The sequence below is a fragment of the Haemorhous mexicanus genome, chromosome 1 (genome assembly GCF_027477595.1).
Source record: "Haemorhous mexicanus isolate bHaeMex1 chromosome 1, bHaeMex1.pri, whole genome shotgun sequence".
In the NCBI taxonomy this organism is placed as follows: domain Eukaryota; kingdom Metazoa; phylum Chordata; class Aves; order Passeriformes; family Fringillidae; genus Haemorhous; species Haemorhous mexicanus.
In genome coordinates, this window is record NC_082341.1 from 114,544,763 (window position 1) to 114,646,174 (window position 101,412).

General features: G+C 40.0%; 2 protein-coding genes and 1 long non-coding RNA gene across 7 annotated transcripts; 2 read left to right on the forward strand and 1 right to left on the reverse strand.

Moving 5' to 3' along the window:
- The first annotated feature begins 29,256 nt into the window (after window positions 1-29,256).
- LOC132334051 (desmoglein-1-like) lies at window positions 29,257-53,815 on the forward strand. 2 transcript variants are annotated; one of them, XM_059859761.1, is made up of 16 exons: window positions 29,257-29,440; window positions 36,049-36,084; window positions 36,470-36,598; window positions 37,260-37,415; window positions 37,549-37,696; window positions 38,650-38,813; window positions 39,059-39,193; window positions 39,763-39,948; window positions 40,119-40,378; window positions 41,313-41,455; window positions 41,603-41,821; window positions 42,925-43,443; window positions 45,537-45,685; window positions 46,219-46,279; window positions 47,698-47,906; window positions 49,393-53,815. In XM_059859761.1, the coding sequence occupies exons 1-16, from the start codon at window positions 29,393-29,395 to the stop codon at window positions 50,365-50,367; spliced, it is 3,537 nt and encodes a 1,178-aa protein (XP_059715744.1). In that variant the 5' UTR covers window positions 29,257-29,392; the 3' UTR covers window positions 50,368-53,815. The 2 variants fall into 2 exon arrangements, with proteins under 2 accessions (XP_059715744.1, XP_059715750.1); XM_059859767.1 differs by having other exon boundaries at window positions 42,925-43,308.
- On the reverse strand, window positions 36,595-62,250 carry LOC132334075 (uncharacterized). 4 transcript variants are annotated; one of them, XR_009488338.1, is made up of 5 exons: window positions 61,834-62,250; window positions 58,678-58,766; window positions 40,112-40,292; window positions 37,513-37,672; window positions 36,595-36,893 (listed from the first exon to the last, which is right to left on the reverse strand). It is a non-coding gene; the product is annotated as an uncharacterized LOC132334075 (long non-coding RNA). The 4 variants fall into 4 exon arrangements; XR_009488336.1 differs by lacking the exon at window positions 58,678-58,766 and having other exon boundaries at window positions 61,834-62,244; XR_009488335.1 differs by lacking the exons at window positions 58,678-58,766; window positions 61,834-62,250 and adding an exon at window positions 42,966-43,104.
- Window positions 62,251-62,320: 70 nt separating this feature from the next.
- On the forward strand, window positions 62,321-85,282 carry DSG2 (desmoglein 2). The gene is made up of 15 exons (XM_059859777.1): window positions 62,321-62,515; window positions 68,347-68,382; window positions 69,249-69,383; window positions 70,341-70,499; window positions 70,772-70,916; window positions 71,999-72,159; window positions 72,974-73,108; window positions 73,253-73,438; window positions 74,350-74,609; window positions 75,287-75,429; window positions 75,963-76,190; window positions 77,670-77,900; window positions 78,923-79,069; window positions 80,196-80,533; window positions 82,527-85,282. Exons 1-15 carry the CDS (start codon window positions 62,471-62,473, stop codon window positions 83,547-83,549), a joined length of 3,372 nt encoding a protein of 1,123 aa, XP_059715760.1. The 5' UTR covers window positions 62,321-62,470; the 3' UTR covers window positions 83,550-85,282.
- The last annotated feature ends 16,130 nt before the right edge of the window (window positions 85,283-101,412 follow it).

The window sequence follows — 101,412 nt, forward strand, 5'->3', positions numbered from 1 at the left end:
TCTTTTAGTTCCAGTCATGTTGCTAAACAGAAGATTTTTTTTTTTCTCCAAGTGTGACAGCACATTCACTACAAACTGAAGACAAAAATGGTAGGTGGCACAAACATAAGCAAAGAAGAAGCCTCTCAAGGGGAGAGAAGAGAAGAGAAGAGAAGAGAAGAGAAGAGAAGAGAAGAGAAGAGAAGAGAAGAGAAGAGAAGAGAAGAGAAGAGAAGAGAAGAGAAGAGAAGAGAAGAGAAGAGAAGAGAAGAGAAGAGAAGAGAAGAGAAGAGAAGAGAAGAGAAGAGAAGAAGAGAAGAGAAGAGAAGAGAAGAGAAGAGAAGAGAAGAGAAGAGAAGAGAAGAGAAGAGAAGAGAAGAGAAGAGAAGAGAAGAGAAGAGAAGAGAAGAGAAGAGAAGAGAAGAGAAGAGAAGAGAAGAGAAGAGAAGAGAAGAGAAGAGAAGAGAAGAGAAGAGAAGAGAAGAGAAGAGAAGAGAAGAGACAGTTTAGTTGGAAGGGACCTACAATGATCATCTGGTCCAGTTGCCTGACCACTTCAAGGCTGACCAAAAGATAAAGTGTGCTGTTAGTGTCATTGTCCAAAAGTCTCTAAAACACTGTCAAGTTTGGGATGTCAACCACCTTCCCAGAAAGCCTATTCCAATGTTTGACCACCCTCTCAGTAAAGAAAGGCTTCCTGACATCCAGTCCAAACCTTCCCTCGTGCAGCTTTGAGCATTGTATTACAAGATCATAAACTCTTAAAGTGTTCTATTATATGTTTAATGTTTCATTTAATTATGGTCAACAAAGATAGTTTATCTAAGAAATTACTCTTAGGAAATAGTTAATTACATGTAAGATTTCAGTAACATATTTTATATGAACAATACTGGCTATTTTTGACCTCATTTTTAGTATAATTACTCAGGATAATGCATAATGAACAATTCTGAGCCAACCAGCAGCACAGTTCTGCACACCTACTTTATAATCATGATCATGTTGCATGTCATTGGTCATAGTAGTCTTTCAGGCAAGAGAAATTCTCTAAAGAATAAAAACAAAGTTGTCTCCAGCAAAATTTAACTCTCTTTGAAGCACTCAGAAATATTTGGATTGACACAAAAGACCTGTAGAATAAAGAACTGTAGATTAGGTAGTCATTTTATCCTGTGGAAAGTGTGCAGAAAATAATTGCAGTCACAGACATTTGTAATATGAAATATATAATTGCTACTTTTCACTTTGTAAATGATTACAAGGAAAGACAGAAGAGACAGTAAAGGAGTAGAGAATAACAATTTAATGGCACCTTCAGTGAACAACTGCAAGCACAGTGGGCCTTGTTTCCTAATTGTTTGCTCCTTTTTTCATCTGCATAATACTGTTGATCTTTTTGAAACAGGTCTTGGTAACACTGATAGTAATGATGTGAACTGAGAAACAAGCCTACTCACCATCCTTCAAAAATAATAATATGCATGATGGAAAACACTGGATTGCATGCCAGTTAAGGAGAAAGTAACTTGCCAAGACTATTTTTTGTGTCTTTTCTTGGGCTGTATTATTCAGTCAAACCTAAGCAACAGGCAGTATCTTGTTGTATATTTAAAGTCTGCATACCATGAACTTCTGCAAAATCTCTGAAGTTCTCCAAAGCCTGCTAATACATTACTTTGCTATTTACCATATTTACACCATATCAAAGCACAGGAAACCTGAAGAAGACAACTTGTGCTTTTCACTGCTTATGTTTCCCTTGTGTGTATAACACTTTCACACAACCATTCCCCCAAAGATCATACAAAATCCAACTTAGATCTGAAACACTTGATTGTCCTTTGTGCAGTTAAATGAAGTCCAGGAGGAATGATTTAGTGATCCAAATCTACTTCCAGGCACTTTGCTGACCCTTATTTTTGTTTTATCTTCAAAAATCCAAATGAAAACAATACTACGTTTAAACAGTAAATGTATTCCACCTTCAGAAAACTGTAAGGACTGAAAACATTTTTTTCTCTTCCTTTTCCTTCTATTTTTTTTTTAATGATGTTCAGATGCATTGCCCTTCTAAACAAGGTTAATAGGTACTGAAAAGAGCAAGGAATGCTCTGATCCCTATGTAGTGGAATGGTATGAAACCCAGGCTGCAACATGCATGCTGTTGTACAAATGCTAGCAGCAATTTATTAACATGATTTCCACATAATCAGGTACTCCCACATTCAACTCACATCAACAGATGCAAACACAAAATACTACTAGAAAACGTCTAACTATGGAAACAATTTTTTTTCTGTTTTTCTGGTTTTGCATAAAAAAATACTTAGTTTTACAAATTATAGACAATGGGTATCTAAGCAACAAAAATGCAGAATAGGTTCTAATGTTTTGAGGACCAAAAGCTAAATTGCATCCAAGATTTTCAACTACTGAAGAAAAACAGCCTGTAGGAACAACAAAATTATCATTATCCTGGTATCTCTGAGATATATATACAGAAGCACTGTTTGTAAGACATAGAACCCAGCTTTCTGACTTCCTAATCTCAGATAAGACTGTGGGATGTTTGTAAGATGCCGACACATGAGATACAAGATTGATCAAAGGCCTGGGAAACTTGGCCTGTGATGACAGCTTGACAGAACTTGTGTTGCTTAGTGCAAAGAAGAGGAGACCTGGAGGAAGAATCATAACTTGTTCAAAACTTCTGCAGGAAGAGGAGAGTAGAAAAGGAGGAAAGTAATTTCAGGACAAGTGAAACTGTGAGTGGATCCATGAAAGTGTCCCTATCCAAAGGCAAAGTGGTCTGAGACAAAACAGAGAAAGATCTTTTTTTATGATATTTGTATCTCCCAGGTCCTCAACATGGGTTATGCACCTGCCCAGCTTTCTTTCCCTACCTTCACCTCCCCGGACCATCCCTCCCATCCCTCCCTAACTGCCTGAGAGGTGGAGCTCTCCAAGGTCACCACTGGCCACACTTGACATGGGAACAGCTTCCTGCTTCTAGTCACTTTTCCTGGCCTTGTGCTTTGCTCAGCCAGGCAACAAAATTATCTCTTGGTTTTGGAGAAGAAAAAATTTGCACAAAATATTTCTTCCTATTAGAAGATACTAGAAATGAAATGGTGATTATTCCACAGGTTTTACAGCTTGTTGGATTCCTCTGCCATTTCCATCTTCACTCACACTGTTTTTCCTCAATTCAATCACTAAAAAGAATAAAAACAAACCTGAGGTGCAGGTGCAGTGAAATATTGCCTTTTCCTTCATTTGGCTGCAACAGAAGTTGCAGTCAAAGGAAGGAAAAGGCAATATTTGAAAACTTACACTCTAGCACATTTGTTTCAGATTCAGAAGGGGAAATATTTGAAGTTGAGGCTGCATTGGTGTCTTTACACCATTAAGCCTCTTCATTTCAGTTGATAACTGTCCTGTATCTGACTCAGGTTTTTCTCAAGATGAAGCAGTTGATGCCTGATAGCATCCTAACTTTCTTTTCTGGATCCAGGAAAATTCCTACTGAATTCCTACAAGAAAAAAAAAAAATCCCTCTGACTTAAACATGAAGTTAAATTGGGCTTTCTTGGGTTTGTGGGGTACTCTTGGGCAGGACATAAACCCTCTGTCCCATAATTAATTTAACTGCATGCTGCCTTTCAATACTCGAACAAGCCAAGTCATTAGCGCATTTGGAGTGTGCAGTTCTTTTATGCTGCGTTTCAAGCAAGTCAAAGCAAAGTCCTATTTTAGGTAACTATATATAATTATAAAGCTGTGACCATCAGATATTAGAAGCAGATAAGATCTGTAGGGTATACAATGATACTCCAGAGTTGTTGAGGTTTTTTACTATATTATCTGGAAAATGGAGGCTATATGATAGGGACTGACTGAAAAACAATAATAATAATTTTTATTGTGTTTATATTTTTTCCTTTATAATAACTTTAAACTTTATCATACATGGATGCCATAATACTGCTTTACATTAAATTTTTAAAAACTGAAAGTAAGGAAGAATTAATTCCACTTTTGATAAAAGAAAAAATACCTTAAGCTAAAAGCCTTTTTTTTTCGGACATTCACTTAGTTTAAGACAGGGAAGTTCCAGTTTCTAAGATTTATAGAAAAAAATAAGTAATTATATATTTATATATGTATATATATGCACAATTTTTATTTCAGCTAAAAGACAAACTAAGGTACAGGGAAAGAATTGGGACAATACTTGCTTACAAATCCAAGTTGAAGCTACATCCTTTAAAGATCTTATTAATCAAAAAGAATCAAGCTTGATGACCAAAAAGTATCTAATTGTTTTTACAGTGTGGTCCAGGTCTGTTTGATTAGGAGGATGAGAGAAAATTTGTTAAGGAAATACCTAATTCTTGTTCCCAGGCACCCAAGGTAAGTATCATAACCAATCCCTCAAATTTAAGTAACGTGGGGAATTGTCTGAGACTCATCTGACTAAATTAATGTTTACTACAGCAACACAAACATATGAGCTTGGGCTCTTTTATAGCCAGCAGAGATCTGACCAACAATTGATGGATATGTCTCATCCTAAACTCACTCCCTACATTTGGTCAGATTAATATTTCACAATGTGCCACTGATTGTATTTATTCTACTTTGACTGACTACAGATGGTGTCTAGGTGACCCTGGGTTACCTGTGTGACTAGTTCAGATCTACACCCCAGACATCAAAAGTTACACAAATGAATATAGGTCTTTTGATACTGTGAGCAGGGTTTTTGTAAGGTTCACTCTTATATCAAGCAGAACTAATACCAGAGCAAGGCACAGTTTAAAATAGCCAACTGATTAGCTTGAAATAGCTTGTTTCTTGAAATAGGAAAGACTTTGGGACAAATCTTTATTCTTAATAATTCAAAACAAAGAATTAAATTGGCATATTTTACATTCTATCAAAGTCTACTAACCATGGGGCTACCATAGGTACCATTTTTATGTGAATGACCTTTAAAAAAAATTCTGTTGGATCTCCTTTTCATTCCAGTGTAGTACAGGACTCATTTGAAAAGCTCTAATAGAACAAAGGGATGGAAAAATGTGTTTTGTGCATTTCAGTTCTACACCATTTTTTCACTCCAGTGTGTGCCTCCAAGGCATAATTGAACATCTAACCCTTTTGATCCATCTGGTAGAATATATACACAGAGTGGGACTAATTTAAAAGGGGTTTTGATTGACTGTAATTTTCACATTCATGTAGCTTTTTGCTGTCTCCTTAACATGGCACACCCTTACCCAGTCCCTTGGCACCCTTATTAAACCAGCCTTAGATTGCCCTAGAATTTCTTACCCTTAGACAACAAAGAATAAATTCAGAGAGATATACTGTCATATGAACATGGGTTATAAGGTGGTTTACATGCCTGGCAAATTATCTAAACTGAGATTGCCACCAAAATTATTTCATTTTACAGCTGCAGTTATCTTAAATTTACACAAAATTTAATTCCTGAAGGTGGCAGCATCCTGGCTAAACATATATACAGTCTTCAAGGCATGCAAAACCCTAGACCATGACCATGAAATTATAAGTGTTAGTTTAGCAGTAGTGCCACATATGACCTTTTAACACATAAAACTGGGAGTATGCTCTGTGATAGCAGTTGGTTCAAGTATTTCCCATGTTTTACTCTTGAGCTGTAAAACTTAAAAAGAACTTTTTTTCCCCTTGTATGCCTTTCAGCATTTCATGCTACTGTCTTCATTAACTACTGTAAGCATTGCATACAAGAAATTATGGATTTGGAATATTTTTGCATGATTCTTTGTTTTGCAAAGGTTATTTTACATAACACAGGCACTGTAAAAGGAGTTACAACACTGAAGTTTTATCTTCTCTGCACACTTTAAAACTTTCTTCATAATGTGAAATGAACACTGTAGGAAGTCTCTATTTGTCTGCAAGGGGCTTTCTTTATTTTTTGCTGGGTTTTTTTTCCTCCAGTTTATTCCTTGTAGTTACTACCTATGCCTGTGTAGACTGACTGGTTACAGAAAAAAAAGGGACAAGTGTTTCATCCACCCATATCTCTATGCATACAGAGGCATGAATCAACCATTACTACATAGGCATTTTTTTTAATTTTTTAAAACTTTTTAAAATTTTTATGAACTGCCTTTAGGAACAAACACTTGAGATGATACTGAAATCAGGGGGGAAAGGTTCCATTGAGCTTAAAGATTGTGGGAAACCTTTTCTTTGGCTAGACTCATATTAGAAAAAGCAAAGAATTACAGGTTGCTGTTGCAAAGTCCCTGGGACAGCCAGAGGGAATTTCGCTCTATCCCCAGAGGAAGACAAGCTCTTCTTCATCCCCATCTACTCAGTAAAAAACAAGCTTTTCAGAGAGGGTGAGTCCAGCCTTTCAGACTGGGGTAAGCAGGGCAAACCACCCCATGCAGGATGGCATTGCTATGGCAAAGTAAAGCAATATGTGGGCACATTCCCTTGTGCTTCCTCCTGGAAGAATTTATATCATTCCTTAGTAACAGCAACAGCTAAATGTTGCAAACTACCCCCTAGTTCTTCCTGGCCATTTTCTGGTATGCAAAGCATATTTTCCAGCCTGACAGGACCTTCTCCCTGCTGTAGCACAGGCTTTTGGTTGTCAGGTTCCTGGAGCAGAAACCTTCAGACCAGTGTTCTGTATTTGGGTTTCTGCTCCAGGAACCTGACAGCTAAAGAGAGTGTCCTGGATTCCCTGTACCTCTCCCAGTGTGCTGCTCTCTCAGAGGCACCCAGCAGCTGTCCAGCTCCATAATGCACATACTATTTCACTAGAAATAAAAAGTACTTAGGAGAAAACGTCTTAAAAATGTCCAAATAGTATGAATAACACTTAGCTTACCTGCTTGTCACGTTTTTTTCCACACCAAAATCCTTTTGAGGGTTTGTCTCTGTCTTGCTCAGTCTTACATCTCTCAGTGATGAGATGGGTAAAATGCCTTTTCTGTCATGTCAGAATGGGGATTCACCACATTTTCAGCTTCTCCATCTTCTTACACTTCCCAAACCTGACCAAACTAGTCTAAGCTAGTCCTACAGGGCAATACTTCAAAAGGCATTTTTACTGCTTAATTTTGGTATTGCAATTTACACTCATTATTTTTAGTTCCTACCACAAACATTCTTTGTGTTAACAGATAAGTCAGGAAGACTTCAACCATGAGCTCTGTAAAAATGTGTATATAACCTCAGTAAAGTCAGGAAAGTTGGTATTGAATGTGCTCTGCTCCTATAACATCTGCAATACCAGCACAGATGAAATGACACTGATGCTTGTGGCCTGAAGATTTGTGCTGGGAAATTTTTGATGCAGGATTTCACTCAAAAAAAATTTTTATCAGTTTTCTCTGACAAAAATGCAACTGTCAGAGATCCACTGCATTACCCCTGGCTCCAGCCAAGGTAGAATTCTGCCAAGGCTGAATTAGCTCATCCCTCATGTGGTCGCACGACTGTCAGTATTGTACCTGTGGTTTAGTTTTCACCTCGGCCACTTTGCCCTCCAGACATGCTTGGAGACTGAGATATGAAGACAACATGTCGGAATGTGTAGCAAAGAAAACTGGAATAGCTGAGAGGCATTACCTCAGCTGATGGCAAGTGTTACTGACCTGCCATTATAAGTAATCATCCGGATAAAAATAATTATTTCAAGGAGAAAATATTATATATAACAAAGAGCAAAATTAAGCTGAGTGGAAATGAGGCCTGTGACTTCCTTCTGTTTCTGAAATAAGCTTAGACTTGTAGAAGAGCTCTGAGTGTAGCAAAGAGTATAAACTGGGCTGTGCCCAGACACAGCAGTGTCAATCTCTAGAACAAAATCCTTCCTCTGCACCCTTCTGCAGGGGCAGCTTGTTTGTGTCCTGCCTCTGTGTCCACTCATGTCTGGTGACTGTCACACAAAAAAGGGGGGAAGCCCAGCTCTTTACTCCTCCTTCCACTCCTCACTAAACAGCAATACTTTCAGAAATCATTTTTCTCTCTACCTTGAGCTTTCACCGAGACTATGAGTAGATAAACCATAAATACTTTACAGACCATTCAGATCTAGCAGAGTGATATGAAAGTTTGTCAAGTTAGTTGTGTAAAAGCCTTTCCAAAAATTGATTTAAATCCTTGTATTTTTGAATTAATTTAAAGTTTTGCCCATTTCATATGCCAGATGAAACTGACACTGTACATTATATGGCTGGGGTGGTTAGATTTCTTCATGGTGGCTGGTGTGGGTCAGTGTTTTGGATTTGTGCTCATCATATTTTGATGAGCAGAAGTTAATCTGATTTATTGGGAAAAAAATCAAGACAATTGAGCAGTGAAGCTTTTCCAGCATTCATAGGTTAAAATATATCCAAGACTGTTTTAAAAAAATGGTAAACAGAAATGTACATGCTCTCTTAATTACAAATAGAAAGCTTTACCTTTATACTGGATTGCTGCATCTACAAAAAAATATTCATAATATTTATATGACAATGTGAAAGCAGCTGGAATTTATCGCAGAGATTTTTTTCCCTGTAAAAATTATAAGGACACCTTATGAGAAAAGAGACTACAAATGCAATGCAACCATCACATAAAAAAAATAATGCAGGTGCTTGTGCTTGATGATCTAATACAGATAAACAGAAATTATTCTTTTGTAAATATTTCCTTTAATTATTTGGAAGCAACAAAGTGTACTGCATATATATTTCTGTGTTTAAAAAGATGTCTGTTCTTCTACTGTTATGGACTTAGTGAAAACCTCCATAGGAAGTGCTTCAGTTGTATCTGAATCTCCAGTATTAAATAGATATTAGGCTTTCATGGGAACTGAGAGCTTTAGAAAAAGACTTTTAAATCTGGATGACTTGGCTTGGGAGTTTACACTGGCTGCCATCCAAGCAGAAATATCCAAAAGAGCAAATTACACCTCCACACCCAGTTAGAAAGTCTTCAGGTATTAAGTTGTTTGTTAAGTAGAGTCATTGCGTTAGTAATTTTAGCTGTGTTTGTTCTTTGTGGAAGGCAACAGGCTCTTCCAGATAGTTTCAAAACACAGCAGGGCAAAACTTGATCTTATTAAAACTAAGTTTCTACATGAACTGTTGTTTCTCGCTTCACAGGCTTCCTCTGCTCATCTCAGCCAAACTTACTGCCAGTATATCTTCCTCTAAAAAATATTTTTTTCACAAACATTTGTTTCAGAAACTGCCTTAAAAGTCTTTGCTTTAGAGAAAACAAGCAAAATCACAATTTTCACAGCAGACCCATTTGTTTGTATTTTTAGCCTTGTTATTTTACATTTCCCACAAACGGAAGAAAAACTGTACCTCTCTCTTGCAGAAAAGTCCTGTTACTTTTTTTTTCAATTTAAAATTAAAAGGTCAATAAACCTGATAAATACTTTCTAAGCTAGTTTATACTTCTAAATAGAATGTACTGCTTAAAGCCGTAGCCCAGTTCTTATCAATGAATACCTTATTATAGAAGTATGCTAAGAATTATTTTCTGAATATGTTTGTCTTCAGAAAGCAAGGGTGACTTAATGGTTACACTAATAAAAATTTGTTTCACTTGGCCTTTTGCTGTTGTACTGGGAAATTTCTCTTGGAACTGTTATTTTTCCTCTGCTTCAGCAGTGAAACTTCCCAGCTAGTTTCAGTGAAGGGCAAGACTTATTCTAACTCACAGAGGAGCAACTGGAGGTAGAGTTCAGTTCAAAGGCTGATATATATGCAACTTACAAGCCCAACTTGTTCCTCTGGCTGCATGGGACTCCTCGCAGGAGGAGAAAAGGCAGGATTGTGTTTTGCAGAGGGAAAGAGTGCTTTAACTCTTACTGTATGAAACCACAACGCAACCCAAAGGAAGTCTGCTGTGCAGTGCCTGGTGAAGATAACCTTCCCAACAGAGGACTCCAGTGCAGTGCCATGCCCTCAGTCACCTGTGTATCTGCAGGGTGTCTGCAGACTACTGACATAACCTTGTCAGAGATGGATCTGTGGCAACCAGACATGCAGGAATTGCAGGCACAATTCTCAAACTTCCTCTGCCTTGCATACTGCTGCAGAATTGCCGTGCAGGCTCCTTTCCCCTCACCAAGGAGCTCAGCTGCCCCTCAGGCTCAGTGACTACTGCTGACACCAGCCAGGGCGGTTTGATTTATGCCAGCTCTCAGGGGTGACTCATCCTTCTCTTGTCCATGTCTCAAAGCATGCTCAAAATCAGCATATTTCAGCTCACATACAGTTTCTAAGCCAGAAAACTTTCAGCTACCATTGCTCTGGCTCGTATGGTTTATTTCCAAGTTTAAGAGGCATGAATGCCTCCTTGTTGGCTGAATTTGTAATCTGCAAATGACAGGATAGGTTTTCTTTTGCCTTCTCAGACCTCTGTGGAATTTCTTGTAAATTCAGCTGCAGCATAGACACCAGAGCTTGTTTTGCAAGATATGCAGAAGAGGGCTGGTAGCATAACTAAACACAACATAAGCCTTGAGGCTTCTTTCCAGCCAGCTGTCAGCTTTGAAACTATCGTGTGTTTAAGGCACTGAAAGGACCATGGAGCATGAGCCTGATGGAATGCTTGGTATTCACTTATCTCTGGAAGTTTACATGTCCTGCTTGATGAATTAGAGCTATAAAGTGATGAAGTGAAAGATGAAAGAAGCTGCAAAGGAGTAAGAGCTTCTGCAGTTATAAAAACTGCTTGAAAACTTGCATTCACCAAGCAAAACTTTTGATTGAAATTACTTTAAGGGATGAACAATTGATATTATACCTTACCAGATTGCACCCTGATGATGCTTGACTCCAGTATGATTTCTAACAATTGGTCTAGAAAAGGACAATATTTTCTATTTAATGGATAGTGTCAGCTCTGAAGCTGAATCATGAGTAGATGTCTGACTCTGTGTCATAGGGGAAGGTAACAGGAGAGGGAATGAGCCAGAAGTACTCCCTAACCACAGAATCTTCTGCTTTTTTAGGCATCAGCTGTAGCACAGTGCTAAGTGTCCACAAAGTTTTGCAGATGACGAAGCAACCAATTTGCAGCTAATACTGTATGTAAACAGCCTGTACTGCAAACTTCTTAAGAGCTGTTTATTCATTTGTGTGTTTGACAATTTAATTTAGCCAAAATAGCAGTCTGATGATGCAAGGTGACTGCAAAAGCTGCTGAAGAATTCATTTAAGCACCCAGAAAACAAGGTTTAGCAGTAGGTCTGCCATGCAGCCCACTTAAGTCATACAACACTGTTTCTATAGTCACACCGTGTGGAAAACTTCTATAAGAAGAGAAATGTGTGGTGTATTTCTAGAGAGGGATGGAAAGCCAGCTCACTGTAGGTCTCCAGCTGATGCTCTGTCTTGCTGAATGTCATCACCCTGTGCTCCCTCTGTAGTCACTGGGAGGAGATAAGCATCTCCAGTAAGTAATTGAGAATTTGGACGCTCTGATTCATCATCTACAGGAGACTTCCTCTCCAGTGGCTGCCCAGGGAGGCAGTGCTCCTATTTGCTTTACCCAAGTAAAGTGCCTAAAGTTAAATATACTAAAGAGTTCTCCAGACTAGCCAGGGAAATCCCAATGCTTTCTTCCATCTTAATTTCCTTTTCTGTCCAGGAAAGCAAGTTACACAGAATTTGTGTTTTAAATATGTGCATTCCCTTCTACAAATGAGAAAGGCATATCTAGACTTCCCAATATCTTTTTCTCACAGAAATAATCAGGTTTATTTTACTTTTTTTTATCCCCAACTGCACTAAGACTTTATCCAAATGATTTTGGGAATGGTTTGAGCCTACTCAGCTCCTTTCCTCTTTAGAGGAAATTAAATTTTATGCTTCTACAGCTGGATGGTTATCTCTTTCCAGGAGAAGTAGCTTCTCTGAGGGATCACCTTTCTAGTGAGGGGTTGATTGCATGCGGAAAGGAGAAGGGTGAGCAAAGCACACTGATGCCTTGTGTTCAAGGGATTTATAGTGGGTAGAAAGGGAATAGCATAGGAGTGTTTGGATACCAAGTCTAACATCCCCTCATCAATCACTCTTTGTCACTTACATCGATAACCAGCTAGAAAGAGTTTTTGAATGACTGTTGACCACCTCTTTTGCTTCTCTCTTCTCAAAATCTGTTGTTGGTAGCATGTAATCAGTCATTTGTGTATTTAAATCTAATTGTATACTTTAGATGCAAAGAAGAGGAAAACTGGGAGCTCTTGATTAAAAGTTGGAGATGGCTTTTGCAAACAGAGACTGAGGAAAATGACTTGCAGCTCATGACTTCCAGGAGGAACAGCAAGTTGCGCCTGTTGCTGGTGCTACAACTCGTGACTGGGGGCAGAAAGGTCCATAGATATTTTCATGGGCCATAATTATATACATGAGTAGAAAATCTGGTCATTAGAGGACTCTCTAACTTCAGTAAACTAAGCAAGAATCCAAAGCTGAAATCTGTATACTAGAAAAACACAGCTGTAAATGCAGTACCAATTTTCAGATGGAAGTAAAATAAACATTAAACAGATAACCATGGGGAGCAATGGAATATCCAGCATGCAAAAGCCTTGCGTCAGGACCAGATAGATTCTGAATTATCTACTTTGTTTCTAATGCATGACAAGTAAAATTATTGTAATGGTCCCCTCTAGCCTTAAAACTATGAACTGCTTCCTCTGATGCAGCAACCTAACTCAGCAGGCCGACAGGAGAAGGAGTTTATTGCACCAGCCACTGCTCCTAAAACCACACCCCAAAGGAAAGGTGCTTGCAAGGAAATTGGAGCGGTAGGTTAATGAAAGGCAACAGTGACCAGCACAGAGAGAGGATTCATTCATCCTGCTCTCTGAACAGCCACACTTTGCACCAGCTGGGGCAGGACAACCAAGAGAAGCACCTGGAAAATCACAGCTGAGAGTGAAAACTGGGATTCAAGAATGTTCTTTCACTGGTGTTGGTGGTCCAGCTCTCTAGTTTTGCATTCTGTGTCTGTGCCATCTTTCGTGAAGGTGGTGCCTTTCTTCCCCAGGAAAAAGTTTCAAGTGCAAACACAGCTTCCAGCACCCACCACAAAGATTCCTCAAATTTTCCTTCCTCCTACTCAAAAACTGGTTGAGCATGAACTGTGTACTTTTCTGAAGTAAAAAAAACAAAATTAGATGTGATTTTAAAAAATATGAAGGTTTTGATTACCTTTCTTAAAACCATTTAAACTTTACAGTAAAATGTTATTTTTTTCCATAAAAGGAGAAATTCCAAGATTGTGCCAAGAGTTATAAATGAATCACATAAGATTTTCCAGCCATTTCTGGTGATCAGCAGCAAAGAACAGCCAACATAGTGGAAGTTTGGTAGAGTTTCTTTTTGAAGTACTGGCTTTTTATTCATGATAAATCATGTTTGAATTTTAAGAGGATTCTTAGAAGCATTGTTCCCCCCTCTAATCTATGGATTTGGTATAAGTGGAAAGAGCTGTGTCTATAAAAGAGAATGACAGTCTGCTTTTTGCTTGCTTAGCAATTTCCATACCAAACTACCAACTGCGTCATTGCCTTTCTCAGCCGCTTCCTAAATCCAGTTGGACCAGTACAGTGAGGCTGACTTATTACCCTTCTTTTAGCTTTTTTTGACAGCTATTAAGAAGACTATTAACTTATTTTAGATGACCATGTGTTTCACACAGAAGGAACCAATAACATTCATTTTATACAAAGTTCTCCTATAAGCCTATTATAGGCACCTGGTCCAACAATCCAATATATTCCTTTATTCTGACAGGGTTTTTTAATAGATTCTTTACATTTCTTGTTTTGTTTGCTGTTCCTTTCAAGTCTCAGTGATTTTAAATCCTTTCAAATATCTGAGCAATTGCTTGGAGGGGAAAAAACCCCAAAAAATTTCTTTTAAAGAAAGATTCTATTGCACACAATACAAAAATTTTCATGTTTCCAGGGCCAGAAGTTAGACTCAATGATTCTTGTGGAACCTTAAATGGGATTTTATGATTTCCCACTGTTATTACCATTATTAGCAATATTGCTACTATTATAAAACAATTATACAATGCTGTGATTTTTATGAACGTGACTAAACCCAAATTCTCTTCCAGAAAGAATTAAAAATAGGAATTAGAGATGTGCATATGCCTTCAGGCTATGATCTTATTGGCATCATGGAGACCAGAGGTGTGGTAGGATGGCTCCTATGACTGGAGTGCTGGAGGGGAAGGGAAACCTGCAGGTTCTTTAGAGAGGACAAGTAGGGAAGACAAGGAGGTGGTGTGGCACTCTAAGTCAGTGACCAGTTGGAGTGCGTGGAGCTCTGCTTGGGGATGGATGAAGAACCAATCAAAAGCTTGATGGCCAGGATTAAAAGGAGGGCAGGGACAGGTGGTTTTGTAGTGGTGGTCTGATACAGACCATGGGACCAGGAAGATTGGAAGATGAGACTCTCTATGGACAGATAGGAGCACCCTTACATTCACAAGCCCTGGTGCTCCTGGGGGGACTTCAGCTGCCAGGATATCTGTTGGAGGGACAACACAGCAATTCAGGAGATTCCTGGAATGGTGCCAATAGACAATTCCTTCTCCAGGTGGCAGAGGAGCCAACAAAAAGAGGTGCTGTGCTGTACCTTGTTCTACAAACAGGGAGAGGCTTGCAGGGAATGTGAAGCTTTGGGGCAGCCATGAATTGGTGACATTTGAGATCCACATAGCAATAAGGAGGGTGCACAGCAAGTTCCCTACCTTGGCCTTCAGGCAGATTTTGGCCTCTTCAGTCATCTGCTTCATAGAACGCCAGAGAATCAAGTGCTGGAGGGAAGAGAGGCTCCAAAAAAAATGGTTAATATTCAAGGATAACCTCCTCCAAGCTCAGGAATGATGCATCCCAGTGAAAAGGAAGTCAGACAAGAGCACCAGAAGGCCTGTGTGGAGGAACAAGGAGCTCCTGGACCACTCAAGCATAAAAAGGAATGAGGGGGGATGCAAGGAAGGGTAGTCTGGGAGGAAAACAGAGAAATTGTCCCAGCAGCCAGAGATGAGGTCGGGAAAGCTAAATCCCTGAGAAAATTCAATCTGGCCAGGGACATAAAGGGCAACAATAAAACTTTCTGAAGTTTGGTTGGTGACGTAAGAAAGAGGAGGAAAAATGTGGGTCCTCCCTAGAAGGAAATGAGAGATCTGGTTACCTGAGGTATGAAGACTTTTGGTTTAAATCTTCATCAGCAAGTGCTCCATTCACATCACCCAAGTCACTGAAAGTAAAGGCAGGATCTGAGAAAATTAAGAACTGCCAGCTGTAGAAGATCAGGTTCAAGAACTAAGGAACCTGAAGGTGCAGAAATCCATAGGACTTGATGAGATACATCCTCAAATCCTGAGGCAATTGGACAAGGAAGTGGCTAAGTCACTACCCATCATATTTAAGAGGTTCTGGCAGTCCTGTGAAGTTGTCACTTATGGGAAAAGGGGAAACATAACCAAAATTTTAGAAGAGGTAAACAAGAAAGACCTGAGGAACTACAGTCAGTCAATCTTACTTCAGCGCCCAGCAAGACCATGGACCAGATGGTCCTGGAAATTGTGATGAGGGAAGTGAAAAATAAGATGATTGATAACAGTCAACATGGCTTCACTAAGAGTAAATCATGCCTGACAAATTTAGTGGCCTTCTACATCAAGGTTACAAAGCTGGTGGATAAGGGAAGAGCAACTGATGTCATCCACCTGGGCCTGTGCAAAGCATTTGACACTGTCTGGCACAACATCCTTATCTTTAAACTGGAGAGACATGAATTTGATGGATGGTCAGTTGGTCAATAATGAATTGGCTGAATGGTCACAAATGAAAAATTGTGATCCGTTGTTGCTTGATTTCTGCGTGGAGACCACGAGGAGTGGCATTACTCAGAGTCGATACTGGGAATGGCACTGTTTGAAATCTTTGTCAGTGTCATGGGCAGTGGAATCAAGTGCATCCTCAGCAAGTTTGCTGCTGACACCAAGCTGGGTGGTGCAGCCAACAAAGGGAAGGAACGCCATCCAGAGAGACACAGACAGGCTTCAGAGGCCGATCCATGTGCAACAATGCAATGTGCAAAGTACTGCAAAGTGCAAGGACCTGGATCAGGGCAATTCCAAGCACAAAAGCAGGCTTGGCAGAGAATGGGTTAAGAGCCTGGAGGAGAAGGACCAGAGTCTGTTAGTTGATAAGTTCAACATGAACCAGAAACGTGCATTTGCAGACCAGAAAGCCAACCACAACCTGAGCTGGACCAAAAGCAGCAAGGACAGCCGGTCAAAGGAGATTATTCTGCCCCTCTGCCTGCTCTTGTGAGACACCACCTGGAGTGCTGCACCTAGCTTTGGGGCCCTCAGCATAAGAAGGGTGTGGATCCATTGGAGAAAGTCCAGAGGAGGGTGTTGACTATGATCAGAGGGCTGGAACACCTCTCCCATGAAGACAGGTGGAGAGAGTGGGAGTTGTTCAGTCTGGAGAGGAGAAGGCTCCAGGAGAAGACTTATAGCAGCCTTTCAGTGCCTGAAGGGGCCTGCAAGAGAGTTAGAGAGGGACTTTCTACAGGGGCATGTAGCAATAGGGCTAAAGAGAATGGCTTTGAACTGAAAGAGGTTAAGTTTAGACTGGATATATAAGAAATTCTTTTCTGTGAGGGTGGTGAGACACTGGAATGTGACTCTGGTTGCCCAGAGAAGTTGTGGATTCCCCATCCCTGGATGTGCTCAGGGCCAGACTGGATAAGGCTTTGGGCAGCCTGGTCTTATGGAAAGTTTCCTATCCATAGCAGCGAGGGTAGATCTAGATGATCTTTAAGGTCCCTCTCAAGTAGAACCATTCTGTGACAAGACACTTGTCATTAATTAACAAAAAAAGATAGAATACAGTTACAGTCAGGTCATAGTCCAAAGGTGGGAGGGCAAGAAAGGTATAAATGGTTAGCAGAGTTTCCTATCCTTGCAGAACAGACAGAACCCTCTTTATTGCTTCCTGGAGTTGCATTGTCCCAGTCAACTTGAAGTCCATGCTTGGTTGAAATAGACTTACATCAAGGTTTCACATACCTTTCTAAAGCTACTTTGGCAGACCTGCACTTCTCAGGTACACAGCTGAAACAGTGGATGAGGGGTTCTGCCTTGCTGGAGTTCAGCTTACCACCTTGGATGTGGGGTACAGAAACTGTTTATCACTCAGTTTCCTGAGTGACTGGTTGTTTTCTTAGGTGTGTGCCAGTACTCAGTGCACTATAAAGCCACACCTCTCCATTTTCACCACTCTCATTCCTTGTCTAATTACGTGTGCACTGTCATATGTTGTGAAAGCAACTGGATAACTTGCTAATATCATGACAATGCTTCCTTCTATTATTTTTGTTGTTGTTGTTGTTGAGGCATCGGTTTTATATTTAAGAGTGATTGAGACATTTTTTAGTGTTTAATCTTTGCTTCTTCTGACAGCATCATCTATGCATCAGAGTCATAAAGATATAAACTGCTGGTAATGATTTACTTTTTACAGAACTAAACACTAGTGTGAAATACAGTATTTGAATACTTAATACCTGCTTTTCTTTCATTGGCTTCACCTACTCATCCTTTGCCTTTGTGTAAAAGAAACCCAAATAGTCTCAAAGTGCCCCAGAAAGCTTAAAGATGACATGTGGGAGGGTTGTGTGTTTTTTCTACATTTGCTACAAGAGGCAGCTTTCTCTCAAGGTCAAAGTCGGGAACATCCCTAGCTGAGAAACAGATGGAGAGGAAAGGCAAGGAGGGAATGACTATAAATTCAGTGAAATGTCAGACAACTTAATTTTGCATCAGCATCTTTTGGCAGATGCCAGGTGTTTATATGTTCCCACCATAATGATTAATTTCTGAATGGGTGTTCATGCACAATGTCATATTTCATGCATGGATTAGATATACCAAATAGAGATCAGAGAATGCACCTGTGTATCTTCCATAGCAGCAAGAGAGCTCTCCTCAGCAATGACACCAGAAGAGTGAGCTGGGGGCAGGGAAGAGTGGAGGGCATGGTAGAGGCCTAGAGAATGAAAACCCCCACTGCAGGTACCAGGGGAGGACCTACCACAGTGACAAGGTCTTCCCCGAGGGACACCTCTGAGACAACCCCTAAGATACCCCAGGGCTCAGAACCAGTCCCTGCAAGCACTGAAAATTTGTACTGCCACTGAGGTGTGCATCAGGTATGAGCAGAAAAATAGACACTTTTAGATTTATGTGGCTCAGGTCTGAAACATTTTAGCCAAAATGCCATGCAAACAAAATTAGGAAAATCCATATCTGCTGGTTTTAAAGGGCTTTCTAGAGGCAATATTCCCACATAAACCACCAGAAGGGGGGAAATAGCAAAAAAACCCTACCAACCAATCAACCAAACAACCAACCAACCAACCAACCAACCAACCAACCAACCAACCAACCAACCAAAAACTAGATTAGTAGACATGGAGAATACTTATTTCCCTAGACTTTCTCATATACCTAGAATGCTTGTTCAAATTATTTAAACTAAGCATGACTTAAAATTTTCACGTGTCCTTTAGATATCATATATAGGGTGAGTGAGAACTTGGCATCATCTGCTCCCCCTGTGCTCAGAGGCAGCACTGTCATCATCATGGGTGTTGGGAGCTGTGGTGTCTGTAAAAACTGTGAGTAAACAACAGAAAGCAGGGAGTTTTCACAGGTGTAGTAAAAGGATCTGAAACTTTTCAGAGGGACAATGTCTTTCCTCCATGTGATGGTGATCAAACCAGAAAATTAGTCTCTAAAAATTCAAAAAGAAGCAGATATGGATAAAAATGAAGAACCTTATAAGAACTCTAAATCTCTGCATTGTATTCACAAATAAGGCAAATTAATAGACAAATATTTTTGTAAGATGTATTTTTTAAATTGAAGCTTCAATAAATACCAAAGCGGATATTTGCTTGCACAGAATCTTGGTCGTACATGTAATCCCAGTAATTGCTTCCTTTTAATTAGGCTTGTAATAGGTACCCAACCCAGTCTAGATGTTCTCCAACAACTTGTCTGAGATGTCCATGGGCCAGATTGCAACAGAAGCTGACAATGGAATAACACACCATGAGCCTGCCCATCATCAAGTGACCAGCACAAGGGTTGGTCATATCTTCAGCTCACACAGAGTTTGGAACTCAGGCATAGATAAATCCCACCTGGCTAACTAAGTGCCTGCCCAACAAAGGCACCACAGAGTGTGATGCTAAAAGCACAGTCATTTTAACTTTCTCAAGAGTCAGAAAGAGCCATCTCTGGAGGCCCATCTCCACCATCTGCTCTACAGCAGGGAGTTTGCAAGGCCTAACAAACTAGACAGGTGTTAAAAAATACCTGTGTCAAGAGAATAAATGAAAAGCCTGACTCACATGATTTAGGACTACAGCTTCATGGATCTGGATTCAAACATCCTGTAGAGATGCTTCTTGCTATATTGTAGCAAGGAAACCCATTTCAGCTACAGAAATAGATTTTCTCTCATGGGACCTATTCCAAAGTTCAGGAAACTCAAGGATATCCATTTGCATGAATTCAATAATCTCTGGGTCAGTCACTTGCCAGAGATGAAAGACAGAATCCTGAACAACTGGAAAGATAAACAAGCTGATCTTTATTTCCAGCAACACACCACATTAATTCTTAATGGTACATAATGATGGTTATTTACAGGGAAGGCTTACTCTTGATTAAAAGAGAAGTTTAGTCGTGATTCTTAGAAGGTAGGCTCTTTATTTTATTGTGTAAGGCCCCATCATTCAGTAAGATACCAGTAAATGACCTGGAGAAGGTGACTAATGAACAGCTTCTTATTGGTCTCATAACAGAGTGCATTCAGTGAAATAATCAGTCTTCATGTTTAAAACAACAGAAGGAAGAATTTTTTCACATTGCAACCAACTAAATCTGAGGAACTCACAGCCACAGGGTGTTTTGGTGGTATGAAATTACTGAAGAAAGGTGCATCAAATACTAGGTAGGTATAACTGTATGGATGCAATTTCCAGATCATGAAGTTCCTAACCACCAATGACACTCTTCCTCCAGTTCCTTTCTGAACTTGGCTGTTACACCAAGCAGTTGCTATTGACCATTCTTAGACTCAAGCTGTTAAGTTAAAGGGAACTGTGGTCTGATATCTATGGCTAGTGATGTGATACATTTTTATGTCATTTAAGTGACACAATACTTTTATTAAGACATCTTCCCACAAGTTCAGTATGCAAGCATAGAATATATAAAGATCCAGACATAATACTTTACAGGCTTTGTCTGAAACATAAAAAGAGTTCAGATGCCAATGATACTAGTGTTCATATAAAACCAGAAAACAACAATGCCACCACACTAAAGAAGGTGATGTGTAATGTGTTATGTAAATAAAATGTAAAACAGAAGTACTACATTATGTAAAATATTAAAATACATATTCCAAGGCTTAAGCCTGGCTATTGGCTTTTTCACACAGAAAATTAATTAAAAATCTGATATCTTAAAATATTTTAATCTTACTTAGTGATTTTCATGTTTAATTACTAATGTTTAATAAAGCACTGTGTTAGAGAGATGATTTTAAACTTGCTGGTTACTGTTGCCAATGGCAATACTGTAATGATGATTGCTAAACCCACTTCCACTTTCTCATTGAACCCTAATACCCCATATGCAAGCTTACCACGAAAATATGCCTTGGAAAAAAGACAGGTGTCCATGCACCAAAAGAATTTGGAGGGGCAGGGCAGCACCTGAAGTCACTATGAATGACATGACTGAGATGGTAAAAAACATCCAAGTAAATGGCTATCTCTTCAGGGACTCAGTTCATACTTGAATAAGGCTGGATTCAGAATATCTTTGGCTATTAGTCATGCAATTCACACAACAATCACTGCTTAAGCAGTCAGATTAGACAAGAAACTGCATGCTTTGCTTGTAGCTCACATACCTGCACTATAAAGTCAGCTGAAAAGAAGAGATCACAGTCCCAGTAGAGCCCTGAGAGCTGGTTTGTTAGTGCTGTGGAAGTGCAAATGCTCCCTGAGCCACAGCAAAGGCAGCAGGTGGAAATTGCTGACCATGACCTGCAGCAGCATCTACAAATACCTGGTCCTTGCTATTCAAAGGCTGCACTGGGACTTCTCCAACCACTGTCAAGCATACCCATTAATTAGAGCACAGGCTCTAAGGGCTAGAGGGAAAGGACAGCTCTCCTTTCTCTCATCTCTCCTTCCTTTCTTCCCAGGAAGAAGGGGAAGTTGAGGGATTAAATCTCCTTACGCCATGTTTGAAGGCATTGAAAGGAACATTCAGCCAGCAATAATGCTACCCCTCCTCTAGCTCCACTGCAGTGACAGATGGACTGAGCAGGCCTGTCTGTCTGTCTGTCTGTCTGCCTCTCATCTGCCCATCCTGCTTAGCAGTTTTCAGGAGGAAGGAAACATATCAGCGTGTCAGAGATAAAACAGTTGTCCTGCAAAAAGGACTTTGAACTAAAATGGGAATGTGATGTCTCTTGACAAGAACAGAAAAAAGTTGAAAGTAAAAGCAGGATGACAGCACTATCCTGCAGGAGTTTACTTGCTTTTGGGTACTGAAAGCATTAAGACTGAAGAAAAATATTGTTCAGGGTTCCAAATTCATTAATGTTTTGATATAATATACTTACAGATGAGTTTGTTTGTGTTTGTTTAGACATACATTCCTAGCTCATTTGGGGCCTAAACATGAATTTGGAATGATATATAAAAAAATACATGTGAAAATTTATCTAAAAAATCTGAATTATCCTGTCATGAATTCTGAGCTTCTCAAGCTTATACCCAGACTCTAACCTTGCTGTTATCTTCTTAACATGTACAAAGAGCTAGCAAGTCAGCTGAGGGAGGAACACCAGAAGAGTGAAGCAGGGCTCCAGCTTTGCCCTTTTTGCCCACATATGCTTCTGCTGTTCCACTTGTTTATCTGAAGCTAAATCTAATGAAAGTGATACCTAACTTTTCACCATCTAAATCAAATTCACCTTTAACTACCAGAAGTATAAGGGTTCATGCTTCAGCTTTACAAGCCAAGGTTTCCTAGGTTTTGGTTTGTTGTGGTTGTTTGGAATTTTTCACTGACTGCTGAAATTAGATTGCTTAAAGCTTCTTCTTTTGAGGTGATGCTGTGCTGCTGTTACCCAACATGAATTCTAATTAGCAGGCCTGATTTTAGCAGCACTAATCTGGTGGTGCTTGACAGGTTTCAATGTCATGCCACTTAGATGCTTGCATGTGAGTCTGTTAGTTGGTAAGAGTTTTTACAGATGTTGCTTAAAGTTCAGCCTCTGCTTGTCATAAAATTAGTCCTGGGTAGCTCCATATTGCTCCTATCCTCCTAGGTCTTTATTTTCTTGGCACTTTCTCCCTCAAATCTAGGATTATAACTGTTCCTTGTCCCAGCACAGAGGTTCTCTTCTTTATCTGTAAGCAGTAGAGCTCATGAGATTTCTAATTTATTTTTCGATGAACAAGATATACTGCAAAAGCAAAATTTCCAAATTAATATTATTGATTTTATTCACTAGGCACTGAAAAATTTGGTCTTGACAGAAAAATATAGAATAATTTTCAAACATTATGCCAGAGTTTTATTTATCCACATTGCTTTAGCCACCCCACTCTTCCCCAAACTAACTTTAACTTTTCTTTCATGTACTTTACTGTTTTTTTCTGGTTGCCTAGCATTTTTTTAAAACTTCTGTGGATAAAATGTAATTTTTGGCATTATTTAAATGCCAGAAATGTAATCAGACATCTCTATGTTTCACATAACACCGATTATTCAAAAAACTGAAATAAATAATTAAAGATATAACAATGTTAAAATATTTGCAATATAAATAGTAGATTGCTTCTGGTTGCAGATGGATGTTTCACTAACATTACAGTATCTTCAGTTCTGACAATCTTTCATTATTTATCTAGCTGCCAATATATCACAGGTGCTACAAAGAACAACTTTTCAATAGCTTTAATGAAGTAAGTGTTTTATGAAATAATTCCAGAAGCAGATGGGGATTTCTTCACTTTTGTTTTTTTACAAAATTGCTTTTTACTTTGCCATGTTGTTTTATGGGCAGAGACCAATTGCCCTCCAATGCTTCTGAAGTCAAACAAGCAGTGCTCCCTTTGCTCCTGCATTGTGAGTGTGGTTCTTTGTCTCCAACCCCACATCCACATAGAAATTTACAATGGATTATATTCAGATCTTCAAAATGCTGTCCAGACATTGTCACAGCACAGAGAAGTACACGAATTTCATCCTTACCCAAAGCAAGTCAGGCCAAATATTAACTGAGATACATTTATAAATGGGCTGCTCTTCATATAAAATTGGTAGATCAATGTCTTTGATTAACAAGAAGGAATTAATTATATGTTGCAAGTGATGTTTTAAACATTATGTTTAAAATGCAGTGATAAAACCATTTATTTTGCACTCACATGACCTTTGCTTACTGTCTGAATTGAACAGGTTTCCTCTCTCCTTTTGTATCAGAAGGTTTTATTTTTATTTCTTTATTTAGCAAAGTAAGAGAAAGCAGACCAACATACTTTATTCTTACATGCAACATCACAGATATGAGCAATCTGCAGCAAAGCAGAACACAGGTCCTACAGTGGTGACCTAACCTTCTTGACTAAGACCATTTTCTCCCTCAAGTAAGCAGTGAGTACGCTTATAGTTTGGATTCAGTTCCTGGCTCCAAGGATGCTTCCCCTCATACTTAAACATCTTCAAAAAAGCAGCTCTAAAATCAACATCACAGGCCAAAGCCAGTGAAGGTATGGATTCGTGATGACTTTGCTAATCCCACCAGGAATACAAGATGTTCACCTTCCATTATATGAACCATAAATTTCTAGGGTTGTTATTTTCTGTGATGTCTGAGTAAAACCTGCAGAAATTTCTGAACAGCTCTTTTCTTTTGTTTCTCCAGTACTTCTGCATCCTGCTCAGAGCAATGATCCTGGGACTGTCTGTTGCTCTCTCTGGTGAGAGTGAGATAAGATCAAGGCAGAGTCCACTCCCCACAAACCGATACTGTTTCACGGGAAACAAAAGCAAATCCTAGTCCGGACAAATACCAGAAATCTTTTATACACAACTGCATCTACTGTTTTTAAGACCCAGGTTGCTACAAAGCCAAGGCCAAGCATCCTTAGATCTTGCTGGAGGGAGTGAGAGCAGCTGCATAGCTGCATCTGGTTTCTGAAAACCAAACACAGAAGAAATCAATCGTCAGTAAAATCTAGAAAAGGAAATTAAGGTGATCATCATCCCTATCTTTAAAGGAATAATTTGTGAGATTGGCCACTGCATATTAAACTCACAACCTGAGCAAAAATCTCTTTGATCTTTACTGCTCCTGGATTGCTGCTGCTTTCTAGAGGCTATTTGATGTCTATTGCCCTGCCTTCAGGTCTTCCTTTCTAGGCACTGAAAGTAAGCTGAGTAAACTCAATGAGAGAAGAAAAATCTGTTTAGTGTCTTTTCCTCTAAGAGGTGAAGAAAGTAAGGAAGCTTGGGATGATTTCAGTAGTAAGTGAATTTTACCTTCTCAATTAAGTCTTCCTTTTTAGGACATAATAATGAATGGCAGAGAATAGCTTTGGGCTTGAAGAGAGATGGGAAGGCCTATATTGTCCAAAGACTTTCTTGACTTTCCAAGATGATACTTGAAGACTTCTGAAGAACTTCTCTGGCCACCACCTTGTGTTTTCTCTGGTATCACCTCCCAGATGTTGCCATGCCAGTGAACGTTCTATTTTACACCAGAAGTCTGTGCTCTGTCAATGCAGAGCTGCAGACTTATGCAGAAAATTCATGGGAGTAGCATGGTTTGGACGTGGGTCTTGGAGAGTTCCTGGGCTGTGCAGTCAGGCCCAGGAGCTGGGAAGTAGTCCCATGATTGCAATAGTAGAGAGATAGCAAGACTGCCTTTCAGTGGTGGGACTCTTCATTTAGGGGGAGCTGTGGCAGTAACTCATTCAGGCATCCATGTCATGCATGTAAGCCTAGACCCTCAACTGAACTGGGCTTCAGCAGAAGATCAAACTCACTAGCTGTTCATTAAAAATAAAATTGTAAAATGGGAGAATAAGAAGGCAGCCAAGAGATGCTAATTGCTTGAAAAAAATAGCTCTTATAAATCCAAATATTTTTCTGTTGCTGTTGAATCCAAAGGTTCGACAGAGATGACAGGAATAATCTCAGAGTGAGAAATGTTGTGATTGCATTACTCTAGTCATTCTTATTTCTGCACACTTTTTCTTATAAACATTTTCTAGCTTAGATGCAAGGCTGTCTTTCTGATTATATTCCTAAGTTTGCCCCACACATTTTCAGCAACTCAGAAATAACATTTTTGTCATCATGATTATTAGTATCAACAGTCTCTAGAAGCAGAAAGTTGAATGAATAGGCTGCAAAAATCATCTATTCTGAGGAAACTGAAAATTGCCTTTGGCATACTCCTTAAAAAAATCAAATTTTAACATTCAATTTAATTCCCAGACAGATGGGTTGATAGTATAATGAGAGAAATTCTTTTGGACTGATATGTATTCTTAGCAATCTAAAATGATGTTGACAGGAGAAGCCCATAGTGCATAAAAGTTTTCTCAGCCTGCTGTGGTCCTGCTGATATTTAAGTGAGATTCCCAAAATATATCAAAACATAAGTATATGATGAAACAGAAACCCATGCATCATAAGCATTGCAAAGTGTGTCTGTGTGCCTTACCTGTCAAACAAGTCCCAGGAGCTTCATCTCCATAAATGTAAAATAAGGTATATCAGAGGTAAGTGCATTGCCATATGCCACTCATAAGTTAGCTTCAAGTGCACCAGGTGAGACAGAGTGCTGCCCCTACTTTGCTGAGATATTTCAGGCAAGTCATTGCATTTTGCTGTGCCTTGGGTTCCTCATATTAAAACAAAAAACATATTAAATCTTACCAAGGTCATCACACACTGCTTTGATATAGTACATGGCATTTTCCATTTGCCTTCTCTTCGTATTACAGAAACTCTCCTTTGTAGCCTTGCATATAGGTCTGAATATGACACTGATAAAATAATGCAAATCCACATTCTTGGGTGTTTGCCAGAAAACCGATTGCTCAGGATTTAGGCTGGATTTCTCTTTCAGAATGGAGAGAAACTCTTTCTTTGTTAACTTAAGTATGACAGATTCTCCAGGTAATTGCTGAGTAAACATACTTCCTTTAATCAAGAGGGTAAAGCTAGAGCAGAAAAGTTTAATTGTTTCTGTTGTTGGGGTTTTTCACTTCCCACACAGGAAGGTTAATTTGAGAGTGCAGTATTAGGGTGTGTGTTCATTATTATCTTCTGTAGATACAAGACCCTTGAGGGGGAAATTGCTCATTGCTGACCTGGATCAAACACCTCCTCTCCAAACCCCACAACAGGGGCAGCCATGAGTCATTGCAGACTTTGTGCCAGGAGAGGTACACGATCAAATATTTTCCTGTGAAATGTTCAGAAAGCTGACTGAAATGTGTGTATATGTATATATTTGTCTGAAAGTAGACTGCATCCAATATGGATGAAATAAAATAGGTCTGAAATCGGCTGCAGGTTTGGACTTTTGCAATCTTGGAGACCCAATTTTAAAAAATGACTCAAGAATTCTGTTTTAAAAGTAACAAGACCACCGCCACAGAATAAGGGTGCTTTCAGAAGCAGTCAAATATGTCAGCTAATTCCTGAAAATGGGAGTCACTAGGATGTGTACTCTTAGCTGGCTCTGTAATATGCATGGGTGACTGGTTGAGTTTTCTGATACCAAAAAAAATATTTGAAAAATCTTTCCATGAAAAGAAAAGTTTTAATTAACTGCATTATACACCAATTATATTTTTAATTATGTACCTCTGTTTCCAAAATGATCCACGGCCCTTTTCTTTACTATTTTGTAAGGTGCTAACAGGGGTAAGAGAAAGAAACATAAAAACCTTCATTCAGAATATGAAGGAGAGAAAAGCACCAAGAGTACAAAACAACTGTGAGGTGGATGCCACTAGTACTGTTTTATTAACTCCCATATTCCAAAAGGGTAATGGCCTGCAGATTAGGATTTCTTCTCCAAGATGCATCAAACTACTGTACATTTTTCAGTCATTTTCATTTAGATGAAACTATTTTTTAAACATTATAAATGTGCAAATTATATTTTTAAGCATTTATTTGGAAATCCTATTTGAAATTTCATTACAAGTTTTCCCATTGAAGAATTGTTCTTATTTATCTTTTCTCATAAATCTATGTGCACTCTTCATAATGAGCTATGGCAAAGAAGGATGCAGTGCAACAGCTGGTAATTTTGTTTTCACTTCTTCTGGGGCTATTATTGTTGTTTGAAGCATTTTATCAGCATTTGTAGATCAAATTATCTTCTGTTATAATAAAAAAATTGACTCAGGAAGGGATATTTTGGTCTGTAATAAAACATGCCTATTTTGCAGTTGCAAGAAATAACTTCTATCCAGTGGTCAAAACAGAATTTCATTGCCAGAAGAGGTTTTGAGTGATACATACTGTCAGACTTTTTTGGCTATCAGTCTGGTATGAAAGAATAAAAAAATATAAAAATAATGTTTCAAATTCTGCAAACAAACAAAAAAAATCCGTACAAACTGAACAACTGAAAAATATAGAAGTAAAAATTATTTAAAATTTACATTTTTAATATATGATTAAGCAAAAGTTCTGAAAAAGGATACTTGGGTTCATAAAATATGCATATTTTATATTTCCAACAATTAACTTTTTACTTAGGCCAAAAGCAAATTTCAGATTGTTGAGAATTTCCCAGAAAAAGGAAACTGCAGATACAATCCATTCAACTTTGCCTGTCCCGGTGTGCCTCACTGACTCACTGATGGGCATGTTGAGCTTGGTACCAAAGGCTGAGTGACAAATGGGGACATGCTTGACTGGCTTTGGCAGCCCCAGCCAGTCTCAAGACAGCAAAGTAGCCATGCTAAGTGGCATGGAGACGCGGTGTGCTGCAAAGCTGCTTACCCAGCAGGAGCAGGGACCTCACCCTGGCAGGGGCTGAGCAGCCCCAGAGGTGCTGAGCACTCTTTTCCCAGCTCAAGTCCAGCCCAGGGAGATGCCAAGCACCATGGAGGGCTCAACAGGCTCAGGAGCACACCGGTGGTGTTGTGCCTTTGGGGGTGAAGTGTCTACCCCCCTCCCAGCTTCAGGCACAGAGCAGAAGGCACTCTTAACTTCTCCTTGCCCTTTGAGGGGTGGTTCAGGGGTCCCAAAGACACGAGGAGGCACTTAACAATACCTGTGCTGCAGAACAGCAAAGTGGGGAACCCTCTGTGATGTCTTTGTCCCCCACACGACTGTGCTCTTGCCATCAAAAACGAGGCCAGAAGAGAGCTGTGCAGCACATCCTCTCTCTCCTCCACTACCTGCTGTTCTGAGCAGCTCTCCTGTTTCTCCAACACTCTCCCTCTCCACTGTGTCAGCGAGAGCACAGCCCGTTGGAAGGGAAAGGTATGGCATGAGAAGGATATGCAGTTGGTAAAGGCAGAAAATCTTCCTCCTCTGCTTCAGATATTCTTGCAGCCTCATGAATAAAGCACTATTTTTTTTCCCCAAAATTAATATGATATCTCTTTAGTGACAGCCCCATTCTGCTCTGAGTGCTTCATTCTGTGAACAATGTACATGGAACTCACTCCTTTGTTCCTGGAAATAAACAAATGGACTACTAATTTAAATGAATAATTTTTTAAATTCCGTATTCTTTATCGTAATATTCATTTAGTTCTTCTATTATACAGGGTGCAAAGAGAAAACTGGAAGTTGCATTCAAAGCAATGATAAGTTACCATTTTAATGATTCCTTATGTTGTGAGTAATTTATAAATCACCCGGTATCTTCTCAGCAAAGCTTGCCTCTGTTTTTAAAACGTACCTTTTTGTATCCAACAAAGGGTTTCAGTGCAATAAGAATTAAGGTGTGTCTCTTAGCTTTTACCTGCAAGCAATAATGATGTTGTCAAGCATTTCAGGTGAGACCAGCCCAGGATTTTGGGGTGGGGAAAGACACTCTGTTATACAGCATCTTCAGTTCTTCCCTCAGAGGGAGGCAGAGACACCTTGAAGGGCTGAGTATAAGGACATGTACAGAGTGTCTTTTTAAATAGTCACCAGAGCTGGGGGGGGAGGGGAACAGGAACAGGCTTGTAACCATAACTCAGTTGGACTTGTTTCTGAGAAGTCAGATGCCATGGATTGGCTCCCTCACCGAACGGCTGCTTTTCTGTTCCTTTTGTTGGTAAGTCAGATTTTAAAACAATATTTGTAAACGCTGTGACTATGCCAGTTTCATCTTCCTCAGCAGACCAATGCGTTTTACAATGTAAAATATTCCCCAAAAATATTTTGTGAAATTTGCCATAAAAACCAAAGCTCTGCTCATTTTAAACAGCACTTCTGAACAGTCTATAAAATAAAATTAGCTTTTCAGTAAATACTGACAAATGTTTCTTTTTAGACTTTTGGCGATCTGCTGATGTTCAAGATGTGGCTTTCTATATTTACTGCATGATTTTTCAGGCAAATGCTTTCTGTGGCTGCTATTTAAAGGTCACAGTTATTAATAAAATGCTATAATTATAAAAATTTTAATGGTTGGTTATAATTTGGTTCTATGTCTTTACTATTTTATCAGTTGAGGAAATACCCTTTTCTAAAAATTTAAAATGTATTTTTTCTAAAACAATTAGCGAGATCGTTTCAGAGCTAACCAAATCCTGCAGCTATTTTCAAGAGAGAAAAAAATGACAAAATTTAACTATCTCAATTAAGTAAAAATCAAGACTTGGCCTATTATTTCACATTGCAAAGGATTCCTGTGTTGTTGTGCCCTTGTGTCTGAGCCGCCATGTGCTGAGCAAGTGAATGCATGATGAAAGTGTTGCTCTTTGGGTTTGTTTTTCTCACTGTAAAAGGAAAGTTGTGGCTATGGTCAAGTGGCATAGTTGTTCAATGTGTTCATCAAGGCATGGAAATTACCCAGAAGGGACTTAAAAGGGCTATGGGTGCCCTACTGCTCTTGCAATCTGATTTTTGCATGGATTCATTTTACTCATCTGTGCTGATCTCTTGAAATTCGGTAGAGGTTTAAGGCCCTGAAGATTGAGAAGAGCAGGATTTCTACTATAGTTATGTCCTGTGGTTTTCATGAAATTTTACATTTTACACAGTGTATTAGTATGTGTAAACGTTTGCTAACTTCTCATTAATGACTTCTATAGAAACACTGTAGTCTGAGAAAAAGTTTGTGTTATAGGTTAAGAAATCCTAAAACTATTATGAAAATATTATCCATTAATTTTCAGTAACAGCTCTGGAATCACTAAAGTAGAACTAATTAACACAGAGCAGCTGCCAAGCAAGCAAGGGCAAAACTTGGCAAAAGCAAGTTATGTTTCGGATAAGTTTCAGCTTGTTCAAGGCAGCAGAGAGGTGTCTGAGACTGGCCTGTTGCACATCACACTAACACTTCTGGATTTTCATGAAGCACTAGTGACTATTCATTTCACTCAGTTACCTGGTGATGCACACTCCCAGTGTGTCGAAGTTCAAAATGCTTGACTGTTTTATGTCTAAGACCTGTCCATTCAAAGGCATTTTGCTGCTTTACTTCTCTCAGCAACACTGGAGTCATTTTCATTCTATCAGTATATTGTTGTTACAATTGTGAGTGATGGAGGGTAGGTGCTGAGTCAGAAAAAAAGAGCGATTCTGGAAAATGCCATTGTGTTTTGATGACTATCAAATATGTGAGCTTTTACTACCCAGAGGAAACCCTTGTTCTTGTTATGTGTTCTTCTGCCCAGCAATGTTCATGATGGCCTGTACGGCTTAACAGAGTATTTCAGCTCTTTAAAGAAAGGTGGCAGACAAGCTGTTGAGATCAAATTATACATTTATGTATCCAGTTTTAGTGTATTCTGAGAAAAAATTTTGGCTTTCAGCTTAACTAATCTTTCATGAAAATCACCTGTCTGAATGGTGTGTCTGGTTAGTATATTGTTAATAAGTTGCATCAAATAAAATTAACATGGAGTTATACATATTTTAGTACACTACTGCATTTTCAAAAAAAAACAAAAAAGGAAACTTACCAGCCCTGAAACGAATCATTTTCTCTATGGATTTCACCATTGGTGGGACTGATTCTGCAACCTTTGCTCATGTGACTTCAAAGACATTATTCTCATGAGTAAGGGAGTTCTGTTTGTGATACAAGCACAGACACGTTTTATGGAAATAACCTGTTTGATCAGCTATGACTCTTCTCCTGCCAGCTATCATGTGACAGCCAATAATTTTAAATTCACCACATCTCTTATGCATTTTGTCTGGATTTTCCCATATGTTATCTAGGCTTATTTTTTCCCCCCAGTCATAAGGCTATGGTTACACATCCTACTCACAACTTGATTGCGTAAAATATCGTAAAAGTAGTCAGGAGCTACATTCTCTTTTTGTATATTAATGTGAAACATCTGCCAGAACTGAATCAGGAACCTGCAGGGTCTTCTGCCAAATAATTCTGTTGTAGAAATATAAACTAAAGCAATTCCACATCCAGGAACTATCACCTAAGATTAGGTACTTAAGCCTGCAGTTTTACATTCCTAAGTAAAATGGCCATAAGCAAACATGCATTTGCAGCCAGAACACTCTAAGTCATATCAGAATTCAAGTTTTATTGAGGAGATTTATTGAGGGCACTTAGCATGACTAATTTGAAAAATTCAAATTTTAATGATAATGGCATACATCCTATATTGAAATTACTTTTCTGTTCATTTTTCTAATGGTTAAGCTCAGTTACTCTATAGAAATGTATTGTATCTGCATACAATAGAAGATACAATAGCAGAACAGAAATAATCTCAGTGGAAACTTTCCTAAAGTTGTCAGTTGTTTGAGTAAACTTATTTTAAAATAAATAAAACTTTGAAGTATATTCTTCAGCCTAACATGAGCATTGTCATAATTCCTGAATTATTCCTGTCACAATTGTTGAAAGAGTAATGGATCATCCATCCTGGGTGCAATTCAAAGTATTGCTAACACAGGAAACACCTGACCTCCTCTGAATTAGAAAACAAAATGCCAGAAAAATAATCCAGAAAATCTTTCCCTTTAAATTGGATGAAGTGCATTCATAAGTGACATATGAAAAAGTGAAGTATAGAAAAAGAAAATAATGTGTCAATTAAAAAGTGATAAAATGGCATATTTTTAACATATGAGGGTTTGTCTTATATTTGAACTCTGCCTCTCATTATTTCATATGCACTGATGTATCATTTTTTTAAAGAGATGCCGAATAAATAAAGGGGAAGGGTTCATTATTGCAACCCTTTTCTAGTCAGGGCTTTGGATGACTAAGAAAGATGTAAAAGTCCCAAAACGCTGACAGTACCAGAGCTACCACGGCAGCCTGATGACTAACACAATACGTGTGAGTTCTCAGCACTCCTCCCATCCAGGCCAACAACAATGCCACTGTTGACTTCAAAGAGAGAGAAGCAGATCCCATATGAATAATGCTGGGAAGATGTTAAAGGCATGTTCAGTCATTTAGATTTGAGTAGGTGGAGAAGGGAGGATTCCGTAATTACGTATGATATTGCTTGGCACTCAATTAATGATTAGTTAATTCTTGTTTGTAAATTGCTTTGAGGGTGCAAAGAACAGTAGACATCCTATGGGCCTAATTCTGTCCCCAGTTACATCAGAATAAATCCAGAATAACTCCAGTGTGACTCTAAATGTCATTTTGGACACAGTGTCCAGGTATCATTACGATAAAAGACAAGCTTTCAGACAGAGCACTGTGCAAATGACAGAAACCAAGATGACTTGTTTCCTGCTTGCACATCTCCCAACCCAAAACAGAAACAGCTTGTGCAACCAGCATCTAGATTCTTTGCAGCTTCTTTTTTCACAGTCTCTCAGAGACTAACAGGACAGTAAATCTTGGCATCTTTCTGACCAGCTTGCCTACCCCAAGGTCTTCAGGATGCATCCCACACATTCCAGTGGCTCCTATTGCTTTAATTATTGTTTATCCCCGTGTCTTTGGAAAGTACTGTACTTGGATATGGGTTTAGAAGGGAATTTTTTTAACTACCTAAAAACTTGCTGGGGTTAGCTGCTAGGAGACAGAACTTATCTCCTGGAAATAGCACTAGAAAAAAAAGTCTGCATCTCAGATAAATATTAGAAATAGATAACTGGGTTAGGGGAAGACTTCTAACTGCTGGTGACAGTGGAGAACCAGAAGACATTATTTGGGAGGGAGAGGAGTCTCTGTCCCTGAATTAAGTAGGGATTGTTCAAAATTATTCAGATTTATCTGGTGAACTAGACATTTTCATCTGATGTCTGCCTGCCCTCCTTCCTATACCACAACTATAACTGAGACATACCAAACAGAGCAACCATCGGAGTTCATTGGATCAGCTTTTTTCAATTAATAACATGAACTGTACTAAGGACTCTGAATTCAAGATCTTCCATTACCAACAAGTAGCAAAATGGGGTTTTCCTTCACTATCACTGCACAAGTGTGAAAATACAGGGCCTAAATTTACAATCCCCAGCATCACCAACTGACAAATTCCTGATGTTCCCATTACTGGTGCTCAAAAACAAAGGATAAGATTCCAGTGTGAAATATATATTTTTTCACTGCTTGAAAACAGAACTCACTATAGGCTGGAATCACGAGATTTATGAATGTTCACGTCTTTAAGTCATAGAATTCTTCACAGGTATAATTCTTATTTCAGAAAAACTCAGAATAGTTTTTCAGAATATGAGAGTGATGTGGCTGGGTGTGTGGTATTAGTCTCACTGTTAAGTAACAGGACAGGCCACATGATGCAGACAGCAGACAAGATTCACTAACGTTGCACCGGGAGGCGCATACCCATACTTTGCCGGGTCAAGACAATTGTTTGCATGCCAGAAGGGATTTCAGCCTAAGGGTGGAGAGGATTTCATTGTGCTCACCAAATGAGGTGGGATAGACAGATAAGAGATGTTCAATTAGTGTTATTTCTGGTGGACCTCATCACATCATTCGTGAGGGTGTAGTCTTCCCCTTTGACTCTTCCATGTTCCTCCGGGCTCCAAGGGGGGTTGTAAAAAAACACGACTGTGCTCCCACTGGGGCAAACAAACCCTGCCATTCACAGGGAGTTGATATTGTCCCTTCTCTGAGATGAGGAACAGAACTACTGCACATGAATTTGAACCCTGAAAATCTGAAGCCGAAAATTTAAACATAACCCCAACAAAAGTTAAAAGATATATTGGTACTTTTAGCACAACATGAACATATTGGAGAGATTCTCCTGCAGAGTACTTTTCTTAACTATTTATGTCAATAGCTGGCTCAAACAAGGAGAAAATCCTTACTCTGTGAATAGTCAAAAAAATTTCAAGTTATGAATGCAGATCAAATGGGCAGATCCAGTCTAAACTAATTGAGAAGCAGATTAAGGCATCCATTATAGGCCAAGGTCTCAAGGAGTGTTTTGGGTAAAACCAGATCATTGGAAACACTGTTTCATAAATGACAGATGGTGAATTCTTGCAGCATAAAGGCAAATGGGGAAGAGAGAGAGAGAGAGGAAGGAGGGTGAAGCTGCTGTTCATTAATCTGTTGCATGTGAGAAGTTGTCTTAACATGAAGTAAGTGGAAAAAATTTTGTGTCTGTGTTCCAGTCTTGCCAGTACAATGCAATAAATTTAAAGTGAGGAAAGTCCCATGATGTAAGGTTAAAAGATGCCAGATTTTATCCAAGTATAGCTGACATAAACCCCCACAGATATATCAGACAAAAAACAAAGAAACCAAACCAAACCAAAAAGATATGGGAAATTATAAGGAAGTGAAATACTCATAAGCGCAGCTGTTGACATTTGTTGAGAAAAGAGAAACACTGCAATAATTTTTGAGTCACCTAGATATTTTGTATCTTCCAATGATGAATGAAACAAGAATCCAGTTCTGAAAATCCCACATTCTTCACCCTTTATTGTCTGAAGAGAGCCAAAGCAGATCTTAAACCTGAAAGAGATGCTCTGAAGAAAGTGAACTTCATTTTCACACCCTATTTAGGAATAAAGTTAATTAAATTGTGCTGTATTTTAAATTGTGTTAATCAAGAAATTGAGGCTACTCTCATTTAAATGTTTGTTTTAAAGTAATTGCATACTGCATCTGATCCTGCTACCTTTATTTACTCAAGATTAGTTCCATAGTTGAGTCTCAAATCAAAATCAACTGCACTCCAGGGAAATTTGCCTGAAATCTTCAGGTGGGTTTCCATCTTACACTGAATCTCTTCAATCTCACTGAGAAGTTCCAAAAAACCCATTTTCATTCTTTTTGGTTAAATTACATAATTAAGTCCTCCAGGGTTATTGTCAACTTTCTAAATTGGAAAAAAAAAAAAAAAAAAGAGTAAATTATTTCAGATAAATACTTCCATGGTTTCCTAGAGTGCTTGGTAAAAACTCTTGCAAACACTACTCTCTTCAGCTGAGGTGTTAAAAATCTGTGTGAAAGCTTTATTTTGATGAAGGTATAGTTTGAAAATTGCTCTGGCATATCCTTTCAAGCTCAAAGTTCTGTTTTGAAAGACAGAATAGATTTTGAAGGTTTTAACTGTCAAGGAATTTAAGCGCTGGATATAGTAAAAATTGAATTTCGCAAACTCATTTATGGAAGTCTTGCATCTAGGTAAGCTATTGCAATAGGCCTGCAGTATAGCAATGTCTTGCAGCTGGGTTTTGCTTGCTGCATTTTGCCTTGCATTTTTACATGCCATTTTTTTATTGTTCTTGCAGGTACTCTTGGATTTCAGCACAGGATTTCATGTAGAGGTAATATATATTTATTTAGAAACTATTTTTCTGATTAAACAAAATGTAACAAATGAAAAAATCATGTGGAAAATACTCAACTAAGACACTTCTGAAGCTGAAGATTGAAAACATATTTAAATATTAAACAGCTGCAGGTAATAACCTGCTAACCCTCTCAAGAGAAATTCACCTAAATCTAAATGAGTATCTCATACAAGTGAGTAATTTTAAAATCAACATGTACAGTCATAGAGTTTGGGACTCACAGACATGCAAAAAAGCACATGGTAAAAAAGCACATGGTCTACAAAAATCTTTTTTCTTCTTATTGTTGGAAATTATAATTGTCTGTATTTATTTAAAATGGATTGAAGTCACATGATATTGGAACTCTTTCTCAAAGGTAAAAGAATGGGATGAAAATGGAATGGCAAGATGGAAAACCTTTAGAAGACAAAAACGTGAATGGATCAAATTTGCTGCAGCTTGTAGAGAAGGAGAAGACAATTCCAAGAGAAATCCAATTGCCAGAGTAAGTAGAAAGAAAAACACAAGTATTCACTGACAAGGAAGTTTTGCCAAAGATACACTGATAAAAGCAGAGAGATTTAAAAATACGTATGCTTAGAGTAGTAAAAGCACAGAATGTAGAATAAAAGAAAGATGTTGGAACATTCCCAGCTCTGCTGAGACAGTTTCATAAGGTGAATCCATGTGGCTGCTGAGGAGTAACCAGAGGCTTCCTAGAACATTTCCATGAAACTACTTCCCAGGCAGCTCCAACCAGTGACATTTTTCTTTTCTCTTTCTCTCATCCTGGGAAACCCCTGAGAAGAAATTCAAAGACTATAGATGACCTCTGGGAAACAGAGAAAAATAAATACCTTCCTGTTCTCTCACTGTGACCATGCCCTTACTGAGTTCCAGACACAGTGTGATACCCTTGAAATATATCTCCATTTCCCTGACAGATGTAGGAGAAATAGAAGGCCTATCCAGCCCTTAAGGGGAGATGGATGTCTAGGTTGACATTTTGTAGAAGAGCCTTCCATTGTTCTGTCAACTGAACCTTGTAATAAGTGGTTGAGAATCTGAAGTTATACAGAATTTTTTACAGGAACTAGGAATAGAAGAAAAAACCCTGTAGATGTCCTCGTTAAACTGGCATAAATTATTATTATCTGTCACTGTAGATCCGATCTGATTGTGAAGAAAACAATCCAATCACATACAGCATCTCTGGAGTTGGAATTGATCGTGCACCCTATGGAATATTTGTTGTTAATCCAAGAACAGGAGAAATTAATATAACATCAATAGTGGATAGGGAAATAACACCAGTATTTGTTGTAAGTACTCCCCTTTTTCTTCACCTTTATAATGATGGATCCAGGGTGGGACAGACAGCAAATTCGTTTGTTTCAAATTTCTACTTTGCTTACTTACCTTTTGGTTTTAAAATGAGTAAATCTCTCTGTTTAGATACGTTGCTTTGCTAAACACTCAGTGACCGGTATAGATTTGGAACCACCTCTGGAACTTCGAGTCAGAGTCCTGGATATAAATGATAACCCTCCTGTATTTGCACAAACTGTATTTACGGGATCTGTTGAAGAGAGCAGCATGGACAGTGAGTACCTACGCTACGCCTTTTTCAGTACTGCTAGTGAAGCTCACAGAATACAGTTAATACAAACCTGGAGTGCTCTTTCTGCTTTTCTTAGGGAATGACATAAAATGGTCAGAGCCACTGCAGAGGAGGGAGCAGCAGATGCTTCTCCAAGTGTTATTTGAGCCAGGGCCTGGGCTAATTGCTATAAATTAAACAGCAATGCTTCCTTCTCCCTTTCCTCCCACACACGAGTGCTGAATGTTCCAGGTTCTAACCATACCATCATGCAAATTATCTCAGATGTGAAAATGTAAAAGAAATAATTTCATTCCTTCTTATTAGAATAAAAATATCATTACACTTATTGCCTTGGAGGGGATGTAAAATACATTTTTCCCCATTTTTCTCTTTCAAATATTTGTACTTGTAGCCTGTGTATTTGCAATTGCAGCAGAACATTACTAAACGTTCCATACTTAAACCATTAAAATGGTTCTTTTTACCAAAAGTGCAGCAATCAACACTAGATATGCAAATAGCACTGAGGCAATGGTTCCTAACACTCATTTCCTTCTTTCTAGAAATTCTCATTTAAAGCTGTGATTCCTTATAGTAATCTCTACAAGCTCAGTACTTACTGTATTTGCATATTCCCTATGGTGATAGGGAATTTAACTTCTTTAAAGGAGTTCAGTGAAACTCTGCATTATTCTTTTCTTTGATTCTTAATTAATTTCAAGTCATTAACATTGTCAGAATCAGTACTACAAAACTAAAGTTTTGGTTTTCTCTGTAAATGTCAAGGAATAGATAGCCTTCTGTCATTTTCATACACTGTTTTAGCATTGTCTTGATGAGTTGTTTGCAGGAACTTGTTACAGAGATTTTCTTGGGGTTTTTTGTTTTGTTTTATTTGTTTGTTTCTTTTGTGGGGCTTTTTTAATTACTATTATCTTTTAATTTACTTTTAGACACACTGGTGATGAAAATCATTGCAACAGATGCAGATGAACCTAACCACTTGAATTCTAAAATTGCCTTCAAAATAGAGAGTCAGGAACCTTCTGGTCCACCCATGTTCATTATGAATAAATACACAGGAGAACTCCATCTTGCAAATTATCTTGACAGAGAGGTAACATTTCCCCTTCCAAAGCTAAATAAAATTATGCTGTAGTGAATATGTGCTATGAGAGCGAGAAAAATATAGGAAAGAAAAGTTGTGGTTTTTTCAAATATTAATGGAGAAATGCATGGTTTTGATGTGTCGCAATAAAATGTCTAAGTTGAATTCCTGTATTAGGAAATAGTAGCAAGCATGAGTTATTTATAAGATGCACAGATGGTCTTCTGACATACTCATTTCTCTTTTTGTGACAGCAACATAGTAGCTACACTCTGGTTGTGAAGGCATCAGACCGGGATGGGGCTGCAGATGGAATATCATCCCTTTGTAGCTGTAATGTGAAAGTTATCGATGTTAATGACAACTTTCCAACTCTTGCTCAAAGCTCTGTAAGTTTCCAATAACAAAGGCAGCAAAACTGATTAAAAACTCCGTTTAAAACCCCGTTGGTAACAGAGCCCTTACTAACCTGTAGAGAACGTTCATATTTACATGCTCCATGGGATTTACAGGGTTGTTCACTTGAAGAGTGCTCAAAATACAATCTGTCACTTGTGCAACAATTCTGGTAACATACACATAGATCATTTTTGTATTCAGAGATGTAAATCCTGACACTGTCAGGACTGACTTCTTTGCATTCAGAGAAATCCTGTCATACAGATGCCCAGATCCATGCAATATGAGATAATGTAAAATAGCCCAATCCTTGGAAGAACAATTTCTTATAGAAAGCACAAATCCTTTTCTTCAAAGATGCCTCTACAAACCTTGGAGGTGACACTTGGAGATTTTCAAAACTGTAACCATAATCACAATTTTCCCAGAACGCATTTTTTTATCAAATTGGCATGGACTGTGCTCAAAACATCCTTCAAAAGAATCTCTGCAGACAGCTGTGTTTTCCTGTTTTCCAAACATATATATGTTTGCTAATAGATTTTGTCTGTCATTTCAGTTTTCAGCAAGTATTTCAGAAAATTCACTCAGTTCAGAACTGCTAAGAATACAAGCTCTGGATGCTGATGAAGAGTTTACAGACAACTGGTTAGCAGAGTTTTTCTTTATATCCGGTAATGAAGATAACTGTTTTGAAATTATTACAGATCGAGCTACAAATCAAGGAATCCTTAGAGTAATTAAGGTATGGAGAAATATTGTGATTCAGCTCTTGACTCAAAATTTTAATTAACTGTTATTAGAATTAAGCAGGCAGTAAAAACACTGTCACTCAACCATTTAAAATAAAAAATATTTTTAAAATATTAAAGGAGCTTTTATGTATTATCTAGTGTTCTGTGGTTTACCTTTTAGGAGCTGGATTTTGAACACATGCGGACTCACTCACTGATGATTGGTGTCAGGAATGTAGCTGCATTCCACCACTCTGTTGCACATGAGTACCAAATATTTGGGACACCCCTCACAGTTGAAGTAAAAAATTTGATTGAACCACCAAGATTTCATCCATCTTCCGTTGTGTTTTCCCTGGCAGAAGGTGCAAGAGTGAATTATGTTGTAGGAACATACACAGCCATGGATGAGGACACTAGAACCATTGCATCAAATGTTGTGTAAGCTCTGCTCTGCTTAACTCCCTGGATGGAATAATTCTTTTGAGATTTCAATGGGATGAGGAATAGGTATTTTAAAGGATGCTTTAAAAAACAATGTTTATTGATTAGCAATAGAAAAATGGCAATAGAATAGTACTATATAGTATCATACATTCTATATTATTATAGAATAGTATATAACCCATTTTTGTGCTATAATTGCTTTTCTTTCCTGACTGCTTTCCTTAGCCTTATGCACCAGACAAAGAAAATAAGACTTTTCTAACAGGCTGTAAGTTAAATAGACTAGAATAAGGTTTGGTTTTTACTCAGCCTAAGAATGTTTTTTCTTGAAACATTTGTTACAAGGAGGGAATTTGTTAGCATTGCAAGAAAAGCAGACAGAAAATCCCAATAACAGTCAATATTATCCAATCAGAATAGAAGAGATCCCTACTAGTTCATTTTCTAAAAAAAAAAAAAATTACACTTGTTTCTCTTGAAATTAACAATAATAACTGAGACTATAATTTGCTTTTCGGTGCATGTAGAAATTAATACAACCTATTTACAAATATTTGAAATAAATTCCTAAAACACAGAAATGTATCGGCAAATACAACTGTAGAACGTTATAGGAAGAGCTGTGGATTTAACCATTGCTATCAACAAGGTTCCTAGTAAAGGTTTATAGGATCCAGAAAAGTTTTACTTTTAAACCATAATGCCACTTTCAAAATAAAATGGGCTTCCATGCATTTGCTTTGTTCCTAATTACTTTTCTGTTTTTTTTGGAGTTTACATGGATTTTGCTTGGGCTGGGGAAATGAAATAGGATCTAACATAGCCAAAAGAAAAATGCTCCAAAGTGTCAAATTTTATCTGCAAAAATAAATATGTAATACATATATTCATAATATAATGCTGAGTATTTTTACTTCACCAAACACAGATATAGTATAGGACGTGATCCAGCTGCCTGGTTCAGAATCAATCAAAACACTGGTGAAATCACACTGAACAAAGTTATTACCCGGGATTCTGTCTACGTAGTCAATGGGCAGTACCAAGCAGAGGTTCTGGCTATCACCAGAGGTAAGAAAATATTAAGTTTTCCAAAATAAACTCTTTGTGTTCCAGATTGCTCTAAATTTTTTTTTGCTGTTTCTAGTTTTCCAACCCTAATTGCATTGTTTATAGTATCACTATTCCCTCCTGACCACAAATATCTTTTTTTTACAGGGGCTCCTCGATATACTGCTACTGGCACCATTGTGCTTTCAATAGATGGCATCAATGCCAATTGCCCAACTATTAATACTGAAATGAGGAAAGTATGTATGCATTCCCCATCAGTGGTTATCTCAGCAAAGCCTAGGGATGGTGATCTCTATGCTACCCCGTTCACATTCAGCATACATGGTGAACCTCAGACTACATGGATTATCAGACGAATAAATGGTAAATTAACCTACATTTTATAACACAATAAATGATAGCAATAAGCTCTTATCCAAAATAACTGATTGGGATGTTACTTTATTAACAAACAAAACACTTATTAGAATCTATCCAAATCTCAGCTAAATACGAATCTAAGAAGTTACTCCAAATTTGAAAATATGCATGTATACATATATATATATTAGAATATTTAAATCAGAATTATTAAATGTGTTATATTTTAAAGGCAACTGAAAATTTAATAGCAAAACTGTACTTTGAGTATAACTATGGCAAGTGCCTTTATGTGTCTAAACATAATGAAGTAAATCAAAAGGAGTAATTTGGCACTTTTTTATTTCTATGTCATCTAAAAAATCCTAAGCATATAAAAAAATCTCAAATTTGTTTATTAAAGTATAAAGTTTATAGTAAGCAGAGCTTTACTTTTATGAGAGGCATACGAAAATGGCAAATTAAGATTAAAACTTTTTAAATTTATTGTACCTGTCAGACCTACTTATATTTTAAAGAAAATAATTTTAGGCAGTGCCCAGTGAAGCTTTGCCAGTTTCCTTCAATATGTCATAACAAAATAATGAATTAATCAAATCCCATGCATAACTAAATGACAGAATTTGCATAACTTACTGTTTACATACAAGACTACATTATATGGCAAGTATGACAATTGCAAGTATTCTTGAGTCTCCTAAACAGTTGCAAATATGTAATTTTAAATATTTTAAACCTATAAACCTACTGAAAAATTTTATGGAAAACATGCATGAATTCCTTGAGAGAGGAATAAGAATTGCATAAAAGTTTCAACTTTTATCTTTACCGTTGTGCGAATAAAATTCAGGAAACGCAGCAGTGGAAATAAAAGATTTAATTTTCCCCTTTTATATTTCTCAAGCTTTGAAGTGATAACTAGACTGATTTGACTCATGTTTTGCAAGAAAAAAAACAATCATAGATGAGTATTTTAAATACTGTAGATGCATAAGTAATTGAGGTGCTTAGAAAGAGAACATGTTTTTCCATTCTGTTTTATGAATGTAATACACAAGCAGTATAGAATTGTCTTTTTTTTTTTTTTTTTTTTTTGTCCCTCCTAGATTCGTCTGCAGAGCTAGTGGGCCAGAACATAGACTTTTACCTTTATAGGATCTCTGTTGTCGTAAGGGATAGCCAAGGCCGGCGCTGTGCTCGACCACACATAATTCCTGTGCAAGCCTGCCAGTGTGATAGTCGGAACTACTGCACCAATGGGGCCACAAGAATAATTATCATCGGTGGCGGTGGCAGCTCTGGTGGTGGTGGCACTGGTGGTGGTGGCACTGGTGGTGGTGGCACTGCTGGAGGTGGTGGTGGTGGCACTGCTGGAGGAGACCGGGAAGACGCAGGACAGCAAGGTGGTGGTGATTATGGCCAGACTAGACCTGGAGGAGATTTTGAGGACTACACAGAGGGGCAGGCTTATACTGATGGCTACGAAGGAGGTGAGGACGGATATACTGCCTCCACTGATGACAGTTACGCAGGAAATGAAAATTATGGCAGGCAATTAGACTCAAATACCACACTTAGTGGTGCTGCCATTGGCCTGATGTTCCTCGGCGGATTAATATTTGTTTGTGAGTATAAAATTAAGAAAACTATTTCTATAATTTTTCTAAATAATGTAAAAAGTGCATTTTTTAATTCTTCTACAATAAGGTTACTTTTTTAATTGATTGTTAATCCACTGGCTGCTATTGGCCATTTGACAGAGAAAAAAAATTGTCTTTTAAACGAAAAGAATTTCCATACGTTTTATGTTATACATACATTTTTCATTCAAAATTAAGTATTTCCTTCCTAAGACTTGTTATCCAATTCCTAGACAGAGCTGTCCTGTCACTTACATTTAGCAATTTCTACTTCCATGACATTACTAGCAGAAATGGGCAAGTATCAGCTCCAAGTTGGGTATGAAAGGATCTGAAAGCAAGATTCCTTTGAACTCAAAGCCAGATTTCAGTAGCAGAACAATAAGTCATAGATTTTGAAACTTTTGGCTACTCCTTCCAAACATTACATCTAATAAAAAACCAGTAGCATTTATGAAAACAGGATCAAAACAGGATGTTAATTCATTTGTCCTAGTACATTCATGAAGAATTATGAGCTTCATGGACTCAAGTTAGAATTTATACATGCAATTACTTCTCAGACTACCACAATCATAGGTGATCAACCTTCTCTCATGGCCTGGGTATCAAGTAATCAACATCTAAAATATCCCATTGCAGAAATACTGATTACAAAACCTGAGGAAATTGATCTTTTTTCCCCCTGATTTTTTGAGGAGGGGGGTTTGGTTCAGGTTTTGATCTTTGTTTAGGAGAAATCAACAAACACACAATTTTAAAGATTCAAAAGGCTGTGCAATTTGTAGTCCCCAGATGGTTTATCTTACAGGACAGACTCTCTTTCTGCCTTTGGAAATCTCCCCTCGTAGTCTGGAGTAAATACATCCTTAGTCATGCTGTGTGAGGCAGCACTTTGTACATGGTATAGTCCTTTCCCCTTTTCATTTCACTTCTATGTTCAAGTAATCAGAGGGCTGGAGCAACTCTCCTACGAAGACAGGCTGAGAGAGTTGGAACTGTTCAGCCTGGAGAAGTCTCCAAAGGAAACCTTAGGGCAGCCTTCCAGTTCCTAAAGGGGTCCTGCAAAAGAGCTGTGGAGGGACTTTTTGGAAGGGCATGTTGTGACAGGACAAGGAGCAATGGATTCCAACTGAAAGACAGTAGGCTTAGGAAGAAATTCTTAACTGTGAGAGTGCTGAGACAGAGGCACATGTTGCCCAGAGCAGTTGTGGATGCCCCATCCCTGGTTTAAGGCTGGGCTGGATGAGTCTTTGAGCAACCTGGTAAGTGGAAAGTATCCCTGCCTATGGCAGAAGGATTGGAACTAAATGGTATTTAAGATCTCTTCCAACCCAAGCCATTCTATGATTCTATGAATTAATATTTCATTGCCTTTCTAAACTAAGCAGTGTTTTTGATGCTGGCCATTACAAGCATTCTGCAATTTCCAGCACTGAGTTATTTAAACAACTAAGCATAATTCAGCACTCTGGGAAACCTGACTCACTCTCTGTAAACATTAGGTGAAATTAGGGCTTGGGGATTGCCCCTACTGCTTTTTCAAATCAGGCATTATGTATATGTAATGTCCAACTGGAGCCTTAGCCAATGATCACTGTAGTCAGGTGGACTCTCCACTGATTCTCATATGTCTATTATTACTAATGTCCATTTCTTTTCAATTACAATACTTGAAGAGAAAAATGTATGCTCATACATCCGGAAAGAATAGCATTGACTGCTATAAATAGCAACACTGGTTCTCTTTGTTTAATTTTAATATGTATGCAATTTATATTGCTTCAGCTGAGACAGATCAAAGTCTGTTCCCAGGTGTATAAGCATAAATTTAGAGTAACAGCCCCACCCCTGTGTTGCTGTGCTATAACTAATGGTGCAAATTATTCTGAATTTCCAAATACAGATCTCCATAAGCAGCTAACGATTCTGAAAGCCAGACTTACAGGCTGCTTGGTTAGAAATATTTTAAAGACATATTTTCAAAAGTTCATGAGCACCTGCCCTCTGGGGAGTGCAGATATTCCTGCGAGGAAGAAATGTCCTAAGTCATTGTTTCCTGTTCCTTTTCTGTTAAGTGATTCCAATTTTGATGTCAATGAGCGACTGTTGTGGCTGTGGACCTGGCGCTGCAGGTGGAGTTGGAACTGGATTTGAACCTGTACCTGAATGTACAGAAGGGGCAATTCATCCATGGGGAATAGAAGGTGCACAGCCTGAAGACAGGGTCAGTACATCCCATGTTTCTAAAACCAGAAGTAATTAATGAGTAAAGGCTACATTTTTCTATAGAAAGTGATAGAAACACTATGTAATCTAAAACCAGTCTGGAATTGTCAACAATTGCCAGGCAGATATGAAAAGTGATTCTTAATAAACATTCACTGATGGGGTTATGTGTTTTAAGCAGTGGTAAGTTAGTTTGGCACAACAGTTTGGTGCCACTGTTCCTTCAGATGAAGCATAATAACTAGCAAGCTTCTTCAGTGCAAGTTTAGGAGAAAGGAATACAGATCATCTCCACTGATCATTGTTTGTGCTGATCAGGAAAAAACTTGTAGTCTCTTTATTTTGTTTTGTTTTGTTTTGTTTTGTTTTGTTTTGTTTTGTTTTGTTTTGTTTTGTTTGTTAATGGAGATGGTGATAATGACTATCATTAACAGTTTGGACTGCTAATTCCTTAACATAATTCACAAAGTCTTGGTCTTCATAAGGGAATTTCAAGGTAATCACTGAAGGAGTCAAAATGTTGTTTTCCAGGATGTCTCACACATTCTTGCCCCAACTACCGCTGCAGGAGGTGATTTTGGTGAACCTTCTGGTAAGCAGATCCTTAAATCTTCTATGTTATGCTGTCATAAAGCTGTCTTTCAGAACTTCATGCCTTCAGATTCATGGAGTCCTTCAGATTCATATAGTCCCAGCTATAACCCAACCCTTCTAATCTCACATCTGCAGATAGTCAAACTGATGCTGGCAGGACTTCCAGTATGAACAAAAATCTGGAGTTTGAGCTTTTGAACAGATTAATTTCTGCAAACTACACTTATTTTGAAATAGCTGCCAAGGCTTTCAAATCCCAGGCAATTTTTCTTTATCAGCACGGCTACTGAATGGAGGGCCTTTTCAAGACATCAGTTTTAGCAGAAATCAATCTGAAGCCAGAATAAGTATATTTGCTTTCATAACTTGGGTAAAATCTTCAGTTCTCCCCAGTTTCCTGCTTCCCACAAGACAGCATGTCAAGTAGCTAGTTAATTACTGACAATTTGTGTGTCAACCTAGACAAGCTGATGCACAACACAATAAATATATGCTTCAGAGATAGGATTCCTCCAGGAATCCAATGATCATAGAGAATAAGCCCAGCTGGGCAGTGCTACTTTCTCCTTCTCTCCCATTCCTTACTTCAGAAGAGGAATGGCACAGATCCAATTTCCCTAGCTTCTGACAGGAAGAAATGTTTCTCTGCTGACTATTTATTTATAGAAGAATGTTCTCAGATTTCTCATTTCATAGAAATGAAAAAAAATGCAATTTAGCTATGTTTACCAGCGTAACCATAGTCAAGACTACTGTATGCAATTATTTTAATATGGGCTGATCATGAAGAAAACTCTTTCCTTTTTATCATGAATTAAAAATATGGAAAAGATACATCCTGTACATATTACTTTATAACTTACTATAAAGGCAAAGGCCCTTTCCATTATGAATTATAAACTGGTGGTTTCTACGATGCATTGTTGTTCTCCCCTAAAAATCTCACTACTAGAAAATGTGAAAGTAGTTACAAAACTCTTTATTTTATAGGATTTACAAAACTCTTTATTTTCTAAGTGTGTAAGGGGAAAAAAAATAATGTCAATGTGATCATAAATATGCATTATGTATTTGCATAGATAAACATTATCTGATGTTCTAACACAAATGCCCTGGCAGCACACTAGACAGAATAATCTGTCCAGCCAATAACAAAAAAAATCATATTTTCTAAAACACATGCACACATGCTGCCCAGCCTCAGGAATAAAACCAAGTGCTTTGGTGTCTGTTAATATGTATATAATTGTTACTGTAGTTTCAAAGTTTGGTAGCTGTGCACATACCGGTAGCTAAGATTGGTCTAAAATACCTTTAGAAACTCAGAAGTGTCATTATAGCATTTGTAAAAACAACTGACAAATTGTGTGTAAAAGTTTCACAGACCACAGGAGCGATAACTTATTCTGCTTTCAGACATATATAATAACACATATGGAGGAGGAGGAGTAGTAGCTTCTGGTGTTGAAGAAACTACAGGTGTTGGCTATGGCACTGGTACTGGCTACGGAACAGCTGGAGGAATTTCTGGAACAGGGGAAGCAAAAGGGTCAATTGGAGGAACAATAAAAGAGTATCGAGAAGGAGGAGTGAACATGGCCTTCCTAGACAACTATTTCTCTGAGGTATGCTATTCTTTGAGCTACTGCTGTGAGCAGGCTTTCTGTTAGATTCTCCTTCCCAGGTTACATGGTGGAAATCCAAATTAATCCAACTCAAATTGAAACTTCCATGCTATAAGACTGCTGTGAGAGCAAAGCTGACCACACTGGTAGGAAAAGTTACAGCACTAGTAATAGTAATGTCTTTGAGCTGCTGCCATAGTAGCCGCTGCCATAGTGGATTGTTCAACAGCCTTTTTGTAAAATTGATGGACATAATGCGGGTCGGGGTAGGAAGCAATTAAATGATTTCAACTTCATAAGTACCCAGCAAATTTTTGTATTTTCAACCTTTCTCAGTGTATAAATATGTAATAACTTTTTGGAATTGTTTACTCCTACTTCCTGTTCAGTTTGTTTGATGAAGTCATTTTAATCCTGAAAGAACTTTAAACATCAATTCTTCCTTATTTTTATTGCCATTTCTGCTCCCTAAAAGACTTGTGAACTACCAGTTACACCAATATGCAGTTTTTCAATTGGCAACTCCTAAATTCGCCTTTACATATGGGATTAAAAAAATGGAATGGAATTTACATGATTAATGGTTTCATGGGCTATATTTTTATTCATATGCATGAACTGTGAAGCATAAACATTATAACTGCATGTCACCAAAATATCAATTAAGATATAAGGATTGCTATATTTCAAAATCTAAACAAGGTTCATGAAGGAGAGAACAGAGCAGTCCTGACATCCTGAGCATGGATTTCTCCCTGACTGCAGTCTTCCTGCCTTGGGCTGAAGCACTATGTATTAATTGTCTGCCAGCCATAGGCCTCCATGTACTACTGCTATCCTCCTGGACCATCTCAATTCCCAGACTCTCTGACTCTCCCTCCCAGGCCTCCCCTTCCATCATTTTCTGCTTCCTCCAACCCCACTCAGCACTCACTTTAAATTCTCCTCTTTCCTGCCTGATCTCTTTGCAATGACCTTGCCAGGATCCAAAACATCATTCCCAGTTGGTTATTTCCTTCTTTCTCAAAATTGACTCCCCTCTGGACTCACCAAGTCTCCCCCCTGTGGACAATCCTTCATCCCATCTCCTCTTTCCTGGTCTTTTCATTGCTCCCCTTGCCACCCTGCTTCACTCCTCTTCCTACCGCTTTGCTCAGATACCACTGCCCAAAGAAGGCATCTGTTTGCCTGTCCTTTTTGTCCCATAGACAGAGACATTGACAACAGAACAAATTTGAGAGCTACGTGTTGGCAGAAACAAGAATAAAACAAAGCACTATTTAAATAAACGTTTTTCAAGGTTAAAAAATGTTGATGGTGTAGTCTGTCCTGTTGATGTCCTATTTTTCAAGTCAGGTGGGCCTTAGTGTGGTTATGGTAACTTTACTGTGGTTTGAGTATTTATGGTTAAAAACCTGACAAAATTCACTCTGTTATTCTGTTCTTTTTTTCTTTTTTTTCATTTCTTTGTTTTTGCAAACTACAGAAAGCATTTGTGTATGCAGATGAAGATGAAGGTCGGCCAGCAAATGATTGCCTATTAATTTATGATCATGAAGGAGTCGGTACTCCTGTTGGCTCCGTGGGTTGCTGCAGCTTTATTGGAGAAGATACGGATGAAACATACTTGGAAACATTAGGACCAAAATTTAAGACCCTAGCAGAGATCTGTCTGGGCAAAGAGATCGAACCTTTCCCTGATGCTAACCCACCCTGGCCAGGCGTCATCAACATTCCCTTCCCCAGTCCTGAAAGTGATCTAAACCTCCCGCCACCTGGCACCACCATCATTGTCAATGGAAGTGCACCTATGCCCACCGCCGCTGGCACTACGACGGTTGTTACTGAAAACACCTACACATCTGGGACAACCATACAGCCCCCAAGGCCAATGCCGGATCCATTGCTCCATGGCAACATGACGGTGACTGAGACCTACACCTCCAGCTCGCCCTCTGTTTGCGTTGACCCTCTGCGTGCATCCAACGTCGTCGTGACGGAGAGGGTTGTGGGGCCTGCGTCTGCCTCTGATTTGCGTGGCATGCTAGATATCCCTGATCTCACAGAGGGCTCCAACGTCATCGTCACGGAAAGAGTAATCGCGCCTAACTCCCGACTCCCGGCATCTCTGAGCATTCCTGATTTGGTAGATGGGTCAAATGTGGTAGTGACAGAAAGGGTGTTCAGGCCTGCCTCCGGCATGCCGGGCAGCCTAATAAATATTCCCTCAGAGTTATCCAATGCCCACAACGTGGTGGTCACAGAGAGAGTAGTGTCAGGGGCTGGGATGAGCAGCGTGGGAGGAACAAGCCTGGGAGGAGCAAATCTGGGGGGCCTGAGCAGCACAGGTCAGATGCTCAGCGCCGAATGTCATCTTGGTCAGGGAATGGGCATGGCATCTCCAGGCACCTCCCGGAGACGAGTGACAAAGTACAGCACCATGCAGTACTCCAGTCAGTAAGGCCTCTGCTGGCACCCCTTCCTGCTGAAATCGCCATTTGCACCGACACTCATTAGCTGCCACCCATCAAGAATATTGTTATTATTTATAACTAAGAAATAGCGCTAAAATTTCAGGGATTCCTGCTTGTGTGAGGATCTCTGACGGGTGCCCCATTTTGAGGTCAAATGCACTTTGTCAGTGAAGGGAAAATAGAAGTTAGCTTTAAAATTCTTTCTTTCTCTCCACCTAGCACTGCAAGTGTATAAAGAGACTAGTATTTTTGGAGAGATATCTGATTACCGGGGAGAGCAGTGAGAGGGGATCCTTGCCTGCACACAGTGTGAATTAATGTCATACTAAAACATGTCAAAATAGTGTACAGCTGAGTGATCTCTCACAATAAGCAGATTTGGGTTAATAGGCCCTCACTGACAAGTGAGGAAAAGAATGTAGTTAATAATTAGTCAACTCAAGACTAAATAAGCACTTTCAAATGCATCATTCTACTTTGCATGTAATTCAAGAAGCGCTACAAAACGGCACTTTCAACCATTTCTCCCATCACCAACTATAGTTATAAATAATAATTATATAAACATAACACACTTCCATGGCTTTCTGAAGTTCTCAGTAAACAAACACCCTGACACAGCCTGCCATGCTGTTCCTGTCATGGCGAGGAGCAATTTGTCACAGCTGGTGCTGCCACGTTGACACTGTCACCCAAGAAGATGTTGGCTTCATCCTTTCTCCATTGCCCTTACAGCTTTGCTTAAATCTAAAAGGACTTCAGTGACAACCAGGAACTCTTAGTCAGATTTTTGTGCCAAACTATGACTACCATTTAAATTGCCAGTGTCAGGTTATATTAGGAGGTCTATAATATACTGTGCCAATTCTCGTCTCACATACTGATAAGAAAACAAAATCTTGGAAGCTTTGTGATGTAAGGAGGCAATAGCAAGTATTGTATTACTGACACTGGTAGCTGAAGTCTTCCTGAAAAGAAAAAAACACTTGGAAGTAATATAAATTTGCTAATAAGCAATTATTTCATATGTCAATGTATTTTGCATTGATATTTTGAAAGTTTATTTGAATGTATTAATTGAAAAAGTCTTTATGAGTTGATAAACTTAATTAAATCTGGCTTTTATTTTCCCACAAAAACAGCTCTGCTGGACTCTGTTATTCTAATAATACCTTAACATGTCTTAGAATATTATCTGAAGGACCAAAATACTGAAATATATATTTTATCTCGTTTTATTTCTGTATCATATGTATAGTAACCATAGCACACCCAACATTGCTTCAGTGTAAATAAAATAGAGTTATAGGGATGGACTAGCTTTTTTTGCTAGACCACCAAATCAGTAGTTTTCCTGCAAATTTTGCTTCTTTGGCTTTGACAGATAAGTTAGTTGAAAAGTTTAAGAGTTATCTGTGAACCTCCCACTCTATAAAATGGAAAAGAAACTCAATGGTGTATCCAGACTAGCTTACCTCAGGAGGAATGGATGACCAGTTTCTGAGTCTGATACCAAGTTTTCTTAAAAGATGTTTTTGGAAACACAACTAGATCTGTTGTCAACAACAGCCTGCAGTGCCCCCTGAGTCCATGCCACTGTCAACATCAGCAATCCCTAGGAATCATGACCAAATTCAAGGCTACCTCCAGGAAAGGTCCCTTCCATAGCTTCAGGTTCTTTTCTACAGCAACTGAGCATGCTAGATGCTCTCCCCATAAATCTGACATATTGCTGGTTTTCCTTCTGTCTGTAGCCTTGATTATCTTAAGTATCACTAAAATTGCATTGACTTCGAAGGGATTAATCTTCCCCATGAGTTATGTACCAACTGTAATTATGGTTCCTGGAACCATTCTTTAAAGAAGGAAAATAGGCACTAACATATAAAGCTATATCCTTTTACATCTTGAGAATTTTTGCAGAACTTCACTAAAATGCTGACAAACTCCCTTTCATTTTGCTAACCACCTGTTTACATTAAAAAACAAATATTTAAAATACACATTACTATCTGGTATATAAAAAGCCTATGTGATACATAGGACACTAGAAGACATTGTAATGTAAAAAAAAAAAGTTAAATCTAATGTAAATATTTCCTTAATCATCTTAAGCAAATCAGAAATATTTTTCTGAATTGTGTTCAAAGTAATGAAACTAGTCTTCAGGAGCACATGCTGAATTCCTTGAACAGGAATGCTGTGTGAAGTATGAGTGTCTGAACTATGGTCTTTTGCATGTCTAGAAAGAGGGGAAGAATGAATAGAAAAAAATAGAGAAATAGAAAACTAATAGAAAAATAGAGAAAAAATGTTGTTTTAAAGGACAGATTTTGGTTTTGTGGTGGTTGTCTACTTCTAGTACTATCTTTTACCAACTTTTTTAATTATTAATTATTATGTAATACAACTTCTTGAAATATTTCTATCATTTTTTAATATTGGTTTCTCACAACAAACAGCAATTGCATTATCCCATGCACTTTTGAATATTAACTCCTATTGCTTTGTAATTTTTACAAACGTCCTAAAAATTGTTTTCTTAGTGAACTGAGGATTCTTTTAAGTTCAAATCTTTTAGATTCAAATTGTGGAAGAAAAAACAGCATGTGAAGATGTGAACAAATACTTGGTTCATTAAAAATTCTGTTCAAATTCTTTTTCTAGCTTTATTGTTTAAAAATAGCATATAGTTTAATTCTGGCCAGCAGACATTAGTTTTGTTTCTTTTCTTCCAGTTGTAATTTAAAAGCCTGTTTGCTGTCTTACCTTTAACTGTACTGTTTAATGTAATGAAGAAGGAATGGTTTTCAGGGAAGAAAGACAGTAGTGATATCAGTTCTGTTATAAACCACTCAAGAAAAATGCTCTTACTTCAAGTCAGCAGCATGCAATACCAAGTGTATGGCTTACTTTTTTGGGTTTTTTTTTTTTTTTTAACTTGGGTTTATTTGGGAATAGGATCCTACAGTTTTAAACAGGCTCAGTGAGGTCTTGGCATGATGAGAAGTATACTGACATGGAAGAAAACAGAGCCATAAGCTGAGGGTCTCATTAGATTTCTATCTTAGGAACACTGTCTCAATTTGAACTGCAAGTTTCAATACTTTTTACTCTGTCCTAATTCTGTGGTAATAAATAACACTTTTAAACTGTTGTGGGCAGCACTTACTTTGCGCAATACAAAAAGGCCACACAATTTAAGCACCAGTTAAAAAGAATTCTGCCATTTTGCTTGAATTAACATAACTGCATAATTCAAATGCTCCTCAATGTTGAGTCACCAAATGCATCATTTTAATTTCATTTAAAATATAAGTAATATTACTGTGGGCTTGTGTTTTCATAAATAAAAATATTAGAGGTTTGTTTGTAATAATTTCTGAATGGCACTGAAAAAATACAATAAATGATCATTTGGAAAATCATGCTTTACTTAGAGTGGCTCAGAATATTTTTTTTCCATTTATCAGTGGGAAATACAGTTTCCTTAAAACTGATGGGATTTTTTCAGAAAAAAAGCTCCTTCTTTCATGAAAGAAAAAAAAAAAAGAAATAGAAGGTTTTGATTTAGAAAGTCAGGAAATTCCAAAATAAAATTATTTCATGTGTCAAATTGACTACAATACTTTATTTCAGGTTGTCAAGCAGAAATGTGCGTCAGGTCTCACAAGAATTACAGTACAATTTCTTCAACCCATCATTCTCTGCATTATTCTCTCTCTTTAAACAGCCTTTTCTGTGATACCCTTCTGTCCTGCCACTCTGAAACAGTGCTTCAGAGGAGCTATAAATTAATGCTGGACTACAAGCCACAGAGAGAAGGACAGCAGAAGTCTCTAGAAACACGATATTTGGGCAGCACAGGCATCACAGGTACATTCACTGCATATTGATCAGAATAAGCTGAACCAAGGAAAAGCATTTTGGTTCTAAAATCAAATTCCTTTCTAATGTTCCAGATAGGCATTCATGATAATAATTTGGTTTTTTGTACAGAGATTTTTCAAAAAGTTTTATCTGAACTCAGTAAATTACTGCTTTGAAAAACAGTATCATGTACTAAGCAAATGTCATCTAATCTATAATTTTATTTTGCCTTAACACTTTGACATCTTATTTCTGCAGTTTTATATAGAATGATTACGGGCACTCATACATATTTCAGATAATGATTTAAGTGTCTTTTCAGGAAGTTGAGTTAGAAGAAAAAAATTGTTCATTTTCAAATTTAGAGCAACTTTGCTATCAGTCTGATGATGCTGCCAATTCCAGTGCAACAAAGATAATTTATCATTTTTCTTTAGTGTATTTAGAACCTGCCTAAACAGAAATGAACCAAATCTATGTTACACACCAGTTTTTATGCTCAAGCAACTTGAGTTAAATATATGGGAGTACAGATACAAGTCAAAAATGGGTCAATAGAAAATGTTATTTCATATTCCAAGTGCACTTAAATTTTTGAAAAAGGAGAATAATGACAAAATTACACCTGGTGACAGTTTTAGATGCATGTTTGTATAATGATGAATCTATCATGTTTTCTTATTGGGACCATATGTTAAATAGCATCTTGCAATTCAGGATATAGCGAAATAAGTTATGAAATAGAACAGTCACAAAATGACGACTTAGGAAACAAAAGCTGCTTAGTTGAGGTCCATCACATATCCTGACTTCTGATGTTCATCATGTGCTGTTGGGCCTACCTGCAAATTTAAATAGTTACCAGTTTAATTTTTTTATTTTTCCTACTTTTTGGGAAAGCTCTAAACAACAACAACAACAACAACTATTATTACAGGCTTCCTTCCAGCTCCTTCATTGAAGATTTGTTTCAAGCCAGTCAAAATCTAGGTAAAACAAATGGAATATTTTACCTGCAGGCTTTGATTTTACAGTTTTCCAGTACGAAAGATCTAGGTGAGGGTCTGTTCCTCTGCTGGTGACTGCAGGCTCAGGCTGTCAGGGGGGTGAATTGTGACACCAGAACAGGACTCAAGTGACAAAGGCTCCCCAGGATTCCCTACAGGATCTTGGTAAGTTGTTTAATTTTTCTGACTTTTCAATAAATTGTCTTTGAGAAGGGGAATTGCAACTTAATCTCTTGCCCTTAGGAATATGATTACAAATTCAGCAATGACTGCAAGATGCTCAGGTGTTAAGGTGTTTTGGTAGCCCCCATAAATACGTTGTCAGCCATGTGCCTGAAGCACATGTGCAGAGGGACACCTGGAGTCTTTGATGCTGAATATCTATTACATGAATGCTATTTTGACTGTAAAATCCACTCTAGATCAAATGTTTGAATATAAGTAACAAAATAACAGCTATTGGACATGCAAAATTTATAAATACTAGTAGGAAAGTAATGCTTTTCTTGTGTTGTTTCTAGATATGTACATCTGACTTTTATCTTTGTGACCTTCTTAGTTAATATATTACTGAATAAAAGACACCATGGTAAGCTGTAGTTGCCCCAAGAGCCTTAGAAAGGGACTGGAGAAATTCACGTGTAACAGGTCAATGAATACAAACTAAGCTGGGACAAAAGGGGAAAAGAAAGAGGGGAAAATTCTAATTCTGGGAAGTGCTTTAGACCACAGCACCAACCATTCAAGTAATTACAAGAAAAAAAAGTACACACAAAGTTATAAGGTCAGAGTTTACAGCAGCCTTCCAGTACCTAAAGAGGGCCTAGAAGAGAGCTGGAGAGGGACTTACTACAAGGGCATGAAGTGATAGACAATGGAGAATGGTTTTAAACCAAAAGAAGTTTTAGATCAGATATTAGGAAGAAAAACTTTACTGTGAGAATGCTGAGACACTATGATCCATCCCTGGAAGTGTTCAAGGCCAGGCTGGATGGGGCTTTGAGTAACCTGATCTATTGGAAGGTGTCCCTGCCTCTTTCTGCAGGGCTGCTCTCTGGTCTTTCCTCACCCAATTTACACTTGTGCTCAGTTTTACTCCATCCTAGGTGCAGAATCCAGCATTTCAACTTGTTAAATTTCATTCCATTGATCACTGCCCAATGCTCCAATCTATCTAGATCTCTCTGCAAGCCATCCCATTCAGGGAGGTTGAAACTAGATGATCTTTAAGGTCTTAAGATTCTGTTATTCTACACCCCCAATCACTAATAAACAGCACCTGACTACATCAGCAGTCCCTCTCATGTCACCAGGAGATACTGAATAGGAAAGGCCAGTGCTTTAAAGGACTGGAGTTTACTGCCCCATCTAACTTATATTTTATTCAGTCAGACTCACCTAATGCAAACGGGAACAGTAGAGACTCAACAGATTAATTCCAGCACTATATTTCCTGACAAATGGCCATCTTAACCCTAAGATTTTCCAGTAAGGAGGATTCAACAGGGTCCCAGTTGTCCTTTTACTCCTACTGGAAAGTTCAACTGGTAACTTGCTTAAATCTTCCTTTTGTGCAATTTGTCATTCTCTGTAAATGCAGAGAGCAGCTAAGTTTTTTCTAATGTGTGTTTCAAAAATCATGGAATCATAGAATGGATTGGTTTGGAAGCCTCTTAGAAGATTTTCTAGTCCAGTTTCCTGGGCTTGTGATTACTGCCTTAGTGAAGTTTCTTGGAGCCTGTAAGCATAAAAGGGAACCAAGATTCCCTTTTATCTTCAGACTGACCACTTTATCTTTATTAGTGTGAATCATGTGACTCCTCCTGAGCACGCATCTCACTTTATATATCAAAGACTTTGAAAATTAGAGAATATGTACCTATATTGCTTCTTGAGGGTCTTTTTAGTTAATTTGGAATTATTCTTATTAATATATTATTATTATAGCCCACTCTAGTCAAAGATGTTCCTGTTCGTTGCACTGGGCTAAACTACCTTTAAATGTCCATTTCAACCCAAACCATTCTTTGACTTGATAAAAAAATGTGACTTTCTGTTATCACCACCAGTCCATTGATAACTGGCAACCACATTACAGAATCTGTTTTATGAGTTGACTGAAATCCACCCAAAAATCCATTGAGCTATATTCTCTGAATTTCCAACCAAGACATTCCAAACTCCACCAATAGGAGTTTAACATTCCTCCAATTTCCAGCCTAAACTTCAGGTCAGTTGTTATCTGGTTTCCTGCCTGCATTGTTCTTCAGTTGGAGCTCTCTTTTTTTGCTAAACCTGCCCCTTCTAAGGTTACCTACTGACATAGCACAGAGGCACACACCATAGTTTTACATTTATTAGCTGATGTACCTCAGTTATGACAGGGAAAAATAACAGAAAAATACTATTTTTCTTCACAGACTGGGAATGCCACCTTCCTGAATCTACAGTCCCTGAAAACTTACACTGTACCATTGCAGGTAATACTGGATTTGACAGATTAGAGTAAGATCAGCAGAGACTTTTTGCAAGGTGCAACTTTTCAAAATTATCTTTCTGTTGAATACAGTTCAGTTGTTCAGCACTGATGAAAATTCACTGGCCAAAAGGAGGCTAATATTTCTACTTATGCCCAACACAAGTATAACATGGGGAAGGAGTGGTTGCAGAGCAGCTCTGCAAAGGGGTATTGGGGGTGTTGGCCAGCAGGAGGCTCAGTGGGAGTCAGCATTGCCCTGGCAGCCCAGAGGGCAATCCCCAGCCTGCAGTACATCAAACACAGCACACCCAGTCAGTCTTGAAAGGAAATTATTCCTTCGTGTTCAGTGTTGGTGTGGCCTCACTTGGAGAACTGTGTGCAGTGGCCCCACACAAGTTAAGAAGGATGTGAACGTCTTTAATGTGTCCAGAGGCGAACAACAAAGCTAGGGAAAGGGCTGGAAGGAATGTTCTAGGGGAAGTGTCTGAGGTCTATGGGTTTGTCTAGCTTGTAGAGAAGAAGGCTAAGGTGCAACCTCATTGCCTCCTCATTGCAACCTCATTGCCTCTCGAAGAGGAGAAGCGAAGAGGGAGGTGTTGATCTATTCTCGCTGGTACCCAGTGACAGGACATGTAGGAATAGCTCAAAGCTCCACCAGGGGAGTTTCAAGCTAGACATCAGGAAGCATTTCTTTTATGAGAGGCTGTTCAAACACTGGAAGAAGTTTCCTAGAGAGGTGGTTGATGCCCCAAGCTATCAATAGTTAAGAAGCTTTTCAGCTGTGCTCTTAATGGCAGGCTGTAGCTTTTGGTCGGCCCTGAAGTGGTCAGGCAGCTGGACTGACTGATCGTTGTTGGTCTCTTCCAGCTGAACTATTCTACTCAATTTATTTTATTCTATTCTACTAGCTGCACAGCAGAGCAGTCTTTATTTGTACCTACCTAAATGCTCTCTGTCGTGAACTTTCCCAGAAAGAGAGCCACACCACCTTGAAAAAGCTCTACAGGCAATTTCAGAGCAGAGCCAGTTGCTACGCAGAGGAAAGAAACAAAAGGGTTACTCTGCCACGCCTTGTTTCACACACTCATAAAAGACCATGTATCACACTGTCAGTAACAAAACGCCTGTGTTCAGGGCAAGGATCTGGCCTGGCTATTTTACAGCTCTGCCAATCCCACAGCTCACAGCTCAGCAGGCTTACTCATTTCCACAGCTGCACCTGGCACCTGAAAAGTTAAACAACCTGGCCACACCAGAAAAGAAAAAAAAAATAAAAAAAGAAAAAGAAAAAAAAACAAGGAAAAAAACCCCAGGCAAGTAGCAAATAAGCAAATAGAAGAATGCATATAAGGTAAAGAACAGAGAAAGATAAGGAGAAAGCAGTTAAGTGAGAGAGCAGAGGTAATGCAAAAGAAAGAGCGGGATTATTCCTGCTTGAATTTGTTTAAGGCGCATGACAGGAGGCATGGAGAATCAAAAACATAGTTCACCCACACAGGAACAACAATGACTCCATTTTTAGAATGCCAAGTGTTTGCTTAAAGTATCAAATCCTGGTGCTAATCTACTCTCCTCAGCTAGAGCATTTTTGCTCTCAAAAAAATGCAGGTGCTTGGTTGTGTGAGCACTTTGAAGCTGGTAACTGTACCTATTGCAATTGCTCCAGTCTAAAGAGTGGTCTGGGTGTTAGAAACCCTCTGTCATGTGTATAATCTTTAACATATTATGCATTATCCATTACCTAATTCAAACAAATAAATGTTATTTTGATATATCCGTGCAATGCCCTTATATACCCCTTTCTACTGGGATCTGTTCCCAAAAAATGAGTGGCATCTGCAACCACAGAGCAGTAAAGAATCTTTAAACAATGCAGAAAAGATTAATAACAATTTCAAACAATGAAAAATGTTTTTATAATAGCTTCATGTGAATATAAATTAATTTCAACATTTCATTACTAAGAATATACACTGGGTTTTCCATCGTGACACCATTTGCTAGGTACCACACTTGTCCTATTTGGTTGAATCACTTGTCAAGAAGAAACTGTATTGTTCTAGGAAAAACAACAAAAACACAATTGTTGAAAAGTTAACCTTGCTTTTGTAAGAAGCAGAGGTGGACTCTGGTGGTCTGATCAAGCATGTCCTTGTCCTTCACCCCAGGGAAGCCAGAAATTTCCTGGCACTGCTGTAGGGAAGATTAGTCAGCATGAACAGGGAGCGGCAGGCAGAGCTGGGGCAAGGCAAGGTTTCAAAGGAGCCACCAAGATCCAGCCACTATGGCAAGGGTGTGATAGTAACTTTCTAGAACACCCGTGCTTACAACTCTTATTCCCGAGAGCAAACACCCTCCCTCCTGACAAAAGTTTGGCTGGTTTGGATGAATAATTGTTTGGATGATTAATTGCTGTTAAAAGTTTACTAAGAGAATTTAGATTTATTTTTTTTACATGTTTGTAGAAAACAGCAACCTGGTGCATGTCTCACACCTTGAAAGCCCCTCTCCTCACCAGGAACCAAGAAAGGCTCAGCTGCTTTTACGGTTTGAAAAGCAAAGATTACCTTTCTCTTTGTTCTGCAGTGTCAGCAAACTCTGAATTGCTGCTGTCCCCACCGGGAATACAAAAATCTAACGCTCAATGGATCCTCCCTTGCAAACTGATTGTAGGGACAGAACTGCAGCCTGGTTGTGGGAGGAGGAGTGTTTAGCTGCTGCCAGGTTAAAGTGAGGGAAAGACAGAAAGAAATTTAGCCTCAGTGGTTGCTGACACACTTACAAGCTGTATTAAAACAAAATTGATACTGTTTGACATTCTTTTTGTAACAGCAGGATTACTATTTTTGTAAAATAGGGATCACAGAAGCTTTTCATACAAGGCAGCCAAGTCAAAGAGAAAAAAAAACACCAAACAACTTTTTTGTAATAGCTAAGGTTATTGTAGGATGTCCAAGACATGAAGCTGGCCCACACTTAAGCCATAAACAACTTAAGATCAGACATCTAAGCTCTGGCAAGATAATTTGCAGAAGAGCTCCTCTGCTATTGAGCTCTGGGAAAAGATTATTTTATTCATTTCTCCTGTAAGCACATATGACTTCAAAGGGAAATCAATGCTAAGATTTTTTCAAAATAAATTAATTTACTCCACCATATCAGCATTTGAAGTTGGCAAATAGTTGTGTATATCTATCTATATCTATATATATATATATATGTATGTATACACACACACACACACACATACACTATCATCTCATTAATAGTGTGCTGGATCGGCAGTGAAAAACTGTTTCAGAATTCCACAAAGCAACCTGCAGATTGAAAACAAAGTTACAAATCATGGTTCTCCTCTTACAGCCTTTTGATGCAAAGAAATACTTGACCATCAGTCTAGGAAACATAATATACATCTGAAAGCAGAATCTGCTTCTAAATCATCAAATTAGAAGGGTTGCAATATGAATGCTCTCCAATACATGCTCTGCCTCATTTATCTCAAACAGGAATAGCTAAGAGAAAACTTCACAGTACTTCTATTACCATTAGCTGCAGTAGCCACAACAGCTGTTAAATCTGGGCTAAAATACACCTCTGTCCTCCAGACCCTGAAGAAGAATCCTCACAGGATCTCAGTGTGTTCTGCTGTGTGAATGTGCATAGTTCTGTGCAGTTATAAAGTGATCAGTCCAGCACAGTGACTCGGTGACAGAACAAAGAAGGCATGCCAAAGCCGGTAATAGTGTGCATTTCACATATACTGGCTCATTTATGCCTTTTGGTTTTTTTAAAATTAAGACAACTATTTTTATGCAGAGGCATCAGCAAACTCCATAAAGTGGTATATTCTAAGAAAATAACACAAACAGACATATGTCACTTCAGAAAAACTTTCGAGGTAAAGCTCTTCCCCCCATGACGCCATGGAAATTATAATCGTTACAACTGACGTTGAATTATTTACAGTGCATTGTTACAACATGCAATAAAGGTACATAATGTGATTGGAAAGACTCCCCTAAGGCTGGTTCCCCTCTCCTACCCCAATAGTATCACAAATAGTATCCTAACCAGCAGGTTCTGAAGTTACTCACCACAGCTGAGTGTGATCCTGGAAAGATTAACCAGGTAACCGCTCAGCAAAGAGGATGTACAAGAAAGCACGTTTAGTTGTTTCGCCATCATGAAGAATCAGTTATGCCTTTGTAAGCATCAATTAATCAGGTGTATCCAGGAAAGATCTCTCCCAGATAACAGCAGGAAGGATATGGCTCGGAGCGTATTAAAAATAAGGATTACAGGGAAGGTTGTCCTAAAAACGCCCACAATTTTATTTCCCCGTGAGACTGAGCTCCCCCCTATCAATTACTCCTTAATGGATCCGTTTGTTGTCGCAGGCCTACACACCTCCTGCACGCTTCAACTCGCCTTCCTCAGCGGAAGGGGGGCAAACAAACCAAAGTAAGCTTTGGGAGCCCTGGGGGAGCCGGGGCCCGGCGCTCCGAGGGCTGCTCTGAGCAGCCTCCGCGGGCGGGGCGCGGACAGGACTCGCCGCCGCGGGCCGGGCGGGGCTCGGGGCCGGCTGCCTCTTGCCCCGTCCCGGCGCGGATCCCGCCCGGCACACTCCACCCACCCGCGGCTACTTGTGCCCCCCTCCACGAGCCGCCGGCATTCCCGCGTTGGGCGGCCGCAGGAGCTGAGCCCGTCCTGTCCCATCCCGGTACGGCGGTCATGTCGCGGGGCCCTGCGGCGGCGGGGCGGCTGCTGGCGCTGCTGGTGAGTGCGGGGCGCTGCTTTGCCGCGGGGGTCCCTCGGTACCGGGGCGCTGCTTTGCCGCGGGGGTCCCGAGTGCGGCCGCCGGAAAGAGGTGTTCCTATCGGTACTTGGCAGCCCTCCTAACGCTGCATGTGGCTAGGAATGGGTTTTCTCTCTTTCTGTGGGAATTAGGTAAAAGCTATCGCCATTTGCTGCCCGAAAGCAGGTGGAGGTAGGAAATCCCAACAGGAGCGGTATCTGGGATGAGTGGGGTTGCTGAGGTGCTGGGAAGAACTGGACGCAGTGAGAAGCTCACATTGTTGCCGTTTTCATGTTCAACGTACTCTCTGTACTAGTAAAGCGCATTTCCCTTCTAAGAGGATAGTGCCAAGAGGAAAGATGAATCAAAAAGTTTGGAATTCTTTATCGCCTTAGAAAAATTACACCAAATTCTTAACACTCCAGGACTCTTAAGGCTTTCTCCTGCCCTTCCCTCACTGTTTTTCAGCCATCAGCCTTTAGATCTTCCATCCTATAAAATTCTTTCTCAGGCTACAAGCAATGACTGTCTCATAACAAGCTGAGAACAAAACACTTGGTTTGTTGGATTTGGACTGATGCTTTCTAGCTCTTTCTAGCTGGTTTTCAGCAATCTCTTCGTTGTATCTGCAGCATTTTCTTTTGCTTTTCACCTTTCCAGGCTGGCAGAAGGCCTGCGGAAGTTGGGCTGCCGCCAGTCAGACAAAGGTGAGGGTGGAGGCCATCCCTGGGCTGTGCCGGGAGCTGCAGAGCAGCTGGGCAGGGATCAGGAATGGCTTGTTGCATGGACAAGAATGGAAGGAGCTGGGGGTCGGGACCTTGTTCCCTGATCTCAGGAACCTGCAAAATCAGATTTGTTATCTGGAGACCTGTTGTCTGATGACTTTGATACAGACATATAACCATATGTCTGTACAAGTGCATGAGTGCTTAAGTTGGCCAGCAACAGTTAAACCTATTTTTACAGCAAGCTGGTAGTTGGGGTTTGGTTGAAAAATGTTTTATCCTCATTTTGTCCAAATTAATGATGGAAAACATGGAGCACTGCTTGTGCAAAAGTTTTTACATATCTTCCTGCAATACCTGAAGCCACACCATCATCAATTTTGGAGGGTTTGCACTGACTCAGGATGCTGTTAATTTTGCCTGAAGAATATTATTTTTCTCAATCCTCATCATTGTCAGTTTTAGCTAAGGCTGGGTCAGGATATAATGTACTGAGAGTCAACTCAGTTGGGCCTAAAAGACTCATTGTTAAAATATTAGAGTGAATAAAGCTGCCTTAGTTGGCTGATGGCAGAAGAGAAAGAGAGGCACTGCTGTGTTTTGAAATGTTGAGGGTTTTTTCCTAATCTGGGCATTCATGTAGCAAATAGTCAAGTTTCTTATTTGAGAGTATCGGATTAAAGTCATTTATTTCTTATGAATCTTAAGAAACTACTGAAAAACAAAATTAGTTTAAAAGCAGTGTCTTCTCAAAGCGTCTTCTACCTTACAAGCATCAGGAATGGTAGGTTCTTCCTCTCCCAATTTTTCCTGGAAGTATCTCTTAGTGCTCCCTCCCTGCCTGCAGGCTGCATCCCTTTATCATCATCCCTGGGTACCTTGCAGAGGTCATGGCAGATCTCCCCAGGCCCCTGCCTCTGACCCTTTTCCAGGAACGTTTGAATAGTGGTGCACCCAAGGGTTGGGCTTGACTTGAAGCGTGTCCAGGGCACACACCCAGAGCCAGGGGCCTGCTGGGTGGGCACAGCTATCAAGGATTATTAGACTGGGAGGTTTCTCAGTCATTTCTAAAGGGGGTGGACACCATGGCTTCAAGAGAAGAAGTCTTAGAACACTTCCTGCATTTAAGTGAAAGAATGGTTGACAGAGATATATGAATCTTACTATGGGAGTAGCAAAATTTACCTTTTCTCTGAACGTCTTTCTCAGATTGTACTTTGTTGATATTTGGGATGTTAGATTTAGGCTGGGTATGATGAAATTCAGTCCTGAATATATAAGGTGTAATGTCTGTAACTGTGACTCTGTAATGTCAGAGTCAGTAGCAGTTAACTTTCGGAAGTCACAGGAACAAGTTAAATAAAAACCACCACAAAGTGGTGCTTGGTTTTACGAAGAGCAGAGGTGAGCTAATTCAAAGCAACCTAGCTTCTGTTGCCAGTAACATGTTGAAACGTGGTAAAAGTATTTACAACCATCTGTGGATTGATTCAACATTTTAATACTGTTCCAAAAATGAGGAAAAGCCCAGCTGTGGTGAGGTCTGAAAGCAGCTGAGAAATACATAAGGTCTAGTATTTTATCCATTCTATTGAACTGAAGTGGTGTGTTACTTTTGAGACCAGGCTTCAGAAAAAATTATTCTGTCCAGAAGAGACTACAGAATAGTAAAAAAATAAAAAAAAAATCTAAAGTCACAAAATCCTGTTTTATGATTTTTTTTAAGGGAAGTTAAAGAACTGGTAGTTGAGAAAAGACAGTGAGTAAGATGTGTGATAAGTTTGCAGATACATGAAGAGTGGAAGAAAAGCGAATTGCACCATACAATGAAAGCATTGCCAATGTGACAAAGGAGGTTAGGTCTGAGGCTAAGACATCTCAGTATAGATGTTTAAGTTTCTGTGAAGGTATGTGGAGATGCAGTGGATGCTGAGTGCACCTGTTTGATTGGGTCATATTGTGCTTTTGAAGAAAATCTCAGGAGTGTATGAATTGTATCCCTCCTGAGGGAAACCACGCTGGGAGATGCATCCATCTGCTTGTAGATGTTCAATCTGTGGGGACAAGCTAATTCTAGTCTGAAGGATCCATCAAACCATGGGTTGTATGGTGTTGGGTTCTCTGCATAAAATGCTTTGCCCTACAAATCCTCCTGTGTTGGGTTTACAGTACTTAATTGGACATACTCACAGTCAATCAGTAGAGCTTAGGGAGAAATAAATATGGACTGGTTTGGGGGCAAGTTGAGCAGTGCTCTGATCTCTGTGGGTATTGGCTATATTTCTGCTGGTTATAGTGAAGGTTTAGGTGCTTAGCTTTCATTTAGATATGTAAATTTGTGTGCCTTACTCTGACTATCATGCAAGCAGCAATATGGTCCACTTGCAAGGAGCTAAGAATTAGGATAATAAAATGAAAATAAACAGACTTTCCATCTGTAGGACTATCTAGGAGCCCCCTTAGGTTAGCAAGGCTGAGGGACATCCATCCCTCATTTTTAAGAACAGGATAAACAATTGTCAGGAAGCATTTGAGTGTAGTTTGTTTTCCCCAGGGCCAGGAGATGTACTAGTACATGACCTTGGAGGGTCCCCCTTGCTTGCTTCTCTGAGGTCTTCACATGTCTTCAACACCAAACTGACTCCCTGGAGGTACAAGCTCCAAATCTCCTAACACACAGCACACGGAAAAGATGACATTTCTAGTCATTACTGCTTCCCAGTCTAGTAAATACAGACACATACCTTCTTGGTTACTCAGTCTTTATAGTTTTACAACTTAAATCTGAGCTTTATTTTGAAATTGTGTCCTTTAGTCACTTCCTGACTATAGATGAGAAGGGATTTGGGCAAGAGCAGCCTTGCAGTCAATGTACATGGCAGTCACTCCCTTCTTTCCATGCCTTCTTGCCTATTCCTGCTTCTTTCCTGTAGTGTTTCATTCCAATTTCATTACTTCAAGCCTCAGACTTTTTTTTTGTAACCATCCCGTTTTCTTCTGACAATGTGTTCTCAGGTCTAGTCAACAGGTGTCATCAGTAGGTGTCTGGTTTTTGAGCCAAGATAGTGATCCACAGCAAATGACAGAGCTTTCCTTCTCTGAGCCATTTAACAGAAGGGAGTTGAAAGATACTAAAAAGAAAAAAAAAAAAAGGGGGGGGGGGGAGGGGGAAAATTTACATGTTTGACAGGTAGTAAATTCTGACATTTTACTTGTCCTTGAAGAAAATGTCACTTTCCCCCAGTGCTTTTCCCCCAGTTTAAAATTTTTGGAACTTCAAAAATTTTTCAATAAAAAAGCTGGACCCCTTTATATTTTTTTTCCCCTTGTAGTTATGCATCTTGTGAATAAAATCATCATTCTTAAAAATTTTTTTGTAGATATCTTCTAAGTCCATTGTGAGGCTACCTGTGGACTGCAGATTGAATAATACAAGAGCAAAAGTATTTTTTACTGTCTTAACATTAACCTCAAAAGTTTTGAGGGACATTTTCTACTATGCAAACAAGTTGATTTTTTACTTTTACTTATCTTAATGAAAGATTTTATTTTTATAATGACTAGTGCTATTTTTTACATATTTTTGACAAGCATCTCAGTGGAAGATCTGCTTATTCTTGGTTTTCAGACATTTTTGTTTATGCTGGGTTCTCAAGTTTCCAATACAAGGAAACTTCTCAGTGTGTGCCTCTTGTCTCCATTCAGTTTTGAGACACAAACAATTTTCCCTCCAGTTTACCAGTTAGAACAACCAAGGATGTTTCTGATGAAATCTTGTCGATTATTTACCTTCCAAAAGAGTTGGAGCTTCTGTGGAAAACCTTGAATATAAAGCAAAATTCTCCTGGCACTCTTGCTAGTATAATCTCATTATCATGACAATAAATTTTGAAAATCCATACTATTAGTAAAATCAAATAAGATTAAGAACATCCATGAAAACAACTTGGTGTGAGATCCTGTACACTTCCTGATGCATATCCATTAGGAAACTTACTGCTTGATAATTTCTGTCTTCAGAATCTATACATTGGGAAAAATACCATTTGAAAAACAGTTTTGTTGAACAAGTTGAAACAGAAATCTGCTGTATTGCTCAACACAATCTGCTGGATTGTGTGGGTACACGATAACATCTTTAAAAAAAAAAAAAAGAAGCTGTCATCAATTCAGCAATCAAGGCTGAGTCAGAGGGAAGAATAGGGAGAGCCCAGTGAACAGACTAGAAACTATCCAGAGACTGACTTATTTGAGTAGAAAACCACCTTTTCTGAGCCTGCTTTGCCTTAGGCATAGTTTGCCTAAGAAAATAATCACCTAAGTTGCAAAATATAAGTAGTAATAGTTTTCAGAACAATAACAGTATTTGCTACCTGTACAAAGTTCAGAAGCTTGATTTGTAGGTTTCCCATGTTGCTATAGCCTACTTTTTATTGTTGCTGCTTCCCAATACCTACATTTTTTGCAGTTTGAGGGGTGTTGTTATTTGCAGAGTCTATGGTCCCTGGAAAGCAGACATAAACATGGGGTCTCTGGAAAGTTGGCCTCTTCCAGCCAGGATTTGTCACCTTACTGAGTCATTCAAAGCCATGCATAGCTGTCCTGGCCTGTCCTGCTGTGTGAAGAGGTGGGCAGTCCCAATGCTGAACGTTAGCCTGCAAGGTTTTGTCAGAGCAAGTGCCTCTGCCTTGTTTAAATAAGTGATGCCATTTATCCTCCCAGCAAGGTTCTGAGTAGGAGAGCTGCTTCTGTCTTGTACACTTCAGCAGATGTTTGGGTTAGTCTTTACCTTTAAACACCATTTCTGATTTTCTTCTCTGATGCAATTGGTAACCCACGACAGCCACAAATCCAAGGCTTGCCCAGAAAAGGGAGCTTCTCCAAAGTGCTGCATGTTTTTAATGACAATGGTTATGGGTGAATATTTCAGAAGCTGTTATGGGTAAATAATAAATATTAATTTATGCATGTCAGAAGCTTTCTTCCTTATGGCTTTGCTGCTCTTATGAAGCAGGTCACAAAAGTTATGTTTTAGTGCTGCTGAAGAGACATAGAATTAATAATGACTATCATAATTTCCATTGCAGATCTGTTTGAATTACGGACATGGGCTCTATGTGAAGGTAGGATATAATGGAAAGCTTTTTCTTTATCAGTGACTGTATAAGGGTTCTCTGAGCAACATGTCAAAGCCATACCTTATTTCAGTTGATAAATGTCTTGAATTCTGCCATTTTCTGAAATATGAAAGCTGCATAATGAATAGAGAAATAAAAGCTGAAAAGTAAGTGAATAGATTCCTACATCCATCTCCTAGAGTGGCATTGAACTTTAAGAAACTTCCCCTAACACAGTAAAAATGAAGATTGCTTTTTGAACTCAGACGATGAAAAAAACTGTTTTATTGAATATGTTAAACTGGGAGTCAACAGAGACAGTAGAAAATAAAGTGGACAGAAGGATGTGGGGTCTCATGCACAGTGAGAATGAGATGTAGTTAAATGGGGATAGTAGAGACATTGGGTGGATTGAATAGAAGCCTGCTCTTCCATATATTCTGTTTCAGAGAAAAGGTTAAATATGCAAGGCAGTATTGGTGGGAAGACAAACATGGTGGTAATGCAGAAATGGTGGTTCAAAACAGCCTTAGTGCCAAACTTCTTCCCACATCTGATGACAAACATTTAAATCTTCCAGAGCAGGTGTATTTTCACCAACCGCTGGTCATGGAAACTTGCTCATATTTTTAAAACCTGTCTTGCCTAATTCTGACTTGATGAAAAGACCAGTGCAGTTTTCCTCTTCAACCATCTTGAGGACTGTGTAGCTCTTAGATTGTGACTCAGAAGGCGGATGCTGCTCCATGATTTTGAAGTTCCTAGCTATTGAAAGAGCAAAAGTTGCTCAGAAGCCTTGGCTACAGCAGCAATAAAGCATTTATCTGAAATGAGTAAATGCAGTGCTGACATTCCATCTTGTCTTTTCACAGGTTTATAATCGAAATGACAGGAGTGGCCTGCTGTCTCATCCCAGCAGCCCAGTCAGGCAGAAGCGAGAATGGACTGTCCCTCCAGCTTTCATTCGGGAGGAGGAGGACAATTCCTATAAGAATCCAATTGCTAGAGTAAGCCCAGAAAGCAGTTAAATATGAAATACACATAAAAAATAGAGATGAAAATGTAAAATTAGAGTGTGGCTTCCCTAAAAACATGCACAAATATTTCTTTAATTTTAAAGGACTTGAATGCCAGTTGAAGATTGACACATTTCCTTATTTTTCCTTTACTTTTAAAGCCTGGTTTGTCTCAGTCTCTCATCTTTTCATAGCCCCATTTTTCATTAAGCCTTGGGAATGCAATATCTTTGAGTTTTTTCACCCCACTACCCCTGCTCAGGTGGGGTTGAACTTGGCAAGTGAGTCCCAAATGTGCTGGTGCTGATTGTGCAGAAGGATGTACATAGAACATGATTATGTATGCCTGGTCTTTTAGGAAACAGAGCTAAAAATAACCCAGGTGTTATCCTGTGTAAAAGAGTGATATGCATCTGGTTCAGCACCAGTGTTCAAACCTAAATTCACCACTCCTACCACTTCAGCATATGAAGTGACTGCAGGTGGTGGCAAGCTGTTGCCCTCTGCTTGGGATGCCCCTTGGTGGTGATACTGGTACAATGCACACTTTTCCAGATGGTTTGAATATCTGCTGACAACAGAGAAAGGGTGTAACCTCTAGTCTCTGCAGCCTCTTCTATGTATTCATCTCCAGGTCTGACCTTTTTCCTCCTATCCCTTTTTCCTATCCTATCCCTTCTCCAGTCCTGGTATATTTGCTAGCTGAGGTCTTATCTCCCAGGTCAACTCCCTGCTCCAGATGTTTCTCATCTCCCTGCAACAGATTCTCAAATAGAACATGCAGCCTTTCCTGCATTCATCTCTACATCTCCACAGTCAGAGGAGTGCAGGGAAATGTGTTAAATATTTTTTTTGTTTGTTCATTACAAGACATAAAAAATATCTTGTTGCACTTTTAAATGTGGTTTTATTTACTGAGTGCTATTTAATTTGTTATATTCCTACTAGATACATTCAGATCTTGAAGATACAGGAATAGTAGTAACTTACACTATATCTGGTCAAGGAGTAACAGAACCCCCTTATGGATTATTTGTTATCAATGGAAAGACTGGTGACCTGAACATAACAGGAAGGGTGGACAGAGAAAAGACTCCCTTTCTTCTTGTAAGTTGAAAATTAATTTTTTTCTTTATACATCCCCTCCTATCCATTTTTTAATTTATTTTCTTTTAACGTGTCTGCTTTAAATACTACACCTATATAATGTATTTCTGTATATTTGTGTATACCTGCTTGTTTTTGTAAGCATACGTAATAAGCTTTTATAATATTTAGACTTTTTTATATATAGTGGGTATATTTCTGTTTTGCATATGTGTTTGTATATATGACAGTCACTCATTGGATTTATTTATTGTTTCTGTCTGTGTTATCAGGTCCGAGGCCATGCACTGGATAAGAATGGGGCAAAACTGGAAGAGCCAATAGACCTCCCAATTAAAGTTGTGGACATTAATGACAATTTTCCAGTGTTTTCACATGAAATTTTTGTTGGTTCAATTGAAGAATTAAGTGAAACAGGTAACTTTATTTTAAATATTTTTCTTTTAATTTTTCCCAGGATATGCTAGGGGACATGTGAATTTACACTTTGGAGTAGTACATCTGCAGTAGCAAGGGCGTGTTCTCTTGCTGACGTAAGCCAGGTCATCCATGTGTGAATGAAGGATTTTATTCAAGGCTGTGTTGTGTGATTAAGGGAGAGCATACCCCTGGGGGCAAGGGAGAACAGTATTTCCTCTTGTGGCACCTTTGGTTTGTTGTCAGAGCTACCACAAATCCAGGAACCAGAGTTGTTCTGCAGGAATTGCACAGGAAATGCAATCTGCCTTCTGGCCTAGTAGTCACAGGCTATTTAGGAGGGACTTCACTCTGCCATCCTCATCCAAAGCCCTGCTTTATTTGTGGGCTGGAGAGGTAGTTTGCTGTAAGCACATATGGCTGTGCCATAACCATTGAAGAGCAGGCTAATGGCCATTTTCCTATTGACATCAGTAAACATAAGAGCAACAGAATATTTTCAAGAAGATTAGAAAAGCTGGAATAAAACTACCTAATAAATTCCTGGCAGTGTGTCTGTTTCAATGCCGCTACAATGTGAAGAAACTTATTCAATTATAAGGGGATTGCACCATGGGTACCACCATGTACATTGAATGAAGCTGTTGGAGGGCATCAGTACAGATCAGTGGTTTTAATAATGTTCAGGTAAAGGAATAATTAGTGCTCTCTTTATAATAATGTGTGAGAGAAACGTAGCTCATTGTTCAAAAGCTTGTACTTTCTGCTCTGTGTGGCATCTACATTTTCCTGTCAGAATTACTGAGAGAATTTAACCTGTTGTTTAATTTGTGCGTTGAATTTTATGAGTTACAGAGGTGTAAATGCAATCTTTTTGTTGGCTGGAGCATATACTTTTAACATGTACCTATTGGGTTTAGGAACACTTCTTCAACTTCATGCATTAAATAAATGAAGTCAAGAGCATCAGAAAATTGTGCAGTGCATCTAACAAATTGCTCTTTATCTTCGACATTACAGTAAAGGTATATACCAGTGCATTGTGGTGTAAACAAGTGCCATATTTTGTTTGTGTTTTCCAGGTACAATTGTAATGAGGATAAATGCAACAGATGCAGATGAACCAAATAATCTAAATTCCAAAATTGCTTTCAGGATTGTTTCCCAGAGCCCTAGTGCTGCATTCAGCATGGATAAGAATACTGGCGAGGTTCGAGTAGCAAAAATAAACCTTGATAGAGAGGTAAAAAAACCCCTCCCATTTTCATGTTTGTTAGTAATGCTTTTCTGGTGCCCATTGTCACCCTCATCCCTGCCTGCAGGGTGAAGAGCTTACCTTCCTTAACTTCCCTTGGGATTAAAGCCTTGTCTGTCTTGTGCATGCTTTTCAGGGACAGAGGGAGAGGCAATGGGATTAAGGCTGTATCCCCCCCATCACCTCCCTAGCACAGCACCAGCCCGATGGTTGCTGCTTTCTGTCCCTCCTGTGCAGTCAGGGCAGCAGTTATACAAAACAAGATGTCATTTCTTTCTCCTGGGGAGTGTATGGCAAAGATAACCTCCATCACCACCTGCAAAGTTGCTGGCTGCATCTGGGTTTTTGTAGCCTGCCATGCAAATCGCAGTTCAAAGAGTTAGGACAGGTGCTACTGTGCAACTGCATTGGAAGTCACATATTACCAGGGACATGAGCTGTGCTTGCAGAGTTTTCCCTGGCCAGCAGATGGTGATGGGAATACTGGCTCTGTGGCTGAGGGATGTGGCTCTGCCTGTGTCCTGACATGTAGTCCTGTCCCTGTTGATGGTCACTGGAATTTTTTACTTTGCTATGTAAGTACAGTCTGACTCTTTGTGGGGAAGATGTGAAAGTCCTGTACCCTTTTCAAAGCCTCAGTTCTACTCCCACAGAATCTCTCAAAGCACTTGTATGTGACGTTTACTTCTAGCTAGAAAGGAGTTAAAATTGACCATAAGAGACATGACCAAAATGTAATAGTGGCCATATAGCTAAGGAAGAATTTTAGCCTGGATTAAACACCTTTTTCTTACCATGACAGACAGAAAGTAGCTATTCTTTGGTGGTGGAAGCAAAGGATCGTGGTGGTGAAAAAGGTGGGAATGCTGCAACATGTTCTTTAGAAATCAAGATTCTGGATGTCAATGACAATCTGCCTGTTGTTGAAAGTCGTGCAGTGAGTACAATGATCACAATTTTTACCATGTTCCTACACCTGCTAGTACCCCATAATAAGAAATTGTGAAAAATTCTTTTCACTGATGAAATGAGGTGAACCTGACATCTTTTTAAAGAGTGGATTTTTTTTTTTTAATTGCAGTTTGAAGGAAGCATTGAAGAAAACAGAGCAAATGTGGAAATTATGCGAATAAAAGTATTTGACAAAGATGAAGAGTTTTCTGATAATTGGCTGGCAAATTTTACATTTGTTTCTGGCAATGAAGGTGGTTTTTTCAAAATTGTAACAGATACCCAAACAAATGAAGGAATTTTGACCATTGTGAAGGTAAGTATAGATTTTAGACAGTCTACTTTAAATATTAGAATAATTTATCCATCTGTGTTGACAAATTGTGTTTATTCAGTCAATATGTAAAATGTGTGGCTACTCCTCTTTTGCCATATTTTTAATGTATTCAGTAATTTTGTTAAGCTTTTTTGTTTGCCTTCTGTGTGATCACAAATATAACTAGTAGGGCAGCAGTCCTCAGACTTCCCTTGCCCTTTGGGCAACAGTACTGACATTCTGTAAACTTTCACATTTCTGCTGTCCTTGATTTCAGCACAAATTTCTTTATTTCCCCTGGCCACTGCTAATGTTGCAGGCGACTCCTGTTCCATGATCCATGAGCTACAGACAGTTTTATGAACTTCAGAAAGTTGAAATGATGATGAAAATATTTTAAATTAATGGAAATGTCTATTTTATAATTTTCACTTTTCTTTAGTCCACAAGTTCTGAAGATGCATAGTGCCCTAAGTAGCTTTTTTTATTCCCTGCTCAGGTTTCCTTATCAGAATACTACTAATTATTAAAAAAAAATTGAGCAGTAGTAAGTGAATGATTAGGTTTAAAAAAAACCCAAATGCAAACACATAAATTTGGAGAAGCCAGGTAATTGAGGACTGATTCATTGAAAGCACAGGCAGAATATGTGAGTAGGACTCCTTTCACAAACATTGAATAAGTTTAATTCAATAATATAAAGCCATACCTATGGTGTCATCCATTAAAAATGAGCAGGAGTAACAGGTTAAGAAACATCCTTACTGCTTAAATATTACTTAAATATTTACATCCCTGTTACTCAAATAAGTATGCTATAGTATTATTTCAATATTAAATGTATGCATGTTGTCTAGATATTGGATTCTGACAAATTCTGAATTTTTTTATTATTTTCTTTATTGCTCTAGGAGCTGGATTATGAAAAAATGCAAAGCCTAAACTTAGGCATTGTTGTTACAAACAAAGCAGAGTTCCACAAGTCGATTAAACCCAGTTACAAAGCAGAAACAATTCCAATCAAAATTAAGGTGATCAATGTGCGGGAAGGCCCTGTGTTCCCTGGTGGCACAAAAATTATTGAAGCAAGTGAGAAACTGCAGATAAAACAGGTTATTGGACAGTATCAAGCCTATGATGAAGACACTGGAAAAATTGCAGAGCACATTACGTAAGAAATTTTTATAACCATAACTGTGTATGTCCGAAGTCATATCTTATGGTCAAGATTTGCATGTTAAACTGAAAAAATTTAGAAGCAATAATCTTCTGCTAAGGATAATTCACACCTTAAACATCATAATGATCTTCAATTTTCTATTATGCAGAAAACTGGTGATGCAAAAATCCTCCTTCTTTTGTTGTATATGGCAAGACCTGAGTGTTTGGGTCAAAGTTGTGTTTGCATGGTGTGTTTTTCATACCTGTCTAGTTTTGAGATTAGATTTACCAATCTGATTCCATTGTCTCCAGTAAAATTAGGAAGGAATATGGAGAAATATTTAGTCAGACAGAAATGGTGTAACACAAATATGTCTGCATGTGTGCACTTGGGTTTTGAAGCGTAGCTTTTCAGCTAGTATGTTATTTAACCACCACCATGGCCTTTACAAATGGTGCACAGCAGAGTTGCACACCCAGGGGTGGATGTCTTTCCCTCATGCCTGTAATACAGTTTTTCATGGGTATCTAATACTCAGCTTTTGCTAGGAGAACAGACGGGGGGAAGAGGACAGTGCCCAGCAGTGCAGCTCTGTCTCCTATTCCAGTCTCACTGCCTGTTTGTACTTTCTGTACTGCACCCATACCTAAATCTTTCATTGTCCATCTTTGTGTTGTTTCCATCAGATACATGAAAGGAAAAGATGCAGCAAACTGGATCACTGTAGACTCAGTCACAGGTGAAATCCGACTTGCTAAAAATCTTGATTACGAATCGCCTCATGTAGTAAATGGTACCTACACTATCACCATGTTGGGTGTAACTACTGGTAAGTTGAGAGGGTTTTGTTTTCACACAAATTGCCTGTCTACAAGGGTTGTTGGTTTAACCTACCCATCTCTAAAGTTAGGCAGCAGGTGCAGTCTCAGTACTCAGAGAAACACAGGCAACACATTTTTTGGAATGGGCTCCCAAGGTATCTGTTTCTCACCTTTGACTAGATGGAGGTGAACTTTTTATAAAAGTTTTCAAAGATAGGTCTGATAGGAAACTCTGTGGGCAAGATGGGAATTGCCAATATCTCAATATGATAGTCCTAAGTTTTTTCGACTTTTAAGCAAGAAAGACTCTCTGAACTTTTTTTTTCCAAGTTAAAGTAATAAAACAGCTTGTCTTCAGATGAACTTTGTCAATACATTTATTAACACTGGGAATGAAGCACTGCTGAGATAAGCTCCAGGGAGATATCTTTCTACTTACTTCAGCAATGTTGGGGTTTTGGGAGATACTAAGGTTTGGGGTTTTTTTATTTTAATTTTTTGTGCACAAATTAATTTAATTTTTCATATTTTAAATTCTTAGATTCCCCAAGGAAAACAATCACTGGCACAGTTGTCATTCAGGTTAAAGATGAGAATGATAACTGCCCAGTTATTGTGAACCCTGTGCAGACCGTGTGTTCAGATGCAAAATTAGTTGATGTTACAGCTCATGATCTGGACGGTTACCCAAACAGTTATCCCTTCAGCTTTACTGTCATTGATGAGCCAGAAGGGACTGCAGAAAAATGGATAATTGCATCTGGAAATGGTAAGAAAATGGTTTTTTAATTACTTTCAGTTCTTTGAAGTCCTAAGGTCATAATTTATTGATTTCAGTCAAGCTGACAGTTTGGCTGAGTGAGACCAATACAGCAACCCTACATGTGGAGTCAGGCATTAAGACCATGATTTGCATTCTGTTCCCTGTTCTCTAAAGGTTATAAAAACCCAGACATGCCCTCTGGGGTGTGTTGCCTTCCTTCAGTTTGAACATCTTTGTCTAGCTTGATACCCCATGTGTGATGACCAGGATTTCATGAATAATGCTAGGAACAAGCTATCCCCATCTTCTTATGAACAATATGCAGTGCTGCATTACCTGAGCATAGATGACAAGCTGTACACAAGCCAGCAGTGTGTCCTTGTGGCCAAAATGTCCATGGTATCCTGCAGTACATTAGGAAGAGCATTGCCAGCAGGTCAAGGGAGGTGATCCTGCCTCTCTCCTGTGCTCTAGTGAGGCACATCTGGAGTCCTGTGTCCAGTTCTGCCTCCTTGGTACAAGAGGGATGCAGAATTCCTGGAGCATCCAGCGGAGAGCAACAAAGATAATTGGGACTTGAGCATCTCACCTATGAGGTCAGGCCGAGGGAGCTGAGCCTGTTCAGCCATGGGAAGAGATGACTGAGAGGAGACCTCATTGACATCTCTAAGTATCTGATGAAGGTAGAGTGTCAAGAGGATGGAGCCAGGCTCTTCTTGGGGGTGCCAAGCAATAGGACAAGAGGCAATGGGCAGAAACTGATGCTCAGGAAGTTTCCACCTGAATACAAGCAGGAACTTATTGTGTCGTGACTGTGTAATTGGAACAGATTGCCCAGAGAGGGTGTGGAGTCTCCCTCATTGGAGATACTCGACAACTGTCTGGATGCAATCCTGTACAATCCTGTGTTAGGATGATTCTGATTGAGCATGGAGGTTGGGCCCAGTGGAGATGCCCCACTGTGGTCCCTCCCAACCTTAATCAGTCTGTGATCTTCTGCCTCGTTAGTCCTTGACATGACATAGCCACAGGAGCAGGTGTTTTGTTGACTCCTGATCTCTGTCTGTGGCCTACAGCAGATTAATCTCCTCAAGACTGAAGCGGTTTCTCTGAGTTCAGCCTTTATCTATCCAGATGACATGGTTGATGCTATACAGGTGATTGGGCTGTCTTCCATGCTGTCTCTGGTGAAATTTCACAATTATCTGAGGCTGCAAGTGAGCATGGCTGCTCACTTACCAGCATGAATTACTTGATAAAAATAAAAACACATATACTGTAGCAGCAGCTAATTAAACTTAAAGCCATTGCATTGGCTGGGCTTAACTGAAAGGGATTTGTTGGAACACTGTAACAGTGGTATTTTAGTTAGTTTACAGGAGTCAGTTTTCTCTCTGCTCACTGCTCACTCCTTGTCTTTTTTTTTTTTTTCCTTTTTTGTTTCTTTTTTTCTTTTTCTTTAACCTCCCTCCACTTCTGTCTCAGACACCAGCGTACAGCTGGTACCACAAAACCTGAAGCCGGGCAGAACTGAAGTTCCCATGCTAATAAAGGATTTCCAAGGGGTCAGCTGTGCTCTGCCACAGTCTCTGCAGCTGACTGTCTGTGAGTGTACAGATGATGGTGTGTGCCAGCAGAGGTTTATTGGTGCGAAGTCAGTGGGTCTGGGACCAGCAGCAGTTGCGCTAATCATCTTGGCATTTTTACTTTTGCTGCGTAAGTAATTGTTTCATGTTATCTCAGAAACACTGTAAATGTGGTCTGCAAAGCATCAGGAAAGAAACAATCCAGCTCCCAGGTTTTATCATCTGGATACCTTCTGTGTAAACTCCTAGTCTTGTGGAGGTCATGGCAGATCCCCAGCTAATTTTAGTAATATCAGCATTTCACCCTCAAAGGATTTCAAGCTGCGCATTTTAAAATTAATATTAACAACTTTTAATATTTGTTTATGGTGCAGTAAATAACAAGTGGGGAAGCAGTGAGGAATGCTTTTGGTACTCTGAGATGTCCCCAGGTGAACCCTAGCTCTTCATACTCAGCCACAGCACATTCTCTACTGTCTTTTCTGTCACTGCAGATTCACTGCCTTGCTCAGAGCAGCATGTGACATTGTTCTTTGGTGAGATAAAATAAAAGAAAAATAAGAATATTTGTAATTCTTCTGTGGCCAGGTGTCGCAGTGCTGCATTTAAACTCCCAATAGTTTATTGCTTGTGCTGACAACAATCTAATTGTGATAAAACAAAGTTCATGCCACAGGAATAATATTCTCTGCTTCTGAAACTGGGTTATTTTGAGTCCCCCAGGCAACACTCCAGGCATGTCAAAGGAGTGGTGAGGTGGGATTTACATGACGCCATGTTGTTATCTGTTAGTAAAAGAAGAGGAGGAGTTAGAAGTGCTGAGGTTGTACAGTGATAGCCAGGGCTTGGAAGTGGTGTATGAGATCTTTGATAGAAGTACAGGTACAGACATGTGTGGCCATCTGCAGGATTCAGACCCTGATGTGTTAGTTGTCAGTTTGCTCTCTTGGAAACTGGCCTTGGCATATGCTTCTGGGAAATGCCTTGAATATTTGGGAACCTGTCTTCAGCCCTTGCCAGCCCTCATACTGATCACTAGCTCATTAAAAATACATTTGGGTATGGGAGCTGGCCAAACTTAGAGTGGCTGTAAGCATGCTAAGGTCCTAATGACCACACAATGGTTAATGGCAACCTTCTGTTTCCCTGCAGTTGTTCCACTGTTGCTGCTGCTGTGTCCGGGTGGCTTGGGAGCAAAGGGATTTGGTGGAGCAAAGACGTTTGCTGACATACCAGACCACAGTGAAGCGATGCTGCGTCAGTGGAACAGTGAAGGAGCAGCTCCTGAGGAGAAGGCATGTATCCCTTCTCTTTGATTTCTCTCCCAGTGTTCAGTTTGTCACCTGGGGCCTCTGCCACACTACAGGTAGATATTTCGAAGCTCTACAACAGATCTTAACAACACATGAACATTAAGTAAAATTAACCCTGTGAGGCTCAGTGAAGGATGTGTGGGAGATGACTTCCACCAGCAGCTGTAGAAAAAGCAACCACAGCACTTAAATACCAAAATATAGGGAAAGCAATCTCTCTCAAGCAAATGCTGATCATATCTGAGCAGAAGATAGGACTGTGGGAAAAGCGTTGAACCAATAGAGAGTGAAACATTTGCATTTGCAAGCCTGGAATGCTCTGCACCCCTTTGGGAGCATGATAAAGCAGCAAAATAATGGGTTATTATGGCGAGCTTCCCTTCATTGATTTAAAGTTTCAGACTCTTTTAAATTACTTCTCTGTGTATTTTCTTTTTGAAACAGAGGAAATTCCTTAGTAAAAACCAAAAAGGCATAAAAAGTGCAAATCTGCAGAGGGAACAGTAAATACCGAGAGAAATTTGCTCTTTGTTGCTACACTACAAAACAAGGTTTTCAAAAAAAGGGCATGACACCGACATGCTTTTGCACGATAACAGAAACAGAAGGTAAAAGACTTCAATTTAGGGCCAATGCTCACACCAAATTCTTTTTAAAAGATAATTAACAAGCCAAACTGTTAGGGAAAAAAAAGGGCCAGGCAGCAGCACAAAGGTGGCAGGCAGTGCATACTTCCCCACTTAGGATCTGAGGAAAACTGGGCAGAGTTTTCTTGGAACAGATGAGCTCCCTTAATTTTGCAAGCCTATTTTTGGTGGGGTTTTTTGTTTGGTTTGGTTTTTTTTTCATTTTCAATCCTCTGAGTTTCAAGAAAACAATGATCTATAGAAACATTTCCATAAACCTTCTTGGCAATACATTTGTGGAAGCTGCACCCTGTTTTAGGAGGCCTTTTACTCTTTGCAGCAACATGTACAAGTGCAAATTCAAACAAGTCGTAAGACAGCACCCTCCCTGTTCCCACCCAGCCCCACTGCTGGTTTGGTGAGTTCCATGTGCTAGACAGCAAAGCTTTCATGTCACATCTTAATTTGTCTTATTTATGTAGCCAGTGCTAAGCTTCATTCCACCCACTGCGCTTGGGAACGTGAAAGGAGGAACAACAGCAGCGGCAGCAGGAGCGGCAGCAGCAGGAATGAGTGGAGAAGAAGCCCTAATAGGAGCAGGCAGCTCTGTCTCCCACGTAGGAGAGCACCACAACACCATTACCAGGGAACGATGGGAAGAGCAAAGGCGTCTTCTTTCTGCTGCTGACTATGGAGCCGTGGCAGCTGGAGCAGCTGAAGGCATGGCAGGTGTGGATGGCACGGCAGTTGTGTCTGGAGGAGGAGTTGCTGTGGGAGCGGCTGGAGCCATGAATGAAGAATTCTTAAGAGACTACTTCAATGATGTAAGCATATGACCCAAAAATAACGTATTTTAATGTTTGCACTTAGCATTGTGAAATATCATGTTATGACAGACAGAGGTGAGTAGATATGTAGACATAAACAGTCCTGATACTGTGCACATGGAGATGGGGCCATTAAGGATTTTTTGGAGTGTGACAGTGTTCAGTCTTCTAGCACTGAATGCTTGCAAGGCCACACAAATAGACCTTTTTCTCAAGGGAGGTATTTGTGGATGGGATCCAGAATATTCAGGAATAGCATAGGAGCGCCTTGCCCGGGAAAAAGGCCTGAGAAAGACTGTGTGATCTAAATCTCAGGGACTTAAGAACATGAAACTGATCTCTAGGGAGGCACCTGTGACTCATCATGAGTCACAGCTCCAAACTTTACCACGAAGGTTTTTGAAAGATAAGCTGAAGATGTCATACACCAGTGGGTGGGGCTGTATTTTCAAAGTAGCTGATGCAGTAAGTGGTGCTGACTTGTCTGTTTGCCCAGCAGCCTGAGTAAAGGGCCATTCATCAAAAGTGTACGAGGCATATGTTGCAATCCTCTTTCTTTTTTTCTTTTTTTTTACTGACCTAACCATTGGCCCGTAGGTCATTCCTACTAGTTGAAGCTACTTCTCTTCATGTCACACACATCATTAGTCCTTTGGCTGGTGAGCTCCTTGTAGTGAAAGTTTGACTTCCATGCACCATCACCTGTACAAACAAAATATATTCACACCCTACAACTGGCAGCTGATGTGGTTTTGCAGGCTAGTAGCTTTGCAGATTTCAATCACCACCTCAGGCCAGGGAAGGCTTTGAGCTTTAGGTACTTGTATGTCTCAGAGTGCTCCTGCTACTGGTCTCCTGGGTGAACAGATGCAACAGCATCAATCTGCTTTTCTTCCACTCTTTGTGACATAACTTTAAGCATCACTGCCTGATGAAGTCTGCAGGAGGAAAGTCATACTAGTATCCATACAACTTCTGGGAGGCTAAAATATTTAGGGTTTAGGGGTGAGGAAACAGATAACCAAACCAAATAGTTTCAGCTGCTGATTTTTGTGGCAGAATCTTGGGTTGTATGCCTACTTCCAGGATCAAATGCAGATAAACATGCAGAGTCAAATGGGTTCTGGATATATAGCACGTTACACAGACTCCTGAGCCAATTTGCAGTCCAGAACTTCAAATGTGGCAGAAAGGTGGTTCTGAGCACAAGCCAGGAGCCATATTAGATAAAGCTGGTTTAGCAGGCCCACAGGACTTGGCTGTCTTCACTTCTGGAACTGGAGCTGATGCAAACACACACACAGCTATTTGTGCCAGCATTGCAGCAGCTCCGTGGCAGACACTGCTTTCAGACTGAGCTGACCCTGTAAGCACTGTAGTCAGAACTTGTGAGTCCTCCTTGTTACCAGATAGCTGGCATAGAGCCTAAGAATTTATAGGGTGAACTACGCATCCATGCTTTAGCAGTCCATTTAACTTTTTGTTTCCTATTGGGCATCTTGGATGTGATCCTGTAGTCTGCGCTAGTGAAAAGGGCCATGGTAGGTGATAACATGTCAGCATGTACCCAGTAAATGTTTAAGTGTTAGGATACTCTCAGAAATGGTCTTGGTGTTCTCCCACAAAAACCTAATTAGAGGTGAAGTTCATTCACTGAACTAAAACTAAAACAGTTTCTTCATGACTGTGGATCAGTATCACAAGTGGCAGATTTGTGGAAGGAACAGCAGCAGGTGGTGATGGTATCCAAGGCTTTAAATATAATCTCAGATTTTTCTTCTCATCAAGTGTTCTGTCAAGTTCAGACTAATTTGAAAAAAGCAAAAAACATGTTAGGTACAGCCCTCACTTGGTTGACAGTTTCTGTGGGATCCATTCAGTTTCTTATTTTGAATTTGTTGAATTGTCCAAGCATTTCTGATTTTTCAAAATTACCAAGTCTAGAGCTAGAATTAATGAACTTTTGCTTGCTTTTGTTTTCTGTCTGCAGAAAGCTGTCTCTTTTGCGGATGAAGATGAAGAGCAAGCTGCAAAGGACTGTCTCCTGGTTTATTCCCAGGGAGAATCAGGCTCCCCTCACGGCTCTGTTGGCTGCTGCAGCTTTATTGAGGGGGATCTTGATGACCATTTTCTTGATGATTTAGGAGACAAGTTTAAGACTCTAGCAGAAATATGTATAGGTAGACAGATCAACATGAAAGACGGCGGCTACAAGAATGAATCAGGTTTTGGTCTTAGTGAAGCTAAGTCACAGTCCTTACATCAGCAAAATGCTTCCACCTCTGAACAAGCCTTTGCTTCAGGCAGTGGTTTCCAGTCCATCCCACCCGTGCACACAGGCAGTGGCACAGGAGAAAGCACCCTGTCCAAGGAGGTGGTCACAGAAACAACCTTTTCATCATCCCATTCTGGGCAGCACAGTGCCCAGCACCTCCCCACAGGCCACACAGGGAGCAATGTCACTGTGACAGAAACATCCTATTCTGTGGGGGCTCCTGCCCACTCGGCCCCTGTCTTTCTAGACCCCCAGTTTAAGGAGAACGTAGTGGTGACAGAGAGAGTGCTGGCACCTGCATCGAGCATTCAGGGCATGGTGAAAATCCCTGATTTGCCCCACGGAAGTAACGTGGTGGTTACAGAAAGGATGGTGAAGTCGGCGGGTGCAGGACCAGGAGCCCTGACAGTTCAGGATCTTCCTGACTCGCAGTATGTCGTGGTGAGGGAGCGAGAGAGGGTGCTTGTGCCTGCTGCAGAGCAGGGCTCGCTCAGCTTCCCCGCTGCGACAGAGGAGCGCAGCACGGTGCTGAATGAAAGGGTGGTGACAGCCTCGGGGCTGCAGAGCAGAGCTGAACAGGCAGCAGGTGCCAGCTCAGGAAGGCAAGAGCATGCTCTGATCACAGACTCTCTTAACCTGATGGGCTCTGACTCACAAGGGCCACCTCCTGCCAGTGCCACACTGAGCAAGTCCTCCAGGGTCACCAAGTACAGCACAGTGCAGTACACTCGCTCATAGCCTGGCTCCGTGCAGGGGTGGCAGTGTCCAGCACCCTTCTGTCTGCATGCATCCTGCCTCAGGCTTTTCCACGAGATCCAAATTTGCTGGAGCTTCCAGAATGACATGTACTCATTTGCACTAGTTTGTATAAATATGGATTATATGACCAGGAAGCAAGTAAGGAAATCTGGTGTTATGTTACATTGGTAGGGATGCCTTTGAAATAGAAAGATGTGGGAAATACTTTTTTTTCCTGGTTTGCTATTTTTTTTATTGGTTTTAATTGTACAGATAGCGAACAATGCCACATAACCAGAGCTGCATAATTATGGGAAAACGGGAAAAAAGTCTCCAATCTAGTGATGGATAGTAGCCTGCAAAGCACAAGTAAAGTTTTTGAACTGCTATTGAGTGTATCTGAAGTCCTCCTGTGAGGGCAATCAGTTTCTCATTGTGCATTTGCCGTTGTGTTGTGGGCCATGGTAGCTCCTCCTGACCCTTGTAAGAAATCTTCCTGAGAAGCCCAGGCCACCAAAGCTAGTACACCTTCAGAGCAGTGGTGTGTTGATCTCCTGAAGGGATGTCAAAATTTCAGGTTATCAGAATTTGTAAGTTAAGCAATCAATACTTGCATGTTACCACAGCAGTTAAAGAAAGCAAGTAGCAAAAAAGCTGAGAACTGCAAATTTTCATTACCTCAGTCTAGAAGTTCCATTACTTGGTGTGGGTCTACACTGACATGGACGAGTAAGCATTTGCATCGTGCACATTTTTCACTTTATTTAACTTATGAGAAACAGCCAAGGCTTACCTTAGCCTTAGAGCCAGATATTCTGTCAGTGACTTTGTCAGCAAAGTTTATGGCCCTTGGACATCTCTAGGATCTGATTTACAAGTGCAATTCAGTATTTGGAATTGGTTCCGGATCTCACAGACGTAGAAGTCAGCCTTGTGTGTGTGAGGTTCCACTAGTTTCAGTACCAGAGCTCAAGTGGCTGGTATAGTGCTGTGTAATGACAGCTTCCCTTGGCTGTGACAAGGTAACAGGAAGCTCCCTTTAGCTCTGCAATATTTGAGCTTACTTTGCTTTCCTTGAAGTTTATGTGGTAAAAGCAAGAGAGAGTACCGCACTGTTTGGCAGTATGTGTATATATACATATATATATATTCACATGTAAATATTTGTATGCTGTTTGGAACATTCTGAAGTTAATTTTGCACAGGAAAAAATGTCTTACACTCCTTACGTTCTCTCAGAGTAGAAGAATTTTAGATGAGGCATAGGTAATGTGTTTTTCCCATACCTGTGAAATCAGCAAGGTTGGTCATAAGGTACTGCAAAGCCCGTGGAGCTGCAGAACTTTCAGGTTGTCTCCATCTCCTGGAGTTTTCCTGCAGCTGCAGTGTTATGTTTTCCACTGATGTGTTCTGCCTTTGACTGGAAACGCTCTCAGTGTGTTTAGTTTTACTAATAGTAAAGGTTGCTTCAAAAACATAAATACATAAACTAGGAAATCATGGCTGTGCTCAACTGTGACAGTTGGGCCATTATGTTAAGTGGAGTAGTATTTCCAAACATATCAGGCTCCCTGTTTGCTTGGACCTATTGGTTATCTCCTACAATACATTTTTAAAATACGTGTATTTATTTCTGAGCAAGGCTGCAGTTCCAAGTGGTCACCACTCTTCTGACTTTCTGATTGAGTATCTTTGTGGGTTTATGCAATCTTAAAATAAAGAACTCTACTGTATTTTTTTAATTCTTCGTTCAAACAGCTACCGCAGTGAAAACACTGGTTTTCCTACTGCAAATAGAGAGTTTAAAGATAGAATGAGGTCTGAGATTTCCCAAACAGCCTTAAGGAATATCTGAAAGATGCAGAGGTAAAAACATTGGTGTCCTGCTATAACTTAGAGATTCTGACAAAAATGAGAATTTTGCCTTGTAGTTAAGTGCACTAAATTCTGTACTAATTTGATGCAAGAGAACAGCATCCCTGCCATAAATTTACTGGGCTTTGACTTAGACCCTTCAAATCAGTTTGTGCTTCCAGACAATATGCCTGGAACAGTCTCAGTTTTATAACGTATTAAAACATGCAGTTGTTAACGTCCAGGAGAAGAGGTAGGAGTGTAATATTTGTATATAAACTGCTTTCACAGATCTGCTTGTAAAGAGTCTATTTGAATAGATTCGGTAAGAGCGAGTCTCCATTATTTGACTTAGACTTGTACCAAGGCTGCAGCTGCTATCAGCATATCAGCCAGTGTTAATGCTGGCAGAACATCCATCAGATTAAGTCACTCACTTCTAATGGAGCTGTGTTTTGTAAACGATAGTGACTGGTGGGAGGAATGTACAGACCCAAATTAATGGAAGTTTCTGGTTAGCATCTGACTACTAGATAACCCCGAGAAGGAGACTAGCCCCAGACACTTATCTTTGTGAGAGATGCCTTGTTGTGACTTCAAAAGGAAAGCAAAGTCTGTAATTTTCTTATCTAACAATAATAGAGCACAGTTATGCTGAAATGCCAGCATGACAGGGATTAGATCCATGCTGCTTTCTGTGATTTATGTTACCTGTGAATCTTGGTAAGTAGGTTGGACTCCGTGTGTATGAGCCAGCCTGCCACAACAAGGATGCAGCTTGTGTCCTGCATACCCACAAGTATCTCTGTGTCATCCCTCAGTGTCTAGTTGGAGCTAGGTTAGACTTTGCAAGACAGTACAATCTTTTCCAAGCTCCATTCTTTCCTGGGAATTTGCCCATAGTCCACCATCAAAGGTTTAAAGCTTATCAGGGTTATCAGCAGTAAATCAGTTTTTTAAAAAGTTAAGTAAATCAGCTGCTATCCCTAGGAGAGTGATAAGTGTTTATGGCCTTGAGGCATCTCAAAAATGCATTGCCCCTTCAGTGTGCGCTGCAGTGGTGGAGCTGGTGGTGCTCGCTGTCTCCTCTGCTGGCCCCTTCTTCCTGGTGGCCTTGGAGCTTCCAGGGAGCTCAGAGAGCATTGACAGCCATCTGTCCTTCTTACCTTATGTGCAGGAAGGTTGGCTTCTGCCTGCTGCTAATGCAGGTTTTCAAAGTACATAGAGTTTGCACTGTTTCAAGGTAGCTTTTAAAGCCTACGTGCAGGGAGAGAAGCAAGGCACTGGGGGTCACTGAACAAACAGAAATGGCTTCCAGACATGGGAAAAGTTGAGAGCCCTGTTAGGAAAATCTTCTTCCACAAGCATCTTTGTGTGGCTGCTGCTACAAAGATGGGATACTGGATGACAAGGACTTTTGGCATGACCCAGGAGGGGGTCGGTGTGAAGTTGTAACAGGACAGCACTCACCTGAGGCAAAATGTGGGATTAAGATGACTGTATGAGGAGAAATGATGTTCTGCTTTCCCTGCATAGACAGCAATCACTGAATAAAAAAAATTATGTGGGGCAGGGCCCTTATTGCCCAATAAGCCATGCCCAGTGCCCCAACCCTCTGGTGTGACTAGTGAGAGTGACTGCCAGGAAACAGCAGCAGAAATGTAGCCAGTGTGGCTCCTGAACCACAGAAAGTTGTTGCAGTCACCAGCTCCCAGTTTCTCCTTGTGGCCTCACTCTAGGAGCCAGCACTGCAGGTGGTCAGGTCTCCCCACCACGTCATATTGCTCAGCACCCTGGCAGCCAAAAATCAAATGCAGAGCTGGATATCTATTCTCTGTTGTGTGGGGCTGGTATGTGGGGAAATTATCCTCATTTTTACAGCAACCCACTTGTGGAGCCACGGAGGCTGTAATGAAAGGAGGCATGAGAGTGGGGCTCACAGCTGAAAATTGTATTTTTATGTAATTCTAAGCAAATATTTTTTATATGCCAAGTGGTGAAACCTCTAACATCATATTGTATTAGTTAGGGAAGCTAAGGGAGAGAGGGATTCACACTGAGCAGATTTTTCCCCGCTTTGTTCATTATTTTCTGTTAGACACTGATGTGTGTTGAGTGATAGCGCTGGTTTTAAAATTGCCCTGAAACTCATTTCCTTGAAATATGTAACAGAAAGTGTCTTCAGCCATATGTTAAGAGTGCATCCAAAAGGTGCTGTGGACATGCTGGGGGAAAACCACATGGCAAAGTTTGTTCTGTGGGTGCTGGGGAAGCAGAAGGGTTTGTAACCTTCCCAGCCCAGCTTCAAGCTGATTTCTGACCTATGTTTCAAATGTTTCATCAGACTGTTTCTCTTAGATCTGTTATCTGTTATTTGCTAGAGCAAATAGAACTCAGAGATATCACCTGACAATGATTACGCAAAAACAGCATTGATCCCCTGGCTAATGATTATCCAAGATCTTTGGAGCATGGCTGAAGTTTAAACCCTGGGGGAGAGCAGGAGTTTGAGCAGAGTGCTGGTACCAGCTGATGGGTCTCCCTCAAGCCTTGAATCCAGCCTCCCAAAAAGCTGTGGGACATGGGATGGAGGCAGACACTGAGCTGCTGGGAGTAGCTGAGTGGCAGTGACATGGCACTGCACACAGGAGGTACCCTGGGTTGGGAACCAGGGGCAGAGCTGTGACAGCTCAGGACAACCTCCATCCCAGCTGGGTGGTTTTCTTCCACCTTCTCTTGCCACTCACCTAAGTCAAGCTGGTGCCTTCCTCGCTTCCCTAGATTTCTTTCCCTTATAAAAACCTCTCTAAGCCAGATTTACTTAATTATTGTTATTAATGTTATTATTCCCTAAATATTACCAATTACTTCTTGAAAATAAGACTAAAAGCAGAGCTTCCAGCTAGAAGGGATTGTGTACTTACAGCATCAGGTTTCTGATGGAGCCAAACTGCATCTCCCAGGTGATGCATCTCACCTGATCTATCACACACCTGTCAGTGGCACAGCTAGTGCTGATGGACAGATTTGCCCTGTGTGCCCTGTTTAGTTATTTATCAAATAAATATCAAATGTGTTACACTTCTGTAACCAGCAAGCTTGATTTTTGCAACAGCAGAAAAGCCAGGAAGCCTCTCACACCCTTTTTGAATCAGAGCCTCAGGAAAGGTACTGTCAAATAATAGATCTGTTAATGAAAAGTTTACTTGACATCAATTTCTTAGTTTTGTGGGAACAAGGAGGGAGACATTAAATACAAATCCATACAACTATTTGATTTTTTTGTAGTCCTGGTAATTTGGAACTCCCTATACTCTCCCTGACTGGAATAAAATATTTTTCCCTAACACAAACAAACCAAACCATATCAGTCAGGGTTCTGTGTGAGGTTTTTCAGGCATCTCTTTAGGCAAACAAGCAAATTACACTTAGTGTCATATGGGTAAAAAAATGCTTCAAATACCCTTTTCCAGGTGGTGCTAGTGGAATTGGTTAGTAGTTGAGCTTCCTGCATTTTGGATAAATGGCTGTTACCTGGGGCAGATGAAGTCCCTACTACAGCAGGTAAACAAACTGTAACAGATCTCAAGGACATGTCCTGAACAAGGAGCACAAGGGTCATTCTCATACACCCCTGTTCTTTGAATTAATGAGCATTTAAATATTTGATACCATGTGAAGCAAGTGCAAACAGAATGACCTTACAGCACCCTTGTTGTTAGTGAGGATGCTCTTATCAAAGAAAGGGAAGATAGAATGGAACTGAACAAGGTCTTTCCTTACATGAAAATACCCCTTACAACTTGAATAGAGTCAACCATCATTATAAACTGATAAATTTCTTGGCTCGCTCTTCTTGTGTTACTTCAAAAGATTAGTTCAAAATACTTGTGAGAAATACAGGATAATTTTCCTTTTTTGAAGGATAGGGTTAAAATAAGAAAAATAAATTAAAATTTAGGTGCCTTTTCCATTGTGTTCTTCTCCTATCAAATTCAAGAAAATTCCTGCAAACCAGTGTCAAATTAAAGGAAGATACAAGTACAATAACACAGTAACAGGGAAAGCAGTCATAGTAAAATTTGACTTGTAAATTAATCCAGGTCAGTATAGAAGTATAGTTGGCTGTTTAAGGATTAAGGAAGTATTTTGAAGGAGATATTTAAATGAACATTCTGGTAAAAAAAGCATAAACTTTCAAGACACCCACTAACATGCTTACAAGATGTATTTCAGGGTATTATTTTCCAAAGATCTCACCCCTTTAGTGTGATCCCCTTTCTACAAATCACACTAATAACTTTTAGTGCAGTCTGGCATCCCACCGTACTGCTTTTGGCTGGGATAGAATTAATTTTCTTCGTAGAGCACCTGTGGGTGCTTTTCATTTATGACTAGAACAGTGCTGCTAACACAGGGATGTGTTAATTATCATTGCTGAACAGCACTTGCAAGGTGTTGAGGCTCACATTGTCCTGTCAGCAAGGAGGATGGGGGTGGGCAAGGAAGGGACTGAGCTGGGATGCTACATCCACAGTGCAGAATCCAAAGGGAAGGGCAGAACATGATGCTGTCCCAGAGTGTCTTCACTTATTTCTCAGATATCTTATTCAGGTTTTTCACTGAGAAGGGGTATTCTGACCTATAGCAAAAGAAGAAGAATACCTTTGAAGCACATGAATAGCACAAAAACATTCTTGATGTGATGTGGTTGGAGGAGCAATAAAATAACTTGAGGTAGAAAGCCTCCAAGCAGTGAGCTTCTGCTGTAAACAAAATTTGAGGCTCTCTTACTGCATCAGCTGAAGTTTGAGATTAGCAGAAAAGGACAATGTGACACAATATGTATCATGATATTGTGTGGAAGAAAAAGAGAAGCTGTTACTTTTTAAATTGCTTCTGGAAGACAATGTGCTGAACATACTGCTCAGTCTGAGATAACAAAATTATCTGCTGTGTGTTAGGGAGAAATACCCTGTGAGTAATGCTTGCTGCCCTGGAAGGAATTTGTACCACAAATAAATCAGCAGTTAGTACCACCAGGGTTCATTTCAGAGAGAACCTCCTTTGGAAAGCCCTGCCCCTCAGATAACCCCTCTTTGCTTCTCTCCCACGTCTACCTTTTCCTGCTGTGCTCTACAGCCAGATTAAAGGATCAACAGGAATTTAAATACTCCACAGTGCTGCCTACTCATCCAGCAGACTGGGTGGTTTTTTGTTTTGAGGAGTTGGAGTTTGACAATATCTAAGTGCATTAAGTTTGTCTGCAGAGCATTAGAAAAGAAATTCAGGCTTTCAAAGGGAAGGGAAATGGAAATCTGCCTTCAGCATATATTTTTTTGTTTACTTTGGTAACAAAATTATTTTTTGGGTGAATTTTTTTTTTATTATGTTTGGCTCTGTCTGCCACCACAGATAAGGTTCTTTATCACAGCAACAGGGGAATGGCTGACATTTTCCCTGGTGTCAGTGAAAAGAAAATAAAAGAAGTGGTTTGTTATCTTTATTGCCAGCAGATGACCAGCTGCTTCCCAGGAGGGACCAAAGGCATAACACATTTCACAAAGTAGAACCATTAAATCTTTCCTTCATGGAATTACATAATTGTTAGTGTTGTAAAGGATCTCTGGAGATCATTTGCTCCAAACCCCTGCCAAGGCAGGGTCACCTAGAGTAGGTTACACAAGAATGTGTCCAAGCGAACATCTCCAGAGAGGGAGACTCCATGAATTTCCTGAGTACCTGATCCAGTGCTCTGCCACCCACAATGGAAAGAGATTCCTCCTCATGTCAAGGTGAAACATCTTGAGTGTTTATGGCCATTACTCCTTGTCCTGTGTCTGGACACAATAAAGGGTCTGGCACCATCCTCTTGACACCCATCTTTAAGATATTTATATGGATTAATGAGATCCCCTCTCAGTCTTCTCTAGACTAAACACGGGTCTCACCTCTCTCCTCATAAGAGAGATGCTCCAGACCCCAAATCATCTTTGTGACCCTCACTGGACCCTGTCCAGCAGATCCTTGTCTCTCTTGTATAGAAGAGCTCAGAACTGAGCACAACACTCCAGATGTGGCCTCACTAGGGCTGACTAGGAGGGTCACCTCCCCCAACCTGCTGGCCACGCTCTTCCTGGTGCACCCCAGGATTCCATTTCCTTCTGTACAGGAAAGCTCCTGCCCCAGCGCCTCGGAAGCAAAACCAAACCAACAAAAACAGCAACAGCAAGAAGTATTTTTCCTAGAATTAGAGGGAAACGCCCAGGGGTGTGAGGAGGAGGCGAGCAGTGCCCGAGGCCACCAGGTGGCAGCCCGTGACCGCGGGTCCCCTGCCTGCCGGGCTGCGGGGTGTGACAAGGCGACAGCCGAGCCGGGTGCCACGGACACCTGTGGCAGGGACGGACAGCGGAGCGGCCGCAGAACTGCCCTCGTGTCACTGTCGGTGACACCGCTCCGGCCTCGCTGCATCTGAGAGGTTTTTGGTTCGGTTGCAAGCACATCGTTAGCGGCACTAAACTGAAACGGGCTGGGCTCAGTAAATCCCATGGGAACACAGGACTAGGTCCGGGGCTGCAGTACAGCCTCTCTCTTCTAGTGCTTCCTTTCATGTCGGTGACAAATCCCTTCCAAATAACAACGATTTTTTCCCAGCTTTGTCATTGATCTCTTAAATAAGATGTTCTCTGGCAACATACCAGCGCATTCCTTCTCTCAAAAGATGAATCCCTTAGGACTCCCTTACAGCGTTTTTCTTTCAGAAGCTTTGACACATGCTGTAATGAAAAGAGAAACAATACACAACCTGATTAATGGAACTGCAGCTAACTAACAGTGCCCTGAGGGATCAGCACTCAAATCATCAAGAAATGCCACAGCAACGTCTGCATCCCCATCTCCATCACTCTTTTTCTTCTCAGCTTTGTGTAGTTTTAACCTGAGATAGTGCTACCCTTGTGCTGGGCTTATACAGGTGATGAGTCAAGCCACAGGAGGAGACAAAGAAGCATCCCAGCCCTGCAGTTCACTGTGAGGTGGCTTCTGTATGGCTATCACTCTAAGTCAAAATGAACAATCTATCAGTGACAGCTTTAGAAAGGGGCCTATTATGGATGTTGATTTTTCTTTTTTTTTTTAATCAGCAAAAATTAGGAAGCGGTTGGTAAAAAATATTGCACGACACAGCACAGGATGTCTTTATGTCCCCTTGTCCCCTTGGAAAAAGAAAAATCTCGTTATGTGCTTTGCAATAGGTTATGATTTCTTCCCCTTTTCTCTGTCCATGCTTTATAGTTTTTAGAGTTAGCAGTTTTACTTTTATCAATGCTTCTTTCTTTTTCCACCTCACTATTCTGGAAGATTCGTAAGAGGAAACTGAACTTGACCTTGGGTCAAGACTAGACCTTTTTTGCCATGAGGGCACTGTTGTGTTTGCTTCATCAGGGTTCTCTAGGTAGTTTCCTCAACATATAGGCAAGGAGACCATGAGAGGATCCAGAAATTTCTTCTCCTTGTGAGCAGAGCTCAGCCTGGCATGAGAGGCAAGTGTCATTCCAATGGGAGTTTCTGTAAATCACATCACTCATATAGGGGAACATTTGTCATTACAAGGTGAGGGATAAATTAGTCATCCTGTCATAACTGAATACTCTAGCAAACAGCAAGGCTGACATAGTCCTAGTAATTTATTTTTCATGAGTACAAGCAATTTAGTGTTTGATAACTCTGGTTAAAGTTGGAGTTTAGACTGCAGATTACTAACCACAAAAACAGCAGGATGTCTGTAGGAATGAAAGGAGAATGCTCTCTGTTTTTGAAGAGTATTTTTCTTCCTTCCAAAATGACTTCAGAAGAAAGGGCCCTACCAGATACTTCACAAATTTTTTTCCCCCAAAAGTAGGCTGCTCATGGAGTCAGCAATCACAAGCTATATATCACTGCTCAGAAGTACAAGCTAGTTCATCTGCCTGCTCACTTCTCTGGTTTCCACCATCTCAGCAAGCTCTTCCAGGCCCTTACTTCTGGAGTGGTCCATGGGCACTGCCATGATAATGTCAATGCTACCTCTTCAGACTGAAATTCAAAAACACTGTGTCTCAGATTATAATTTATTTGGCTGAGGAAACAAAGCAAGCAACATCCTGTCCTTGGGATGCTGTGCCCAAACCTCAAGGGCAGCAAACACCTCCTGCTGTTTGCCAATTCTCTTCTTTGAGTCTGAAGGAGACCCATAATACACATGGGAAAAATCTGTTCTGGTGTAGGAGCCACAAAGTGAATTTTTACCCTGTGTTTGAACAGCTGATTCATCCCAGCAAGAGGAGGTCCATTTTTGGACCCACTGCTCTAAGCAGAAGCTACCCTGAGGTAGCTGAGCTAAAGCTGATCTCAGTGAGCACAGTGTCCTGCTTGGAAACAGCACAGTCACCTCCAAAGAGAAATTACATGCAAAGCTACAGCAGAGTGGGTTGACAGGAGAATTACACAAGCTCTTCCGAAAAAAAGGGAGTGTGTATTGATTCAATCTAAAATCTGAGACAAAAAAAAACCCCAGTGTCTCCTTTGCAGTGTTCTGTAAAACAGGATGTCCAGCAAACCCAGTCTTGAGTAGGCACAGGGGCAGCACATGTTTAATGTCTGTTACAGTCTAAAACACAGAGACTGGCTCAGAAAATATTATTTCAGCCTTGTTTGTTCTTGAGTTGCTGCTTCCCTTGGAGACTTGGACATAAGACTTTGAAACTACCAGTCCCCTGTACAGCAGGTATATTGAACTGCCAGCAGATTTGCTTTCCTATACATTGCTGCTTTCTGTTTCTGTGTTTTATTTGTATGACAGTCTGGAGCCATCACCACCTGAAAGCATATCCTCTCTCCCTGCACACAGCCTTCCCTTCTGTTATTTTTGCAGCTCTTGTTCCTCACCATCCTTTTATGCCATTTCTTCCTTTTACTTGAATTTATGTTAGGTGATTCCTCCAACTATCCCCCTTCCCTGCTCCTGTTAAATGCTTAGTTCATATTCTTTCCTCCTGCTCAGTTACAGAGATGGGTCCCCACACAGCTCTGCCCTTCTTCTGTCTCCTGTTCCTTACATGGTTCTCTCTGGTGCAGTTTTTCTACTTAAAATAATCAATTTTTTTTTTCTCCATAAGGAGGCCTTTGCCCCTCACACTTGTACTATGGATGTACATGCTGTGTACTACCCCCTTCTCACAGCTGACAAACTACATCTCCTTCCCAGACTTCTCCTTCCCTTGCTGTCTACATTCCAACATTAGCCAGATATGCTGTTTCCTGATTTTTCTGTGCTGTTTCCCCTCAAAACCCACTCTAAACTTTCTGCCAGAAGTTCACCCCTAACATTTAATAATTACCTTGGCCACTCAGGCTTGTGTCTTCCTCCACTTTTTGATGTTGCTTGGCCACTTTTGCCTGAGACAGTGGAACATGTTAGCTTGGAAAAGAGAGAAAAAACCAGGGAATTTATCAGTGGAGGAAGCAAATGGGTAACATCTGACAGGTCTGAACTCTTTAAACCATTTCATATACTCTTACTGCTTCCTCCCAAAATAAATAATTCCAAAAGACTAGAGTAAGACTTTAGTTTCTGAGACCACCCCCCCACCCCAGGAGCAGAGACCCTCAGGGTACTCTTACAGGCAGAGCCACCCCAGGGTGCAGAGGCTAAGTGTGGAAAAGAAAGGCCAGTTTATCAGAATCCTGATCAGACCCTGAGGATAAAAATCTCTGCAGGGGTGAGGCTGAGGTAGGAGCACAGAAGCTAAAGCTCAGTTCTCAAATAAGTAACTGAAATGTATAATTACACATGAGCACTGAATAGAGGTTTCTGTTAATCTGTGATCCCATAATCTTCTTTCATTGCCACTTAGCAACAGAATTACAAACTGAGGATGGAAAGCCAGGTTGACTTAAAATTCCTCTCTTTGCTGGGCAGAGATGAAAAAAGGTCTCTCTCTGAGCAGGCACAACAGGTTTCCCAGCTACTGAGAATTGTGCCTTTCAGCACAATATAAGTACAGACACCTGAATTTCAAGTTGCCCGAAGAACAGCTCAGTTGGGCAAATAACCTTGTTTATAAGAATTAGTAAATTTCACTCACAGAAGCACAAGATTAATCCAGGCATACATGTCCCCAAACTCCATTAAAATCATACATCTGCAGAAGGGGGAATGTGGAAGAAGGGACTGTTGGGCCAAAACTGCTGCAGTGGAAATTATTCTTAACTGCTGGGTCAAACAGCAATCATCATATTTTTGGGAGATCCACAGTGTCAGAGATGCTCAGGAGAGGTGCAGGATGGTGGTAATCTTTAGCAGTGATCCCTACCCAGAGCCACTGGACCTCATTGTCCTTTCTTTGAGAGACATTCTGCACCCAGCAGAGTGCCAGCACATCTGAGGCCCCTCTTAGGTTCAGCTGTTTTCATAAACATCAGAAAAGAGGTAAATTTAAGTGCTTGCCACCATGCTCTTTTTATCTCAGCCTCTTCTTTCCATCTCCTTCTTACCTTTTTTTTCCTTCTTTTTCTCACCTTTTTACTCTTCCTGTGCCTCTTGCCTACAGAGTTGAGCAGTCGGAAAAGGCATCATCTTTTGCAGTGCTGCTGTGAGTCAGGGACAGAGAGACAGCTCAAAGACATGCTAAAAGCTGCCTAACAACCAGGCTCAGCCACATCTTGGAGTGCCTGGTGAGACTGCATGGCCTGCTTGGCATTCAGCAGATTCTTCCCATAGTCCAACTTGGATGCCTTTTCCTTTGCATGTGTCATGATCCCAGAGACAAGACTCCTACAAGGACAGCTTCCTCCCACCTTGAGCAATTTGTCCCTTGTACTGTGGAAAGGATGGGCTTCCATCCCAGTAGTGCTGCCCAGCAGCAGAGGAGAGAGGGGAGGTATTTCAACCAAAGGGCAACAGACCCAAAGGTGCTGTTAAAATGAAAGTCTGAATTAATATTTACATTTTAAAAGGATTGAATTTGCTTTGCTGGGTTTATCTTCAGCCAAGGACATGGCTTTTTTTCTGTTTGTTTTGTTTTTACAGTAGTGTTTTGCTCTGAAACTGAGCAGCCAAGACCTGCCTATGCAGACCCATGCACCCTTTTTAAGAGAGGCTCTTTGTACCACAACATGGCTCTGCTCCAGATTGCTGGAGTTCTTCCTTCCTGACCAAACAAAACACAGTGGCAGGGGTCTGTCCAAGGGGCCTGCAGAGCTCCTTGGTTGCTGGGTGCCCTGCCATGGGCCATGGGACTGTGTCCCCTCAGGAAAGAGGTGGCCAGCAGGCAAAGAGGAGGAGCAGAATATGGCACTCTGTTACCTTTTCTCTACTATTTTGAGTGGCTGTGTGCAAGGAACAGCCAGAAGAGTTCTGGCTTTCAAAAGAGCCCAGGGGTGGTTTCTCAAGGCAATTACACCTGTGCTGGAAGGTGTTACGAGAGCACTTAGGGACTTGTGCAGGAAATAGATCCACCATCAACAAGCCAGCTGGATGTATGCAGCATACAGTTTTGCTTGTACTTAGGCAGAGGAGGTATAAAGTTTCATAAGCCATGTATAACTCAGTGCTTTCCTGCACTGAGATCTCCCCAACATCTGCATGGCAACCCTGGGTGTAAAAAAAAAGACAAATTGCTCAACAGAAAGGAGTGTGACTAGCAATTACACTCTTCTGCTATTTGCAGCCTTCCTCACATAATGACACAAAGAAAGAGCAAAATTAGTATGTGTTCCTCTTTTCATGTGACTTTCTGTACTTTGTGGAGAAACTTCAATAGACTCATCAAGCTGATACTAATAAAAGATCTACAGTTCTGTCTACAGTCTAATATTCCCTAGATAATAGTCGTGAGCTGGAGTTATTTGCTGGTTTTTCCCACTTCAAGCTATGCTTCTTTCATCATTTTTCAAAGACTAAAGCACCTACTTGCTGAGTACCATCTTTAAAGAAAAAGCTAAAATTTACTTTTTCACTTTTTATTTGCCACCAGGAGCCCAATAGCTAATGATGTCAAGATCATTGGAAATCATCAGTACAAAGCAGTAGCCAACAGTGTTGTGAAGTCCAGTACTGAGGACAGAAAGAATCTTTTAAATTGCAAGAAGGAGAGCAGAATAAAGAAAGTCATTCAGAGTGCACGAGCCTTTTGTCCTCTATTGAGGGAGAATGCTAGTTAACAAGAGTGGGTAAGGATTTTGATCTGACCTTTCAAAGCCTTTTGAAGCATCCAAGCACCTCTAAGGACTTGTCTATTTGGCCATACTTGAGAGTTTGTTAAGGCAGAATGAGAACATAAAGTGTGGCAACAGTTCTGCTAGGTGTGGACAAGCTGCTGGCCTCAATGCCTTCTCTGGCCTACATGAGAGGGATTAAAATTCTTTTGATTCATGCTTAGAGGAGAAAATCAGAGAGATGAAGGGGATTAAATGAATTTAGTTTACCAGTGCATATTTCCCTAAGCTGGGTTCCAGTGGCTCCAGTATTATGGGCTGTGATGCACTTTCAGAAAGACATGGGATGCTGTGCGCTGGATCGTGTAGTAGTGAAGGGACCATAGTGCTGCCCTACAAACCAGAGCTCCTGGCCCCCAGGAGCAGATGTGGCTCCCAGATCAGCTCTGCATGAAGGCTGGGGAACAAGGAGCAGGAGTGGTCTGGTCTAGGAACTACTGTTAGAAGAGCAGTACAGCAATGGCAATTCATACTTGACCTCCACACCTCATGCAAGTGAGTGAGAATAATTCCCCAATAGCTCCATGTCGGAACTCAGGACATTCCTTTGGGAGTCCGGAGTTTCCTGGGACCCTTGCCAGGGGGCTCGGAGACCCTGGCACACAGCCCAGAACACCAGTGGGTTCGATTATGAACCACGGAATAACTTGTCACCTTTATAGAAAGAGATAAAAGCCACAATAGTGTAAATAGTGTAAGAATAAAATAATTACAGAGTCTAAATGTAGGTTTTAGGATTTTTGGTATAGGGGTTTCTGGTGACAAGATGGAGGGATTTGGGCGTGTCTAGCCTTTCTTCTTCTTCTCTACCTCCATCTTGTCTGGTGATGTTGGCACTTTTAGATTGGTCTAAAGTAGAAACTCACTGTCTAATATAGATGATAGGTATTGGAAAATAACTGTAAATATTGTACACGTAGTTTGTAGTATATAAAGATAACACCGCCCTGGAGGACGGGGGAGTGCCTCTGGCTGTCCTGCCAAACGGATCTCGGCTGGACAGGGAGAAAGAACTTTATAGATAAGATGCAATAAACAATCTTGAGACCGAAAAAATGAAGAGCCCTGACTTCTTCTTCAAGCACCGGGCTGGGAAAAGAAACTTTCGAACTTTAGTCGGGGTCACTCTGACCAGCTAGAAAGAGAGACCCCGGCAGCTCCATCCTCATCCAGCGCCGTGGATCACTCCCCTTGCAGAGTGGGGTTTTTTCAAAATGCTTAAAATCGCTATGTGGACCCCAGGTTTGTAAAGCAAGCTGTTGGGAGTCAGAAACTCAAATTTCCTCCCACTTGGACCTGAGTTCAGGCAATAATAATTTTTCCTAACTATAGCAGGGGCATAACTGGCTGCTGTAAGCCAGCTACTGGGCCCCCTGGACACTGCAAACTGCATAACACATAGAATAAGATGGTGATTGCTCTGCTTGAGTTTGTCTTAAAGACACAACAGCCTCTGTTTTGCTACAATTATTGACAAAGGCAGAAATATCTGTGAACAGTCCAGATACTGAACAGTTTCTCAGCAGTGGTATGTGGGGGCCTATATACTCTGCAGGCCAAGAAAGAGAAGCTAAGGGCTTCCCAGCAAGAATATACACAAACACAAGGCAGGGATAACATGCACTTTGACTGCAAAAAGCAGATTCTGTAACAGCTGTGACTGTAGATCTAGAACAGTAACACAAGAGTCATAGATACAGCAAAGTTGTAGGCTCAGCTGATATTTATTTTATTTTTCTGGTGCAGGAGGTGTTCTGAACCTAGTTAAGAGGTAGTGAGAAAAGAAATTGCTATTTTTATCTGCAGCAAGTGTTGCATTGACTTATTCACAAGCTTGCACTGTATTAGCCTGAGCATGTATCTGTTATGTGATTGGAATTCAGTCCCCCAGCTTGGCAGGCAGTAGGTAAAGGGGGATGTAACCACAGAAGCTTAATCATGGAAAAGTGTACACACGTTGCCTTTGTCCATCCATTTAAGCAGCAACCTGTGTTTGCCACTATGTAAGGCACACAGCAGTTTGTGTAGATAGCACCCTGGACAGTTTGTGAATTTGCATACACAAGCAGGATTTTTCCTTTACAATACCAAGGAATAACAGCCAGTAAATCTCCTGTTGACTCACGTACCCCACTGCATTTCAAAGTGTGTAAATCATTTTGTCTGTACAGCTCAGTGTAAGGGTAACATGCTGAGAAGCACTACCTCAAAGCCAGTCCTGTTTTGTTTAGTATGCCTTCACCCAGTATTTCCTACCCAGGTCACAGAGCTAGCTTTCACATCTGCTACAGGCACAGCTAGCAAGAGCTTTTGGCTCAGAAAGCTCAAAATCTATGTCTAGTGGCTTGTCTAAAATAGCTATTAACAATTTTCTTTTGCTGGTTCCACATTACAAAAGTGTCTAGCCCTTGGGCTTTTCTCCCAGAAATGCTGTAGTATACTCTATTCTTGTCTTTATAATCTGAAGAAGAGCAAAATGAAAAAAATAAATAAATAAGGAAAGACAGATGTTATTAATGCATTGTACATAGGGTCATGATCTGTTCTGTCCCTTACCTTTTGAAATACCTTTTTCTTTTTATCCCTTACAAGATACAAGGCTGTTTCCTCTCAGATCCATTTTCATGAGGCACTCATTGGGTTTTGTCACTGTGACACTGGTAAATGTGCTTGGAAGCTGATGCCAAAGTTGAGTGGAGCCTGGGGTGGATAAAGGAACTCTGTTTGTGAGATAAAATGATTAGTATAGCATTTCCTCAGAGCTTTTGGCAGGAAGCAGGCACCAGTTTAATTAATAAAAAGAAAGGCATAAATGTGTCACCGTCACTGTCACTTGGTGACTTCCCACTCAACAACATGCCCAGGGGATTTTATTGCAGGGCAGATGGGGATCTTATTACAAGGTGGGACAGATGGACAGAAGGGAGATGAGGTCTGGGTGGGCCAGGGCACATGACAGAGTGCAAAGGCACCCACAGGCACACCAGCCATAGTTTACATGGAAGCTGCACCCATGTGAGTCCATGTGGTGATCTACCTGTATCTACAATGATCTCCACTAAACTGTGACTTGAGTAATTCAAAAGACATCAATTTGGCCCTGTGCAAATTTGCAGAAGCTTTTCAAGAGCCTGCTCAGGTGGCTTGCATGATGGAAAAACAGGCATTTCCTCACACCTATTTGTATTTAGGTACCAGAATGAAGTGCCCTAGACTCAGCATTTTACAATCTTAAACAGCAAGATGATGAACAAAGTACATAGCTGCAATAGCTTAGCAAATATATATAACCTAAGAAAAGATTATAATTTAACCCTACAGAACATCTTTTGGTCATTATTGCTAGAGGAAGATTTTGATTGTCATGTCTGCTCTAATTAATCATTTGATATCTGCAGTCCACTGAGAACAAACGGATAATTGATAGAACTTTACTTAAAAATAGAATACACTCCCAAAAAAGCCTAGCCAAGACCCCAGGAAAATAGTGACCTGTGTTAAGGTTTCTTATTGCTATTGGAACATTGGCATCATGCTGTAGATTTATGGCTCATGTCTTCCTGTAAGAATGGCATAAAAGCTAAATTTAAAATATAAAGCACCTAATCATTTTACTAATAAATAGATTGCCCTTTAAAAACATTGATCTCATGGCAAGTTCCAGCACCTTTCAAACACAGGAAATATTAAGTCTGGCACAGGGATATTCAGTTAGCTTTGTGCATAAACTGAATTAGGGTTTGTTTTTTTTAAA

Bases quoted from the DNA above. Each gene is read 5' to 3' on its own strand.
- LOC132334051 (XM_059859761.1), top strand. From the start codon at position 29,393: ATGGATTGGCTCCCTCACCGAACGGCTGCTTTTCTGTTCCTTTTGTTG. The intron at 37,697-38,649 runs GTGAGTACCTAC...ATTTACTTTTAG, and splicing joins TGAAGAGAGCAGCATGGACA to ACACACTGGTGATGAAAATC. The intron at 39,194-39,762 runs GTAAGTTTCCAA...CTGTCATTTCAG, and splicing joins CAACTCTTGCTCAAAGCTCT to TTTTCAGCAAGTATTTCAGA.
- DSG2 (XM_059859777.1), top strand. From the start codon at position 62,471: ATGTCGCGGGGCCCTGCGGCGGCGGGGCGGCTGCTGGCGCTGCTG. The intron at 72,160-72,973 runs GTAAAAAAACCC...TTACCATGACAG, and splicing joins AAATAAACCTTGATAGAGAG to ACAGAAAGTAGCTATTCTTT. The intron at 73,439-74,349 runs GTAAGTATAGAT...TTATTGCTCTAG, and splicing joins GAATTTTGACCATTGTGAAG to GAGCTGGATTATGAAAAAAT.